This window comes from Salvelinus namaycush, chromosome 18 (genome assembly GCF_016432855.1).
Source record: "Salvelinus namaycush isolate Seneca chromosome 18, SaNama_1.0, whole genome shotgun sequence".
Lineage (NCBI taxonomy): Eukaryota > Metazoa > Chordata > Actinopteri > Salmoniformes > Salmonidae > Salvelinus > Salvelinus namaycush.
Window position 1 is genome coordinate 34,740,487 of NC_052324.1, and position 144,179 is coordinate 34,884,665.

Sequence of the window (144,179 nt, forward strand, 5' to 3'; positions counted from 1 at the left end):
ATATTTTCATGTTGCAGATCTTTCAGTTGTCCCATTTAATGATTTCAATATTTGTAAATTAATTTCTAAAATGGTGGTTTGAGGTTTTTAAGTCATTTATATTTGGAGCTATTGACATTTTTTACTATTGTCCCATGTATATTGTGTACTTTACTGATAGTCCCTAATAAGCCCAATAGGGATATTGAATGTCAAATCAAATTGATCATGGACAGTGGTGTAAAGGACTTATTAAGTAAAAATGCTTTAAAGAACTACTTAAGTCGTGTTTTTGGGTATCTTTACTATTTATATTTTACTTTCACTTCACTACATTCCTAGAGAAAATAATGTACTTTTTTCTCCATACATATATCAGCCATATCTCAGACTGGCCAATAAAAATAAAAGATTAAGATGGGCAAAAGAACACAGACACTGGACAGAGATATGGCTTTTTCTTTGCAACTCTGCCTAGAAGGCCTGCATCCCGGAGTCGCCTCTTCACTGTTGACGTTGAGACTGGTGATTTGCGGGTACTATTTAATGAAGCTGCCAGTTGAGGACTTGTGAGGTGTCTGTTTCTCAAACTAGACACTCTAATGTACTTGTCCTCTTGCTCAGTTGTGCACCGGGGCCTCCAACTCCTCTTTCTATTCTGGTTAGAGACAGTTTGCACTGTTCTGTTAAGGGAGTAGTACACAGAGTTGTACGAGATCTTCAGTTTCTTGGCAATTTCTCGCATGGAACAGCCTTCATTTCTCAGAACAAGAATAGACTGACGAGTTTCAGAAGAAAGGTCTTTGTTTCTGGCCATTTTGAGCCTGTAATTGAACCCACAGATGCTAATGCTCCAGATGTCTATTTATTTAATTTTTTTAATGTTATTTCACCTTTATTTAACCAGGTAGGCCAGTTGACAACAATTTCTCTTTCACAACTGCGACCTGGCCAAGATAAAGCAAAGCAGTGCGACAAAAACAACAGAGATACACATAAACAAACATACAGTCAATAACACAATAGAAAAATCAATGTACAGTGTGTGCAAATGTAGAAGAGTAGGGAGGTAAGGCAATAAATAGGCCATAGAGGCGAAATAATGACAATTTAGCATTAACACCGCAGTGATAGATGTGCAGATGATGATGTGCAAGTAGAGATACTGGGGTGCAAAAGAGCAAGAGGATAAATAACAATTTGGGGATGACGTAGTTGGTTGTGCTATTTACAGATTGGCTATGTACAGGTACAGTGATCAGTAAGCTGCTCTGACAGCTGATGCTTAAAGTTAGAGAGGGAGATATAAGACTCCAGCTTCAGTGATTTTTGCAATTCGTTCCAGTCATTGGCAGCAGAGAACTGGAAGGAAAGGCGGCCAAAGGAAGTTTTGGCTTTGGGAATGACCAGTGAAATATACCTGCTGGAGCGTGTGCTATGGGTGGGTGTTGCTATGGTGACCAGTGAGCTGGGATAAGGTGGGGCTTTACCTAGCAAAGACTTAAACATGACCTGGAGCCAGTGGGTTTGGCGACAAATATGTAGTGAGGGCCAGCCAACAAGAGCATACAGGTTGCAGTGGTAGGTAGGATATGGGGCTTTGGTGACAAAACGGATGGCACTGATAGACTACATCCAGTTTGCTGAGTAGAGCGTTGGAGGCTATTTTGTAAATGGCATCGCCGAAGTCAAAGATTGATAGGATAGTCAGTTTTATGAGGGTATGTTTGGCAGCATGAGTAAAGGAATCTTGGTTGTGAAATAGGAAGCCGATTCTAGATTTAATTTTGGATTGGAGATGCTTAATGTGAGTCTGGAAGGAGAGTTTACAGTCTAACCAGACACCTAGGTATTTGAGGTTGTCCACATATTCTAAGTCAGAACCGTCCAGAGTAGTGATGCTGGACAGGCGGGCAGGTGCGGGCAGCGATCAGTTGAAGAGCATGCATTTAGTTTTACTTGCATTTAAGAGCAGTTGGAGGCCACGGAAGGATAGTTGTATGGCATTGAAGCTCGTCTGGAGGTTAGTTAACACAGTGTTCAAATTAGGGCCAGAAGTATACAGAATGGTGTCGTCTGCATAGAGATGGATCAGAGAATCACCAGCAGCAAGAGCGACATCATTAATATACACAGAGAAACGAGTCGGCCTGAGAATTGAACCCTGTGGCACCCCCATAGATACTACCACAGGTCCGGACAACAGGCCCTCCGATTTGACACACTGAACTCTATCTGAGAAGTAGTTTGTGATTCAGGCGAGGCAGTCATTTGAGAAACCAAGGCTATTGAGGCTGCCGATAAGAATGTGGAGATTGACAGAGTTTGAATTCCTTGGCCATGTCGATGAAGACGGCTGCACAGTACTGTCTTTTATCGATGGCGAATATGATATCGTTTAGGACCTTGAGCGTGGCTGAGGTGCACCCATGACCAGCTCGGAAACCAGATTGCATAGTGGAGACGGTACGGTGGGATTCGAAATGGTCGGTGATCTGTTTGTTAACTTTGGGCTAGGCGTGCCTCAAGCGACCCACCTCGACAACATCCGGTGAAATTGCAGAGCGCCAAATTCAAATGACAGAAATTGTAATATTAAATATTCATGAAAATACAAGTGTCATACATCATTTAAAAGCTTACCTTCTTGTTAATCCAGCCGCTTTGTCAGATTTCAAAAAGGCTTTACGGCGAAAGCACACCATGCGATTATCTGAGGACAGCGCCCCGTATACAAAAGCATTAAAAACATTTTCCAACCAAGCAGATGCATCGCGAAAGTCAGAAATAGCGATAAAATAAATCCCTTACCTTTGAAGATCTACATCTGGTTGCAATCACAAGCGTCCCAGTTACATAACAAATGGTCCTTTTGTTCGATGAAGTCCTTTATATCCCAAAAAAGTATGTTTATTTGGCGCGCTTCATTCAACAATCCACCTTTTTTACCCTCGTTCAAAATGCATACAAAATGAATCCCAAACGTTACCAATGAACTTGGTCCAAAAATGTCAAACAACGTTTCTAATCAATCCTCAGGTAGCCTAATATGTAAATAAACTATAAAAGTTCAGACGGAAAATAGTATATTCAATACCGGAGATAAATAACCAAGTGCGCGCCCTCACCGGAGCGCGTCACAAACATTTTCCAAACAAGCAGATGCATCACGAAAGTCAGAAATAGCGATAAAATAAATCGCTTACTTTTGAAGATCTTCATTTTTTTGCAATCCCAAAGGTCACAGTTACACAATGAATGGTCGTTTTGTTCGATAAAGTCCTTTATATCCCCAAAAGGTCTGTTTATTTGGTGCGTTTGAGTCAGAAATACACATGTTCCAACTCGCCCAACATGCCTACAAAGGAATGTAAAAAGTTACTTGTAAACTTGGTCCAAACATTTCAAACAACGTTTCTAATCCAACCTCAGGTACCCTAATATGTAAATAATCTATACAATTTAAGACGGAATAAACTGTTTTCAATACCGGAGAAAAAGAACGAGGAGCACTCATTCACACGCACCAAAAGACAAGAGTCCTTTTGAGTGACACTTAATACGAATACTTCTTCATTTAAAAAACATAAACATTTAACAATTTCTAAAGACTTTTGACATCTAGTGGTAGCCATAGGAACTGAAATCTGGGTCCTAATAATTAGGCTTTCCCATAGAAAAGCATTGGAAAGTCCAATGGCCTCCAAAAAAAATCCTGTATGGATAGTCCTCAGGGTTTCGCCTGCCAAATCAGTTCTGTTATACTCGCAGACATTATTTTACCAGTTTTAGAAACTTTAGTGTTTCTATCCAATAGTACCATGCATATGCATATCCTAGCCTCTGGGCCTGAGTAACACAGTTTACTTTGGGCACCTCAGTCATCCAAACTTCTGAATACTGCCCCTTGCCTTATAAAGTTTTAACTTGGCTTTTGAAGACCTTAGAAAGGCAGGGCAGGATGGATATAGGTTTATAACAGTTTGGGTCTAGAGTGTTTCCCCCTTTGAAGAGAGGGATGACCGCGGCAGCTTTCCAATCTTTGGCCATCTCAGACGATATGAAAAAGTGGTTGAACAGGCTAGTAATAGGGGTTGCAACAATTTCAGCGGATAATTTTAGAAAGAGAGGGTCCAGATTGTCTAGCCCAGCTGATTTGTACGGATCCAGATTTTTCAGCTCTTTCAGAACATCAGCTGTCTGGATTTGGGTGAAGGAGAAACAAAGGGCAAGTTGGGCAAGTTGCTGCAGGGGGTGCTGAGCTGTTGGAAGGGGTAGGTAGGTAGAAAGCATGGCCAGCCGTAGAAAAATGCTTATTGAAATGGTCGATTATTGTAGATTTATCGGTGGTGATAGTGTTTCCTAGCCTTAGTGCAGTGGGCAGCTGGGAGGAGGTGCTCTTATTCTCCATGGACTTTACAGTGTCCCAAAATTCCCTGAACCGGTTCCATCCCCTGATCAATACACCCAGTCACTACAAAGGTATAGGCGTCCTTCCAAACTCAGTTGACGGAGAGGAAGGAAACAGCTCAGTGATTTCACTATGAGGCCAATGGGGATTTTAAACCAGTTGCAGAGTTAACTGGTTGTGATAGGAGAAAACTGAGGAGAAAACTGAGGATGGATCAACAACATTGTAGTTACTCAACAATACCAACCTAAATGACGGAATGAAAAGGTTGAACAGAAAATATTCTTAAAAATGTTTGCAATAAGGCACTAAAGTAAAACTCGCAAAAATGTGGCAACTTTTCAATAGACACTTGGAAACAAATCCGCCTTTCAGCAGGGGAATAGCCTAAAACGCAAGGCCAAATATACACTGAGTGTACAAAACTTTACCTTCCTAATCTTGAGTTGCACTCCCCCTTTTGACTTCAGAACAGCCTCAATTCGTCTGGGCATGGACTACAAGATGTCGAAAGCATTCCACAGTAATGTTGACTCCAATGCTTTGCACAGTTGTGTCAAGTTGGCTGGATGTCCTTAGGGTGGTGGACCATTCTCGATACACATGGGAAACGAGTGTGAAAAACCCCACTGCATTGCAATTCTTGACACAAACCGGTGCACCTGGCTGTCAGAAGGTCAGTGTAGCTGGTGCATGAAGTCAGGCGCAGGAGACCAGAATGAGTGAGCAACGTACTTTACTCAATAAGGCACAAGGTAACAATTACACTTGACAAAAATAAGACGGTAACGATAACACACGGGTGAACACAGCACCGTCGAAATAAACCAGCCATACACAAAACCTAACTGAACAATAAAATTATCCCGCACAAACCCATGAGGAAAACAGAGGGTTTAAATACAGGAACCAATAATGTGAAATGGAAAACAGGTGTGTGAAAACAAAGACAAAACCAAAGGAAAAAGAACAGTGGATCGGCGATGGCTAGTAGCCCGGCGACGCCGACCGCCGAGCGTCGCCCGAACAAGGAGAGGCACCGACTTCGGCGGAAGTCGTGACACTGTCACCTACTACCATTCCCCATTCAAAGGCACTTACATGTTTTGTTTTTCCCATTCACCCTTTGAATAGCACACATACACAACCCGTGTCTCAATTGTCTCAAGGCTTGAAACTTATTTAATCTGTCTCCTCCCCTTCGTCTATACTGATTGAAGTGGATTTAACAAGTTACATTGATAAGGAATCATAGCTTTCACCTGGATTCACCTGGTCAGTCTATGTCATGGAAAGAGCAGGTGTTTATAATGTTTTCTACACTCAGTGTACTCTGGAGTGACTTACCAAGACAACATGGTTTAGTTACTGTCTTGACTTAAATCAGCTTCAAAATCTATGGCAAGACTTGAAAATGTCTGTTTAGCAATGATCAACAATCAACTTGACAGAGCTTGAAGAATTTTTAAAACAATAATGGCCAAATATTGTACAATTCAGGATTGCAAAGCTCTTCGAGATTTACCCAGAAAGAGGATTCACAGCTGCACATGCTGCCAAAGGTGATTCTAACATGTATTGGCTCATGGGGTTGAATATTTATCTAATCAAAATATATTCGTGTTTTATTTTTTACTCGGGAACAGGAGAGGAGAAATACGATTTCTTTATTTCAGCATCTTGAGAGAATGCGAATGCGCAGTCCTCTGTAGAGGGGCTATCTTTATCAGCATCATAGTTGATAGTTGATAGTGTTTCAACTACAATAAATATGCATCCAAGCCGAACTGAAATCTTATCAGAAACATGTTAGGTCGTTTCACAGCTTTATATATCCTTAGAACCTGTCAAACTGATGTCATTTGGAAATCGTTCCCGTTTTTTTTTGTTAGGCTATTGCATCTTCTCTCCGGTCCCTGGACGTCTTTGCTCGGTGAAAGAAGCAGAGATTACAGAAAAAACTTCAGCGATGGCAATTAGATTCATTCTATCTATTTATGATGCTTTTCTGGTGCTCAATGGTTTATTTAGTCTTCTAGGGCAACATACTGTATAATGACAGAAGAGAAGCTGCGTGTATCTAATAATAGACAAGTTGTCTAACAAAACCACAATCAAAATGTCATAAATTATAAGCAGAAACATATCTAAATCACAACAACAAAAAACTGTCAAAAAATCATTCTGCCATTTCTGACTGCAGCCTACACCACATTTTCTATATTAGCGGGTTTGGGTGCGGGCCTCCGATTTTCACTTTGTCACGTATAGTTGCAGATGGGTTATTATCAATTGCGGACGGGTGCGGGTGAACGAACAGCTGACCTGCGCACCACTACTGTAGACCTACATATAGCCCTTGCTCATGTGTGGTTGAGTGGCGTAAAAAGTGGCGTTTCTGCCGTGCACAAGGAGGGGCGTGTCTGAGTTGTGTGTGGTTACAGCTGATAGTCGCATCCACCGCTGCCTCCATCATCATCGATACGACACCGATCGTGGCTGAAGTTGATAATATAGATAATATCGAGAGAAAAAAACATCCACTGACCACATCCTAGGGTCCTTCATAACCGACCGGAAAGAGGCCAAGGTTGTTTTCTAACGGACAAACGACTGTGGTGTTGCAAATAGTACGTATCTTGTAGACAGGACATACGGGTTTGCTGGGGGATACGGTATCCCAGGCTACATCAAAGCGGCTCGCTCTATGATAAATACATGTCCGTTTGAGAAGGATAACAATTCCAATCTAATAACCGTGAGTGTTTCGGGGAACGCAGTAGATTCAGTCTTGGTGCGATTTGAATGCTGATATAGTCGCGTTGGGATGGAGGGGAGGAGTGAGAGAGTTGGATAGAATCGTGAAGGGCGGGAGTGAGAGGAGAGATCAGATCAGTAGAGAGACAGTGTGTTAGGCTGCTACTACAACTCACCGCTGGAAGTAAATATTGTAACACATTGACACGGGAGGGGATTATGCCTGTGGCAAGAGCAACTCTCTCTCTCTCTCTCTCTCTGTCTCTATTTCTTTCTCTCTCTCTTTTTTTTCTCTCTCTCTCTGTCGCTCTCTTCCTCTCTCATATCAAGGCATTGAGGGCACCAGGGTAGTGTACTGTATGCCAACACACACACATTATGTAGTAGGAGAGAGTTAGTGAGAAGGGCTGTACTCCTGCCTCCTTTTGCAGCAATCACTCCATCTAGAATGCATAGTAGATTGAGATGTGCAATCGTAGCCAGCTGTTACCTGATGTAGCTGTCAACATCTGTAGACCTATACACAGACACATACACACATGCACACACACGTGTTGCATGCATAAGTAACTTATAAACTCAGAAACTACCGTAATAGTAAATGTAAAATTGGATGTTGCATACTACAACACTATTTGACTGGAGCTACACTGCATTTCACTGTGTATAATTGTTCAGATGATCCAACTCCATTCATTGTGTAAATATTACTGCCTCTGCCTTCTTCTTCCATCTGGATGAACATTGTGTGTGAGGGTACTTATGAACAGAACATGTTTAACTACTCCAACGTTTAGTAGTTCCAACGTTTAGGCCAACGTTTATCTAAACTGAGGAATTCCAGATTGATGAATTCTGCTGTGAGACCTTCAATTTTCCCTTCATTTGATCTGCAGTTATCCAGGACAAGTTCTCGTACCGAACGCAGTTTCCTCTGTCTCGTGTCATTCAGGCAGGCTATTGCACGAGCCTCTCTCTCTCTCTCTCTCTCTCTCTCTCTCTCTCTCTCTCTCTCTCTCTCTCTCTCTCTCTCTCTCTCTCTCTCTCTCTCTCTCTCTCTCTCTCTCTCTCTCTCTCTCTCTCTCTCTCTCTCTCTCTCTCTCTCTTTCCAGTGTGTGAGGCAGAGTGACTCTCTGTCCCCCTTAACTCCTCACCTCTGACCCCTCGCCATGGGCAGTGTGGGTAGCGGAGTGGCAGGGGAGCAGGAGTTTGCCATGAAATCAGTGGGCACTAGGACCACCCTGCCCCGCGCCCCGGCCCTGTCTCGCCATTGCCCCGCTGACCGTAGCTGCAGGACCGAACGACTCCCCCCAGAGACAGTCTCAGAGGGAACCGCGTCTAGTGACGAAAGAGGAAGTGTTAGTATTGGTACCGGGACTGGAAATGAGACTGGAACAGACCGGCCACCGGACTCTGACACAGACCATACCACTACAACGGCCTCCAACTGTGACCAGGAGGATCCATGGGTGGGATGCGGGAATGGAGCGGGAAGGAGGGAGAGGGAGTGGGAGAGAGAGAGGAAGAGTAGAAGGAGGGAAATGGAGAGCAAAGAGATGGAGAGAGAAAGAGTGTGGGAGAGAGAAAGGGAGAGGGCTGAGAGAGAGAGGGAAACTGAGAGGGCAGAGAGGGATAGAGACAGGGTAGAGAGGGAGAGAGAGCGGGAGAGGGTTGAGAGAGAAAGGGAAAGAGAGAGGGTAGAGAGGGATGGAGAGCGGGAGAGGGTTGAGGTAGAGAGGGAAAGAGACAGGGTGGAGTGCGAAAGAAAGACACAAGGAGGTTTTGTGAGTCTGGATGTATGCAGTAACGTGGTGGGACTGGGGGGGAATGACAGTGGTACTGGGATGACTCCCCACCAACACAAAGAAACTGGAGAGAACAAAACCGACAATCACAACAACCCTCTAACCCACAACCCACCCAAAATCCTGCCTGTCTCTGGCAAACTAGAGCAGGTATGTTCCTCTTCTCAAACAAGTACTGTATGTGTGTAGCTATAGGGTCCTGTGGCTTATTGGCATATTGGGTTAGCTCACAATTAGATCACAGCAACACATAAACGCTGCTGTATCATTATATCATTGCAGTTACATTATGACTTCATAATTACACAGTTACATAAAGACTTTATTTTCTTATAACAGCTGATGAAATAGAATGGTGAAAAGGTCTTACAAATAATTATTGGCATAGTATTTGATAATGATTTCTATTGTCTACTGATTTAAGACAGTAATGTAAAGGCTTTAATGTGTTGTTATGCTAACAGTTTCCTTTCCAGTTTCTTTAGAACTGTCTTTACTCATATCCCTCTATGCAAACCATTTTCTCCCCCTCTATCTCCCTTTCTCTCTTTGCCTCTTCCTGGCCTTCAACCCTCCAGAACAACTCGGGGCTGGTTCGTCCCTCTGCCTTCAAACCAGTGGTGCCCAAGAACTTTCATTCCATGCAGAATCTCCTTGGCCCAACCAGTGGGGGTGGAGGTGAGGGTAGGGGTGCGGGGGGACATAGAGAAGGAGGAGCAGGGGGAGGAGAACTAGTGGCAGTCCCAGAGGCCCTCCTCCTAGACCAGGACAGCCCAGGGAGGGGCAGATGCCTGGCAGAGGGAGCAGGAGGGGGTAAGGGTAACGGAGGGGTCCATGGAGGGATGTCAGATTCGGGGAGGAACTCCCTGACCAGCCTGCCCACGTATGCAGGCTCTGGTTTGGGCTATGGGCCTCAAGAGGGCCTGGGGTCTCTCAGTGCTTCTACCAGCAATATCAACAGACTAGGGACCACAGCTGGAGCTGCAGTGGCTTTGGAAAAGCTGGAGCAACCAGGCTACCAGGTGGGTGCATTGCTTGCTGCTCCGCAAATGGGATTTTGTAAACGTAATGAAAGCAACTGCAGTCGACTCCTGATGAGTGCTAACATCCTTTTAGTGCAGTGCAGCTCACCAGTAGCAATTCATGTACATTTGTTTTACTTTCTCTGGGTATCTGCATCTATCCAGTTTGGTACACTATCATACCAAAGCCACAACAGGAGTGGACTGTATATAAATGTATGCAACTATTCCAGAACGGGCTGAGTGCCTCATACAGTGACCGCTCCTCTTCAGTAAAGAGCTCCTCGTCCTATCAGCAGCTGAACCACCTGGGGGACACCCCAGCACCCCAACGTCCCGCTCCTTCCTCTGATGATGTCATCCAAGACCTGGAGAACCGGCTCTGGGAGAAGGAGCAAGAGGTGAGAGCTGAAAGATCATTTTGGGGTCAATGTTCATGCGTGATTTATTTTCATAGATTTCATCAATGTAGCAATTGTCATTGCTTTGGGTTAGTCCCAAAAATCCTGTCCTCCTCTTCTGTCCTCTTTTTATTCTCTCCTCCCTCTCATCCCCTTTCCCAGGTGCAGCACATGCGTCGTAACTTGGAGCAGAGCGAGGCCGCCATCGTCCAGGTGTTTGAGGAGAAGCAGCGTGTGTGGGAGAGACAGATGGATGAGCTGGGGCAGAACTACGCCTCCCGTCTGCAGCAGGTGACTACACATTCCACAGCAGCGGTAACCAATAACAGTCTACCAAATGTTGATACTCTCTTCCTCTGTGTGCAGGTGACCCGTCGCGCCCAGCGCTCCCAGAATGCCCTGCAGGCCCAGAGAGAGGATCTGGAGAGGAAGTGTCTGCACTTCAGGATGGAACAGACTGACATACTGCCACGCCTGGATGAGACCAAGTGGGAGGTGTGTGTGTGTGTGTGTGTGTGTGTGTGTGTGTGTGTGTGTGTGTGTGTGTGTGTGTGTGTGTGTGTGTGTGTGTGTGTGTGTGTGTGTGTGTGTGTGTGTGTGTGTGTGTGCGACTGTGTGTGTGTGTGTGTGTGTGTGTGCGACAGCCTCCCCATAACACTGACCTACTATGTGTGGTCCAGGTGTGTCAGAAGGCAGGGGAGATCTCCCTGCTGAAGCAGCAGCTAAGGGAGAGCCAGGCAGAGGTGACCCAGCGGGCGGGGGAGATGGTGGCCCTCAGGGGCCAGCTGAAGGAGGCCAATGCCCAGCTTAGGGACCGGGAGGAGGCCATGCTGGGCCTCAAGAACTCATATAGCTCCAAGAGCCTGGAGCTGGAGCGCTGCCAGGGAGAGCTGAGGAGGACGCTGACCGAGGTACCTACACCCTGTTAGGTTCTTATTTTTCAGTAAATAACCCACGGACACCAGAGAAGCTTTAAACAAGTTTCATTCTTCCCAAAGGTGCTGTACAGCTGTAATCAGACAGCAAAACATTTCTCTCCATCACAGTTATATACATCCTACTTAAGACACGCCCTCTTTCCAATCCTTACAGTTTATGCCCAACAGGAGAAGGTAACCAGATACTAAACCCTGATTACTCCCTTAAGGGGAACTGACCTCACCCCTCACCTCCTGACCTTAACCCCTCCTTCACCTAATCCACAGATATCCATCTGTCTTCCCTATATCAACACGTCGCTCTCCTCTCCTCCATCAAATCCATTCCAAAGCCTTCTGGCTTTCTACAGAGAACCCTTAACTTCTGACATAAAACCCATTCTCTTCCACTCTTTCTATTCAAGGCTTCTTCTCTATAATTTATTTAATATCTCAATGTTCAAAGTTTAGCTGATTCCAACAACCCATACACATAGAAACCTGTAAGTCACCTATCTGATGACACTAATGTGTACACTACAGTAGAGTTATCCTGTCCGTTCAGAGTTAGGGATGGAAGTGAAACTGAACCATGCACACACATATTGACAGACTCATACTATTCCTCATTCCCTTTGTCAGGTGTCTATCCTGAGGGAGAAGCTGGGTGTGTTTGAGGCTGAGGTGCTGGGTCTTAAACAAGCTCTGTGGGAGATGGGCGGAGGGGTTGATCCTGCCATAACCCAAACCCTAGGAGCTGTGGGGCTACTCCCACCCTGGGGGGCTCTCTACTGCCCCCGCACCCCCCCAGAGCCCTCGTCCACCCCTCTCACCCCCACCTCAGATGCCCTGCTCAGCCTCCAGAGTGACGAGGCAAAAGCCCAGAGGCAAGAGGTGCAGAGACAAGAGAGGCAGCAGCGTGAAGAGGCCCAGTGGCGTGACATGCAGCAGTGCCAGGAGGCCCACCAGCGCCTGAAAGCCCATCTATATCAGGAGGCTCATCTCCACCAGGAAGCCCAACTGCGCAAGGAACCTCAACTTCATCAGTGGGCCCACTTGTGTCAGGAGGCCCACTTCCACCAGGAGGCCCAGCTTAAGTGCCAAGAGGCCCAGGTGGAATCAGGGAACCTGCGTGAGCAGCTGGATCAGCTCCAGGGGGCCTTACGTCTAGAACGTCAACAGAGAGAGCGCCAGACCCTTAGTTTCGACCAGGAACGACATACCTGGATTGACGAGAAGGAGCGTGTGCTGAAATATCAGGCACAGCTTCAGGTCAGCTATGTGGAGACTCTACAGAAGAACCAGGCTCTGGAGCAACAGGTGGGACAGCTGGGGTCCAAACCCACCCCCACCCCCTCATCCTCCAGCTCCCCTCCCCCACCACCGACCTTGTCAACCTTCCCTCCCCTGCCCTCAGTCCCTCTCCCTGCTCCCATTGCCCTAACCCTTTCCCCACCACCTTGTGAGGACGTGAAAGGTTCCCCTTCCCTCCTCCAGCTGCCCACCCCCTGGGTCGGACCCTCACATCTAGAGAGGATAGAGTCCACTGAGATTTAGAGAGGCTCCATTTTACTTAATATCAACTTGATTACAAACTACACAATTGGATAGGCTACAAGACAGATTAAACTACAACACAGTTAGAACTGCACAATATATAGTGAAAACAACCAATGCAAACTGAACAGCAGAGAACCATACAAAAGAGTTTAGACTATGAACACAAACTATAAAGAACATAGAAGTACAAAAGAACATAAGCTGAACTGCTACACTGTAGAATGCAATATACACTATCATTGACATGGTTTAGGTTAAATATTGAAATTCTTTGCCTTTAATGTAAAGTATCCAGGCAGTCTTGGTGGGAAGCAGGGAAGCAAGGATGGCACCAAAAGTTTCAAGACAATAACATTGTAGTTTGATAACGTTATTCCTCTGGAAGGTTTAGTGCCAACCTGGAGGGTAGTTTGCCAAATTGCATATCTATGGTAATGAGACATGAGGTCGGGGGATAGCAAAATCATATTTAAGAAGATTTTAGATGATAATCAGGAGTGATGTTTTGGAGAATGTGCTTGTCTTTTGCATTTCTGGGGTGATGTTACTCTCAGAAGGTGTGTGACGGGATGGTTTGGAGACAGTGGTTAAAATTGGGGATGAAGACTCACAAGTGTTTTTTAATATGAGGAAATGAGGAAAATAGTGGTAAAGTTCATTGGTAGTTGGTTGGTTCCATTTCAGAAAATTTCCTCAAATGGCTTGAGATTAAAGGTAGTTGAATGGTTCTTAGTGTGGGGTAATTGGAGAGCCTGGCTCTAAGACACTGCAAACCATCTGCGGTGCCTAAAGATGAACACAAGGGGTCAGCATTAAGTTGTGTCAGGGCTGGAGCCCAACCGATTATATAGGTTCACTGATATTATCTGCCAATAGTGGCCTTTTAACACTATTGGTATCGTCCGATAACTCCAACGATAACCGATATTCAAGAAATAGTGTGAAAGAAAAGGGAATCTAATGCATATCTGTACACTTGCAGCCATTCTCACGATGTGTCATTATTGTCACAATGTATGAAATCAACATTTGAAGCATAGTTATTAGACCGTTTTGGATGGCTATTTATGAGAATTCAGTGTGGAAAAATGACATTTTTTCATTTCCCTGATGTAAAACAGTATATCGGCGGATATGTTGTATCGGTATGTTTTGCGGCCCCCAAAAAACATGTTGGTCGGGCTCTTGTCAGGGCTCCCCACCAGCAGAGAAAATGACTTTATTCCATGGTCTGGGAAAGAGACATGGCAGCACCCTGGCTCTACTCTGATATTGTTGTTATTTATACTTTCAGATAATGCTTTTATGACCAAAAGTGGGATGAGAAAGTGACAATAGTGAGCATAAAGAGAAAGGACAGAGGTGAAACTGCCTTCACATGTAAAGATAGACGAGTGAGAGCACTGTGTCCAGACCTTTTAAATCAGCAAGGCTGGGTCCACGTTTTCAAAGTGGGATTCAGCTCAAAGAGTTAGAGAGCCAGGTAAAGAAAGACATTGCCTTCCCTAGATATGGTTCAGATCTACTGCACTATGTCCTGCTGAGGAGGTCAGACAGATTGTGGACATGTTTATTCCAGCATACCAAGATAGTAAGACACTACGTGTGAATATTTTTTAAAAGTTAATTGTGACTATTATCATCGTTATTATTCTTGTGAATCGGCAGAGTGTTACAAGCTTTTCTTTAATGTTTTTTTGTAACGGCCGTAGAAGTCGTTCTCCTCCTCAGACGAGGAGGAGCATGGATCGGACCAACACGCAGCGAGGTATGATGACATACTGAATTTATTTAACAAGACGAAACACTATGAACACTTGAACAAACTACAAAACAATAAACGAAGTAGACAGACCTGAACTTACGAACTTACAATAATAACACGAAGAACGCACGAACAGGAACAGACTACAAACACGAACGAAAACGAAACAGTCCCGTGTGGTGCGACATACACAGACACGGAAGACAATCACCCACAAACAAACAGTGTGAACAGCCTACCTTTATATGGTTCTCAATCAGAGGAAACGTCAAACACCTGTCCCTGATTGAGAACCATATAAGGCTAATTACCAATGAACCTAAACATAGAAACACATAACATAGACTACCCACCCAGCTCACGTCCTGACCAACTAAACAAAGTAAAATAAAGGCAAATAAGGTCAGGAACGTGACAGTACCCCCCCCCCCCCCCCCCAAGATGCGGACTCCGGCCGCATAACTGAACCTCAAGGGGAGGGTCTGGGTGGGCATCTGTCCGCGGTGGCGGCTCCGGCGCAGGACACCACTCCACCATTGTCTTTGTCCCCCTCCTTAGCGTCCCTTGAGTGGCGACCCTCCTCCCCGACCATGGTCCATGAACCTTCACCAAAGCCCCTCCTAAATATAGACAACTCAGGACAGAGAGGTAGCTCAGGACAGAGAGGTAGCTCAGGACAGAGAGGTAGCTCAGGACAGAGAGGTAGCTCAGGACAGAGGGGCAACTCCGGACTAATGGCAGCTCCGGACTGAGTGGCAGCTCCGGACTGAGTGGCAGCTCCGGACTGAGTGGCAGCTCATGACTGTAGGGCAGCTCATGACTGTAGGGCAGCTCATGACTGTAGGGCAGCTCATGACTGTAGGGCAGCTCATGACTGTAGGGCAGCTCATGACTGGAAGGCAGCTCATGACTGGAAGGCAGCTCATGACTGAAGGGCAGCTCATGACTGAAGGGCAGCTCATGACTGAAGGGCAGCTCATGACTGGAGGGCAGCTCATGACTGGAGGGCAGCTCATGACTGGAGGACAGCTCATGACTGGAGGACAGCTCATGACTGGAGGGCAGCTCATGACTGAAGGGCAGCTCATGACTGGCTGGCGGGTCTGGCTGCTCATGGCTGGCTGGCGGCTCTTGCTGCTCATGGCTGGCTGGCGGCTCTGGCTGCTCATGGCTGGCTGGCGGCTCTGGCTGCTCATGGCTGGCTGGTGGCTCTGGCTGCTCATGGCTGGCTGGCGGCTCTGGCTGCTCATGGCTGGCTGGTGGCTCTTGCTGCTCATGGCTGGCTGGCGGCTCTGGCTGCTCATGGCTGGCTGGCGGCTCTGGCTGCTCATGGCTGGCTGGCGGTTCCTGCTGCTCCTGTCTGGCGGAAGGCTCTGGCTGGTCCTGTCTGGCGGAAGGCTCTGGCTGCTCCTGTCTGGCGAAAGGCTCTGGCTGCTCCTGTCTGGCGGAAGGCTCTGGCTGCTCCTGTCTGGCGGAAGGCTCTGGCTGCTCCTGTCTGGCGGAAGGCTCTGGCTGCTCCTGTCTGGCGGAAGGCTCTGGCTGCTCCTGTCCGGCGGAAGGCTCTAGCGGCTCCTGTCTGGCGGACGGCTCTAGCGGCTCCTGTCTGGTGGACGGCTCTAGCGGCTCCTGTCTGGCAGATGGCTCTGAAGGCTCATGACAGACGGGCGGCTTTGCAGGCTCAGTACAGACGGGCGGCTTTGAAGGCTCAGTACAGACAGGCAGTTCATGCGGCGCTTGGCAGACGGACAGTTCAGACGGCGTTGGGCAGACGGGCAGTTCAGGCGCCGTTGGGCAGACGGGCAGTTCAGGCGCCGTTGGGCAGACGGGTAGTTCAGACGGCGTTGGGCAGACGGGCAGTTCAGGCGCCGTTGGGCAGACGGGCAGTTCAGGCGCCGTTGGGCAGACGGGCAGTTCAGGCGCCGTTGGGCAGACGGCAGACTCTGGCCGGCTGAGGCGCACTGTAGGCCTGGTGCGTGGTGCCGGAACTGGTGGTACCGGACTGGAGACACGCACCTCAAGGCTAGTGCGGGGAGCAGGAACAGGGCACACTGGTTTCTCAAAGCGCACTATAGGCCTGGTGCGTGGTGCCGGAACTGGTGGCACCGGACTGAGGGCACGCACCTCAGGGCGAGTGCGGGGAGAAGGAACAGTGCGTACAGGGCTCTGGAGACGCACATTAGGCCTAGTGCGTGGTGCCGGAACTAGTGGTACCGGGCTGGGGACACGCATCTCAGGGCTAGTGTGGGAAACAGCAACAGGACTCTGGAGACGCACATTAGGCCTAGTGCGTGGTGCCGGAACTAGTGGTACCGGGCTGGGGACACGCATCTCAGGGCTAGTGTGGGAAACAGCAACAGGACTCTGGAGATGCACAGGAGGCTTGGTGCGTGGTGTAGGCACTGGTGGTAATGGGCAGGAGACACGCACCATAGGGCTAGTGCGTGGAGGAGGAACAGGGCTCTGGAGACGCACAGGAGGCTTGGTGCGTGGTGTAGGCACTGGTGGTAATTGGCAGGAGACACGCACCATAGGGCTAGTGCGTGGAGCAGTAACAGGACGCACAGGACTCTGGAGACGCACAGGAGGCTTGGTGCGTGCTGTAGGCACTGTCTTAACCAGACGGCTAGCACGCACCTCAGGACGAGTATGGAGAGCTGTTCCCGGTGACATCAACTCACCGACACGTTCAGTCGGACGGATGTCGTGCCTCATGCACCAAACCAGTACATCCCTCATTACTCTCTCCTCCAATTTCCCCATTAAATCCTTCACAGTCTCTGCGTCACTCACCTCCAATTCCGCCCTCACCTGCTCCTTTCGGTAAGCAGGGGGAGTTGGCTCAGGTCTGACTCCTGACTCTGCCACACTCCCCGTGTGCCCCCCCCCAAGAAATTTTTGGGGCTGCCTCTCGGGCCTCCAGCCGCTCTGCCGTGCGAGCGCCTCATAATAGCGCCTCTCCGCCTTCGCTGCCTCCAGCTCTTCTTTGGGGCGGCGATATTCCCCTGGCTCTGCCCAGGGTCCTTTGCCGTCTAGGTCGTCCTCCCATGTCCATTTCTCCAAATAGTGCAGCCTCTCCTGCTGCTGCTGCTGCTGCTGTCGCTGTTGCCCGTTACCCCGCTGCTTGATCCTTTGTTGATGGGTGATTCTGTCACGGCCGTTAAAGTCGTTCTCCTCCTCAGACGAGGAGGAGCATGGATCGGACCAACACGCAGCGAGGTATGATGACATACTGAATTTATTTAACAAGACGAAACACTATGAACACTTGAACAAACTACAAAACAATAAACGAAGTAGACAGACCTGAACTTACGAACTTACAATAATAACACGAAGAACGCACGAACAGGAACAGACTACAAACACGAACGAAAACGAAACAGTCCCGTGTGGTGCGACATACACAGACACGGAAGACAATCACCCACAAACAAACAGTGTGAACAGCCTACCTTTATATGGTTCTCAATCAGAGGAAACGTCAAACACCTGTCCCTGATTGAGAACCATATAAGGCTAATTACCAATGAACCTAAACATAGAAACACATAACATAGACTACCCACCCAGCTCACGTCCTGACCAACTAAACAAAGTAAAATAAAGGCAAATAAGGTCAGGAACGTGACATTTTTACTGTATACATTAATGCTATATGACTCTACTACATGGTACAACCACATCAACCATCTCCAAAGCCATTGTTTGTTGACTTTTAATGTTGTTGATATCAGTGTAATTAATATATTGTTTTAGAGAGCGAATTGTTATTTACATTTTTTTATATTTATGTTACTGTAACGGCTTGACAAAGTCTTTCCTGGCTAAATCAAACTGAATCAATAAAGATGCAAGTAAATCAACATTATTTAGTCTCCGGTGCTTGTCTGTAATGGATTTGTATATCAATACAAAGGAAATAAAATGCTTCTCTCTTAAATATACAGTACTTACATAAATATGGATGTGATATATCAGCCGGTATATATCAGTCAATATACACTACCGTTCAAAAGTTTGGGGTCATTTAGAAATGTCCTTGTTTTTTAAAGAAAAGCTAATTTTTTTGTCCATTAAAATAACATCAAATTGATCAGAAATACAGTGTAGACATTGTTAATGTTGTAAATGACTATTGTAGCTGGAAAAGGCTGAGTTTTAATGGAATATCTACATAGGTGGGTTCGATTACAGGCTCAAAATGGCCAGAAACGAAGACCTCTCTTCTGAAACTCGTCATGCTATTATTTTTTTGAGAAATTAAGGCTATTCCATGCGAGAAATTGCCAAGAAACTGAAGATCTCGTACAACGCTGTGTACTACTCCCTTCACAGAACAGCGCAAACTGTCTCTAACCAGAATAGAAAGAGGAGTTGGAGGCCCCGGTGCACAACTGAGCAAGAGGACAAGTACATTAGAGTGTCTAGTTTGAGAAACAGACACATCACAAGTCCTCAACTGGCAGCTTCATTAAATAGTACCCGCAAAACACCAGTCTCAACATCAACAGTGAAGAGGCGACTCCGGGATGCTGGCCTTCTAGGCAGAGTTGCAAAGAAAAAGCCATATCTTTGTCCAGTGTCTGTGTTCTTTTGCCCATCTTAATCTTTTATTTTTATTGGCCAGTCTGAGATTATTCAGAAGAAAAATAAATAAATAATTATCTCTACTATTATTCTGACATTTCACATTCTTAAAATAAAGTGGTGATCCTAACTGACCTAAGGCACAGAATTTGTACTTGGATTAAATGTCAGGAATTGTGAAAAACTGAGTTTAAATGTATTTGGCTAAGGTGTATGTAAACTTCTGACTTCAACTGTATGTATCTATAAAATATGAAACATCTTAATGGGTGTCATTTGGCTCTGTACTGGTGCCCTCTGCAATTTCTCCAGTGCACCAGGAGCTGGTCTCCTGAGCCATCGTGCTCTCGTTCCCTTTCTGGACTTCTGTCGCCTGGCTAGCCAGAGAGGCTACGTTTCTTGCCAGTGATGACGTCACAGCCTTGATGGTGCAAGCTGTGCTCTGGCTGTCAGTGATGGGAGCCTCCAGCTGTGATAGCCCCAGGGCTGAGATGTCTTTATACACAGCGATCACTATGGCACCCAGGACTTTCTCCCCTCTGAAAACTTTGCTTTCTTGATGAAAGCTGATGACTGTAAGTTCCTTGTATGTGGCCAGATGCTGCAGCAACTGATCAAAGATTGTTACCGAGACCAGAATATGGCTGGGGAACTTCGAGCTGAAAATTAGGATAAGGATCTTTCTAATGATCTTGCCTAAAGTCTCTTGATTCATGACACTGGAGCTGTCCTTCTCTAATCCGCTCTGTGTGCTGGATCCTGGGGCCTTCACCCCATACCTATCTAGGTTTAGCCTGCACTGCGATGAAGTCCTCCATGTCTGGGAATATTGGCAGGTCCACTGCTGCCTCTGCTGCACAGCTAAGGGAGCTGGAGCTGCTCTCTACAGAAAGGTCAACGCTTCCTATCTGCTCTACTGTGGTAGAGTATGACTGAGGTGTCACCTGGATAGCCAGATATGCATTGTTTCTTGCCAGTGATGATGTTATGGTTTTCATAATGCTGGTTATCTTTTTGCTGTCAGAGATGGGATCCTCCAACTGCTCCAGCCCCAGCCCAAGCAGGGCTGAGTTGTCCATATCAACAGCAGTGATAATGGTGTCAAAAACTCTGTCCCCTCCAAACACTTTGTTCTCAAATTAAGAACCTACATCTGTATATGCCTATAGGTTAAACCAGTCATTTTTCCTGACCCCACAGTCAGTAAAACTCTAGTTGGAGTCACATGTTTTTCCTGGTCAGGTCACATGGTTAGAAACAACTCATGGGCTGCGGTCCAAACACTTAAAAGACACACCATATCCCCTCAGCAGTGAAACCAAACATGATATATCCCGTGCTTGATATAGTGGACTGATATAGATGCCATTAGGCTATTCATTTTGGGTACCGTCAGGAATTATTTTTAGGTCCCAGAACCCAGCAATATTATAAAGCTAATATTTTATAAGAGGTGTTGGAACTCAAGCAGAAGAACATTTGAGGTGCCCAAGTCAAGCACTGATGATTGCCTATCTAATAAAGTTAAGGCACTGCTGCTCTTTCTGATTTAATATCCTCCGTTTGTTACAACAAAACTATTCATTATTTATCCATAGCAATGAAGCAATGTGAAGAGGGCACGACAAAACCTATTGCCCCGCAGGAGACAGAAAAGATTTGGCATGGGTCCTCAGATCCTCAAAAGGTTCTACAGCTGCACCATCAAGAGCATCCTAACTAGTTGCATCACTGCCTGGTATGGCAACTGCTCTGCCTTTGACCGCAAGACACTACAGAGGGTAGTAGGAATGGCCCAGTACATCACTGGGGCCAAGCTTCCTGCCATCCAGGGCCTCTATACCAGGCGATGTCAGAGGAAGGCCCAAAAATTTGTCAAAGACTCCAGCCACCCTAGTCATAGACTGTTCTCTTTGCTACCGCACGGCAAGCAGTACCGGAGCGCCAAGTCTAGGTCCAAGAGGCTTCTAAATAAGAGGCTTCTACCCCCAAGCCATAAGACTCCTGAACATCTAGTCAAATGGCTACCCAGACTATTTGCAGTGCCCCCCCCCCCCCCCCACACACCACTGCTACTCTCTGATGTCATCTACGCATACTCACTTTAATAACTCTACCTACATGTACATACTACCTCAAAGTGCCCACATTGACTCTGTATCGGTACCCCCCTGTATATAGTCTCCCTATAGTTATTTTACTGCTGCTCTTTAATTACTTGTTACTTTTATCTCTTATTCTTATCTATACTTGTTACTTTTATCTCTTATTCTTATCTATATATTTTTTTAACTGAATTCTTGGTTATGGGCTCGTAAGTAAGCATTTCACTGTAAGGTCTACAACTGTTGTATTCGGCACATGTAACTAATACAATTTGATTTGACATATGTTTTCGTTTAAGAACAACTAACCCCCAAGCGTTACACCAAAGAGAATTTGCTTAAATAGTGTTTACAATATATGTGTTTGTTTTCAGCTAATCACTTCTGTCAGACAGGTTGCCAACAGATACATGAAACAACTAGGAGAGAGGCGTTACACAGTTTAATTGCAATATTTTTTTTTTTAGAAAAAAAATTGGGGTGAAAAACAAAAAGCCATACATTAGATAATAGTGAATAATAATGCCAAGACAAGTGTTATGATATGGTAGCCTAACCAACCTGGTGGTGAATACCTATCTATAGCCTACCATCACACTTTAGCTCCTTTGGGCAAGTTCTGTAGTACCATGGAGAGCTCCCGTGGTGCTTAATTTATCCATGAGCTTGCATTCCAGCCAGCTTCCTGGTCATCACTTGTTACTGCAACCACAAATGCCTAAACCCCGCCTATTTCAACAATTTATTTTCTTGAAATCAGATTTTAAACCTAATCCTAACCTTAACCCTAACATTAACCACACTGCTAACCTTATTCCTAACCCTAACCTTTAATTAAGACCAAAAAAGCACATTTACATGAATTTCATGAATTTTGTTTTCATGAATTGTTGGGATTTAGACCATTTTGACTTTGTGGCTGTGGTAACAAGTGACAACTCATGTTCCTCGATCGTGTTTTATGCACAGTTCCCATTGGTTAAAGAGAGCACAGGTAACACCCCATGCCGTACCTAATTCTTAACAGAAACTGTCACTCATTGGGATTCCTATGTTGCGAGCTGGCTGGTGGGGAAGCGAAGTGGCAATAGTCATCTGTGACAACGCTACAGGGGAAAAGAGGTGTCCTCCGAAATTAATTATTTCGGCGATTTTGCCCATACGCTCGTTGAATCGCCGTCTGCATGTAGTCCAGTCAGAAAGGTAAGGGGATATGGGTGTTTCGTTGTGTCTTATGCAAGTGCATAGATGACAGGTTGTCCAACAGGCTTATGTAGCCTACGTAAATTGAATAGCAATATTCTGGGGAATGCATTCTCACGATGCTTATGTCTAGATGACACCGCTTCTGGCTGGTTGGTTGCTTATACACTACTGGGAATTTAGCAAAAGCCAGAAGTTAGGCCTATGTAATAGCATTGACTTGAGGCACACTGTGCCTTAGATAACGAAGATTAACTGAGCATTACTGATTAGACTGATGCTCTAATGTGGAGGGAGACTGTGTGTGTAAAATATGATGAAGGGAATATTTGATTCAAACCTACCTAATGTGGAATCAGGAATGAGGATGGTGTACATTTTTTGTGTGGTCTTTATACCTGATTTGTGAACAAAAATGTGCAACTGCCCTGGTAGCAAACATGGGTTGTCTGAGAAATCTAAGAATGCCTTCTTCATCCTGAGCTAAAGCTTAGTTGTTAGGTCTGGGGGTTAAAAAGATGCTTCTGATCCACCCCATTATAAATACATAACCACTGCGGTGAATAGGACTACTATAAACACTAAAACGTAGGTAGCCTATACTGTTGTGTGGCGTAGAGGGAAATGGTCCAGCAGACTGCGTGTACTGTTGTGTGTACTGTTGTGTGTCTGTTAGGCAAGCTGTCGGCTGTTTCCTTTGCCTTTGATGCTTCATCAGTCGTAGCACATTAAACATTTCTCTGACATGTCTTGGATAAAAGCTGCTTTGAAGTGTTCAGATTAGATAATAGAGGAGACACAATGCAGCGGAAATGGCTCTTGTCACTGTTCAAAGAACGTAATGGGCCAAACGTCGGCTTCGTCCTGGATTAATATTTTATCCATACGCAAAGCACTATGAAATCAAGGCACTTTATAACTTCTTAATCCTTTTTCTTTTTTTCTATTTTGTAGATCATTGCATTTATTCAATAAGATGCCCCAAAGAGATTCATGATGAGGTAGAGACCATAGAGTTGAATAGAACATGTGTATGCTAAATGTAATGTAGAATATCATCTTCTTTAATCTGTTTTCATTGCCCTGGCTGGAATTCACTACCTACCACTTATGCTTTGATGATGCATCATGGATAGGATACTGATTATTGGACTTACTTGAATTACAATGAATGTGTCACTAGTGATATCTCGTCCAAGTGATTTCATTTGGCGTGTGTGTGCTCCCCGGAGTAATTACAGCGGTGTGAAAACACCTCTCTCCATGTGTACAGCGTCATGGTAACTTATTCGGCGCCCTGGGGATATATGTGTGTGTGTGTGTGTGTGTGTGTGTGTGTGTGTGTGTGTGTGTGTGTGTGTGTGTGTGTGTGTGTGTGTGTGTGTGTGTGTGTGTGTTTGTGTGTGTGTGTGTGTGTGTGTGTGTGTGTGTGTGTGTGTGTGTGTGTGTGTGTGTGTGTGTGTGTGTGTGTGTGTGTGTACACATGTAGGCCAGAATAACAGACTTGATGTCTCAATTTTTCTGTCTCTTCCATCACGAACAGGGCACAAAACCAGTATTTCCCCTAGGAGTTTCTTTCCAGCAGTGGTAGCAGAGTTAAGCTACTAAATGTATATTTGGGAAACACTGAAAGAACATTTGTATTTGTATTTATTAAGGATTTCTTTTAGCAGCTACTCTTCCAACATTAAGGCAGTTATATACATTTTCAAATATTACATGACATTACAATTCATAAAACTTTACCCAATATATTTAGAATGTTCCTTTAGGCCACTACTCCACTATCACATATTTACAATACAACATTTATGTATATGTGTGTGAATAGTGAGTGTCTTATCATGTGTAGTGCTGCACCCCGTATTATCGGCATATTCGGCATATTCAACTACATCGTTGATTAAGGGCTTGTAAATAAGCATTTCACTGTAAGGTCTATCTATACCTGTTGTATTCGGCGCATGTGACAACTACAATTTGATTTGATTTGTTTAAGAAATATATTACCTTCAACAGTGTTATCTTGTGATCAAGCCATCAATGTTTTGTGATTATTGGTGTCGTTAAAATGTTAGCTAATGGGTTCATAATTAGCATGTTTGACATTTCAGTGGAAATACTACTACTATCATCTTTTTGATAAGTGGTTTAGCAAAAAACATAAGTCCCGTATTATCGGCATACGGTCCCCAGTTATTGGCCACCTTACTATTTTGTTCAATTACAAGATATATCCGTTTAATTATGTTAAAAAAAGAGGCACCAACCTCGTATCCGAAGTGTTTACTAGATAGTTGACTAGTTGGCTCGTCTTCTGGTAAAAAAAAAAATACTTGCCTGAAATCTTATATTTCAGAGGTAAAAAGTTGGATATTAAATGATGTGTGGTCTGTCGCACAGTCGAATATTACAATATAGAGCGTGTCCCACAAAATGTGTATATATATAACTTTTTTGAAAACTCTCAAAACCTAATTTTGCAATAAAAATTGATGGTCAGCTTGCTAGTCCATTTAAATGTTGAACTCGAGGTGATTTAATCCTCTAACCGCTAGAGAGTGTCTGAAGTTAGGGGTGTCCGATGTTGGGGGAAAATTAGCTATGTGTGTCTGTGCCTGTGTGTGTGTCTTCGCAGTCCCTGCTGTTCCAAAAATCTTCTTAGGGATAGCCCCCTTTTTTTCGATTCTTGCCTGAATGACATACCCAAATCTAACTGCCTGTAGCTCAGGCCCTGAAGCAAGGATATGCATGTTCTTGGTACCATTTGAAAGGAAACACTTTGAAGTTTGTGGAAATGTGAAATGAATGTAGGAGAATATAACACAATAGATCTGGTAGAAGAAAATACAAAGAAAAAACCAACCTGTCTTTTTCTACCACCATCTTTGAAATGCAAGAGAAAGGTCATATTTATAGCCATCACTCTGGTTGTAATTCCGATAGTGTCCACAAGATGACAGCAGTGTATGTGCAAAGTGTTAGATAGATAACATAAAAAATGACTGAACAGCAAGACGTTTAGTGTCAAGTCCCCAGGTACATTTGGGAAAATCGTGAATGAGACATTCGCATTCATATTACATTTTTCTGCAAGAATATCGTCAAATCCGTATACTTGGACTTTGAATTAGCTTTCCAAGTATTAGTAGCCATATTATAAGTTCAACATTTGCAAAAAAAACAGTTTTCATAACTTCATAACTCTGAATATTCGTATACGTTGTGTCCAAAAGGAAAAGGCATGCTGTCGCAAAAGGTTTGTGCCTACATTTTGAGACAGGGTTTCCGGATACTCCTATAAAGCCCAGCTCATTGGCTATCTAGCTAGCTTTATTTGACCCCAATTAAGGCTTATTTGACAAAGATACAGTCCTTCAAAGGATGGCTGCCCGCGTCATCGGCGTGCCATGAAGGCGTCGCTCTCTGACCAAATATGTTGTCTTATAGGATATACTACAAACCTAATGAAATAGTGAAGTCTTGTTACCTTCTAGGATCTCTGAGGAATACATACGGATGTGATTTGACTCGTTCAAATAACGTTTAGGGTGAGATTTTCACAGATTCCTTTCTTCGCAAATTGAACGTGTGGAAATACAAAATCGATCACACGTGCTATATGGACCTTTTTAGGATATGAAAAATGATTTTATCTAACAAAACGACACTTCATGTTATCTCTGGGACTCTTTGGATTATAAATCAGAGCAAGATTTCAGAATGTAAGTACACATTTCATCTTCAGAGGTGATTTTATCAAACCTATTGCGTTGAAAAATGTTTTGTTGTTAGGAGCTCTCCTCAAACAATAGCATGGCATTTTTTCGCAGTAATAGCTACTGTAAATTGGACAGTGCAGTTATATTAACAAGAATTTAAGCTTTCAGCCGATATAAGACACTTCTATGTACCGACATTTGTTGTTACTCTAAGATCTGCGATCTTGATTTAACGTGCTGCATGATTTACAACTGAACGCCGTTCCTTAAATAAGGTGTATTTGTATCCGTTTTTTAAAATCTGATTCTACTGCTTGCATCAGTTACCTGATGTGGAATATAGTTCCATGTAGCCATGGCTCTATGTAATACTGTGTGCCTCCCATAGACTGTTCTTGACTTGGGGATTGCGAAGAGACCCTGGCATGTCTTGTGGGGTATGCACAGGTGTCTGAGCTGTGTGCTAGTTGTTTAAACAGACACCTTGATGCATTCAGCATGTCAACACTTCCTACAAAACAAGTATAGATGAAGTCAATCTCTCCTCCACTTTGAGCCATGCGAGATTTATATGCATTTTATTTATGTTAGCTCTCCATGTACATTTAAGTGCCAGCCCTGCTGCCCTGTTCTGAGCCAATCGTAATTTTCTGAGGTCCCTCTTTGTGGCACCTGACCACAGGGCTGAACAGTAGTCCAAGTGTGACAAAACTAGAGCCTTTGGGACCCCTGCCTTGTTGATAGTGTTGTTTAAAAGGCAGAGGAGCACTTTAATATGGACAGACTTCTCCCCATCTTAGCTACTGTTGTATCAACATGTTTTGTCCATGACAGTTTACAATCTAGGGTTACTCCAAGCAGTTTAGTCACCTCAACTTAAATAAGTTAAATAAGTGGCCTAGACCGCTGCCCTGGGGAATTCCTGATTCTACTTGGATTATGTTGGCGAGACTTCCATTAAAGAACACCCTCTGTGTTCTGTTGGACAGGTAACACTTTAATAACAATATAGCAGGGTGTGTAAAGCCATAACACATACGTTTTTCCATCAGCAGACTATGATTGATAATGTCAAAAGCCGTACTGAAGTCTAACAAAACAGCTCCCACAATCTTCTTATCATCCATTTCTCTCAGCCAATCATCAGTAATTTGTGGAAGTGCCGTGCTTGTTGAATGCCCTTTCCTATAAGTGTGCTGAAAACAGCATTGTATCTGGTTAAACACAATTTTTTCCAAACATTTTCTAAGGGTTGGTAACAGGCTGATTGATCAGCTATTTGAGCCAGTAAAGGGGGCTTTACTATTCTTGGGTAGCGGAATTATGTTGTCCGCTATTATTTGTTTTTCACTTCTTCCACAATAACTTCACCAAAATTACAATGCTTGTCTTTCATAATTTAATAAATTATACTTGGATGTGTAGTGCCAGCGTTTGTTGCTGGCATGTCATGCCTAAGTTTACTAATCTTGCCAATGAAAAAATCATTAAAGTAGTTGGCAATATCAGTGGGTTTTGTAATGAATGATCCTTCTGATTCAATGAATGATGGAGCTGAGTTTGCCTTTTTGCCCAAAATGTAATTTAAGGTGCTCCAAAGCCTTTTATTATCATTCTTTATTTATATTTGTTTCATAGTATAGTTATTCTTCTTTTTATTCAGTTTAGTCAGATGATTTCTCAATTTGCAGTACGTTTGCCAATCGGTTGTGCAGCCAGACTTATTTGCCATTCCTTTTGCCTCATCCCTCTCAACCATAATATTTTTCAATTCCTCATCAATCTACAGGGATTTAACAGTTTTACAATAATTTTATGAATGGGTGCTTGCTTACTAGTAACTGGAATAAACAATTTCATAAATGTGTCAAGTGCAGCATCTGGTTGCGCCTCATTACACATCACAAACCAACAAATATTATTTACATCAACAACATAGGAATCATTACAAAACCTTTTGTATGACCTCTTATACACTATATTAGGCTCTGCCTTTGGAACTTTGGTTTTCCTAGATATGGCCACTATATTGTGATCACTACATCCGATGGATTTGGATACTGCTTTCAAGCAAATTTCTGAAGCGTTAGTAAAGATGTGATCAATACATGTTGATAATTTAATTCCTCTGCTGTTTGTAACTACCCTGGTAGAATGACTGATAACCTGAACCAGGTTGCAAGCACTAGTTACAGTTTAAAGCTTTTTCTTGAGTGGGCAGCTTGATGAAAGCATGTCGCTATTTAAATCACCCAGGAAATATACCTCTCTGTTGATATCACATACATTATCATCAAGCATTTCACACGTGTTATCCAGATACTGACTGTTAGCACTTGGTGGTCTATAGCAGCATCCCACCAGAAAGGGCTTAGGTGAGGCAGATGAACCTGTAGCTATATTAGTTCAACAGTATTTAACATGAGATCCTCTCTAAGCTTTACAGGAATGTGGTTCTGAATATAAACGATAACACCTCCACCTTTGGCATTTCTGACTTTTCTGTAGATGTTATAACCATGTATTGATACTACTGTATTATCAAAAGTATTATCTAAGTGAGTTTCAGAGATTTTCAGAATATTAATGTCATCTGTTACAAAAAAATAATTAATTGTATGAACCTAGTTTCTTAATCTACATATGTTAACGTGGGCTATATTTAGCACTTTTCTGGGATGCTTGATTGTATTCATTGCTTTACTGGGAAGCTTAGCAGAAGTAGACATGCTCATGTTTTTTATGTTAGTGCGGGGTGAGCTGCACACAGTGGACTTCCTACTAAGGCACACCGCCTCAGTGCTAACAGTATAACTCTGGTTCATAGGCACATGATTACTGTGTACAATAGCTGTAGGATCAGCAGAGGCATTCAGGGCAGTTAGAGGGACATCAATTAGGTTACTTATGTTGTGTCTTTTAACGCCCCTGGGATAATGTACATTTGCTGAAGCATTATAAAACTCAGCGACACAATGGTAGGGATTAACTGAGCTGGGCTTCATAATGGCTTCATAAACTCAGCCTTATAATGCTTTGAAAGGATACAGGAACCCAAATGTTTTGGGTGGATCCCATCCTCCTTATAAAACAAGCTTTGTTTCCAGAAGGTATATCAAAATTGTCAATAAATGTTACACCCACAGAGCTGCAATAGTCTTGTAGTCAGTTATGGAGGGCTAAACGTCTGATGAAACACTCAATGCCACGTTTGTTGGTGTCAAGCAGAGACCCAATCAGTTCTTTAAAATCCATCTTTAGCTGTTCTGAGCTGCCCTTCATAATGTCATTGAATTCCACATGAACGATGATAGACTCAATTTCCTTTTGCAGGTCTAAAATGTTTGGGAGCAGCTTATTGATATCCTGTACTCGTGCTCCTGGATAGCACAAAGTTTTTGCTCCAGTGACTGAGGCTTTTCTCACCATTGAACTGCCCAATACAATGGCCGGAGAACAGAATGGAGAAATCCGCCCATTTCTATCCCTGACACAATTCGTTGAACCCTTCACGGGCCAACGAGAAGAAGGACAGCATACGCCCGCTGCTCCTGACAATAGGTCTACAGCAGGCAGTGCCCATCAGATCCAGAGAGAGGGAAAGGAGCCAAACTAGACAACGAATTCGCTGCTGGAGTCAGCACAGCTGTTCCGGACACAGGCAATCCCAGCGATGAAGGAGCAGGGAGATCAGGCACCAGTGTGGCGAAGCTATTCCTTATGTTAATCTGCTTCTAACCTCTCACAGACACTCCAGTCTGCTTAGCAGCCTTCGGTTTCCACGACTTGTGACATGGGACCTGCACTGATTGGAACAATCCTCTTGCTGTTCTCCATCTACTCTACTACAAGATGGAGGAGGAGAAGCAGAAGAGATGACTTCCTTGGCAGGCAAGTCCTAGGTAGCACAGGCCATTCGGATAGGGATAGATGACAAGGCGGGGATACATCCATCAGGCCCGAGCTGCGTTCAGTCACAGGAGTTGAGAACAAAAAAGTTCCAATTTGTGTTTTCCCCATAAATTTACGCAAAATTGAAATTTACTTGCTAAGGATAGCCACCTCATAGCTAGTTAGCTGACTAGTTGGTAGCAGGTGTTGACACAAACACTCCTGTCACAAAATTAAAACAAAATAACACTTTGTAAACAACAAGCCGAAACAACCGTTTGAGGCGCAGCAGGTATCCGAGTTCATGACAGGAGTTTGTGAAACATACATTATACTAGAATGTAGATCTATTCAGATCTAGTGTCAAAGGAAGATTCTCTTTGATCTGTTTCCAGACGTACTTCCTCTTGGTCAGCAGTGGTCTCTCAAGGGGCTCACTACAGACAACCTTTACTCCACACACAAAGACGCGTACGCTCTCACTCGCCCTCCATTTGGCAAATCTGACCATAATTCTTTCCTCCTGATTCCTGCTTACAAGCAAAAACTAAAGCAGGAAGCACCAGTGACTCGGTCAATAAGAAAGAAGTGGTCAGATGCAGCAGATGCTAAGCTACAGGACTGTTTTTCTAGCACATACTGGAATATGTTCTCGGGATTCTTCTGATGGTATTGAGGAGTACACCACATCAGTCACTGGCTTCATCAATAAGTGCATCGATGATGTCGTACCCACAGTGACTGTACGTGCATAACCCAACCAGAAGCCATGGATTACAGGCAACATCCGCACTGAGCTAATGGGTAGAGCTGCCGCTGTCAAGGAGCGGGATTCTAATCCGGATGCTTATAAGAAATCCCGCTATGCCCCCCGATGAACCAGCAAACAGGCAAAGCGTCAATACAGGACTAAGATAGAATCATACTACACCGGCTCCGATGCTCGTTGGATGTGGCAGGGCTTGCAAACTTTTACAGACTACAAAGTGAAGCACAGCTGTGAGCTGCGCAGTGACAGAAGCCTACCAGACGTGCTAAATTACTTCTATGCTCGCATCGAGGCAAGTAATACTGAAGTATGCATGAGAGCATCAGCTATGATAATGCTCTCCATAGCCGATGTGAGTAAGACCTTTAAACAGGTCATTATTCACAAGGCCGCAGGGCCAAACTGATTACCAGGATGTGTAATCCGAGCATGCTCTGACCAACTGGCAAGTGTCTTCACTGACATTTTTAACCTGTCCCTGACTGAGTCTGTAATACCAACAAGCAGACCACCATAGACTCTGTGCCCAGTAACACTAGGGTAACCTGCCTAAATGACTACCAACCCATTGCACTCCCGTCTGTAGCCATGAAGTGTTTTGAAAGGCTGGTCACGGCTCACGTCAACACCATTATCCCAGAAATCCTAGACCCACTCCAATTTGCATACAGCCCCAACAGATCCACAGATGATGCAATCTCTATTGCTCTCAACACTGCCCTTTCTCACCTGGGCAGAAGGAACACCTATGTGAGAATGCTATTCATTGAATACAGCTCAGCGTTCAACACCATAGTGCCCTCAAACCTCATTACTAAGCTAAGGACCCGGGGACTAAACACCTCCCTCTGCAACTGGATCCTGGACTTCCTGACGACCTGCCCTCAGGTGGTGAGGGTAGCAACACATTTGCCACACTGATCCTCAACACTGGAGACCCTCAGGGGTGCGTGCTCAGTCCACCTCCTGTACTCCCTGTTCACTCATGACTGCATGACTCCAACACCATCATCAATTTTGCCGATGACACAACAGTGGTAGGCCTGATCACAAATAACGATGAGACAGCCTATAGGGAGGAGGTCAGAGACCTGCTCGAGTGGTGCCAGAACAACAACCTCTCCCTCAACGTGATCAAGACAAAGGAGATGATTGTGGACTACAGGAAAAGGAGGACCGAGCACACCCCCATTCTCATTGATGGGGCTACAGTGGAGCAGGTTGAGAGCTTCAAGTTCCTTGGTGTCCACATCACCAACAAACTATCGTGGTCCAAACACACTAAGACAGTTGTGAAGATGGCACGACAAAGCCTATTCAGGGGACTGAAAAGATTTGGCATGGGTCCTCAGATCCTCAAAAGGTTTTACAGCTGCACCATTGAGAGCATCCTGACTGGTTGCATCACTGCCTGCTATGGCAACTGCTCGGCCTCCGACCGCAAGGCACTACAGAGGGTAGTGCGTACGGCCCAGTACATCACTGTGGCCAAGCCTCCTGCCATCCGTGGACTTCTATACCAGGCGGTGTCAGAAGAAGGACCTAAAACTTGTTAAAGACTCCAGCCACCCTAGTCATAGACTGTTCTCTCTGCTACCGCACAGCAAGTGATACCGGAGCGTCAAGTCTAGGTCGAAAAGGCTTCTTAACAGCTTCTACCCCCAAGCCACAAGACTCCTGAACAGCTAATCAAAGGGCTACCCAGACCCCTCTTTTACGCTGCTGCTATTCTCTGTTTATTATCTATGTATAGTCACTTTATCTCTACCTACATGTACATATTACCTCAATTACCTTGACTAACAGGTGCCCCCGCACATTGACTCTGTACCGGTACCCCCCCTGTGGTCCCGTGTGGCTCAGTTGGTAGAGCATGGCGCTTGCAACGCCAGGGTTGTGGGTTCAATTCCCACGGGGGGACCAGGGTTCAATTCCCACGGGGGGACCAGGATGAGTATGTATGAACTTTCCAATTTGTAAGTCGCTCTGGATAAGAGCGTCTGCTAAATGACGTAAATGTATATAGCCTCGCTATTGATATTTTACTGCTGATGTTTAATTATTTGTAACTTTAATTTTAAAATGTTTTACTTATCTATTTTTACTTAACTTATTTTTTTCTTAAAACTTCTTAAAGCATTGTTGGTTAAGGGCTTGTAAGTAACCATTTCCCTGTAAGGTCTACACTTGTATTCAGTGCGTGACAAATAAAATGAGATTTTATTATTTTTTTTATTTAACCTTTATTTAACTAGGCAAGTCAGTTTTTGATTTGATTTGATTCAAGTTCAATTCTTATTCTGATCAGCTCTACACCCCATCCTGCGGCGACGGGGACTGGGTTTAAAAATAAAAATAATATATAAATATAGGACAAAACACACATCACGACTAGAGAGACAACACAACACTGCATAAAGAGAGACCTAAGACAACAACATAGCAAGGCAGCAACACATAACAACACAGCATGGTAGCAACACAACATGACAACAACATGGTAGCAGCACAACATGGTAGCAGCACAAAACATGGTACAGACATTATTGGGCACAGACAACAGCACAAAGGGCAAGAAGGTAGAGACAAAAATATATCACGCAAAGCAGCCACAACTGTCAGTAAGAGTGTCCATGTCTTTCTGATCCTAACTGATCAAAAATCCTAACTGATCCTAACTGATCCTAACTCCTCTAACCTCTGAAGGTGTTTCATATGATTGTTCTAATCAAGTCTGCTGGGTTGTTGTTTACATCCTCTGTTCTTTATCTGGAATGTTCACAGAGATATGGTCATTCTGATGGTGTGGAGGACCACTTGTGTCTGTCTAGTCTATATCTCTACGTTAATTTGTCAGTAATGCTTTATTTTACAGTCCTGATTCAGATGGAATTTACCTTATTATTTTTGTGGATACTTTCTGACACTTACTTCAAGCCTGGCAGTACCAGTATAATAAAAGTAATAATACTCTAGTTTCTGAATATGTATACCAGGTATATGCTATTTGTCTTTACTTGGTCACATTTACATAGCCTATGGATGGTCTGTTCTGTTGACAAACAGTAAAAACAGCACTGATAACATCCCAGGCCTCGTGTACCTCACAAGGCCTGTAGAAATGCCCATATAATGTTGCTTTGGCCGGGACTCTGTGACTCAGAGCAAAGGGGTGGGGATTAGAACATTGTATGTGTGTATAACCCCAAGAGAAGGGGTTATAGCAGTAGGGGGATTGGGGTCAGTCCTTTTTGGAAATGTGAAATGTTTGTCCAACAGATTCCAGAGAGGCCTGTCTGTCTGTTCCTAAGGCCCACAGCCCCTGTTGTCCCTGTCCTTTCACCGCTCAGCTCTTTATTCTCCACTACTTTGCGTCTCAATTAACACACAGGGGAGCTTCGTGTGGCCAGAGTGCTGTGTGTGTGCGTGTGTGTCTGTTAGTGTGTGTTTGTTTGTGTGTGCGTGCGTGCGTGCGTGCGTGCGTGCGTGCGTGCGTGCGTGCGTGCGTGCGTGCGTGCGTGCGTGCGTGCGTGCGTGCGTGCGTGCGTGTGTGTGTGTGTGTGTGTGAAAGAGATAAATTGACAGTGAAAATTACAGACATACACAGGCAGACCAAGAGAGAGAATGCAGAGAGAGGGAGAGATAAAAAGAAAGAGAAAGTGAGGGAGAAGAGAGTTTTACCCAGAGGAAGAGGAGGATCCCTTTCATAAAGAGCATTTCCCCATAGCTACCTGGCGTTGTGAGCTGCAGTACCAGTGTCCCTCTCAAGTAAAGGACATCCTCTCATACAACTGGTAGCCTACATGTAGGTAGAGTGCAGTGCACTTCAGATCTGTGTTACGTGCTCTGTATCGATTCTTATGTTATGGTTATCATCATTGTTATTGCAGAATAAAGGAAGAGGATGTGATGCTAGGAGCCTGATCAGCAGAGGTTGGACCAGCTCTCCACCACTAACCACCTTAAAGGATCCTTAGCCACTGTCTGCTGCTATTAGACTGGTGAGTTGACATGTAGCCTCCTCTCCACATGGCTTGTGAATAACTATTGCCGTGTTGATTTCATCCGATGTAGTTAGTACCATAAAAAAGGTAGCATCATTTAGCTAGACAGTGCTCTGCTCTGCTCTGCTCTCTCTCTCTCTCTCTCTCTCTCTCTCTCTCTCTCTCTCTCTCTCTCTCTCTCTCTCTCTCTCTCTCTCTCTCTCTCTCTCTCTCTCTCTCTCTTTCTCTTTCTCTCTCTTTCTCTCTCTCTCTACATAACAGTAGATGGTTAATTATCATGGTCAAGTCAACAAAGTTGTTGTGAAGATGGGGAGGGGTAGCCTATGTCTGTTATAAAAAGATGTCTGTTATAAAAAGATCTCGATTACTGTCTGGTAATATGGTCAAGTGCAGCAAATAAAGACCTAGCAAAGCTGCACCTGGCTCAACACAGAGCAACACGCCTTGACCTTAACTGCACATACAGAACTAACATCAACAACATGCAGGCCAGTATTTCCTGGTTGAGGGTTGACAAGAGATGAACTGCTTCTCTTCTATTTTTTATGAGAGTGTCTGCATAATCAAACAACTTACAGCTCAGACACCCATACATACCCCACCAGACATGCCACCAGGGGTCTCTTCAAAGTCCAAATTCACGGCAACGAACAATATTATACAGATCCATGATCACATTGAACTCCCTTCCATCTTGAATACCCAGGCAAACCTCAAAATTACTTTTCATTTTCAATTTAAAGTTTGATTTAGTTTTCTTGTTTTTCAATCAACAAACAAAACACATTCCACATTCCCAGAGGTGGCAGACATAAATAATAAAATAAAATAAAAAACAAACAAACAAACAAACTTGCAGCACTATCTGTGATCATGTTAGCTATGTCCAGCTTTAGCTGAGACAACGAGCAAATAATTAGTTTTACAGCGCCATACACAACATGTATATACACACATATTTCCTTAGTCACCCCATTCACTCTGTCCAATTTGAAATATAGTTGAGTAGTGGAGACCAGAGTCTATCAAACCTGGGATGTCTGTTGTGGAGGTCATAAATTAGCTTTTCAGATGGAATAAAGTCAACAATCTGTTCAATCCACATTTTAAATGTAGGAGAGGAATTAGAAGTATGTGATAGTCATAAACAAATGTTCTCTGTCAGGATCAAGAACAAAGTCCTGCTGGGCATTATGAAGATAGATACACAGGGTCATATCAAACTGTACATCTAGTATTTTCTGTGCAGCAGTATGTATAGATTGCCAAAATCTGGTAATCGCTCTACAACTCCAAAATACATGCATATAGGTTCCACTTTCAGAGGTACATCTTTTACAAGCAGGATAAATGTCTGTATTCATTCTATGGAATCTCACTGGGGTATGATAAAATTTGTACAAAAATGTGTAATTATAATTTTTCATTTTTATATTAGTAGAGGAGCAGTATACCCTGTCGCAAACATCCGCCCATAGCTCATCACTGACAAAGGTCCTTTTCCCAGATTACTTTCAAAGGAGTAAAGGAGTAGCCCACATTCTCAGAAAGGAGTCTGTAGATATATGAGAATTTGCCTTTGATGGATTGTGCTGTAGCAAGAAGGGTCTCAACTTCATTCAGCTGAGCTCTAAACCTCCCCTTGGAAGTGAATGAGGAAATGACGTGTGTAATTTGAAGATATATATAAAAAAATGTATCTTGGCACATTGAATTCACTGCAGAGCTCTTGAGAGTATTTCAGTGTAGTTGTGTTCTGATGTAACAGGTCTGAAAAGGTCCTGATCCCTAGAGGATGCCAAAGATGAAAGTTGGCATCACTCAGGGCTTTTGGCAAGTCTGGGTTGCATACTATAGGCGAGTGAGAGCATATCTGGGAGGAAATGCCAAGGTATTTCCTACAGTCCTTCCATGCTACTAGGGTTTTGTAAATCACAAAGGTTTTGGGTATGTTTCCCACTTCAGTTATTAATGAATATAATTGAGCATAGGGGCAATAAATCACAGGATTGGGTTCTGAATCTACTTTGAATCTTGCAGCCGAAACGCGTCAGAGTTTTGAACATTGTTTCCATTGAACATGCCATACAAATAAAGGCATGTTCATTAAATATATGAAGAGTGCTTTGGTCCTCCTTTCTTTTTGATGACCACATTGAATCTTGTCTGTTTGTGATCCATGTTGCGGATTTGGGCAGACCTGTAGTACAATTGAAAGCAGGGAATGGCAAGACCACCCTTAGATTCAGGTTTCGATAGAGTGGAGAACTTGATCCTAGGTTTTTTATTGCCCCATATAAATTTGGTGATGCTTTGGTTGTTTGTTTTGAAAAAGGAAACTGGGAGATAGCATGGGAGCATCTGAAATAAATAGTTAAATCTTGGGAGGATGTTCATATGATAACATTGATTCTTTCCGACTAAGCTAATTGGGAGGGAGATCCAGGTTCGGAGATCATTCTTGATTTGATCCAGGAGTGAGAGATAATTTTTCTTGAAAAGCCAATTCAGATCTGGTGTTACAAAAATTCCAAGGTATTGAAACCCCTGTGTCTTCCATTGGAACAGACAGAGTGTCTTCATAGAGCTGGTGAGTGGAAGATTGATAGGGCAAACAATGGACTTGTTAAAATATATCTGAGCAATTGTGTCTGAAATGGGAGGAAGGGATTTCTCAGGGTTGGATATGTAGAGCAAGACATCATCCGCGTTGAGTGACATCTTGTGCTGAAGGCCGCCTGCAGAAACCTCTCAACTCTGCTTAAGGCTCTGCCCCCAACAAGTAGAGCAGGGGGGACAGCGAGCATACTTGTCTTGTGCACGTCCCAAAGGGAATCTGTCAGAGTTCAGACCGTTAGTAGACACCATTGCATTTGGATGAGAATATAGGTACTTAAACCATTTAATAAAGTTTGTGCCCATATTGAACTTCTCTAAGACTGAGGACAGAAAGCTTAGCGCCATCCTGTCGAACGCTTTCCCAGCATCCAGTGAAGACAGCAGGACAGGGGTCTTCCGTGCGTTTACTTGAGGGTAGAGGGTCCTTGTCTTTTTTGAGCAACACTGTAATGTGGGCTGTGTACATAGAGTCTGGGAGAACTCAGTTTTAGCAAAAATCATCCAGCATTGGCATGACAATAGGGCTAAACTGGGGCCAAAAAGCTTTGAAGAACTCTCTGGGGAATCCATCTGGGCCTGGGGACTTGTTAGGTGGCATGGAGGTAATTGCCTCCAGGACCTCCTCGGTGTGGAGGGGGAGTTGAGATTTTCTTGGTCGGTCTCTGATAGTTTTGGTAGCGAGATTCCCTCTATGAAGGAATGGAGTTCTGCATCTGTATGTTTTCTCTCAGAAGTATAGAATTTGCAGTAAAAATCATGAAAAGTTAAATGTATCTTATTTGGATCATATGTGACCTCGTCATCTGCTGTTTGGATTACCCATGATTGTACGCTCTGACTGCTCTTTTTTGAAACGGTATGCAAGCAATCTGCTAGGCCTACTGCTATACTTATGGTATTTCTGTTTCGTAAAGAAAACGTTTTATTTTATGTCTCGAGTATAGTCCAAGTTTAGTTTGGCTGGCTGCTTTAAGTTGACTCCAGGAGGCGCTGTCTGGGGATTGTTTATTTACTTTTTGCATCGTTCCAGCTCCCTCTCAAGATCTAACAGATGCTTCCATTGCTTTTTCTTAGAGGAAGCATATTGTGGCCAAAGAAAAAGGAGAGTCTTTGTTGTCTTGTGTGTAGTTGTCTATCCATGTAGTGACCAATGTATGGAATGCTTCGTTTGATAAGATGAAGGTGTTGAATTTCCAGCTCTTTGACCTTGGTTGTTTTTACAGTGGACAAAGGCATGTTCTGAAAGTGCTATGGGTCCAATTGTACAAGTGGCAGAATTTATTAAAATGTTTGGGATGAAAGTGTAATCTATACGAGAGTAGGTGTTATGGATATTTGAGTGGTGTGTATAGTCCATAGATAAGCCATTAGTCTCTCTCCAGATATCTATCAGTCCCATCTCTTTAGTAAGAGAGTTCAACATCTTTGCTGATCTAGGGTTTGTGGTGGTGAATTGAGATAATTTGTCCAGAGTTGAGTTGAAGGTACAATTAAAATCTTCAGCCAGCACTCCAAAGGAAACACACAGGGTTATCTTTTTCGACATGAAAGCAGGAGTATCTGTGTTAGGGGCGTATATATTTAAGATAGTAATTTATTATTTGAGTAAATCTCCCCCTCTGGATCAGATTTGTTTTTGTGAATTTTGAATGGAACATGCTTATGGTTAAGTGTAGCTGTGCCTCTACTGTCAGATTTGAAAGATTAGAAATACACCTGTCCCACCCAAGCTCTGCGGAGTCTAGCATGTTTGGCATCACAGATGTGTGTCTCTTGAAATAGCGCAATGTCGGATTTTTCCTTTTTGAGAGCATATTTTATATTTTTCCATTTAATTTCATGACCGAGCCCGTGGAAGTTCCATGTCAGTAGATTTAAGGTACTAGTCAACGTCATCGTACAGTATTCAAACTCTAGTGCAAGTCAGCTCTGCGTATAGGTGGATAATAGTTACAGCTGCAATCATATAAAATAAAAATAAATGGTGTACATAAAATAGCAATCTCTGAACACCCCAGCCGAATTCCAAACAACTCAGTCACAATTCGGTGTTCCAAAAAACGGGAACAGTTCGCAACGCACAACGTCTTCCGAGAGAGAGAGAAAAAAAGTCTCATCCTCTCCATTAAATGAGTGACAATGTAGCCCCCGTCCAGACCACACGAAAAAAGAGAGCGAGGAATAAAGTAAATAAAATCAATAGCCCAGCCTACAAATACATCCCCCAAAGGATATAGGCCTAATCATTTGGACTTAATAACACAGAAATTTGGGAGCAATGGTTTAATAGAACACAGTTATTCCTTCGCTCCTATCTTCAAGGTCCTCTGTTTTCTCATCCAGATGCTCTATTTGCTATTGTTTCCATGGCGTCTGCCTGTGAGCCTCATCCAGGTACCCCGCGTTTATGGTTATCTTGTTGTTGATGTCAGGCAAGGCATTTTCCAGGGTTGTCACCTTGTCCCCAATCACACTGAGCTGAGAGTTAATGCCATCTAGTTTGATGTTGAGTTCTGTACGTTTGGATCTCTGCTCAGAAAGGATGTCTTCAACAGAGGAATGTTTTTCAAAGGCACACGTAGCCTACATCTCAAGACATACACACAAACTATCTAGGTCAAATAGGGGAGAGGTGTTGTGTCGAGAGGTGTTGCTTTATCTGTTTTTTGAAACCAGGTTTGCTGTTTATTTGAGCGATATGATATGGAACGGAGTTCCATGCAATAATGACTTTATATAATAACTTCATCCAGAATAGAGACAAACATGCTCACTGTCCATCGCCAGGCAACCAAGTGGAGTTGTCAACCATACCCTAAACACAAACATTTCCAATTGATTTACTGAGTTTACTTTTTATATAATCTGTACTATCCGATGTATTAGCTGCTAAATAAAATGCATAAACAACTCATTTTCAGTGTGTGTGTGTGGGTGTGTGTGTGTGTTTGCGTGTCTGCCTATGTTTTTCACCACATGTGCCGTGTCTTCACGCTCACATAAAAGACTAATTTGCAGAGCAGTGTTCGCTTTGTGCTGTAAAAGCGGAGGCCTCTTCTCTCTTGGCGAGTCCTTTTAGCCTCCCTCAGATCAATGGCTAGATATTCATACCAGAGAGACACAGGAAGGCACGGAGGTGTTTGAAGGTTGGGCAGACGGGAGAGCTCACAAAGGGAATCACTTTGATTTGCTATGCTCCACCTCCACTGCTCCCCTTCAGTAGAAACAAGTGATATCCTGTATTGCGATATCACTCATCATAATGAGTTGTTTATATAAGATCATTATTATTTAGATTTAGATTGGTTATGGCTGCGGAATTGTACGACAGTTGTATATCCTCGAAATTCAAACTAAGACAGTGAATGCCGAGGATTGGACTGAAAACCTTCATATACAGGCATCCCTCATCTATTGACTTAGTGATTCCGCTTTGTTTGTTTGTCTGTGAAGGTGTATGGCTGGTCATGTCTGAGATACATCCGTGTTGTATTAGAGACGACCAGTCTGGTTGTGTGGTGCTTAGGCTGATGCTAGAGGAACTAACCCCCTCCTATGGCGGAGAGAATCAGGCTGCATTACTTCAGGATGCATTAGTTCTGCTCATTTAGAGGCTATAGGGGTTATAGTTAGTGATGGGGGAAAAATTGATTCCATTACATATCACAATATTATTATGGACAATATTATATTGATATTGTGACTCCATGTATCAAAAAAATGTTTTTCAAAGCTTTGTTAGCTAGTGCTAATCAGATGTACCTGAATTAAATTTTAATGAATGACATTTTTGAATTAATGACATTTTATTTTCGTGTCAAATCTCCAATTGGCAACCCATCCCTTATGGGATTAATTTACACATAAACAAACATTAGAATAATTCACTGTGATAATCTTCTTCTGGTGTTCTCTGCATTGCGCATCGCATAAAGAGTAAAACATTTAAAAATTAAATAAAGAAAAAGTAAGGTAAAAATCAATACATAATAGTATATTACATCCCTAGAGCAGTGAAATAATATACTGTACATACATATATACATGCACACTGTATATATACACATACAATGGGGCAAAAAAGTATTTAGTCAGCCACCAATTGTGCAAGTTCTCCCACTTAAAAAGATGAGAGAGGCCTGTAATTTTCATCATAGGTACACTTCAACTATGACAGACAAAATGAGAAAAAGAAAATCCAGAAAATCACATTGTAGGATTTTTAATGAATTTATTTGCAAATTATGGTGGAAAATAAGTATTTGGTCACCTACAAACAAGCAAGATTTCTGGCTCTCACAGACCTGTAACTTCTTCTTTAAGAGGCTCCTCTGTCCTCCACTCGTTACCTGTATTAATGGCACCTGTTTGAACTTGTTATCAGTATAAAAGACACCTGTCCACAACCTCAAACAGTCACACTCCAAACTCCACTATGGCCAAGACCAAAGAGCTGTCAAAGGACACCAGAAACAAAATTGTAGACCTGCACCAGGCTGGGAAGACTGAATCTGCAATAGGTAAGCAGCTTGGTTTGAAGAAATCAACTGTGGGAGCAATTATTAGGAAATGGAAGACATACAAGACCACTGATAATCTCCCTCGATCTGGGGCTCCACGCAAGATCTCACCCCGTGGGGTCAAAATGATCACAAGAACGGTGAGCAAAAATCCCAGAACCACACGGGGGGACCTAGTGAATGACCTGCAGAGAGCTGGGACCAAAGTAACAAAGCCTACCATCAGTAACACACTACGCCGCCAGGGACTCAAATCCTGCAGTGCCAGACGTGTCCCCCTGCTTAAGCCAGTACATGTCCAGGCCCGTCTGAAGTTTGCTAGAGAGCATTTGGATGATCCAGAAGAAGATTGGGAGAATGTCATATGGTCAGATGAAACCAAAATAGAACTTTTTGGTAAAAACTCAACTTGTCGTGTTTGGAGGACAAAGAATGCTGAGTTGCATCCAAAGAACACCATACCTACTGTGAAGCATGGGGGTGGAAACATCATGCTTTGGGGCTGTTTTTCTGCAAAGGGACCAGGACGACTGATCCGTGTAAAGGAAAGAATGAATGGGGCCATGTATTGTGAGATTTTGAGTGAAAACCTCCTTCCATCAGCAAGGGCATTGAAGATGAAACGTGGCTGGGTCTTCCAGCATGACAATGACCCGAAACACACAGCCAGGGCAACTAAGGAGTGGCTCCGTAAGAAGCATCTCAAGGTCCTGGAGTTGCCTAGCCAGTCTCCAGACCTGAACTCAATAGAAAATCTTTGGAGGGAGCTGAAAGTCCGTATTGCCCAGCGACAGCCCCGAAACCTGAAGGATCTGGAGAAGGTCTGTATGGAGGAGTGGGCCAAAATCTCTGCTGCAGTGTGTGCAAACCTGGTCAAGAACTACAGGAAACGTAAGATCTCTGTAATTGCAAACAAAGGTTTCTGTACCAAATATTAAGTTCTGCTTTTCTGATGTATCAAATACTTATGTCATGCAATAAAATTCTAATTAATTACTTAAAAATCATACAATGTGATTTTCTGGATTTTTGTTTTAGATTCTGTCTCTCACAGTTGAAGTGTACCTATGATAAAAATTACAGACCTCTACATGCTTTGTAAGTAGGAAAACCTGCAAAATCGGCAGTGTATCAAATACTTCTTCTCCCCACTGTATGTATGTGTTGGAGTGTCAGTGTAGTTTGTGTGGGTAGAGTCTGGTGAGTGTGCATAGAGCCAGTGCAAGAGAGTCAGTGCAGAAAAAGGGGATCAATGCAAATAGTCTGTGTAGCCATTTGACTAACTGTTCAGCAGTCCCAGAATTGGCACTCTGGTACCGCTTGCCATGTTTCCAGACAAGAACTGAAAACAATAGAAAAAACTAGGAACCAGGCCTGATATTCATAGCTGACTTGGAAAAGGCCTTTGATAAAGAATGACTGGAATTTATATATAAATGCCTGGACTATTTTAATTTTGGAGAATCTCTTATTCAATGGGTTAAAAACTTATTCGGGATCGGTGTCCCATCCACGGGACGGTTGAGCTAACGTAGGCTGATGCAATTAGCATGAGGTTGTAAGTAACAAGAACATTTCCCAGGACATAGACATGCCTGATATTGGCAGAAAGCTTACATTATTGTTAATCCAACTGCACTGTCCAATTTACATTAGCTATTACAGTGAAAGATCTAGTGGCAAAAATCTAAATTGCACCTGGGCTGGAATAATACATTATGGCATTTCTTTTGCAATTCAAAGATGGTACAAAATAAATAAGAAAGACTGGTTGTTTTTTTCTCTGTATTATCTTTTATCAGATCTATTGTGTTATATTCTCCTACATTCCTTTCACATTTCCACAAACTTCAAAAAGAGTTCCCTTTCAAATGGTACCAAGAATATGCATATCCTTGCTTCAGGACCTGAGCTACAAGCAGTTAGATTTGGGTTTATCATTTTTTGCGAAAATTTTGAAAAAAAGGGGCGGCTCCTTAAAGTTATATATAGTAACCCTAAGTGTAAAATAGTATATAATGTCTACTTCTCAGAAAAGTATTAAACTGTCAAGAGGAGTAAAACAAGTTTGTCCACTGTCAGCATATCTATTTATTATTGCCATTGTTGGGTTCGACATTTTGTCACGTTCGTTATAATAAGTGGACCAAAGCGCAGCGTGATCTGTGTTCCACATATTTTTATTACTAAGTGAAACTCACAGCAAAACAATACATCTCAAACGAAACGTGAAGCTAACAATAGTGCTAACAGGCAACTATCCAAAGTAAAGATCCCACAAAGCACAATGGGGAAATGGCTGCCTAAATATGATCCCCAATCAGACAACGATAAACAGCTGCCTCTGATTGGGAACCATACCAGGCCAACATAGATCATTATTCAACATAGATATTCATTCCATGTGTTATTTCATAGTTTTGATGTCTTCACTATTACAGAAAATAGTAAAAATAAAGAAAAACCCTTGAATGAGTAGGTGAGTCCAAACTTTTGACTAGTACTCTATGTACACCTAAACAAACAAAAATTATGCACATGCAGTCATACTGTTTTGTTTGCTCAAACACCCCACCCCTGCTCACACACATGATTAATAAAGCCGGGATTTAAAGATGTAGTAACTGTCTTCATTAATCCCTACAGTAAGCGTGTCAGAGAGAAGAGAGGAGAGAGTGGGAGAAAAGTTAATTATTCAACATTGTTCAAGAGAGGAACAACCTCGTGGGGCGTTTAAGGCAGTACCCCATGACAGTACCTTAACGTCAGTCATATCCCCTTACTCCCCCCCCCCTCCTTCCCCTGCCCCCCCTACTCCTCCAAAAGTGGGCTATATGTAGAATAAAAGAGCCAATTAAAACACAGCAGCACTGATGTGAGGGCCAGCAGACTGAGATAAACTGTTGCTCGCTCTCGAACAACTAACAGTCTTTATTAAGCCATCCTCTGTTTCAAGGAACTGTCAGGGGTTCACCTTGGGGTCATTATAGGGGTTGTACCAAATGTTTGATGTATTATAATAATTGATTATGCTTATGTTGTATTAATAGAAGGGAAGGGGTTATAAGACCCCTCCCTCCTTACATTTATAGGGTCCTAGACTACAGATTAACAATATATATATTCATTATAAAGGTTTAATGTTGTTCCACAGTCTTTTCTAATCTCTGCCTCTTATAAAGAAACTGTCTGAGAAATGTGTGACTGTGAAACAGAACTCTGCAGGGGAGTGTAGGAGATAAGAGACTAGTCAGACATTCCACTATAAATCAACTTGGACATTTACTGCTGAGCTTTTAGATAACACTCAAACTCTCGTTTATATAGCTGTGTAGGCATGATTTTGGTCTCATGAGTAGAAGGTAATGACGTAGGCAGTGACATCACTAAGATATATGACTGTAGGAATAATAAAATAACTCGGACCCTTTTCTATTTTGCAGAACTTACTCGGAAACATGTGTGCTATGTTCCTGTTGTCAACTTCTGTCTGCAATTGCATTAATAAAGGTTTTTGAATGATTTAATTAAAGATATTTTCTGAATGCTAATTTCACCAATGAGCCAATGATTGACAAGGAACAAGGAACGAACCCCAACAGAATGATATTGAGGAACAAGCTGTGCTTACAAACGGTCTGGAGATACCTTCCTTGAACATACTTGAGCTACGGATCAAAAACCGACATCAACTGCCTTGGTTAAGGCAATATTTTCAAACTGCAGTCCATCGAAGGTCTGGAGAAATAGACTAGTAGCCTCTGTTTTGGGTTGGACCCTGGCTGTGATTCCATTCTCCCTAAGGGTTTCTTCGGGAGAGTTGGGATATGCAAGAAAAACATTTCCAATTCACACATGCATGAAATAGGACAAATATAAGCACGCGCCAAATTATTATAAATTATTTCTTATCTGTCGGGACACTCGGTGAAGCAGCAAAGCTCTCTACATGGACCCTATGTATAAAGGTGAGATTCCCACATTTAACATGTTTTTGGTGCGATCGTGAATACAATACGAGAAATTTGCATTTTGCAGCGTAGATAATTGGTTTGACAGGATGAATTGAGCAGGGCTCTCGGTTTTTCCCTCAACAACACAACAAGTTATTCTCTGTGTTTTCATCCATAGGTGGTGCCTTGCACCAGAACCCCTTCCAGCCATGAGCTAAGCCCCCCCTATCCTAAGCATCCTGGGTAGGATGACGGCTGTGTGCCCTGCTGGGGTGGGACCTGCTGGGGCTACAGTGGGGTGCTCCAGGGGGTCTGGGGCTGGGGTTTTGACTGGGAGTACAGGGGGTCAGGATAAGAGATACGCACGCTGGAGCCGCTTGGAGAGCTCGGACATCACTGCAGATGACGAGGGGGTCCCTGGCCACCGCGTCACCCCCCTGGAGAGGCTAAACCTGGACATGTGCCAGGACGACAGGTAGGGCCAGGATGACAGGTACGGCCAGGACGACCTGTAGGAGCAGGACGACCGGTAGGAGCAAGATGACAGGTAGGAGAAGGATGATAGGTAGGAAAAGGATGACAGGTAGGAGAAGGATGACAGGTAGGAGAAGGATGACAGGTAGGAGAAGAATGACAGGTAGAGGAAGGATGACGGGTAGAAGCAGGATGACAGGTAGGAGAAGGATGATAGGTAGGAGAAGGATGACAGGTAGGAGAAGAATGACAGGTAGGTGAAGAATGACAGGTAGGTGAAGAATGACAGGTAGGAGAAGGATGACAGGTAGGAAGGAGCAAGACAATGCTCTCTAACAAAAAAACATGAAAGAAGATGAATTATCACATGTATTATTATTCTGGATAATTTGTAAGTGCTGTTTATTTTATTAACAGGGTGGTCCGTGAGCTCACCTTGGGCCGGCGTATCGGCTTCTACAAGGTCCGTGGGGAGATCGGCTGTGGAAACTTTTCCCACGTCAAACTGGGGATCCACGCCCTCACAAAAGGTAAGGAAGACACCTGCCAGGCAGGAAACACATTACCTGATATTTAACATAACACACACAGCCCTGCTTTACTGCAGATGCTCACCAAACCTTTGCATCTTTGAATTATGCATTCATGGACAATAAAAAAGTGAAAAGATACAGAATGTAGGCCGCCTGGCCAATCTTCACTAAATATGCTGGCTTGAGTTAAATATTTATTGGAAAACCCAGCTCCTCTGCTCCAGCAAAATCTCAAAGCGCAGTGATGTTTTCAAGCTGTTCTCATCAATGAGCTAATAATACATTTCCTTAGATAGCTGTTTGCTATTGAGCCAGTGGTTTGCCACTGGGCACAGATGTCATTTCAACATCTAGTTTTGATTTAGTTTTGGTTGAGTTGTCTACTAACGTGTATTCAGTGTGAAATCAACAACAAAAAAATACTAAATTCCCTTACGTTGATGACTTTTTGGAAACACAATCAGTTTTCCACATTGATTCCATGTCATAACATAGATTTTTTTTTATGATGTGGAAACACTTGATTCAACCAGTTTTTGACCCAGTGGGTTAAGCCTGTAGTCTGAATCTTCCACAGAAAGACAGCCTTTCTGACTGCTGCCCTGGAAAATATGGATTCATTAGAGATCTTGTGTTTGCCTAGGGATGGGTGGAATTCCTGCATGCTTCATCAAAGACTGAAGTGTGTATGTGTGTTTGTGTGTGTGGTATCACTTGCTTAGTACTACAAAGCAAAATGAGCCCCAGGGCATTAAAGGCTGTCACTGAAAGCTGCGGCAGAAAGAGAAGACTAATACTAGTCTTAATTAATAATGCATGTCAAAATAAAGTTAGATATCTCAGCACCATCTCACCACTTAATAGACTTTTCCATACTCTGTTACAGGGTCTTTGTTTATTCGTTCTATTGATATGAGGTATATGGGTGTAATGGGAGAGGTTTCCCTTAAGCACAGATCTAGGCTCAGTTTACCGTTCCCAAAGCCAAACCATAACCAACTTCACCCATCTCCTAAATGGGTTGAATTGGATGTGTTCATGTTATATTTCTTCGTTGAAGATCTATCTACAGTATTGTGTAGGTTGGTTATGTCTGGTCATAATTTCCGGTTGGTTATTTCAGCTTTCTCCTGTCATTTCATTGTCATGACGTTGGCCTGGGGGTAGGTTTATGACAGTCATAAATACCTATCCTCCCCTTTTTCCTCTCTCTACCCTACTGATGTGACATTTGAAAATCCCTTGGTTAACATAGAGATTCTGGGAACATCAGAAGGTGGGGGGAAATTAACCATATTTTGGTAATCCAACCAGTTGAACATATGCGTTGGTACTTAATGAATATGATGTCAGTTCGGTTGTCATCTGAGACATTCTCATCAATGATAGGATGACATAAACTCTACAGTGGAAAGTCTACACATTAGAGTTATCAGATTCACATGGAATTGTTGGGCAATTTAAATGTTTGAATACAATAAATTAGACAAGGTACGATCATGAATATGCTACCAACGGGACATCAACAACTGTGATATCTTATGTTTCACCGAATCATGGCTGAATGACGACATGGAAAACATTCAGCTAGCGGGATATGCGCTGCACCGGCTAGACAAAACAGCACACTCTGGTAAGACGAGGGTGGGCGGTCTGTGCATATTTGTAAACAACAGCTGGTGAACGAAATCTAAGGAAGTCTCTAGATTTTGCTCGCCTGAAGTAGAGTATGTCATGATAAGCTGTAGACCACGCTATTTGCCAAGAGTTTTCATACATTTTTTTTGTCACTGTTTTTTTACTACCACAGATGGACGCTGGCACTAAGACCGCACTGAGTCAGCTGTATAAGGAAATAAGCAAACAGGAAACTGCTCACCCAGAGGCGACGCTCCTTTTGGCCGGGGACTTTAATGCAGGGAAACTTAAATCAGTTTTGCCTAATTTCTATCAGTATGTTAAATGCGCAACCAGAGGGAAAGAAATTCTAGATCACCTTTACTCCACACACAAAGACGCGTAAAAAGCTCTCCCTCGCCCCCCATTTGGCAAATCTGACCATAATTCTATCCTCCTGATTCCTGCAAAAAAATTAAAGCAGGAAGCACTAGTGACTCGGTCTATTAAAAAGTGATCAGATGAAGCAGATGCTAAACTACAGGACTGTTTTGCTAGCACAGACTGGAATATGTTACAGGATTTGTCCGATTGCATGGAGGAGTACACCACTCAGTCACTGGCTTTGTCAATAAGTCCATCGAGGACGTTGTCCCCACAGTGACTGTACATACATACCCCAACCAGAAGCCATGGATTACAGGGTAGAGGGTAGAGGGTATAGCTGCCACTTTCAAGGTGCGTCACTCTAACCTGGAAGCTTATTAGAAATCCTGCTATACCCTCCGACGAACCATCAAACAGGCAAAGCGCCCATACAGGACTAAGATGGAATCGTACTACACCGGCCCCGACGCTCGTTGGATGTGGCAGGGCCTGCAAACTATTTCAGACTACAAAGGGAAGCACAGCTGCGAGCTGCCCTGTGACACGAGTCTAACAGATGAGCTAAATCACTTCTATGCTCGCTTCGAGGCAAGCAACACTGAGGCATGCATGAGAGCATCAGCTGTTCCGGACGACTGTGCGATCACGCTCTCCGTAACCGACGTGAGTAAAACCTTTAAACAAGTCAACATTCACAAGGCCGCTGGGCCAGACGTTTAACCAGGACGTGTGCTCCGGGCATGTGCTGACCAACTGGCAAGTGTCTTCACTGACATTTTCAACATGTCCCTGATTGAATCTGTAATACAAACTTCAGGCAGACCACCATAGTCCCTATGCCCAAGAGCACTAAGGTAACCTGCATGAAGGACTACAGATCCGTAGCACTCACGTCCATAGCCATGAAGTGCTTTGAAAGGCAGGTAATTGCCCACATTAACACCATTATCCCAGAAACCCTAGACCCACTCCAATTTGCATACCGTTCAAACAGATCCACAGATGATGCAATCTCTATTGCACTCCACACTGCCCTTTCCCACCTGGACAAAAGGAACACCTATGTGAGAATGCTATTCATTGACTATAGCTCAGCGTTCAACACTATAGTGCCCTCAAAGCTCATCACTAAGCTAAGGATCCTGGGATTAAACACCTCCCTCTGCAACTGGATCCTGGACTTCCTGACGAGCCACTTTCAGGTGATGAGGGTAGGTAGCAACACATCTGCCACGCTGATCCTCAACACTGGAGCCCCTCAGGGGTGCGTGCTCAGTCCCCTCTTGTACTCTCTGTTCACCCATGACTGCATGGCCATGCACGACTCCAACACCATCATTAAGTTTGCAGATGACACAACAGTGGTAGGCCTGATCACCGACAATGACGAGACAGCCTATAGGGAGGAGGTCGTAGACCTGGCCTGGTGGTGCCAGAATAACAACCTTTCCCTCAACGTAATCAAGACAAATGATATGATTGTGGACTACAGGAAAAGGAGGACTGAGCACGCCCCCATTCTTATCGACGGGGCTGTAGTGGAGCAGGTTGAGAGCTTCAAGTTCCTCGGTGTCCACATTACCAACCAACTAGAATGGTCCAAACACACCAAGACAGTCGTGAAGAGGGCACAACAAAATATATTCCCCCTCAGGAGACTGAAAAGATTTGGCATGGGTGCCCCTGCACATTGACTCTGTACCAGTACCACCTGTATATCGCCTCGCTATTGTTTTCACTGTCATTTAAACTTTTTTGTTGTTGTTTTCTTTACTTCTCTATTGCTTACGTAATACCTATTTTTTACTTAAAAATTGCACTGTTGGTTAGGGCTTGTAAGTAAGCATTTCACTACACCTGTTGTATTCTGCGCACTTGACAAATAAACTTTGATTTGATTTGATCTGAATCAGGGTTTGGCAGCTGGGGTGAAAAAGGTGCGATTGCGATAGAGGAAACCAAGTCTAGATGTAACTTTAGCCTGCAGCTTTGATATGTGCTGAGAGAAGGACGCTGTACCGTCTAGCCATACTCCCAAGTACTTGTATGAGGTGACTACCTCAAGCTCTAAACCCTCAGAGGTAGTAGTCACACCTGTGGGGAGAGGGGCATTCTTCTTACGAAACCACATGACCTTTGTTTTGGAGGTGTTCAGAACAAGGTTAAGGGTAGAGAAAGCTTGTTGGACACTTTGTTGTAGAGCATTTAACACAATATCCGGGGAGGGGCCAGCTGAGTATAAGACTGTATCATCTGCATATATATGGATGAGAGCTTCTTACTGCCTGAGCTATGTTGTTGATGTAAATTGAGAAGAGCGTGGGGCCTAGGTTTGAGCCTTAGGTTACTCCCTTGGTGACAGACAGTAGCTGAGACAGCAGATTTTCTGACTTTATACACTGCACTCTTTGAGAGACATAGTTAGCAAAGACCCCTCAGAGACACCAATACTCCTTAGCCAGCCCACAAGAATGGAATGGTCTACCATATCAAAAGTTTTGGCCAAGTCAATAAAAATAGCAGCACAACATTGTTTAGAATCAAGGGCAATGGTGACATCATTGAGGACCTTTAAGGTTGCAGTGACACATCCATAACCTGAACAGAAACCAGATTGCATTACAGAGAGAATACTATAGACATCAAGAAAGCCAGTCAGTTGATTATTGACAAGTTTTTCCAACACTTGATAAACAGGGCAAAATAGAAATAGGCCTATAACAGTTAGGATCAGCTTGATCTCCCCCTTTAAATTAAAGATGAACCGTGGCTGCCTTCCAAGCAATGGGAGCCTCCCCAGAAAGGAGAGACAGGTTAAACAGGTCAGAGATAGGCTCGGAGATGATAGGGGCAGCAACCTTAAAGAAGAAAGGGTCTAAACCATGTGACCCAGATGTATTTTAGGGTCAAGATTCAGGAGCTCCTTTAGCACCTTGGAGTCAGTGACTGCCTGCAGGGAGAAACTTTGTAGCGAGGCAGGGGAAAAAGAGGGAGAAGCATCGGTTGATAGTCGCAGTAGAAGGGGTGGGAGATGAGGAAATGTTGGATGGGCAAGGAGGCATGGCTGAGTCAAATAGGAATCCTGACTTAATGAAGTGGTGATTAAAGAGCTCAGCCATGTGCTTCTTGTCAGTAACAACCACATCATCAACATTAAGGGACATGGGCAGCTGTGAGGAGGAGGGTTTATTCTCCAGATCTTTAACCGTTTTCCTGAACTTCTTGGGGTTAGACCCACAGAGAGGGAACTGCTCCTTAAAGTAACTAACTTTGGCCTTCCGGATAGCCTGAGTGCACTTATTTCTCATTTGCCTGAACGAGAGCCTGTCAGCCAGAGTATGCGTGTGCCGAGCCAAGCGTCTTCGACAGAGGGGATCAAGCTGATTCTATACCATTTTACAGAAGCCAGTTCATGAAGGAAGGCTTGCTCATTCAAGTTTTTTAGCAAGCGTCTATAACAAATCAGGACAGGTCGTTTCACTGAACAGCCATTATGAACACAAGCTAAAACAGTGAGCACTATGGTCATTACAGAAAACACCAGACTGATACATATCAGGATTATTTGTGAGGATAACATCACAGGCTCCCGAGTGGTGCAGTGGTCAGAGGCACTGCATCTCAGTACATAGAGGTGTCACTACAGTACCTGGTTTGAACCAAGACTGTATCACATCTGGCTGTGATTGGGAGTCCCATAGGGCAGTGCACACTTGGCCTGGGTTTGGCTGGGGTAGGCTGTCATTGTAAATAAGAATTAGTTCTTAACTGACTTGCCTGGTTAAATAAAAAAAAAGGAGATTATCCCTTTCTGGGTGTTTGGAGTTATATTTTGTGGGATTGGTAATAATCTGAGAAAGATTTAGGGAGTCCCATTGCTCTAGGACTTGGTCAGGTGGTTTAAGCATGTCCCAGTTTAGGTCACCTAGCAGGACAAATTCAGACTTAGTGTAAGGGGCCAGGAGAGAGCTTAAGGCAGGTAGGGTACAGGCCGGAGCTGATGGAGGACGATAGCACCCAGCAACAGTCAACAAAGAGCTATTTGAAAGTTTAATGCTTAAAAACAGCAAATCAAATTGTTTGAGGACAGACTTGGTGGAGACAATCGAGCACTGAAGCTGATCCTTGGTAAAGATTGCCACCTTTGGAAGATCTGTCTTATCGAAAAAGTTTATAACCAGAAAGGTTAACATCAGTATTCAAAACACTCCACCACGTCTCAGTAATGACCAACACATCTGGATTGGAGCTGTGAACCCACACTTTCAATTGATGCATTTTAGGTAATAAGCTTCTAGATAACATGCAGAAAACCCAGGTTTTTACGAGAGCAGAAATCAGTGAAGCAGATATCAGAGCACAAGTCATAATTGGGGTTAGCAACAGTAGATGGGCCAGGGTGTACATGCACATTTCCAGATATCATCAACAGTAATATTATGACATCATAATTGAGCAAGCCACCTAGTGTTGTGTTTATTTATGTTTGGCTTGGAATGTTATAGAATGCACATGTTTTATCAGCCACATAGCTTGCTAATGCATAGAGATATATAAATATGAAGTGTGTGTTAACATCCACAAAATATTGCACCGTTTTATCTATAGAGAATAAAACACCAAAAGCTAAAACAGGAATATCTCTTTATTTTTGCCTAACTCTTCTCTCAATGTCTGCTTTTTATTTCTACATTCTATGTTGGCCTCAGGTATATAACAAAGGCTTAAAGCTGACCCCAGGGAGAGTAGCTGCTGCATCAGGAACAGCTAATGGGAATCCTAATAAATAAATGAACATGTCCCTTTGTTCTCCTTCAGACAAGGTGGCCATTAAAATCCTGGATAAGACCAAGCTGGACCAAAAGACCCAGAGGTTACTATCTAGAGAGATATCCAGCATGGAGAGACTGCAACACCCCAACATCATACGCCTTTACGAGGTGGGTCACACGCACGCACGCACACACACACACACACACACACACACACACACACACACACACACACACACACACACACACACACACACACACACGGCCTCCCAGGCCTTGTTAAACATCTATTACTGATAAGTAATGAGTTACACAAAGCATGGTCAGAAACTAATGTCATCAGTGCAGTGCACTTTTAAACAGAGTAGTGTCATTAAACAGAGTAGTGTAATTAAACAGAGTAGTGTAATTATCAGTAGATGACTTGACCATCCTCTCTGTTTCTTCCTGGTGGGTGGCAGGTGGTGGAGACATTGTCACGGTTACATCTGGTGATGGAGTATGCAGGCGGAGGAGAGCTCTACACCAAGATCAGCACAGAGGGGAAACTGTCCGACATCGACAGCAAGATCGTCTTCTCTCAGATCCTCTCAGCTGTCAAACACATGGTATTTTCCTGGCCCAGGGCTACAGTCCTGCTCACATACACTTTAATATAGCTTATTATGTGTCCATACTGTATGTGTTTGAGTCAGTAATATCACAAGGCTTCCTGACCTCATTTGCTTTCTTTGAAACTTGTGTCATTGTTTCCCAAATAAATATTATGCTGGGGTCATAAGAACAATTCAGACTCCACATCCGTAGATGCAAAGTGCTTAAAAACATTGTCTATTTTCTGTGCTGCAACATTGAATGCAGTGGAGGCTGCCGAGGGGAGATCGGCTCATGATAATGGCTGGAACGGCGCAAATGGAACGGCATCAAACACCTGGAAACCATGTGTTTGATACCATCCCACTGATTCCGCTCCAGTCATTACCACGAACCTGTTCTCCCAAATTAAGGTGCCACCAACATCCTGTGATTGAATGTAATTTAAAGAGTCTGAGATGTATTTACAGTATATACCGGTGTATTAACCAGATAATCTTTGACCTGCCCCACAGCATGACAACAGCATCATCCACCGTGACTTGAAGGCAGAGAACGTCTTCTACACCTGCAGCACCTGCGTCAAGGTGGGAGACTTCGGATTCAGCACGCTGAGCCGCCGCGACGAGACTCTAAACACCTTCTGCGGCTCCCCGCCCTACGCCGCGCCAGAGCTCTTCCGGGATGAAAATTATCTGGGCGTCTTCGTAGACATCTGGGCTCTGGGCGTCATGCTGTTCTTCATGGTGACAGGAAGCATGCCCTTTAGGGCGGACACGGTTGCCAAGTTGAAGCGCTGTATCCTGGAGGGGGCCTATGTGCTGCCCTCCTGGATACTGGAGCCCTGCCAGAGGCTGATCAGAGGCATCCTCCAGCCCCAGCCCTCAGATCGCTGCAGTGTAGAGCAGATGATGGGCTGTGAGTGGCTGCTGAGTGTAGACTTCCCCCGGGCCATGGAGCCCTTTAAACTGGACCCGTCCTATCTGGCCGAGAGCACACCTTCAGAGTTGGAGGAGGACGAGGCGGAGGTGAGGGGGGCACTGGAGACACTAGGGATCACCACGGAGCATGTCTTGAATAATCAGGGGAAGGACTGTAGGAGTTCTATAACAGGTGTTTATAGGATTCTGTTGCACCGTGCTCACAATAGGCGGGCAGTGGATAGCATGCCTGCGGTTACGCATGTGGTCGGGGCCAGAGTGAGTAAAAAGGACCGGCTAAAGGCGTACCGCAGCTTACGGCACACCTCCAAGCTCTGTGTGATTCTGTGATGAAAAGCCTTTACTCCTATAGTTGAACTTTATTGTATTTTTTTTTTCAAACGATTAGAATGTATGTTACTGTGAATGAGGAATGAGATGGTGAATTTTAAATCAGTTTGATTTCTGTCTTCAAATCAAATGTATTTATATAGCCCTTCGTACATCAGCTGATATCTCAAAGTGCTGTACAGAAACCCAGCCTAAAACCCTTAACAGCAAGCAATGCAGGTGTAGAAGCACGGTGGCTAGGAAAAACTCCCTAGAAAGGCCAAAACCTAGGAAGAAACCTAGAGAGGAACCAGGCTATGAGGGGTGGCCAGTCCTCTTCTGGCTGTGCCGGGTGGAGATTATAACAGAACATGGCCAAGATGTTCAAATGTTCATAAATGACCAGCATGGCCAAATAATAATAATCACAGTAGTTGTCGAGGGTGCAGCAAGCCAGCACCTCAGGAGTAAATGTCAGTTGGCTTTTCATAGCTGATCATTAAGAGTATCTCTACCGCTCCTGCGGTCTCTAGAGAGTTGAAAACAGCAGGTCTGGGACAGGTAGCACGTCCGGTGAACAGGTCAGGGTTCCATAGCCGCAGGCAGAACAGTTGAAACTGGAGCAGCAACACGGCCAGGTGGACTGGGGACAGCAAGTAGTCATCATGCCAGGTCGTCCTGAGGCATAGTCCTAGGGCTCAGGTGCTCCGAGAGAGAGAAAGAAAGAGAGAAAGAGAGAATTAGAGAGAGCATACTTAAATTCACACAGGACACCGGATAAGACAGGAGAAGTACTCCAGATATAACAAACTGACCCTAGCCCCCCGACACATAAACTACTGCAGCATAAATACTGGAGGCTGAGACAGGAGGGGTCAGGAGACACTGTGGCCCCATCCGATGATACCCCCGGACAGGGCCAAACAGGAAGGATATAACCCCACCCACTTTGCCAAAGCACAGCCCCCACACCACTAGAGGGATATCTTCAACCACCAACTTACCATTCTGAGACAAGGCAGAGTATAGCCCACAAAGATTTCCGCCACGGCACAACCCAAGGGGGTCTTGAATGTTGATCGGCAAAACATTCATCGCAGATGCTCTAAGAAAGACTAAAAAAGTCTTCAAGTTGGGATTCAGGTGAGAATTTGTCTTTGTGAGAATATACTTTAGCCTGGGTGCCAGTCTTTCCCTATTTTATCTCACCAGAAAAGGCAAACATGTAACATATGGTTATCCAGCAGACATTTCAAAGGAACCTGGGCGATTCCAGCATTATGCTCATAATATTTGCTCACAAAATCACAACTTAAATGTCTCACAGAATGGACAAACAAAATATAAATACAATTTTGATGTGTGTGTCTATAGTACCCACCATGTAATCCCCCAAAAATGGACTTCTAAATATTAGCATGTTGGAGAAATAAAGCAAATAAGAAGTGTTCTGGATGCTACATGAAATGCACAACCCACTGGGTACAGACATCAAATCAACGTTTATTGTGCCATAATTCCATGTTGGTTCAAAACTATTTCTTTGAAATGATGTGGAAACAACATTGATTCAACCAGTGTGTGCCCAGTGGTAAGCTTCTTGGAAAGATTAAACACATTAGCAAAATTCTGTGAGTTTGTAAGTCTTAGGTCAAAACATGGATAGCCATTTCGAAGGAAAGGCTTGGCTGAACATAAAAACGCTAGTTTTGAAAAGATTGCAAATTCCATGATTACTTTAGGGTGGAAAACTTATCGTTATGGATGTTACAGAGTCTGAAGTAGACATTCAAATCTTAAAGATTTCTTGATCAAAATCTATCCTAACACATTTGTTGTCATTTGGAATGTTTTTAAAATGTCAGCAGAAGGCATAGTACCTTGGGATTGCGTAATTACAGGTAGCTTGAATAGTATAGGCAGCACCACACCCTAAAGGTAATTATTTTAAGATAGATTAAAATAATTACCTTTGACTCATGTCGTAACTAAAAACATTTTAACAAATCAAAATGTATTTTATATTTCAGATTCTTCAAAGTAGCTGCCCTTTGCCTTGATGACAGCTTTGCACACTCTTGGCATTCTCTCAACTAGCTTCATGAGGTAGTCACTTGGAATGCATTTCAATTAACAGCTGTGCCTTGTTTGAAGTTAATTTGTGGAATATCTTTCCTTCTTAATGTGTTTGAGCCAATCAGTTGTGTTGTGAGAAGGTAGAGGTGGTATACAGAAGATAGCCCTATTTGGTAAAATACCAAGTCCATTATGGCAAGAACAGCTCAAATAAGCAAAGAGAAACAGCAGTCCATCATTACTTTAAGACATGAAGGTCAGTCAATCTGGGAAATGTCAAAAACGTTGAAAGGTTTTCAAGTGCAGTCTCAAAAACCATCAAGCGCTATGATGAAACTGGCTCTCATGATGACCACCCCAGAAAAGGAAGACCCAGAGTTACCTCTGCTGCAGAGGATAAGTTCATTAGAGTTACCAGCCTCAGAAATTGCAGCCCAAATAAATGCTTCACGGAGTTCAAGTAACAGACACATCTCAACATCAACTGTTCAGAGGATACTGCGTGAATCAGGCCTTCATGCTTGAATTGATGCAAAGAAACCACTACTAAAGGACACCAATAAGAAGAAGAGACTTGCTTGGGCCAAGAAACATGAGCAATGGACATTAGACCGGTGGAAATATGTCCTTTCGTCTGATGAGTCCAAATTTGAGAGTTTTGGTTCCAACCGCCGTGTCTTTCGGAGTAGGTGAACGGATGATCTCTGCATGTGTGGTTCCCACCGTAAAGCATGGAGGAGGAGGTGTTATGATGTGGGGGTGCTTTGCTGTTGACACTGTCTGTGATTTATTTAGAATTCAAGGCACACTTAACCAACATGGCTACCACAGCATTCTGTAACGATACACCATATCTGGTTTGCGCGTAGTGGGACTACCATTTGTTTTTCAACAGGACAATGACCCAACACACCTCCAGGCTGAGTAAGGGCTATTTGACCAAGAAGGAGAGTGATGGAGTGCTGCATCAGATGACCTGGCCTCCACAATCACCTGACCTCAACCCAATTGAGATGGTTTAGGATGAGTTGGACCACAGAGTGAAGGAAAAACAACCAATAAGTGCTCAGCATATGTGGGAACTCCTTCAAGACTTTTGAAAAAGCATTCCAGGTGAAGCTGGTTGAGAGAATGCCAAGAGTGTGCAAAGCTGTCAACAAGGCAAAGGGTGGCTACATTGAAGAATTTCAAATAGAAAATATATTTTGATTTGTTTAACACTTTGTTGGTTACTACGTGAGTCCAAACTTTTGACTGGTACGATATATATATTTATATACACACACTACTGATCAAAAGTTTTAGAACACCTACTTTAGGTTACTACATAATTCCATATGTGTTATTTCATAGTTTTGATGTCTTCACTATTATTCAACAATGTAGAAAATAGTAAAAATAAAGAAAATCCCTTGATTGAGTAGGTGTTTTTGACCGGTAGTGCATATCAAAAGTAACCTTTACCAGTTGAATGTAGAATATTTTCTGAAATATTGCAATACAATATGCAAATTTAACAATATACATGTGCCAATCCACTTTTCTGAACACTTGATGAAGTCAGTATTTTTGGGTGGCTTTCATTTGAAAAAGACACTTCAAGACTATTCATAGATTTTTGCTAAATACTTCTCATCTTTCTATCTATAAAACAGTACTGAAATGTATGAGAAATGCACTTCAGAATATATTTTCTGAGAGAATCTTAGCTAGAACAAATCATTTTGAAGATAATTTTCGACAACAATTGCTTCAGTAAAAATCTGAAGAATACATCTTAGAACAAGCACACAAAATGTGGGATATGCACAAGCTTCTGAAGCTAAGACAATGTACATCAATATTCATCACATCCACAACTGTTGTGGATGTTACGTATATCATATAATGCTAAAAAAGGATACTGACAATGATGCAGCAATCAACCCCATAAATCTGATGCTGCAATTTCATAAATATATATTTTTTACTTACCTAGGCAAGTCAGTTAAGAACCAACTCTTATTTACAATGATGGCCTATCCAAGCCAAACCCAGACAGATGGCATACAGCCTGGATTTGAACTAGGGACTGTAGTGACACCTCTTGTGCTGAGATGCAGTGCCTAAGACCACTGTGCCAATCGGGAGCCCAATCACTACATGAAGTGACTGAGCCTTGGTAACCCAGATGTAGCATTGTTGAATGCAGAAAGAGTCTCAGCTAATGAGAATGAAGAATGGGATGATTTCTGTCTTGAATGTTCTATTGCACTTTTCCATGCCTTCGCTTTTCTTTCCAGTTACATTAGGCCAACACCACGACTCAATAGAAAATGTGATCTTCTATTTCATAAATGCATGTCAATGTAATGCTTTGCACTCATTTTCCAGGAATCATGATATAGCCTGAGTGCCGGTCTGTTTGCGCTAAAATGCTTTGGTTTGACGATGAACAATGGAGTTGCCAAGAGCACAAACAGATCTGGGACCAGGCTAGACAACTCCAGGTCAATGGTTGAAATTAACACATTGGCCTATTGGCCTGGTTGGGTTGAAAGTTACTTTGTACACCATACCTCTCAACTCCAAGGATTCGATTTTTTGATTGTTATGATGCCATATTATTGCTCTATATGTCTTGTTAAAATATTAAATACAATTATGAAATGCTACGTTTGTTCTCTTGTAATGTTTTGATAAACTTGACTTGTGTTTTTTACTAAACTTTTTGTAAAGTTCCTCTGTGGTTAATGAGTTTATATTATGGAAAATAAAGATGCTGAATGTACTGTGATAAGAAACGACCCTTGTCTTACTTTCACTTTAACTGAGGAGGACATGAAGCGTAAGCCTAATTTGTATGCTCTCTTCACACATCTCAATATTTTTTTGAAGAAACTAAAATATCAAACATGAGAAATGGCATTGTGTCATATCAACATCCACTTCATTAGCAGCACACCTCGTCCCAGCAGCACACACCATACTACATTTCCCATAAGGACAAGGGCGAAATCTTACACTTGTCTTTACTGATGACGCAATATCTGTCTTGTTGGAAGGTGATTTAATCTGTGTACCAGACAGAAACTTCGAAGAGACAACAAGAAAAATAATTGCACTGACTCACACGAATGCTATCCTACCTTATCAGGCTGTATACTGAGAAAGGTAAGAACATTTGAGGCATGAGAAATGGATGCTTTTTATTTGATTCGAAAACATACAACGACCACGCCCTCTCAGCAACATTTGCTCATAGGAATCTATCGTGTTTGCTTTTTTTTCAAACAAACCAGCTCATTGTTCTATCTGTGGCCGAGGTGTGCAGTTAATTATGACCATCGATTCTTCATATTTAATGGAGATGTAATTTATCAAATTGGTTGGCCATGGAGCATTGGCTGGTCAGCTATGCAGAAAATCATATTTTTTCAAACAAACTCTTGATTAGCTATCTTGCTAGCTAATCTGATTGCCCAGTGCCTACCTACTAGCTAACTACTCATCCTTGTGCCTGTCACTGTCAGTACATCGTGTCTATGCAAACAATGCTCTTGTAGCTAGCTAGGTAACGTTAGCAAGATAAACTACCAGGACAATGACAATGTAACGTAAACTGGCTACCCTGCTAGCTAACTTGTTAACCTCCAGCCTACTGAGCACAGAAACTGGTGTTAAAATAGTTTACTAGCTCGATTGACAGCATTATGGTATGTAGCTAATTAACTTGAAATGTAACTACTTTATCCATATTTGAAGTGCAATGTTTGTGTCTTCTATACTAACATTTGTGGGCTCACTCCGGCTTGTTTTGTTGATTCTCGTGTGACAAAAGGGGAAAGTGGGCGGGGCGAAGTATAGGAATGCGCTCGTTCATGGAGTGATGTCTAGAAGGGATACAGCTTTTGTCAAAATTTACTTTTCGTAGCAGGTTTAGGAGAATTTACGCAGCAGGTTAGGAAAGGGTAAGGAGTTAGCTAAAATATATAAAAACAACTTTTGACATAAAATTTGACAAAAGCTGCATCTCATCTAGACATGACCCATTCATGCATCTGCTGTGTACTTTGTGGTAGCTGCCAAACACTAGGACGTGGCAACTCTCAATGCAGTCTCTCTTAATAAAACATGTCATTTCTGGACAGGAGGTTAACGATAGTTATAATTCAGTTATATATTGTAGGATTTACCTATTACTTTAACAAATCAATTAGTTCTGTCTCACATTGTTTTTCCAGAATGTATTTATTTATTGCTGATTGTGTTTGCCAGATGTCAGTCACTGAGGATGTTCCTGATATGGATGGGGCGGATCTTCTGGGGATCCTGTTCCAGGAAGGAGATACGGGAGTTAACGACCCCTTCTTCCCATATGGAAGTGGGCTAGAAAACTGGCTCTCTGAGCAAGATGTATGTCTCCCACTCAGGAATAACACTGTTTTATGTTTACTAACCGATAATAGTTTGATTGACAGGAAACAAACCTTTAATTTAATGGCATGTCGTACTAGTAAAGCAGAAGTAGTTTGTTATTGAATTACATCAAAATGTGACATACTTCCTTATTTTAAAGCAGAGGAACTCTATTTCACAATAATTGTTCTTTGTGAGATAAACGAGTCATGTTGAATAGAATGGACACTAACTTTCTGCTGTATTGTAGATGCTGACAGGCATGGACACTGAGGACTTCCTGTCCAGCTTGCTTGAGGGAGAAAACAACATGGCCACCTGTCTCTCCCACTCTCCACTGGGCAGCGATAGCGGCATCTCTGAAGACAGCAGCACTGGCGGCATAGTCGGCCAGAATTTCCTGGCCTTCACCAGTTCCCAGGGGAGTGACGGTGACCCTGCGCCCAGCCCAGGGTACTCCCAGTCCAGCCCAGAATACTCCAACAATCGCCTGATTGCCCTGGAGCTCCAGGCTGAGAACCCTCAAGCCCTGACCGTGCAGACAGACCACAGCTACTATCTGCTCCAGGAAGAGGACATGGATGCTCTACAGAGCGTGAGGGCAGAGAAGCTGGATATGGATGTCTTTATTGATCTGGGTAAGTGTTGATCTAGACCTTTATACTTGGCTAACAGGTTCATAGCTTTGGGTGGTATGAAGGAGTAGTTGCATGACAACAATGGCCGTTGACAGTTCAATTAATTGAATAGTTTGTTGGTAGTTTGAGCATCTGCAGACTAACTCTAGGGGGCTACACATGAAGGGGTTCCCAGGTGTGTAACCATACACTGCCCCCAGCCCAGCTGGTCATGAATCCTGAAGAATGTAGTACGCCAGGCAATCAGATGATCAGTTAGGTGGAATTAGGTGGTGCCGGTCTTTCTTTTTCCCATGCTTTTGAGATTAATTTCAGCCGATTTGAGTTCAGAGTCACTTGACTCATCCTAGGATTAGAACATTTCACAGAAATATCCTTGTAAGGTTCCATAACTTTACTGTTCATGTGAGACAATAAAGATCTGGTGTTCTCTCGTGTTCATCAGACGACCTGGACAGTGAGGGGATGGAAATGGAACAGGATTATTCCAGTGAAGAACTACCCTGCACTTTTTCCATAGAGGACTCTACACAGGACAACCAAGCGGATCTGGTGAGCTTCACTTAGTTTCACATCATCAAATGGGTATTATAGACGAGAAAAGCAGAAGCACTATTGTCAAACCCAAAGATCAAACAAGTATTTAATATGCTTGTCAAACTTATTCTCATTGTTTTAATAAGAATGGCATTAACTGTACTTGAGTTCATGAAAAATGTAAATTTCACAAGACATAATCTTACAGTTTTGTCGCCACCCCGTGGCAAGGTTATGTAACTGCTGAAGATCTGTTGAAGGCCTCGTCTCTTAAAAATGGCTGTTTTCTTCCCTTCAGTTCCAGTTCAAGGAGATCGTCCTGACCGATGAGGAAAAGAGACTTCTTGTTAAAGAAGGAGCAGCCATACCGTCTTGCATGCCTCTTACTAAGGTCATTTCCTCCTGTTATTACAAGTGTTTGTTGACACTGTGGAGACCACCGAAACCATTGTGAACTTTGGTCCAAATGCCATACACTCCTTAAGAATGACAAAACCAGATTATGGTGTTATCCAAGGACAGGGCAGACAATGGCTAATGAGGTTCACAAGGGAGATGTGACACTAGGTACTTTGTAGCTGCCTTAGTATTGAGGCTGCTAATATCAAGGGATAGCCAATGACTAGTGAACAGAAGATGTCTATTAAATTACTCCTGTCTCCTGCAGAAACAATTCCAATCACACTAAATGAGAACTTCCCAGACAGCTTGTTTGTCTCTAGCAGTGAGACCACAGACTGCTCCTCAGCACTGTGTACATTACCATGTCAAGTGAGTAGTCTGTCTTTCACTGTCTCAGACTGAGGAGAGGACACTGAAGAGGGTGAGGAGAAAGATCCGCAACAAGCAGTCGGCCCAGGAGAGTAGGAAGAAGAAGAAGGTGTATGTGGATGGCCTGGAGAACAGGTGAGAGAGGGAATGGATGGAGAGATTTCTGAAAATGAAATCAAAGGCACACACAGTGCATTAGTCATTATATGATTTAGACTATTTCACTTCACCAATGTTTAGCCTGCTGTGTCTTCATTGGGTCAAAAGGTGTTTGTTTTAAATAAAGTTAGGTTGGTTGACTGAGTGTATTGCTGATTGGTCCCTAGGGTTTCCATCTGCACTGCTCACAACCAGGATCTGCAGAAGAAGGTCCAACTGCTGCAGAAGCAAAACATGTAAGACGCCACTATTGCCATTACCATGATTATGGAACAACTGTTCTTATGTATGATACGCATCTGAGAATGAATGAATGACGTTTGTAGACTAGTATTGTTCATTGAGAAAAATGTTTCTGATGGTTATTATTATTCCCCCCCCGTCTAGGTCTCTAATAGAGCAGCTGAGGAAGCTGCAGGGCATGATGAAGATGTCTACCATGAAGACAACCACCACCAGCACATGTGTCATGGTAAGAGGACTAACACACAGAGTAGAGCTTAACCCTCACACCACTTCATGGCCTCTGTTTGGCATGCTGGGAATTAGAGCTTGTAGTAATTTACTGGTACTGAAAGAATCTCACACAAGTTTATGTCTGCAGATGTATTTGGTTGACAGTTTGGTTGTCAATCTTTTCCAAATTGAAGTTAAACTTTGTTAACACGGTGTGTGCTGAGGTGACTTGCTACATCCTGTTCTTTCAGGGTGCCAGCTCAGCCTGTATGTTGACATTATTATAAATGATTGGGACATTATAGTAATATCAACCCAGATTGAGGCTTGATTATGTTTTTCATATGGTGCTCCAGATTTAGCTCATTGGTTTTAAGTGTCTCCCACTTAAGGACCAGGAGTGGATGTACTGTACTAGTGTACTATTGAGGCTAAAGCCATTATATTGTCCCACTGCCAAATAATGGTATGTTGGAACAATAAACCAACAAGTACTTACGCTTTAGTTAATAAAGACTGGAGCCTTGCTTGGGTCTATAATGAGAAGAATGATATTCTTATACAAGACTATTTTTATTTTAGCATAGAAAAACTAATGGAAGATATATATTTTTAAATTACGCAAATACTTCTTGCATAATTCTTTGTAGACGGATGTACCTCATGTATTGGGTTTGTAAGCCTAGGTTGCACACATTTGTCAGATTTCTTACAGTTTTCTCTTCTCTCTGCTCAGGTGTTCCTGCTGTCTTTCTGCCTCATCGTCTTCCCCTCTGTCAACCCGTTTGGCCGCAGCCCTGGACAGAAGGAGATATACACCCCCTCCTCCGGTAAGTTAAAAAAACGAGGATGGTCTGAAATGCTAAAGCTATGTTTAAAAAATAATATGAAAAATGTTTTTCTGTTCAAAATAGCTCTTCTTTATTCTTTAACTTCTCTAGGATAGGGGGCAGCATTTGGAATTTTGGATGAAAAGCATGCCCAAATTAAACTGCCTGCTACTCAGGCCCAGAAGCTAAGATATGCATATTATTAGTAGATTTGGATAGAAAACACTCTGAAGTTTCTAAAACTGTTTGAATCATGTCTGAGTATATCAGAACTTATTTGGCAGGCGAAACCCCGAGGACAAATCATTCAGATTTTATTTTTGAGGTCACTCTCTTTTCAATGAGTTTTCTTTGGGAATTCAGATTTCTAATCGACTTTCTTGCAGTTCCTATCGCTTCCACTGGATGTCAGCAGTCTTTAGAAATTGGTTGAGGTTTTTCCTTTGAGAAATGAAGAAGTAGCACTGTTCAGAACAAGGCTAGAGGGAAGTGTAATCTTTGTTAGAGGTGCGTTACACATTGTTTTCCTCCGGTATTGAACACAGTATATCCAGTCTTAAATTTTGTTGTATTAGGAAGTAGTTTGAAATGTTTGGACAAAGCTTACAGGTAACTTTTGTAGTCATGTTGCGCAAATATCTTTAATTCTGCGTTTTGTGTCGCGCCTGGAGGGTTGATATATTATGGTCTGTGTTTGTTTGCTGGGGTGCTGTCCTCAGATAATAGCATCGTTGCTTTCGCCGTAAAGCCTTTTTGAAATCTGACACGTTGGCTGCATTCACAACAAGTGTAGCTTTAATTTGGTGTATTGCATGTGTGATTTTATGACAGTTACATTTTTATAGTAATTTATTTGAATTTGGCGCTCTGCATTTTCACTGGATGTTGGCCAGTTGGGACACTAGCGTCCCACATATCCCAGAGAGGTTAAAGTAATGTTATGTATACAACAATAAATAACATCTAAAATTCTTAACAAATATTTCCTGTCTCTTCCCGTTATTAACTTCATATGGCTGCAATCCCGCTAACGGGATCGGTATGACAACAGCCAGTCGAAGTGCAGGGCGCCAAATTCAAAAAGCAGAAATCTCATAATTAAAATTCCTCAAACATACATGTATCTTATATCATTTTAAAGGTAATCTTGTTGTTAATCCCACCAAAGTGTCCGATTTCAAATATGCTTTTCAGCAAAAGCACTACAAACGATTATGTTAGGTCACCACCAAACCACAATAAGCACAGCCAGTTTGCCAGCGATAGATAGCTTTCACAAAAAGCAGAAATAGAGAGAAAATTAATCACTAACCTTTGATGATCTTCATCAGATGACACTTATAGGACTTCATGTTACACAATACATGTATGTTTTGTTTGATAAAGTTCATATTTATATAAAAAAAATCTGAGTTTACATTGGCGCGTTACATTCACTAGTTCCAAAAACATCAAGTGATTTTGCATAGCCACATAGTTTCAACAGAAATACTGATCATAAATGTAGATGATAATACAAGTTATACACATGGAATTATAGATCTACCTCACCTTAATGCAACCGCTGTGTCAGATTTCAAAAAAACTTTATGGAAAAAGTAAACCATGCAATAATCTGAGACGGCGCTCAGAACAATAGCCAAATTAGCCGCCATGTTGGAGTCAACAGAAACCAGAAAATACATGATAAATGTTTCCTTACCTTTGATGATATTCATCAGAATGCATTCCCAGGAATCCCAGGTCCACAATAAATGCTTGATTTTGTTCGATAATGTCCGTTATTTATGTCCAATTAGTTACTTTGGTTAGCGCGTTTGGTTAACAATTCCAAAGTCACAAAGCGCGTCCACTATAACGTGACGAAATGTCCAAAAGTTCCATAACAGTCAGTAGAAACATGTCAAACGATGTACTGAATCAATCTTTAGAATGTTGTTAACATCTTGAATAACGTTCCAACCGGAGAATTACATTGACTTCTGTTGAGCGATGGAACAGATGCCTATCACGTGAACGCGCATGCTCAAAGCATGGTCAGCTCGTGGTAGTGGTTACTAATTCCTGTCTCCTTAGGCCCCCCTTCACATTAGAGTCATCAGACAAAGTTCTATTGACTGTTGACATCTAGTGGAAGCCGTAGGAAGTGAAACCTCATCCATATCTCGCTGTAATTTCAATGAGAGCTTGGTTGAAAATCTGCCACCCCCAGAAAAAATCCAAACAGGAAGTGGAACTTCTCAGGTTTTTGCCTGCCATATGAGTTCTGTTATACTCACAGACATAATTCAAACAGTTTTAGAAACTTCAGAGTGTTTTCTATCATATACTAATAATAATATGCAAATATTAGCAACTATGACTGAGGAGCAGGCCGTTTACTCTGGGCACCTCTGTGCACCTTTCATCCAAGCTACTCAATACTGACCCTGCAGCCATAAGAAGACGAGTGCTGTATTTAAGATTCAAGCAGATGTTAAACCTTTCCCCTCTCTTGTAGTTGTCTCCAGGACCCTGCGCTCTGTTGCTGTTGATGACACCCCAGACCCTCTGCCCCTGGCTTACTCTGAGCCTGGGGAGGAAGTAGATGATGCTGAGCCTCCCCCTCTCAGTCTCCTCCTAGTGGCCAAGGTGGAGAACACCAAGGCCATGTTCACTGGTGGGCAGAACCACACACCAGACTACCAGAAAGTGGAGCAGTCTGAATCTGAGAGTGGGTTCAACAGCAACTCGTCTGCAGACTTCCCCAGTCCTGGTCAGGCCGAGCTGAAGCCGGGGGCCGGACCCGGGGCTGGGGGCCTGCAGGAGGGATCCAGGGATCCAGTGGGAACGGCTGTGGCTTATGAGGTTCCAGGGACCAAGGAGAACTGGACTGACAGGAAGCCTACATCCATCATTATACAGCAACACCGCTCGGACGAGATGTAAACAGAAGAGCTGTTGGTGAATGAACTAAAGAAGGGAATGGTGGGAGAGGGTTAATTAAAGGTTTCAGTCGTTATTGATCATGTTAATTGAAACTTGGTGGATGAAGAGAAAAGGGTATTGGGACGTTTTGTTATTACAGTATCCTCTGTCTTTACCTGATTATCCTCCTTTTCCTGGTAATACTACTGTTCTTCTTGGAGCACTTTGTTCTAATGCCTTGTTCAAGTGCTAGAATGGACTGCTGAGATTTCCATTGTTATGCATAGTCATCATCCTCATCGAGGGGAAAAAGCGCACTATGAAAATGAGTAGTAATGTGTTGACATCCCATGATTGCTGAAGACTTTCTAAAACCTGAATTCTCTATTGAAAAACAAAACAAACTGACAACAGTTAATTCTGTCCACCTGTGTGGTGCATCTCCAGCATGTGTTGATATGTACCTTGCTAGCGATTTACCAGTTCCTTTCATAGTGTATAGTTAAGTTCTCTGTTAGTTTGAACAGTCAACATCCATAGTATAAATGCATTCTCATGATTCTAGATCAAAACTGTTGATCTGTATACACCATTGCAGGACATTTGGCCATTTTAGATTTTGTGTAAAATATATATATATATATATGTATTTCCCTTGTAACAAGGGTATTCGTGCTTTCTTTGATTTGTTTTGCTTTTGGTACAAATTTAAATATGACAAATAGTGCTCTGTAATTAATCCCCATTTTCAGGAGCCAGTGGCTGAACCATTTTCACAAGTTTAGACCGTTTTAGTTAAGAGCTGTTTCAGTCCTTTATCCAGTGGTTCACAGTCTGGACCTGTTTTTACCCCTGTACACCTCTGGATACCTTTCAAGTCTGTGTCATATGGAGAGATGAACATTTAACATATGTTAATTCAGTGTTGCAGTTTAACTATTCTCAAATGTAATGACCTGTCCGTCCATTCAGTGAGGCATTTTTGTTAGTGTTAGAGTACATTGTGTATTTTCTGGGTTATCAGTGATTTATGAAGTCTAAATGGTATTGGAACATTTGGTTATTTTTGTACCTATCAAAGAGATTTCATTTGGCTTAATCAGGTTAAGAAATCACTAATCCCGGTTTGAAATGTAAATCGGATGGAATGATTGTAATGTGCGTTTTCAACTCTTAGTGTTTGACACTGATCGTCATTAAAAGTCCCTTTTTTTAAAATTCAAATGATCTCCAGTTTCATGCTGAGTTGGGTGTGTTGCGCGGAAGGTCGCTGTTCAGTGGCAGTGGTGCTGAAGCTGCCGATCAGGTTTGCCTACTGTCTGTGGTGCTGCAACGTTGTTTAGCCTGTGTGTGCCGTTTTGTAGGGGAGAAATGGGTTACCACAGGTTAGAGAGAGATTTTGTCTTAATTTACTTGGGGCTTCCCCCAATGCCTAGTTGATTCTGTTGGATCTCTTCCTCAGGAGCTATGGTTTCTGCACAGGAGGACACGAACCAGAGTCCCCCCCCCCCCCCCCCCCCCCCAAGAAGAGCTTTGTTAAAATGTGGCTACAATAATTGCGTTATGTACATGTTACGATGTTACACCCACCGAAAGCTTTAAAAGGTGAGCGCACCAATCATTTGGTATAGTCTATGAAAATGCCCAAACGGAGATGCTCCTCAGCCTGTGCCGTCCACAGAAGGCGCAGGTCTGCATGGAAGGCGCCAGGACCCGGCTCTTGCCTTTTGGATGCCACCCAGCCCACCTCCCAGTAAAAAAATGTAGTGGCCCCCTTAACGGTGGAAAGAATTTTAAAGTTAATTTCCTGCAATTCTACACATAGGGTTTAGAGAAAGCTTTGTGGTTTTAAAGCCAGATTCCTGCAATTCTACACATTTTGTAATGACTCATGCCAATATATATGTGAGAATGTTTTAAAAAATCAATGAGGGCCCTCTGCGGCCATAATTACTACAAGTTTACATAGCTGGCTAGACTAACTACCAATCCAAAAAAAATGGTTAGCTGATATGGCTAATTGACTATCAGTTACTGACATAAGATAACTGCTGATGCAATACCACATTTTGAAATTGCACCTGGTGTATACTCTTCTTACTCTCAATAGTAAGTTGAGACCCAGACTGAACTCCATAAGTGACCGCTTATGCCTGGAACTGGCCCTGGAAGGTGTGGAGGCAGGAGGAGACGTTATGTTTAACCTTTAGGCTACCTATCACCACCACCTGGCTTCTATTTGCTTTTCGGGCTGCTAATCTCAAATATGAGGGCTTTGAATTGACATTGACAAATTGTTATTATTTGATGGTTCCATTTTTGTTTTAGTCAATTGGGAAATAAGAGTAATTGGGCCAACTATGTTTTTAAGTTAGACATTCAATTCCATTTTTTAAACACAGTATACATGTAGAAATTGTTAGAACAAATAGACTGATATTGAGGCTATCATGTCAACTGCCATTCATCATGCCAAACATTTTCAAGGTTGGTTTGACCATGTCAGCAAGGGATTGCAAGAGCACAAACAGATTTGGGACCACTAAAGCTGGCCCAATTTTCGACATTTGTAGGCTACTTCACTTGAAAGATGATGGAGTGATGAAAGGATGTATGATGGTGGATGGAGGGATGGAGGGAATTAAGGATAGTGTGTGATAGCATCATTGATTCAACACTCATACCAGAAGAGAGAATAACAGCACATGATTATCACTTTCTGTAAGGAATATGACTCACAATGGAGTGTCATCATCTTTGTTATTCAGCAAACTTTTGACTGGTTTTATAGGGGAATGGTCATTCTCATGTACTACCACCAAGGGGCGACTTCTGCACAGTTTTACCATTACGCATCCTTTGACTAATGCCCAACACCGTGTAAAGGGTGGCCTGCCCATGTTAGCTTATATTGTATATCAGATCTAATAATAGTCACTGTATTATAATAACACTTTAATCCTATGTATTATCTAACTTTCTATTGGTGTGCGTTTGAGAAACCTAATCAGACTAAATGTGCGTAGGCCTGTAGCCTGTAGTAGACTAAGCGTTTGGAGGCAATCGCAGACAGAGACAACTGACGATGCACTCTATGAATAGGTTAGGCTAAATTAATATTTATAAAGAAAACATAAAAATAGTCCTAGTGGAGTCCCTATAGGATTAGCCGTAAATTGCATTCCAATTGCAGTGTGCGGTAGGCCAGAGCTAATAGTTAGGGATCGATTCAATCCATAATGCTGAATATCAGCTTTGTAGCGCGATTGACATTTACAGGAAATGTTCCCGCATTAGCGGAGACTGCATTCACGGTAAATGCTGCATATGTCGGAAATTACCTTTAAATTTCAAGCATGCTATTAGTGCTGAACTTTGGCGAGCCAATGAGATTGGCCTATCGAGTCTTTTTTCATGCTCTGACAGGTTACTGAAAAGAGTGGATAGGTAAAACGTATCAATCAAACAATCAATCAGAATGAGCGCATGCATCTGTCCGCATCGGTTTCAGTTGACTCCCACCACACACACACACACACACACTGCCTCCACCGAGCCCCCGTCCTCATCTTGAAAGAACAGGAGGCAGGTGGGGCACGCGCCTATTATTCTGACAGAGCCGCTTTTGTATTGGCGATAAAACGCCACGCGCCAAGAAGGGCAATTATATGCTTGCTCCCTCAGACGCGAAACAAAACACAGGCGTGTGCCGGGTGCAAGCTGTTATCCTCCGCTTGTCATTGTCCCGTGAAAAAAAACGTTTATTTTTCAGTAAGCGACACTGCTAAAATTAGTATTGGAGCCAATAACAACTTTGTGGAACTAGATATGGCATAACTTTTATATTTGACATTGCTGTAAGTAGCCTATATCAACATCTTTACGTTTGGTTTTAGTGCAATCGTAAAAAAAATCGTCCATGACAATTTGCAAAAGTAAAAGCATTGCACATATAAAACAAGGTGGAGGCTAAGAGGCACTAAAATGCACACATGTTCAGGGAGTGCATGACAATTATACAACTCAACAAAATATAACAGGTTAGAAGCTTGATTCAGTTACAGCTCATCAAGGCTCGTTGCTCTTTGCGGTGATATGTTTTCAAATCGACAGAAAGGGGGACTTTTAGTTTTTCACAGTACTGATGTTGACAACAAGCCAAGAGTGAGGTGGGGGAGATTTCTTGTAACATTGTAATCCTACCCCCACTTGGGGTCGTCAAGAAACGCTACTGTAACACGTTGGAGTCGTCACATACCCAAAGCACATCACCACAGTCAGGAGGGGAAAACCACGCCTCTTGCCGAGAAACTCCGCTGCCCTGATATATAAGCACTGAAGGACTGCCATACCTCAGAATAACGCAAGAACTACTGGTGAACACCGAATCTGTATCTGTCTGTATCTATCTGTCTATTCTTTAACAATCCCGATACACACTTGGATTACAATCATGACACTGGAACTGGAAGAGATCTTTGGACAGGAGAGCGCACTCGACACCACTGATAGGTAAATACACATTTTAACATTCTTAATACGAATGCAAACCTAGGCTACAGTAGTCGGAAATGTTTGATAATGTGTTACTTACTATGTAATGACTTTATAATAATAACGGTGTCTTTTTTTCGTCTTCAGAGTGCAAAGTGCAGGCACAGCCCTGGAGGAGTTGTTGGTGTCTGCAAAGAAGCAGGACTACCTTACGGTTGGAGTCTACGAGTCTGCCAAAATTATGAATGTGTAAGTTCACTCCTATTGTTTTATATGTCATGCAGAATAATTATTCATGCACAGATATGCTACATAGCCAAGTCTACAATTGCATAGGACCGGCTTCTAAACAGCTACTATTGTTCATGCCAACAGTGATCCAGACAATGTGGCATTCTGCGTTCTGGCGACAGACGAGGAGTACGAATGCGACATCGCTCTCCAGATCCACTTCACACTCATCCAGGCTTTCTGCTTCGATAACGACATAAACGTGGTACGCGTTAACGATATCGAGCGCCTGGCTGACCTCGTGGGCACAGAAGAGGCCGGCGAACCCAAGGACGCACATTGCATTCTTGTCACGGTACGTCCTGATCTACCGGTTTGATCACGAGTCATCCAGTCAGCATATTTTCCCCGTGCGCATAGTTATTGCGTATAACAGTCGCCCTGTGCGCTGTCAAAGCAATCTGTCAATGCAATCAGAATGTCAATCATTCAATCTAATTCGATATTATATAGTTTAGCTGTCTATCTGATGTCATTGTCATGATTCTAATCATCTCTCCCTCTCTTTCTCACAGAGCCCTGGTGCTGAGTCATGGAAAGACCCTGCTCTGGACAAACTGCATCTGTTTTGTGAGGAGAGCCGCAGTGTATATGACTGGGTTCCCACCATCACTCTCCCTGAACGCTGAACAACCAACCCTCTGCATGCTTCATTTGTTGATGATGAAGATGATGAAGAGAGCATAAAATTACCGGAACCTCAGGGTTTGAAGTCTGCCTATTGGAATACACGGCTGTGGCTGTAACCCAGGACTCAATGTGCAGTCTGGGATGGCAGTGCAGGTTCTGGATTACCCTGTGGAGGGGTCAGGGCTCACATGTGGACTGGCTCAGGTGTATGTGGACTGGGCCCATGTCATGTCATTAAAGCCCGGACCAGGGTGAGGAGTTGAACTGGACTGGACTCTGCAGTACATAGATCATGATCCTATAGCTGCCCTGACAAGGGCCAATGGTAAGGGGTGAACTGAGGAGATCGTCAGAGAAAGAAGGAGAAGGGAGAAGAAACGGATGAGTGAAAATGTGTAACATGGCTGGATGTAAGGTGGTGGCAGAAAGACACGTGAAAGAAGGTGAATAACACAAGAGAAAGGAAAATATTGGACTTTTCTAAAGCCAATGGGCAATGCCCGGATTGAAACTCAAACATTCACTTTCTTAACATTATTATTTTCTTTATTATGTTTGCTGTCAAATGATGCTAAAACACATGCAACGTTGTTCTGTTTGTTATGAAACTGTAAAAGCATTTTACACAATTTCTTAATAAATGCTTTAAACTTTACTCAAGTTCTGTGCAAAAGTTATTGTCCTGTGCAGTCATCACCAGGGATGAGCAGTTTGCACTCATTGGACCCAGTCTCTGATAGAGTGGAATCTGATAGGATGAACCTGCTGCAGAGTGGCTTCTGATTGAACAGAGATAGCTGAGGCAGGAAGTGTGGCACAAAGAACCCCAGGCTGCAGCAAAGAAAGCAAGATAGAGAGAGAGGGGAAGGGGGTGGGGTGACAGAGAGAGCGAGTAACAGAAGGGGAGGGTAAGAATGGTAGAGGGAGGGAGTAAGTTGCAACACAATAGCAGTTCAGATACATGCTTTTTCAGACAGACAGTGACCTTTCCCATCCCATATACCAGCTGCTTACTGCGACAGCTTGCACGACCGCCGGAGCCAGGAACCAGGGCTGTGGGCCAGCGGGCTGGGGGGTGAGAGGGCTGGGGGAAAGGGGCTTGGGCCCGGGCCTCTCTTTTGTCTCCAGAGCATGGCTTCTGCACTGTCAACGAGGTGCTGGTGTGTGTGTGGCTGGGGAGGATTGTGTGTCCAGAAAAGTGTGCAAACTGGATTTTGTGAGGAAATCATGAAGTTAACTTGCAAACACTATCTATAACTGATAGGGATTGAATGCTTTTAGGAAATAGCAACGCACACTTGTACATCCTGAGTGACAGATTTCACAGACGCTGTAGCTATTGTAAAACAAAACTGAAATCAAGGAAAGATTCAAACTTTTTCAAGAGGGAAAGTGAGTGTAGCTCTGAGTAATCAGCACGTTGTTCCAGTAAAACACACACCTTGACATAACAGGAAATGGTTTTTAGAGTCACGATTGGGGCATGTTACTTGGAAAGCGGGCCAGGCGTTCACAGGAAAGGAGGTTGAGGTGTGGGCTTGAGCTGACACTAAACAATGTTCCACATCAAAGAGTCTGGCTATTTCGCATTATATTCTAGGTAAACAGAATGGCCTTGGCTAGTAGCATTTCATTGATAATTGTTGGAAAGCTCCCTGACCCAGTTTAGATGGGGCCGTATACGATTGCCTTTAATGAAATGTTAGATCCTAGGAGAATAAGCTACCTTCCTTGGAAATTAGATAGTATCTTAACAAAACCTATCAAGGTGAAATGAAAACAAAGGATCACTGCTACTGTTGTTGGCTGAGTGGAGAAACGGCTCCTTTGTGCCAAGAAAAAAAATGTGTCTGTTCAGCTCCTCTCTTTACAGGTGCATCATGTGGCCAGTGTGGGGAAGAAGTGTCTGTTGGCTGGAATATAGAGCTCCAGCTGGAGAACAGATAGACAGGCTGTTTTTGTGGTTTACTAAAAGGTTCCCTCCTCGTGCTGCTTTCCGTTTTGTTCCACTAAACCCCCTGCAGCAACAGGCATCCTTTAAGATAGACACATACTGACTGTCTATGCTGAGATCTGTGCTAGATGGAGAGGGAGAGAAAGTAAAACAGAGATGGAGAGTTATCAGCCAGTTGGTTAGTCCAGACACTGTTCTCCCTCCCTGTGTGAAAGCTTAAAGGTCTCTAAACAATAACTATCTAAAGATGTACTATCTATCTATCTATCTATCTATCTTCATTCTGCATGCTCTGGATATACAACATGCTCCAGTTTAGAATTCAGAAAACCCCCAAACCATTGTACATATCAGGGGTCAATTGTAATACTGGTATGTATTCTTGGCTAGGTAGAGCACCCTGGTTCTTCTCATATGTGCTTTAGCCAACTTCACTGACTATTGTTGTCATGCCATTCTTGTGAGATCGGTTAGGCTAAAGTACATAGACATCTGGGAGCAGGTAGGCAGACAGGTTAGAGGAATAGAGTGGCTTCCCACTCCCTGCTCCTCCTTCCCGACATTAAACACCAAGCCAGTGGCATTCCAGCTGTCCCCTGGTTTAATGCCATGAGGCTGAGCTCATGTGCTGCTAATCTAAGCAGGTGTCACATACTGTAAAGAAGGGGCTGTACTCTGGAGCTCTGCTTACTGACATACAGGCCCTGGTTCACTACCCTGCTCCTTGTTTTGGATAGGGAATAATGATTTCACTGTTAACATGGTGGGGACTGGGGATTCTACTTACTTTTCACTGTCTGGTTCTAAGTAGATATTTTCTTATTTAATCCTTCTTTTACCAGTTAATGTCACGACTTCTGCCGAAGTCGTTGCCTCTCCTTGTTCGGGCGGTGTTCGGCGGTCGACGTCACCGGTCTTCTAGCCATCATCGATCCATTTTTCATTTTCCATTGGTTTTGTCTTGTCTTCCCACACACCTGTTTTCAATCCCATCCATTACCTCTTGTGTATTTAACCCTCTGTTTCCCCTCATGTCTTTGTCAGGGATTGTTTCATGTCAACTGTTGTTTATTTGGTGTATAGGTGCGCGACGGGTCCTCGTACCCATGTTTATTTTATGTATGTACATTTTCGTGTTTGGAGCATGTTAAGTGGACATTTATTAAAAGTCTCCATTTACACTCCGTTTAACTCTCCTGCGCCTGACTTCCCTGCCACCTATACACACGACTCTGACAGTTAAATTTACTGAGAACACATTCTCATTTACAGCAACAACCTGGGGAATAGCCAATTTGGAAGCTGTGGATGATGCCCAGATTGGGATTTTAGCCAGGATTTCAGGGTTAGCACTCCTACAATAAGTGTCATTGGCTCTTCAGTGACCACAGAGTGTCAGAACACCCATTTTAACAGACAGCTCTTTACACAAGGCAATGTCCCCATTCACTGCCCTCCAACACCAGAAGAAAGAGTGCCTCATACTGGCCTCCAGCACCACTTCTAGCAGCATCTGGTCTCCCATCCAGGAGCAACCCTGCTTAGCTGTAGAGGCAAACCATGAGTGGTATGCAGGGTGGTATGCTGCTGGTCAGATTTAGAGGTATAGGTAGAGGTAGAGTTAAATGTATAGTGGTAGAGGTTTAGATAGAGATAGAGGTAGGGGTATAGGTATAGATAGAGGTATAGATAGAGGTAGGGGTATAGTTAGAGGTGTATATATAGTATAGGGGGGGAGTGGGGTAGGGGGGGGGGGGCTATAGGAGAATGGACTCATTGTATTGGCTGAAATGGAATTAATGAAACGTAGGCAAACGTGGTTTCTATCTGTTTGATGTGTTTGGTTCCGTTCCATTGATGCCATTCCAGCCATTACAAGGAGCCCATCCTCCTATAGCTCATCTCACCAGCCTCCTCTGGATGACACATACTGAAAGTCTTGTATTAGATCATGGTCTTTGGTCTAGTCTTCATTAGTGGTCACCAACTGCGGACAAGCAAACAGCAAAATGCATGAAGAATGCACACATGATAACACAACCTCAAACAATCTCACTAGCAACTAAACAGTACACGTTCACATTTGAAGTTTGTTTTTATTCGTAGTGCATTTTATACATGGTCCCAACCCATTTAACAATTGTACAAATCTAAAACATTTAAAACAACTAAAACATAATGGTATGAAACACAATAAAATGTGAAGCATTGAGATAGACATGTCTTACTGTGAACCCAACCCAGTGTAGGCCAGGTCCTAGTACCTTGAGGTGCTGTCAGGCAAAACACATTCCCCTCCTGTTGATCGCATTAGTCTGGGGGTCCAGGCCTGTCCCCTTACGTATGCTGACATGAGATAAGTATAAATGAGAGAGCGCTCCTTAAATATCCTAGGGAGGCCACACTGCCAAGCCACAGCCTGGTTTAGCCTGCCTCTCCTGGTATGGGCACACAGCTTGGCAGCGGAAGCATGGAGAGATTCGGGAAAATGGAGACATAACTGAGATATACAGTATAGTTTTGCAAACTGAGTTTTATAATGTTCATGGGTGCTAATGGAGTTGGGTGGTGCAAACACGTAGTTGGGGGCAAGCAGTTATTTTCGTGAAGGAGAAAGTGCCAGCCACAATGCAGAAAACAGCAGCCCTTTCCTTACCCCCACCCTACACCTCTCCCCACATGCAACCCATATTTGCCAGTTTATCGTGGATGCCAGTCATGCCTTGACAGGGATATGCTAAGCATTCGCCCAGATATGGGATGCAGAGCAACACTTAGCATGAATCCTCACACATTACTGACATAGTTGACCCTAGCCCATCAGGAACACATGTCTCTAGGACATGCCAGGAATCCCCAGTCCCCAGCCAGTCATGGCCATAGGTGTAGGTCCTGGGGTGTAATGCCATAGACTGCTGTTGTAACGGTTGACCATGAAATTGGCTCATCCACATACTGTAGAAGACAGCTGCCCTGCAGATGCAGTCTGTTGCTTCATTTGCATATTCATTTGATGACAGGTTCTGGTGTCTGGGTATTCAGACTTACAGGCAGGCAGATTGGCTAGTATAAAAACTGGTGGGATGGATGGAAGGATAGATAGATACATTGCATTTGGAAACTATTCAAATCTGTTGACTTTTTCCACATTTTGTTACGTTGTTACGTCTTATCAATCTACCCCATAATGACAAAGCAAAAACAGTTTTTTTAGACAATTTTGCTAATTTATTTAAATTTAAAACTGAAATATTACATTTACATAAGTATTCAGACCCTTTACTCAGTACTTTGTTGACGCATATTTGGCAGCAATTATAGCCTTGAGTATGACGCTACAAGCTTGGCACACCTGTATTTCAGGAGTTTCTTCCATTCTCCTCTGCAGATCCTTTCAAGCTCTGTCAGGTTGGATAGGGAGCATCCCATGAACAGCTATTTTTAGGTCTCTCCAGAAATGTTCATCAGGTTCAAGTCTGGACTCTGGCTGGGCATCTCAGGGAAATTCAGAAACCTGTCCCGAAGCCACTCCTGCGTTGTCTTGGTTGTGTGCTTAGGGTTGTTGTCCTGTTGGAAGGTGAACCTTCACCCCCGATCTGAGGTCCTCAGCGCTCTGGAGTAGGTTTTCATCAAGGATCTCTCTGTACTTTGCTCCGTTAATTTTTCCTTCGATCCCGACTATTCTCCCAGTCCCTGCTGCTGAAAAACATACCAATAGCCTGAGGCTGCCACCACTGTAGGGATGGTACCAGGTTACCTCCAAATGTGACGCTTGGCCAAAGAGTTCTACCTTGGTTTCACCAGACCAGAGACTATTGTTTCTCATGGTCTGAGTCTTTAGGTGCCTTTTGGCAAACTCCAAGCGGCCTGTCATGTGCCTTTTACTGAGGCGGGGCTTCTGTCTGGCCGCTCTACCATGGTTGTCCTTCTGAAAGGTTCTCCCATCTCCATAGAGAACTCTGGAGCTCTGTCAGAGTGACCATCGGGTTCTTGGTCACGTCCCTAGGACCAAGGCCCTTCTCCACCAATTGCTCAGTTTGGACTGCTGGCCATCTCTAGGAAGAGTCTTGCTGGTTTCAAACCTCTTCCATTTAAGTATGATGGAGGCCACTGTGTTCTTGGGGACCTTCAATGCTGCAGAAAGGTTTTGGTACCCTTCCCCAGTCTCTGAGCTCTACGGACAATTCCTTCGACCTCATGGCTTGATTTTTGCACTGACATACACTGTCAACTGTGGGACTGTAACAGCTTTCTTCTGTGGACGAAGGATCGGACCAAAGCGCAGCGTGGTTAGTGTTCATCATGTTTAATTAAAGACGATAAACGTGAACACTACAAAATCCAAAACAACAAAATGTGAAAAACCGAAACAGTCCTATCTGGTGCATAGACACAAAGACAGAAGACAACCACCCACAAAACCCAACACAAAACAGGCTACCTAAATATGGTTCCCAATCAGAGACAATGACAAACACCTGCCTCTGATTGAGAACCATATCAGGCCAAACAACAAACCCAACATAGAAACACAACACATAGATAACCCACCCAATCACGCCCTGACCACACTAAAACACAGAAAATACAAAAGAACGTTCTGTACAAAACAAAAGAACGTTCACGTTCTGACGTCCCTGTCAGAACGTGACAGGGACCTTATATACAGTGGGGCAAAAAAGTACTTAGTCAGCCACCAATTGTGCAAGTTCTCCCACTTAAAAAGATGAGAGAGGCCTGTAATTTTCATCATAGGTACACTTCAACTTTGACAGACATCATTTGCAAATAAATTAATTAAAAATCCTACAATGTGATTTTCTGGATTTTTTTTCTCATTTTGTCTGTCATAGTTGAAGTGTACCTATGATGAAAATTACAGGCCTCTCTCATCTTTTTAAGTGGGAGAACTTGCACAATTGGTGGCTGACTAAATACTTTTTTGCCCCACTGTACATGTAGACAGGTCTGTGCCTTTCCAAATCATGTCCAATAAATTGAATTTATCACAGGTGGACTCCAATCAAGTTGTAGAAACATCTCAAGGATGATCAATGGAAATACGATGCTCCTGACCTCAATGTTGAGTCTCATAGCAAAGGGTCTGAATAAGGCATTTCTGGTTTTTATTTTTAAGAAATTTGCACAAATTGCTAAATACCTGTTAGCGCTTTGTCATCATGGGGTATTGTGTGTAGATTGATGCTACGTTTTATTTTATTTAATCCAATTCATAATAAGGCTGTAACTTAACAAAATGTGGAAAAAGTCAAAGGGTCAATACTTTCCGAATGCACTGTAAATGGCACCCAATCAAATATAAAATGCTCTGACATGTTAACAAACAACAGATCCTAAAAAAAGTACAGGTCAAAGTAAAATGGACAATATGGAATGGACAATCATGCTACTCACAACTGCTGTCCAGGAGTTTCATGATCAGTAGTTTTAAGTGTGTATCGGTAAATTTAATAGTGAAAGCGAAAATACTTCTGCATTTCCCTCTGTTCAAACACATTGCAAATAGGCTCAGGATAACTCCTCCTGATAAAGTTGGGTAGCTTATATTCAGAGCTTAAAACCTGTTAGGCGGGCTGTCCCGACATCGGTACACTTATGACAACATCCAGCTCAAGTGCAGGGCGCGAAATTCAAAATCTATTTTTTTTTAAATATTTAACTTTCACACATTAACAAGTCCAATACAGCATTTGAAAGATAAACATCTTGTCAATCCAGCCAACATGTCCGATTTTTTAAATGTTTTACAGAGAAAACACCACATATATTTATGTTAGCTCACCACCAAATAAAAAAGAGGACAGACATTTTTCACAGCACAAGTAGGATGCAAGTAGCAATCACAAGCCAACCTAACTAACCTAGAACCAACCTAAATAACCTAGAAAAAACTACCTCAGATGACAGTCCTATAACATGTTACACAATAAATCTATGTTTTGTTCAAAAAATGTGCATATTTTAGCTATAAATCAGTTTTACATTACTGCTACCATCATAGCTACAGTCAGAAATCGCACGGGAGTAGCCAGAGAAAATACAGACACCAACGTCAACTACTAATTACACATCATAAAACATTTCAGAAAAATATATGGTGGATAGCTAATGAAAGACAAAGATCTTGTGAATAAAGCCAATATTTCCGATTTTTGAAGTGTTTTACAGCGAAAACACAATATATCGTTATATTAGCTTACTACATTAGCTAGCACACAGCAGCATTGATTCTAGTCAAACGGTAGCATAGCACAGTTCGAACAGATATATGAAAAAGCATCCCAAATTGGGTCCTTATCTTTGTTGATCTTCCATCAGAATGTTCTCCAAGGGGTCCTTTGTTCAGAAACGTCTTTATTTCGATCCAGAACGAACGATTTCCCTCTTGAATTAGCAAGCACACTGGCAGTGCGACGCTAACCTCTCCATCTTGACAAAATTCTTGCGTCGCATCACGTCTAAAGTCCAGAATAAATTTCAATAATATAATTAAACTATATTGAAAAAACATACTTTAGGATGATATTGTGACATGTATCAAGTAAAATCGAAGCCGGAGAATATATTCACCTATAACGACAGTTTTCCAGGAGGCAATACAAGGTCCAACTTCGCGCCTTGGAGAAAAAAAATTATGGCGGTCCTCTCACTCCAAGAGGCTGTATTCAATCCCTGAACGAGATATTCAAGTCCTTTCTGCTCTCACTTCCGCATGACACCCAGGGGAAGGCGTATGACGTGTTTCTATGGTCCCAAGTGACATGCCCTTTTATAGACAAGCTCTTGAAAAGAGACCTCGTATTTGGAAATCTCACTTCCGGATAGGAAATGGGCTGCAGAAAAAGTTCTGGTTCACTTAGAGAAATAATTCAAACGGTTTAAGAAACTAGAGAGTGTTTTCTATCCAATAGAAATGATAATATGCATATTGTACGAGCAAGAATTGAGTAGGAGGCCGTTTGAAATGGCCACCTATTTTCAGGTTACTCAGTGCTGCCCCTTGCAGCCATAAGAAGTTATTAAATAGCGAAATTGATTAGTCACAGGAATCAGGACTAATTAAGCCAACGCAACGGCCTGTTTTACAAGCAGTAAAACACCACATGGACAAGCATTCATAAAATTCCATTGCGGGTCAACATGGTAGGCTACACCCCAGTAAGGACGTATCAACACAGATGTCTTTTGGACGTCTTTTTTTGGTCCTGTCCGGACTGGCCATCTTTAGTTTTTTGTGTTTTACTAACGGTAGGCCTACCATATAGATGGGCATTCCTAAAATGTAATTTCAGGTGACATTGTAAGCCAGGGATGGGCAATTCCAGTCCTCTAGGGCCTGGTTGGTGTCATACTTTTGCCCCAGCCCCAGCTAACACATCTGACACCAACAATCAACTAATCACGATATTCAGGTTAGAATGCAGTTAGTTTCATCAGCTGTATTAACTAGGGATGGGAAGAAAGTGTGACACCACTCCGCCCCCGAGGACTGGAGTTGCCCATCCCTGCTATAGGCAACTAGGGGAGCGATGATGCACTGGCTCCTCACACAAACAGCTTATTTTTCATCAAGAGTGTGACAAGAGTGGACTGTGAAAGCATGCAAAATAGATTGATGTAACACTGGGCCATCACATGTTGTATAATAAAGTGTGGAAGGGTGTATGATCTTTAGAAGATAACTAAAGAGGTGAAAACATTCCCTCCTGAACCATGATTACATGATCACATTAATGATGCTATGCCCCACTGACCACGTGAACAACATCATCTCTACAGGTCTATCAACTTTCAGAACAGTCCGTGGACTTACACATAGTACTGTGAGATGACAAGCAAACAGCAGCTGTGTTCATACTCACACACTCCTTCCCTCGGGAGAACAGTGGACTACAGTTATCACCACGAGCATGTGCACAGTGACATTTAACAATAACAGTAAACTAGTATTAGCGACAAAGACAATATCAAGAGACACAGAATAAGTGTTTTTATTTGATAATTTTCTCCCATGCATGACTTAATAACAAAGTGTTTAAGAGTCTGCATGAAGACGTGTGAAACATTTAGAATTCCATTATCCCCCAAAGGATAAACTGAGGATAACATTTGTGTTTTGCTTATAGGGTAAAGTATGGGAGAAATGTTTTTCAGGTTTTTGGAGGAAATTATGCAATAGCCCCTCTTGGTTACACATGTGCTTTTTCCATAGCAACACATCACATTTGCCCTAGTAACACACCAAGGTGTCCCTAGCAACAGTGCTTCATCTCTCTCTCTCTCTCTCTCTCTCTCTCTCTCTCTCTCTCTCTCTCTCTCTCTCTCTCTCTCTCTCTCTCTCTCTCTCTCTCTCTCTCTCTCTCTCTCTCTCTCTCTCTCTCTCTCTCTCTCTCTCTCTCTCTCTCTCTCTCTCTCTCTCTCTCTCTCTCTCTCCTCCCCCCATGCCTTCAGATAGCACAGCTAGTTCAAGCAAAACAAGCCCGGTGTTTATGGTTTCTCTGCTGCTAATGAAAAACAAAATAAGCTCTTTTTGTTTTGGTGGTGTTACTTAATCTGTAGGGAAGGATAGAGAGGGGGAGGTGCTGAAGAGGTAGCAGCCAATCAGATCACATAATCAGGCTCTGACAAACTCAAACACTGGTTGTTTGCTGTTGGTAACAGAGATGTGATTGGCTCAAAATGGTCTTGCACAATTGGATAGGTGTCCCAAAGTGTGTGGGTATTTTGAGCACTGTTATGATTGTGTTTATCTAATGCACTGGTGTTTAATAACCTTGTTATTATTATTCTCTCTCGCTCTCTGTTTTTTTTCTCTCACAGAGGAGGATCTGATGATAAAGTTTAGTTAAGTTCATACCTAAGCCTCTGATCTGTAGTTACCCTGCAGCTCTTAGTTACCTCTGTGTACTTACTGTTCTGGGCTTGTGATTGTAGCCTGGAGAGAGAGAGAGAGAGAGAGAGTACAACACAACAATGACTTGCATGGCCTATGGAACCAGAATGTCCTGTCAATGGCAAAAGCATTGGGCAGTCTGGAGAAGATGTGACGTTAGTGGTCGTGTGGGAGAGAGTGTGTGTGTGTGTGTGTGTGTGCACGCGTACGTGTGTGTGTGCATCTACTGCATACCTCAACTGACGCATGACCACTATTGACTTTTCATCTCTCTGCAGCACAAGGTCATGTGGCATGGGGCCTCCCTCTAAACGTGATCACTCGTGTTCGTGTTCCAGTTCCCGTCAATATCCAACAACTTCGCACAGCCATTGAACAGGACTGGAACAACATTCCACAGGCCACAATCAACAGCCTGATCAACTCTATGCGAAGGAGATGTGTCAAATGGTGGACACACCAGACACTGACTGGTTTTCTGATCTACGCCACTACGTTTTTAAGGTATCTGTAAGCAACAGATGCATATTTCTTATTCCCAGTCATGAGAAATATATATAGGGCTTAATTTATTTATTTTAATTGACTGATTTCCTGATATACAGTAGGAACTGTAACTCAGTTAAATCTTTGGAATTGTTGCATGTTGCATTTAGATTTTTTCTCAGTGTATGTATGTGACTCGTTTCAGGAAACTAGGCATATGTTGCACATCACTACAGGAGAGGTATTTGAGCGTAAATGTCTTCTGGAACATTTTAACTTTCATTTTCCTTAATAACAGGCTTGTATGCCATCTGTAAATACAAATACAAATTACGAGTTGGTTTAGCCACGGAGAAAGCCAGGAACCTTCACACTAGCCATGATTGGCTGAGATCATGGGTGGGCTGGAGATGCTGAGAGATGAGTTTGGATTGGTCTGCTATGTAGGACGCTTCTGTCTATAACATAAGCTGCTCAGTATGTGTAGGTAATGCGGCTTTCTAACGCGGTTTCTTTGAAAGATATTATGAAGAACTGCAAAAAACACCTGTCTCCGGATTACATCTTCAAACTAAGAGCAACGGTGGCATCCATGACAGAGAGGGAAAAGCATGTATACGGGTATGATAATATAGCTAGCTACATTTTCAGTTATTGTACATTTCTATTTTTGTCAGAAAGTAATTTACATTGCAAGTTAAAGCGTACTGTTAGCTAGCTAGCTAACATTAGCTGGCTGGCTGGCTTGCTAGCTAACATTATGTGTATGATCTTGTGTAGTAATATTATTTGTATCTCAGAGCCATTAAGCCCATAATTTGGGCTTAATAAAAAAAACTATTATGCATTCCTACGTCTGGCTCCCTATCCTTCATGCCAACGTGACAGTGTCCAAGTTCTAAAATTCTCCAGTAGAATGCCCTGCTTTTATTTCATCACACTCACAAACGTAAGGTATTTTCTGTAATTAGCTCGCCTTTAACTTGTAAATAATGATATTGTTGTGAGTTTCTTTTCCTGTAATAATTAATACAAATTAGCTAAAGTTAAGATGCTGTCAGCTATATGAAATGGTCATTATTTGAACTGGCTAGTCAGCTAACTTAAAGTTAGCTAGCTAACTAGCAAGCTAGAAACAAATGCAAAACTTTGTTTAGAAAGTTTTGTGTCCATGCTTTTTGTGTTTATACAAGATTGATGACAATAGAATGTTCATGACGTCACTGGGACAACTGTATACAGACATCTTGATAGACGTAGTATAAACCAGCCTTTAATCTTGATATCTCTGGTTGTTTAGTACACTACAGTACTCACTCTGTTTAGCACATGGCCTCACATGTGAATCCTTAAAGAGATGGGTGGGGCTAAGGCTTAAAAGGGTGTGAATGATGCTGAATGGGTGTAGACAAAGAAGAGCTCTCTAGTAGGTTTACCAAAACATTAATCTGCATTTTCTCAAAAGCAGCATTACAGAACTGTAGTGTATGAAAAACCATTTTCTATCTCCGAGTATCTACTTTTATCCAATGTACAAAACACAATTTCAAATGTTGCTACATAAGACTGAATTGAGCCAGTCAGTCACATATTTAATACTGTCCATGGAAGTTTTTGTAGGTCAACTTTCTTCTTTTTTTATTCCGTTTTGATTTGTTTAAAAATAAGGTATTGTTTTATAGTCATATTACATCTTGTCTTCCAAATCTTATGGTTCCCAATGCATATTATTGTTCACCATAGATCTTTAGTATTGTCATCCATGTGAGTATCAAAAACATGTGAGTATCAAAAACACAGTGAAAGACTGTCTTGGGATTTATACATACATCAAAATCAATACTTCTCATCAGATCCCATATTTCTTTAGTTCTGTAGCAGTTCAATAAAACGTGTTCTAAATTCTCTTCATGACTACAATTTGGCATAGGACAAAATTGACTTTTAACAAAACAGCTCCAGCTTCACTACAGAACGCTCTGGTAAACGTCATACAGAATGATATTTTCTGGCATTTTCTGACAATTGTGTACTTTTTTTATACATTCTTTAGTTTCTGCTGGGGTCAGGTGCACACATGCACTGTGTACGACTTCGCCACCGTACATTTCATCAGATATCAATTTATAAATAGTTTTGTTCTAATCACCATTCCAGTTAATATTTAAATGTTGAAAGTCGTCAGTAAAGTTGCCATAGCACAACTTGTGATGAGGTACATTTTTTCTTGATTTTCTACATATTTTTTTCCGCCAAAAGGCATCGCTGACACACACTGTAATTGACACATGCACTGTTTGTTTACATATTTACACAACGTTCCTTGCGTAGCCTAACTCTGCATTCTGATGTTGCTTTGGAGACAGGGCTCTGACAGCGGCCAATGAGCAGAGAGGATTATAATGAGTGTGTGTGAATGGGTGGAGAGAGTGTGTGTGAAACAAACAGCTCTATCAAACAGCATGTTGACAGAAGCTGATTTTTTAATCTGCTCACTCAAAGAAGAAATCACAGAATAAGAACCAGGATAAAACAAACGCTGCTAAACCAATTAAATACCATAGTCATAATCTGGACATCGGGGGCTAGCTAGTGAGAGAGTGTCTGTGTGTTTACTTATTAATACAGTTGTTATTGTTATGACAGTAAGACATTACTGAATGTGGCAACTCAGCTGTCCCTGGTTCTGATTTAACCTGTACATCAGGGGTCAGCCAGAGGTGTGTGTGCGCGTGTGGTTCTCTGTGTGTGTTTGTGTGTGTATGTGTGTGTGTGTCTCACAAAAATGTGTCACTTTCTCATTAAAATGTTGTAGCTTTTTTCTAAATGAATCAATATTGTTGTTAGTACCGCTGTCCCCAATAACCGTCCCCGCAAACTGTCTGTATATTAAACTGTCTGTATATTAAACTGTCTGTATATTAAACTGTCTGTATATTAAACCGTCTGTATATTAAACTGTCTGTATATTAAACCGTCTGTATATTAAACTGTCTGTATATTAAACTGTCTGTATATTAAACTGTCTGTATATTAAACCGTCTGTATATTAAACTGTCTGTATATTAAACTGTCTGTATATTGCCTATTTATCTCATGAACACACACAGTGAAGCCTTCATATTTACTCTGCAATAAGATAAGAGGATATTACATACAACCCGTTATTCGAACAAGCAGAAAAACTTCCTTATGGGCAGAGTGGATTATTCATCTGACACATGGTAATCAAACAGAATGTTATCTGCTCAGTTGTGATTACACTATTAAGATTAAAAGACTTGGGATCACCCAGACAAAGAGTGATCTGCAACTGAGGTTTGTCATGTCTGGGGATTTGCTTTGACATCTTCTGAGCTAATTAATTATCACCTGTCAATCAAATGAAGTTCTAGAACTTTGATGTCTTTGTGTCTGTTGGTGTGTCTGCTCTGTGTTTACTTTTTGAGAAGACTTTATGGCAGTTGTCTTGGTTGTGTTTTTCAGCTTTCTTAACAAGTGTAAACATGCAGTGTGTGAATATATCTGTATGTGTGTGTATATGTGTGTGTATATGTGTGTGTATATGTGTGTGTTTGTGTGTGTGTGACAGGAAAGCCCTGTGGTTTCAGCCACACAGGATGCAGCTGCAGATAGTTTGAGTGTATGTGCAACTACAGCATGTACAGTATGTCCGTCTGTGTGTGTGTGTGTGTGTGTGTGTGTGTGTGTGTGTGTGTGTGTGTGTGTGTGTGTGTGTGTGTGTGTGTGTGTGTGTGTGTGTGTGTGTGTGTGTCTGTGTGTGTGTCTGTGTGTGTGTCTGTGTGTTTGTCAGCACGTCTTTGTGGATTTTGCCTTTCTCCAAATGTTGCTGTCAACATCAATGCCAATTGTTTTGTCTTGTCTCTCCTTGCCCCATGCACTCTCTCTCTCTTCTCTCAATTGAATTCAATTCAAGGATTTTATTGGCATGAAACATATGTTAACAATGCCAAAGCAAGTGAAGTAGAATTAACAAAAATGAAATAAACAATAAAAATTTTGTATAAATATTACACTCACAGAAGTTCCAAAAGAATTAAGACATTTCAAATGTCATATTATGTCTATATACAGTGTTGTAATGATCTGCAAATAGTAAAAGTACAAAAGGGAAAATAAATAAACATAAATATGGGTTGTTTTTACAATGGTGTTTGTTCTTCACTGGTTGCCATTTTCTTCTGGCAACAGGTCACACATATTGTTGCTGTGATGGCACACTGTGGTATTTCACCCAGTAGATATGGGAGTTTATCAAAATTGGGTTTGTTTTCAAATTCTTTGTGGATCTGTGTAATCTGAGGGAAATATGAGTCTCTAATATGGTCATGCATTTGGCAGGAGATTAGGAAGCGCAGCTCGGTTTCCTCCTCATTTTGTGGGCAGTGTGCACATAGCCTGTCTTCTCTTGAGAGCTAGGTCTGCCTACGGCGACCTTTCTCAATAGCAAAGCTATGCTCACTGAATCTATACATAGTCAAAGCTATTCTTTAGTTTGGGTCAGTCACAGTGGTCAGGTATTCTGCCACTGTGTACTCTCTGTCTAGGGCCAAATAGCATTCTAGTTTGCTCAGTTAATTTGTCAATTCTTTCCAATGTGTCAAGTAATTATCTTTTTGTTTTCTGATGATTTGGTTGGGTCTAATTGTGTTGCAGTCCTGGGGCTCTGTGGTGTCTGTTTGTGTTTGTGAACAGAGCCCCAAGACCAGCTAGGGGACTCTTCACCAGGTTCATCTCTCTGTAGGTGATGGCTTTGTTATGGAAGGTTTGGGAATCGCTTCCTTTTATGTGGTTGTAGAATATTACAGTTATTTTCTGGATTTTGATAATTAGCGGGTATCGGCCTAATTCTGCTCTGCATGCATTATTTGGTGTTTTACATTGTACACGGAGGATATTTTTGCAGAATTCTGCATGCACTCTCAATTTGGTGTTTGTCCCCTTTAGTGAATTAATGGTTGGTGATCGGACCCCAGACCTCACAACCATAAAGGGCAATGGGTTCTATAACTTATTCAAGTATTTTTTGCAAATATTATGTTCCTTTTGATGGCATAGAAGGCCCTTCTTTCCTTGTCTCTAAGCTCGTTCACATCTCTCTCTCTCTCTCTCTCTCTCTCTCTCTCTCTCTCTCTCTCTCTCTCTCTCTCTCTATCTCTATCTCTCTCTCTCTCTCTCTCGTAATTCGGCCCTAACTTACTTCGAGGTGTGCCTGACAGAGAGAGAGAGAGAGAGAAACAGCAGAAGGAGCGTAAAAAAAAAGAGGGCAGTAGTAATCTAATAAGTAAGTTTGCAGCTTGGTTTGGCTCTCTGTCCTCTGACAGTCCTCTGAAACAAAAAAGTAACCACTGGCTGAGTGACTCCTGGACTACTTAGTCTACCCATCAACCACACTCTACTCCTCTCCATCTGCTGAACCACATAAAGGAACAGAGAAAACAACTGTGTGTGAGTCTGGGCATGTGTGTGTGTGTAGATGGGCAGTGTGATGCTTATTTATGATGATCAGTATGTGTATTTGGTTTATATGTGTAGTTTGTGTATGTATGTGTGTGTGCCCATGTGGCTGAGCTGAATGGATAGGTCTAACAGGACAAAGACTCCTAAGTGAAATGGTCAGGGCAAATTTGCTTCTGACCTTCTGACCTGCCCCTGACCTATCTCCCTCTCCCTCTCTTTCTTGCTTTCATACCTTATGTCTCTATCTCTTTACCCTTCTCTAAATCTCCCCATACATCCATGCACCATTCAGCCAGGGAGGCTGCCCAAGCCCTCACCAACCTCCTGACAAACCCACCAACGCCTTGACACCCTCACCAACCTCCTAACACCCCCACCAAACCCCAGACAGCCAACCAACCTCCTGAAAACCCCACCAACCTTCTGACACCCCCACCAACCCCCTGACACTCCCACCAACCTCCTGACACCCCCACTAACTCTCTGACAACCCCACCAACCTCCTGACACCCACACCAACCTCCTGAGACCCCCACCAAACCCCAGACACCCCCACCAACGTCCTGACACCCCCACCAACCCCCAGACACCCTCGCCAACCTCCTGACACCCCCACCAACCTCCTGACACCCCCACTAACTCCCAGATATCCTCACCAACCCCCTGACACCCCCCACCAACCTCCTGACACCCATACCAACCCCCTGACACCATCGTCAACCGCCTGACACCCTCACCAAACTTCTGACACCCCCACCAACCTCCTGAAACCCCCACCAAACCCCAGACACCCCCACCAACCTCCGGATACACACACCAACCTCCTGATACCCTCACCAACCCTCAGACACCCCCACCAACTCCCAGACACACCCACCAACCTCCTGACACCCCCACCAACCCACATACACCCCGCCAACACCCAGACACCCCTGCCAACCCCCAGACACCCCCACCAACCCCCAGACACCCCCATAAACCTCCCGACACCCCCACCAACCTCCTGACACCCCCTCTAATTCCCTGACAACCCCACCAACCTCCTGACACTCTCACCAACCTCCTCACTCCCCCACCAAACCCCAGACACCCCCACCAACCTCTTGACACCCCCACCAAACGCCAGAGACCCCCACCAACCTCCTGATATCCCCACCAACCTCCTGATACCCTCAACAACCCCCAGAGACCCCCACCAACTCCCAGACACCCCCACCAACCCTCTGACACCCCCACCAACCCCAAAGACCCCCATCAACCTCCTGACACCCTCGCAACCTCCTGACTCCCCCACCAACCTCCAGATACCCTCAACATCCACCTGACACCCCCACCAACCTCCTGACACCTTCATCAACCCCCTGACACCATTGTCAACCACCTGACACCCTCACCAACATACTGACACCCTCACCAACCTCTTGACACCCTCACCAACCTCCTGACACCCTCACCAACCCCTAGAGACCCCTATCAACTCCCAGACACCCCAAACCAACTCCCAGACACCCCCACCAACCCCCTGACACCCCCACCAACCCTCAAAGACCCCCATCAACCTCCTGACACCCTCGCAACCTCCTGACTCCCCCACCAACCTCCACATACCCTCAACATCCCCTTGACACCCTCACCAACCTCCTGACACCCTCACCAACCCTCACCAACCCCCAGAGACCCCTACCAACTCCCAGACACCCCATACCAACTCCCAGACACCCCCACCAACCCCCCGACACCCCCACCAACCCCCAAAGACCCCCATCAACCTCCGGACACCCTCACAACCTCCTGACTCCCTCACCAACTTCCAGATACCCTCACCAACCCCCCGACACACTCATTACATATTCACTCTTCATCTCACTCACCCCAACCCAATGAAATCGCTCCCCCTCCATCGTTTGTACAACATCTCCTGAACACCCCCATCCCGCCCAGTCACAATCCATGACTGACTGTCTATGTAAGTATTCCAGATGGATTTGGGCTTCTGTCTCCAACTGGAGTGTGTCTGTCAGTCTGTCTGGAGCCTGTGGCAGCCACATCCGATGTCTCCATGCTTAACATGCTCCTGCTCTTAAAGAGACCTCAACCAGACATGTGCCCCCTACAAAGAGACATACACACACACGTGCATGCACGCACACACACACACACACAAATTAACGCACACACACACAGGCTGAGTTTAAACAGGCAGCCCAATTCCACCAATTGGCCTTTTGACAAATCAGATCAGATCTGAAAAAGATCTGATGTGAAAAGACCTGATGTGATGGGTCGAAAGACCAACGCAGCCAAGGAGACACAACTGGCTGGGATACAGGGGCATTGAGAGACTCAAAGGTTGCGTTTACACAGGCAGCCCAATTCTGATATTTTTCCCAATTACACACAACCAAACACTCACACAACCAGACAGTCAGCCATTAGCCCACAGCACACAACCAAACACTCACACAACCACACAGTCAGCCATTAGCCCACAGCCCACAGCACACAACCAAACACTCACACAACCACACAGTCAGCCATTAGCCCACAGCACACAACCACACGCTCACACTTTCATCAGCCACTCTTCCAGTCTCCATAGCTGCTGTTGTGTGCAGTACTTAGTATTCAGCTCCTCTACTATTCAGAATATACACACTCTACCATAGACAAAACTAAAGAACCAATCACAGACACAGCCTATTGGAAGTTAAGCCAATAAAAGAGCAGTAGAGCTAACCAATGACGGAGCCAGCAACAGACCTAGGCAGCTAGAGATTGAGGCACAGCACGCTTTGAGCCAATCTGAGATAGCGAACAACGGAAAGAGCTAGCCAATCAGAGAGGATTTCTTTGCTGTTGCAGCATGAGTATCTGACCAGACAGAGAGAGAGAGAGCAAGAGAAAGAGAGGAGTGAGTGTTATTGTGTACCTGATAGTCGATAGTTAGAATGGTGAGTGTACTTTACCACTTCCAAAATGTGTATCTTTCTACAAAACACCCAAATACTGCTTTCAAAATGTGTGTAAATGTGATTGATAATGTCTATGTGTGTGTGCGTGTGTGTGTATGTGTATGTGTATATGCATGTGTATGTGATGGTGTGTTTGTTACGTGGTGTCCATGCCGCCGGTGACCTCAAACCTTGTCTGGTGAACAATAACAGAGGGAAGCGTATCATTGAGACACGTGCTGCCAACTGTTGCTGAAACTCAGTTAACATAAAACCACTTTACTGACTGTGAAATTACCCCCCCACCACCCCCGGCACACTCCAACAGCACCCCCTCTCTCGACCCCTGTCCTGCCTCCATTGTCCCTCATGAATAGGATGAGGTGGCGGAGGGGTCTGTGTATGTTGTGTTGTGTTGTGTGTTGTGTTGTGAGTGTGTGTGTAAGGACAGCTGGGTGTCTGGCAGTGTCAGTAGCAGCTGCCCCAGGCCTGAACAGTGCAGATTAGAGGGCTGAGAGCACGTGCTGCCTGCTTTGGAGACCAACAATGGATGAATGGAAGGGGAGTCCTTATCCCCCCCTCCGCCTCTCTCTCTCTCTCTGTCTCTCTGTCTCTCTGTCTCCCTGTCTTTCTGTTGCTCTGCCCCTCTCCCTCTGTCTCTCTCTGCCCCTCTCCTTCTGTCTCTCTCTGCCCCTCTCTCTCTCTCTCTCTCTCTCTCTCTCTCTCTCTCTCTCTCTCTCTCTCTCTCTCTCTCTCTCTCTCTCTCTCTCTCTCTCTCTCTCTCTCTCTCTCTGCAGAAGAGAAGAGTTAGGAATAGAAATAAGATAGCCATTGATAGATAGACAGAAGAATAGACAGAGACAGAAAGGGCGATATACAGAAGAATAGACAGAGACAGAAAGGGAGATAGACAGCAGAATAGACAGAGACAGAAAGGGAGATACACAGAAGAGACAGAGAGAAAAGGAGATAGACAGAATAATAGACAGAGACAGAAAGGGGGATAGACAGAAGACACAGAGGGTTTGGAGGATAGAGGGATGTAGACAGAGAGGAGAGTTGGGCCCCTATAAGGTGCTGAGAGGGCCATGGTGGCTTAGTGACGGCTGTTACTCCTGCAGAGAGATATTTGAGTAGGTTCCTTTCACAAATAAAGAATCTGAAAAATAAAGAGGGGCGAGGCGTGCATGTGTGTAATGGGTCTAAGGGTTTTGGGTGGGTCTGCACAGACATGAAGAGCGGCACACTTCAACCAAAACGTCTCTTTTGCTAATGAAAAGAGTGTTCTGGATGAGGGAGGGATTTAGGGTTGGAGAAAGGGAAGGGGGAGGAAGACTTTCACCACCTAGAGAACAGATCACGTGGCTGTTTTGTCCATGCCAATCTATTACAACACAACGGAGTGCTGAGTCATAAAGGAGTCATCGTGTTCATAAAAACAGACTGATATTTACCCTGCAATACAGGTCATTAGGCTGTATGCTCATCTGGCTGGCTCATCCTGAAAAGTCACAATACAAAGCTATTCTGACCATCTGGCACAATCAAACACAATCAGTTTGATTTTCCTACACATATCTCATAAAGGATACAGGGCACTGTTTCATGCTAGAAAACCCCAGTGGTCTATGATGCCAATGGAGCATGGAAAATGCAAAGAGAAATTGTAAACGCATTGGAGCCGTGAAAGTGTTTGCAATTTGAGTCATACTAAAGGTTATATGCAATCTATGATACAGTAATTCGAAATGGAACTTCCTGGAAAATGTCACTCACTTAAATGTTGACTGATGCGAAACATTTGTGCTTCTCAGGTTAGACACATAGTCACTCATGCAGGGTCATCCAGGGTCACTGAAGGATTTGGCCTTCAGTGTTGGAGTGTGGTGTATGTGGCTGGACGCATGCAAACAAACATTCTGCTCTCCACCTCCTACTTCTCCTTCTCCTCTTCCCACTTCATCTCATCCCCTCTTCCTCATCCTATTCCACAGCCTTCTTCCCTCTCCTCTTCCATCTCAACGTTCCTCCAAAATCCCGCTCTCTAGGCCTCGCCTTGTTGTCAGATGCACAGTGACAGACCCATTGAGGTTGACATTGTCTCCCGTGACAACTAACGAGCAAATGTCTAATTAGTGCAAATTATGCTCCAATGACTCAAATGACAGTTGATTCTGTCTCTCTCTTTTAATCAGTGGATTTGTGCTGCAGTATGTAAACTGGTATTTCTTAATGATCGTTTGATACACCTTTATGATGCTAATTCTGTGACTGACTGTTCTGTTTTGCACAGTCACAGAGGGACACATATACAATGCATCAGTTGGGGTCTTGATAGTATTTGACCCTACAATAATAGCAGTATAAACTTGAATTTAACCAACTGGAAAGGGCCAAGGATGGTCAGATAACCCCCCCCCCTTTCAAGCCATGGGTAAATTAGGAGCATGGAAACTTACATCGGTTTGATGGAGTGGTTGTGGTCCTAGAAACCCCCAGGGGATTCTGCAAGGCTGTCCGGTAAGGCTGTTTCTTCCTCACTGTCCAGTAATGAGGCCTATGTCAGGCTGTCCAGTAAGGATGTTTTTTCCTGGCTGTCCAGTAAGGATGTTTCAGCCTGGCTGTCCAGTAAGGATGTTTCTGCCTGGCTGTCCAGTAAGGATGTTTCTGCCTGGCTGTCCAGTAAGGATGTTTCTGCCTGGCTGTCCAGTAAGGATGTTTCTGCCTGGCTGTCCAGTAAGGATGTTTCTGCCTGGCTGTCCAGTAAGGATGTTTCTGCCTGGCTGTCCAGTAAGGATGTTTCTGCCTGGCTGTCCAGTAAGGATGTTTATGCCGGCTGTCCAGTCAGGATGTTTCTAACTGCCTGTCCAGTAAGGGTGTTTCTGTCCGGCTGTCCAGTAAGGATGTTTCTGCCTGACTGTCCAGTAAGGATGTTTCTGCCTGGCTGTCCAGTAAGGATGTTTATGCCTGCCTGTCCAGTCAGGATGTTTCTAACTGCCTCTCCAGTAAGGGTGTTTCTGCCTGACTGTCCAGTAAGGATGTTTTTTTCCTGGCTGTCCAGTAAGGATGTTTCTGTCCGGCTGTCCAGTAAGGATGTTTCTGCCTGGCTGTCCAGTAAGGATGTTTATGCCTGACTGTCCAGTAAGGATGTTTCTCTCCGGCTGTCCAGTAAGGATGTTTCTGCCTGGCTGTCCAGTAAGGATGTTTCTGCCTGGCTGTCCAGTAAGGATGTTTCTGTTCTGCTGTCCAGTAAGGATGTTTCTAACTGCCTGTCCAGTAAGGGCGTTTCTGCCTGCCTGTCAGGTAGGGATGTTTCTTCCTCACTGTCCAGTAATGATGTTTATGTCAGGCTGTCCAGTAAGGATGTTTCTAACTGCCTGTCCAGTCAGGCTGTTTCTGCCTGGCTGTCCAGTAAGGATGTTTCTGCTTGGCTGTCCAGTAAGGATGTTTCTGCCTGGCTGTCCAGTAAGGATGTTTCTGCCTGGCTGTCCAGTAAGTTTGTTTCTGCCTGGCTGTCCAGTAAGTTTGTTTCTGCCTGGCTGTCCAGTAAGTTTGTTTCTGCCTGGCTGTCCAGTAAGTTTGTTTCTGCTGGCTGTCCAGTAAGTTTGTTTCTGCTTGGCTGTCCAGTAAGTTTGTTTCAGCCTGGCTGTCCAGTCAGGATGTTTCAGCCTGGCTGTCCAGTAAGGATGTTTCTGCCTGGCTGTCCAGTAAGGATGTTTCAGCCTGGCTGTCCAGTAAGGATGTTTCTGCCTGGCTGTCCAGTCAGGATGTTTCTGCCTGGCTGTCCAGTAAGTTTGTTTCTGCCTGGCTGTCCAGTAAGGATGTTTCAGCCTGGCTGTCCAGTAAGGATGTTTCTGCCTGACTGTCCAGTAAGGATGTTTCTGCCTGCCTGTCCAGTAAGGATGTTTCAGCCTGGCTGTCCAGTCAGGATGTTTCTAACTGCCTGTCCAGTAAGTGTGTGGTTTGCTGCACCTGATCAGAATGTGAGATGCCAAACTTCATTGCACCTGTAATAATTCTGTATACCTGTTTGAATGTTTCTTAACAGTAAAAACATGAGATATGGTATTTTTCACTCTGTTTGCTCTTTCAAAAAAAGTGTACTTAACACTCCTTGCTTGGCTGAAAATGATCAAAGTGGCTTTGATTTTGTCATTAATTTTAACAAGCTACATTTCTAGCGCCTTTGCACTGTTTTAAGTCTTGGTAACTTACCTAATCCACTACCAATGAGATATACACTATACAGTGGGGCAAAAAAGTATTTAGTCAGCCACCAATTGTGCAAGTTCTCCCACTTAAAAAGATGAGAGAGGCCTGTAATTTTCATCATAGGTACACTTCAACTATCACAGACAAAATGATAATTTTTTTTTTTTTAAATCACATTGTAGGATTTTTTATGAATTTATTTGCAAATTATGGTGGAAAATAAGTATTTGGTCAATAACAAAAGTTTATCTCAATACTTTGTTATATACCCTTTGTTGGCTATGACAGAGGTCAAACATTTTCTGTAAGTCTTCACAAGGTTTTCACACACTGTTGCTGGTATTTTGGCCCATTCCTCCATGCAGATCTCCTCTAGAGCAGTGATGTTTTGGGGCTGTTGCTGGGCAACACGGACTTTCAACACCCTCCAAAGATTTTCTATGGGGTTCTATGGGATCTGGAGACTGGCTAGGCCACTCCAGGACCTTGAAATGCTTCTTACGAAGCCACTCCTTCGTTGCCCGGGCGGTGTGTTTGGGATCATTGTCATGCTGAAAGACCCAGCTACGTTTCATCTTCAATGCCCTTGCTGATGGAAGGAGGTTTTCACTCAAAATCTCACGATACATGGCCCCATTCATTCTGTCCTTTACACGGATCAGTCGTCCTGGTCCCTTTGCAGAAAAACAGCCCCAAAGCATGATGTTTCCACCCCCATGCTTCACAGTAGGTATGGTGTTCTTTGGATGCAACTCAGCATTCTTTGTCCTCCAAACACGACGAGTTGAGTTTTTACCAAAAAGTTCTATTTTGGTTTCATCTGACCATATGACATTCTCCCAATCTTCTTCTGGATCATCCAAATGCTCTCTAGCAAACTTCAGACGGGCCTGGACATGTACTGGCTTAAGCAGGGGGACACGTCTGGCACTACAGGATTTGAGTCCCTGGCGGCGTAGTGTGTTACTGATGGTAGGCTTTGTTACTTTGGTCCCAGCTCTCTGCAGGTCATTCACTAGGTCCCCCCGTGTGGTTCTGGGATTTTTGCTCACCGTTCTTGTGATCATTTTGACCCCACGGGGTGAGATCTTGCGTGGAGCCCCAGATCGAGGGAGATTATCAGTGGTCTTGTATGTCTTCCATTTCCTAATAATTGCTCCCACAGTTGATTTCTTCAAACCAAGCTGCTTACCTATTGCAGATTCAGTCTTCCCAGCCTGGTGCAGGTCTACAATTTTGTTTCTGGTGTCCTTTGCTTTGACAGCTCTTTGGTCTTGGCCATAGTGGAGTTTGGAGTGTGACTGTTTGAGGTTGTGGACAGGTGTCTTTTATACTGATAACAAGTTCAAACAGGTGCCATTAATACAGGTAACGAGTGGAGGACAGAGGAGCCTCTTAAAGAAGAAGTTACAAGTCTGTGAAAGCCAGAAATCTTGCTTGTTTGTAGGTGACCAAATACTTATTTTCCACCATAATTTGCAAATAAATTCATAAAAAATCCTACAATGTGATTTTCTGGATTTTTTTTCTCATTTTGTCTGTCATAGTTGAAGTGAAAAAAATTACAGGCCTCTCTCATCTTTTTAGGTGGGAGAACTTGCACAATTGGTGGCTGACTAAATACTTTTTTGCCCCACTGTATTATACACAAGTATGTGGACACCCCTTCAAATTAGTGGATTTGGCTATTTCAGCCACATCATGGAGTGATGAATTACATTTCACCATCTGGCAGTCCGACTGACGAATCTGGGTTTGGTGGATGACAGGGAATGCTACCTGTCCCAATGCATAGTGCAAACTGTAAACTTTGGTGGAGGAGGAATATTGTTCTGATGCTGTTTTTCATGGTTCGGGCTAGGCACCTTAGTTCCAGAAAAGGGAAATCTTAACACTACAGCATATAATGACATTCTAGACGATTCTTTCCCCAAACTGGCAACCGTTTGGAAAGTCCATTTCCTGTTTCAGCATGACAATGCCCTCGTGCACAAAGCAAGGTCCATACAGAAACGGTTTATCGAGATCGGTGTGGAAGAACTTGACTGGCCTGCACAGAAACCTGACCACTACCGAACCCCTTTGGGATGAATTGGAACGCGGACTGCGAGCCAGGCCTAATCGCCCAACATCAGTTCCCAACCTCACTAATGCTCAGAAGGGAAGCATGTTCCCGCAGAAATGTTCCAACATCTAGTGGAAAGCCTTCCCAAAAGAGTGGAGGCTGTTATAGCTGCAAGGTGGGGACCCAACTCCATATTAATGCCCATGATTTTGGAATGATATGTTCAATAAGCAGGTGTCCACATATATTTGGTAATGTTGTATAGATGTGCCAATCATGGAGGAGGAATCCCATCATGCCTTACACCTGACACACGTCACACTGGATGACAGTTATGGAAGAAAACACTTTGCATCAGATGACACAGACAGACAGACAGACAGACAGACAGACAGACAGAGAGACAGACACACACACACACACACACACACACACACACACACACACACACACACACACACACACACACACACACACACACACACACACACACACACACACACACACACACACACACACACACACACACACACACACACACCTGTGTCTGCTACAGTGGTTTACAATAGAAGGGTTTACGGGCTGCTTAGTTTGCTGCCTGAAGTCATTGTAAAGACACCAGACTGTCAACTTTGTTAGAATGCATGTGTGTGTGTTCATAAGGTTTTTACAGTATATGCAGCTGTCTGTGACTCCTTTCATGTTCTCCATAAACTTTTCCTTTGAGCAGCTGGACAGAGAAGGGCACTGTATGTTTCAAAGTTGTGTGTATTCTGTTGCTCTCCAGGACTGTTGTTTCATTTGGAAACACTGTCAGTATCAAAGATTGTATATAGCCGCTCCTGATGAGAATCTTATATACTGTACATGTCACTGGATAAACAGTAAGGCAGTCACGTAGTCAGTGCTGTCATCTAGTGACCAGCCTGGACAGGCAGGCAGATACGGAAACACCGTCAGGTGGGCGAGCAGACAGACTCTGCAGCCAGTCAGATGGTTATCAGGCTCTCTTTGAGCATTGTGTGTTATGAATGCAAACAGAAGAGACAGGAGAACAGACTGTAAACAGACACACTTTTGAAATAGAGATTGTGTGTTGAGTGTGTGTGTGTGTTCATACAGTGCAAAAAATACCATATGGGCAGGCCTTGTAGCTAAACATTTCCCTTATCATATTGTGTGTGTGTGTGTGTGTGTTCAAACACAAAGAACATTATGCCGGCAAATGAATGAATAATTGGGAGTTGTAAGGGAGAAACATACGTATATGTGTCGTATACCTCCACATCTGACCGGTGTGTTTATAAAGTGAGGTATAGTGTCTTATACCTCCTCATCTGACCGGTGAGTTTATAGTGAGGTAGAGTGTCTTATACCTCCACATCTGACTGGTACATTTTTATAGAGTGAGGTAGAGTGTCTTATACCTCCTCATCTGACCGGTGAGTTTATAGTGAGGTAGAGTGTCTTATACCGCCACATCTGACTGGTACATTTTTATAGAGTGAGGTAGAGTGTCTTATACCTCCTCATCTGACCGGTGAGTTTATAGTGAGGTAGAGTGTCTTATACCTCCACATCTGACCGGTGTGTTTATAAAGTGAGGTATAGTGTCTTATACCTCCTCATCTGACCGGTGAGTTTATAGTGAGGTAGAGTGTCTTATACCTCCACATCTGACTGGTACATTTTTATAGAGTGAGGTAGAGTGTCTTATACCTCCTCATCTGACCGGTGAGTTTATAGTGAGGTAGAGTGTCTTATACCGCCACATCTGACTGGTACATTTTTATAGAGTGAGGTAGAGTGTCTTATACCTCCACATCTGACCGATGAGTTTATAGTGAGGTAGAGTGTCTTATACCGCCACATCTGACTGGTACATTTTTATAGAGTGAGGTAGAGTGTCTTATACCTCCTCATCTGACCGGTGAGTTTATAGTGAGGTAGAGTGTCTTATACCGCCACATCTGACTGGTACATTTTTATAGAGTGAGGTAGAGTGTCTTATACCTCCACATCTGACCGGTGAGTTTATAGTGAGGTAGAGTGTCTTATACCGCCACATCTGACTGGTACATTTTTATAGAGTGAGGTAGGGTGTCTTATACCTCCTCATCTGACCGGTGAGTTTATAGTGAGGTAGAGTGTCTTATACCGCCACATCTGACTGGTACATTTTTATAGAGTGAGGTAGAGTGTCTTATACCTCCACATCTGACCGGTGAGTTTATAGTGAGGTAGAGTGTCTTATACCACCACATCTGACTGGTACATTTTTATAGAGTGAGGTAGAGTGTCTTATACCTCCTCATCTGACCGGTGAGTTTATAGTGAGGTAGAGTGTCTTATACCGCCACATCTGACCGGTGTGTTTATAAAGTGAGGTATAGTGTCTTATACCTCCTCATCTGACCGGTGAGTTTATAGTGAGGTAGAGTGTCTTATACCTCCACATCTGACTGGTACATTTTTATAGAGTGAGGTAGAGTGTCTTATACCTCCTCATCTGACCGGTGAGTTTATAGTGAGGTAGAGTGTCTTATACCGCCACATCTGACTGGTACATTTTTATAGAGTGAGGTAGAGTGTCTTATACCTCCACATCTGACCGGTGAGTTTATAGTGAGGTAGAGTGTCTTATACCGCCACATCTGACTGGTACATTTTTATAGAGTGAGGTAGAGTGTCTTATACCTCCACATCTGACCGGTGAGTTTATAGTGAGGTAGAGTGTCTTATACCTCCACATCTGACCGGTGAGTTTATAGTGAGGTAGAGTGTCTTATACCTCCACATCTGACCGGTGAGTTTATAGTGAGGTAGAGTGTCTTATACCTACATCTGAGCGGTGAGTATATAGAGTTAGGTAGTGTCTTATATCTCCACATCTTACTGTTGAGTTTATAGAGTGAGGTAGAGTGTCTTTTTACTCCACATCTGAACGGTGAGTTTGTAGAGTGAGGTAGAGTGTCTTATACCTCCACATCTGAACAGTGGGTTTATAGAGTGAGGTTGTCACCCCCTGACCATAGATTGCTTTGTATGTTTCTATGTTTTGTTTGGTATGGGTGTGATGTGGGTGGGCATTCTATGTTGTATGTCTAGGTTGTCTGTTTCTATGTGTTTGGCCTAGTATGGTTCTCAATCAGAGGCAGGTGTCAGTTGTTGTCTCTGATTTGGAGCCATATTAAGGTAGCCTGTTTTTCATTGTGTTTTGTGGGTGATTATTTTCTGTTCAGGTTTTTTTTGTATTCACCGTTCAGGACTGTTTCGTTTCGTTCTCGTTATTTTGTTTTGTGTTCATGATAATAAATTATCAATATGGACACTTACCACGCTGCGCATTGGTCCTCGTCTTCTCATTGCAATGACGAGCGTTACAGAATCACCCACCACAACCGGACCAAGCAGCGTGGTACCCAGGAGCAGCGGGTTCAAGACTCCTGGACTTGGGAGGAGATCTTGGATGGCAAGGGACCCTGGGTACAGCCGGGAGAATATCGCCGCCCCAAGGCAGAGCTGGAGGCAGCGAAAGCCGAGATGCGGCGTTATGAGGAGGCTGCAAGGCAGCGCGGCTGGAAGCCCGAGAGGCAGCCCCAAAAATGTATTGGGGGGAGGCACACGGGGAGTGTGGCCAAATCAGGTAGGAGACCTGAGCCAACTTCCCGTGCTTACCGTGGAGAGAAGTGGACCGGGCAGGCACCGTGTTATGCCGTGAGGCGCACGGTGTCCCCGGTGCGCAGGTATAGCCCGGTGCGTTATATAGCAGTGCCTCGTATCGGCCGGGCTAGAGTGGGCATCGAGCCAGGTGCTATGAAGCCGGCTCAGCGCATCTGGTCTCCAGTGCGTCTCCCCGGCCCGGGGTATAGGGCACCAGCCCTATGCACGGTGTCCCCGGGTCGCCAGCACAGCCCAGTGCGGTCTGTTCCACCTCGCCGCACTGGCCGGGCTACGGGGAGTATCCAGCCAGGGAAGGTTCTGCAGGCTCGGTGCTCGAGACCTTCAGTGCGCCTCCACGGTCCGGTCTATCCGGTGCCTCCTCCACATACCAGGCCTCCGGTGGCAGCCCCACGCACCAGGCTGTCTCTCCGTCTCCTTCCACCAGGTGCTCCCGTCTGTCCAGCGCCGCCTGAGCCGCCCTCCTGTCCAGCGCCGCCTGAGCCGCCCTCCTGTCCAGCGCCGCCTGAGCCGCCCTCCTGTCCAGCGCCGCCTGAGCCGCCCTCCTGTCCAGCGCCGCCTGAGCCGCCCTCCTGTCCAGCGCTGCCTGAGCCGCCCTCCTGTCCAGTGCCTCCTGAGCCGCCCTCCTGTCCAGAGCCGCCTGAGCCGCTCGTCTGTCCTGAGCCGCATGAGCCGCCCGTCTGTCCTGAGCCGCCTGAGCCACCCGTCAGTCAGGAGCCGCCTGAGCCGCCCGTCAGTCAGGAGCCGCCTGAGCCGCCCGTCAGTCAGGAGCCGCCTGAGCCGCCCGTCAGTCAGGAGCCGCCTGAGCCGCCTGTCAGTCAGGAGCCGCCTGAGCCGCCCGTCATTCAGGAGCTGCCAGAGTCTCCCTCCAGTCCGGAGCTGCCCCTCAGTCCGGAGCTGCCCCTCAGTCCAGAGGCGCCCCTCAGTCCAGTGGTGCCCTTTAATAGGGTCCCCAGTCCAAGGTCGGCGGCTAGGGTCGCCGCTCCAAAGACGCCACTTAAGCGGGCTAAGACTATGGTGGAGTGGTGTCCACGTCCCGCGCCAGAGCCGCCACCGCGGACAGATGCCCACCCAGACCCTCCCCTATAGGTTCAGGTTTTGCGGCCGGAGTCCGCACCTTTGGGGGGGGGGGGGGTACTGTCACGCCCTGACCATAGATTGCTTTGTATGTTTCTATGTTTTGTTTGGTCAGGGTGTGATGTGGGTGGGCATTCTATGTTGTATGTCTAAGTTGTCTGTTTCTATGTGTTTGGCCTAGTATGGTTCTCAATCAGAGGCAGGTGTCAGTCGTTGTCTCTGATTGGGAGCCATATTAAGGTACCCTGTTTTTCATTGTGTTTTGTGGGTGATTATTTTCTGTTCAGTGTTTTTTTTGTATTCACCGTTCAGGACTGTTTCGTTTCATTCTCGTTATTTTGTTTTGTGTTCATGATAATAAATTATCAATATGGACACTTACCACGCTGCGCATTGGTCCTCGTCTTCTCATTCCAACGACGAGCGTTACAGAGGTAGAGTGTCTTATACCTCAACATCTGACCGGTGAGTTTATTGAGTGATGTAGAGTGTCTTATACCTCCACATCTATCCAGGCAGTTTATGGAGTAAATTAGATTGTCTTCTACCTCCACATCTGACCAGTGAGTTTATTGAGTGAGTTAGAGTGTTTAGAGTGCATGGATGGAGATAGGGATTTGGACTTGTGGTTTTACTTAATTCACCCTGCTGGCCAATGATTATGTCGGTGATTCTGATCCACCGTTGACTACCGCTGAGTTTATAGAGTGAGGTAGAGTGTCTTACACCTCCACATCCGACCGGTGAGTTTATAGAGTGAGGTAGAGTGTCTTTTATCTCTACATCTGAATGGTGGGTGTATAGAGTAAGTTAGTGTCTTATTCCTTCACGTCTGAATGGTGGGTATATAGAGTAAGATAGTGTCTTATTCCTCCACATCTGAACAGTGAGTTTATAGAGTGAGGTAGAATGTTTTTTACCTCCTCATCCGACCGGTGGGTTTATTTTTGTATTTTTTTATTTCCCCTTTTTTTTACTATGTAGGCTAGTTGAGAACAAATTCTCATTTACAATTGCGACCTGGCCAAGATAAAGCAAAGCAGTGCGACACAAACAGCAACACAGAGTTACACATGGAATAAACAAACATGCATTTAATAATACAATAGAAAAAGTATATATACAGTGTGTACAAATTAGGTAGGATAAGGGAGGTAAGGCAATACATAGGCCATAGTGGCAAAATAATTACAATATAGCAATTAAACACTGTAGTGATAGATGTGCAGAAGATGGTGTGCAAGTAGAGATACTGGGGTGCAAAGGAGCAAAATCAGTAAAATGAATAACAGTATGGGGATGAGGTAGTTGGATGGGCTATTTACAGATGGGCTATGTACAGGTGCAGTAATATGTGAGCTGCTCTGACAGCTGGTGCTTAAAGTTTGTGAAGGAGATATGAGTCTCCAGCTTCAGTGATTTTTGCAGTTCGTTCCAATCATTGGCAGCAGAGAACTGGAAGGAAAGGCGGCCAAAGTAGGAATTGGCTTTGGGGGTGACCAGTGAGATATACCTGCTGGAGGTCGTGCTATGGGTGGGTGCTGCTATGGTGACCAGTGAGCTGAGATAAGGTGGGGCTTTACCTTGCAAAGACTTATAGATGACTGCCAGTGGGTTTGGAGCCAGTGGGTTTGGCGATGAATATGTAACGAGGGCCAGCCAACGAGAGCATACAGGTCGCAGTGGTGGGTAGTATATGGGGCTTTGGTGACAAAACGGATGGCACTGTGATAGACGGCATCCAATTTGCTGAGTAGAGTGTTGGAGGCTATTTTGTAAATGACATTGCCGAAGTCAAGGATCAGCAGGATAGTCAGTTTTACAAGGGTATGTTTGGCAGCATGAGTGAAGGATGCTTTGTTGCAAAATTGTAAGCCAATTCTATAATTATTTTTGGATTGGAGATGCTTAATGTGAGTCTGGAAGGAGAGTTTACAGTCTAACCAGACACCTAGGTATTTGAGGTTGTCCACATATTCTAAGTCAGAACCGTCCAGAGTAGTGATGCTGGACAGGCGGGCATGTGCGGGCAGCGATCAGTTGAAGAGCATGCATTTAGTTTTACTTGCATTTAAGCAGTTGGAGGCCAAGGAAGGATAGTTGTATGGCATTGAAGCCCGTCTGGAGGTTAGTTAACACAGTGTTCAAAGAAGGGCCAGAAGTATACAGAATGGTGTTGTCTGTGTAGAGGTGGATCCGAGAATCACCAGCAGCAAGAGCGACATCATTGATGTACACAGAGAAAAGAGTCGCCCCGAGAATTGAACCCTGTGGCACCCCCATAGAGACTGCCAGAGGTCCGGACAACAGGCCCTCAGATTTGACACACTGAACTGTCTGAGAAGTAGTTGGTGAACCAGGCGAGGCTGTCATTTGAGAAACCAAGACTGTTGAATCTGCTGATAAGAATGTGGTGATTGACAGAGTCGAAAGCCTTGGCCAGGTCGATGAATACGGCTGCACAGTACTGTCTCTTATTGATGGCGGTTATGATATCGTTTAGGACCTTGAGCGTGGCTGAGGTGCACCCATGACCAGCTCTGAAACCAGATTGCATAGCGGAGAAGGTACGGTGGTAATAGGGGTTGCAACAATTTCGGCTGATCATTTTAGAAATGAGAGGGTCCAGATTGTCTAGCCCAGCTGATTTGTAGGGGTCCAGATTTTGCAGCTCATTCAGAACATCAGCTATCTGGATTTGGGTGAAGGAGAAATCGGGGAGGCTTGGGCAAGTTGCTGTGGGGCTGCAGGGTTGTTGACCAGGGTAGGGGTGGCCAGGTGGAAAACATGGCCAGCCGTAGAAAAATGCTTATTGAAATTCTCAATTATTGTGGATTTATCCATGATGACAGTGTTTCCTAGCCTCAGTGCAGTGGGCAGCTGGGAGGAGGTGCTCTTATTCTCCATAGACTTTACAGTGTCCCAGAACTTTTGGGAGTTTGTGCTGCAGGATGCAAATTTCTGTTTGAGAAATCTAGCCTTTGCTTTCCTAACTGCCTATGTATATTGGTTCCTAACTTCCCTGAAAAGTTGCACATCGCGGGGGCTATTTGATGCTAATGCCGTACGCCACAGGATGTTTTTGTGCTGGTTAAGGGCAGTCAAATCTGGAGTGAACCACGGGCTATATCTGTTCCTGGTTCTACATTTTTTTAATGGGGCATGCTTATTTAAGATTGTGAGGAAAGCACTTTTAAAGGATAACCAGGTATCTTCTACTGACAGAATGAGGTAAATATCCTTCCAGGATACCCGGGCCAGGTTGATTAGGAAGGCCTCCTCGCTGAAGTGTTTAAGGGAGCGTTTGACAGTGATGAGGGGTGGTCATTTGACCGTAGACCCATTACGGACGCAAGCAATGAGGCAGTGATCGCTGAGATCCTGGTTGAAGACAGCAGAGGTGTATTTGGAGGGCAGGTTGGTTAGGATGATATCTATGAGGGTGCCTGTTTTTACGGATTTGGGGTTGTACCTGGTAGGTTCATTGATAATTTGTGTGAGATTGAGGGCATCAAGCTTAGATTGTAGGATGGCCGGGGTGTTAAGCATGTCCCAGTTTAGGTCACCTAACAGCACGACAGCTCTGTAGCATAGGTAACTCTGGGTCTTCCTTTCCTGTGGCGGTCCTCATGAGAGACAGGTTCACTTGATGTTTTTTGCGACTGCTAAAATATTCCGTATTGATTGATCTTCATGTCTTAAAGTAATGATGGACTCTCGTTTCTCTTTGCTTATTTGAGCAGTTCTTGTCATAATATGAACTTGGTCTTTTACCAAATTGGGCTATCATCTGTATATCACACCTACCTTGTCACAACACAACTGATTTTGTTATGCTGGTGAATGAGGACCCAAAAGCGACTTAATAGAAACAGAGTCTTTATTCCAGTCTTAACAAAACACGATACTCCTGGATATTATCTTAGGTAAATCCAAAACAGGAAAACTGAAATCCTCTCGTCAGTAGAGAGGAACGACTGGAGACGCGACCACAGACTGCAGGTCGCTTCGGGAAGGCACAGGCCGTAGCTGACATAGACACCTGCTCACACGCAGCATCTGAAGAAGGCAAAAACACGACAGGGCGGAACAAGGACACAGAACAGCAAACATCAAACAAGGATCCGACAAGGACAGAAGCGGAAAACAGAGGGAGAAATAGGGACTCTAATCAGAGGGCAAAATAGGGGACAGGTGTGAAAGAGTAAATGAGGTAGTTAGGAGAATGAGGAACAGCTGGGAGCAGGAACGGAACGATAGAGAGAGAGAGCGAGAGAGGGAGAGAGGGAGGGGGAGAGAGAGGGATAGAAAGAGGAAAAGAACCTAATAAGACCAGCAGAGGGAAACGAATAGAAGGGAAGCACAGGGACAAGACATGATAATCAATGACAAAACATGACAGATTTGCTCAAACACAGTAAGAAGGAAAGAAATTCCACAAATGAACTTTTAACAATGCACACCTGTTAATTGAAATGCATTCCAGGTGACTACCACATGAAGCTCATTGAGAGAATGCCAAGAGCTGTCATCAAGGCAAAGGGTGGCTACTTTGAAGAATCTCAAGTATAAAATATATTTTGATTTGTTTAACATTTTTTTGGTTACTACATGATTCCTGTCCCGCCCTGACCATAGTTTGCTTTGTATGTTTTATGTTTTGGTTGGTCAGGGTGTGATCTGTGTGGGCATTCTATGTTGTATGTCTGGTTTGTCTATTTCTGTGTTTGGCCTGATATGGTTCTCAATCAGAGACAGGTGTTTTGCGTTGTCTCTGATTGGGAACCATATTTAGGTATCCTGTTTTGTATTGTAGGTTGTGGGTTATTGTCTATGTCTATGTAACGGATGTGAAATGGCTAGCTAGTAAGCGGTGGTGCGAGCTAGCAGCCTTTCAGTCGGTTACGTCACTTGCTCTGAAACCTAGAAGTAGTGGTTCCCCCTTGATCTGCAAGGGCCGCGGCCTTTGTGGAGCAATGGGTAACGATGCTTCGTGGGCGACCGTTGTTGATGTGTGCAGAGGGTCCCTGATTCGCGCCCGGGTCGGGGCTGTTACATCTATACGTTGGTTGCCTGTGTCTGCACTTTCGTTATATAGCGTCACGTTTGTTTTGTAAGTTTGTTTAGTGTTTTGTTTTCGTTTAATAAATCAAGTACGTATTCATCAAACCACGCTGCGCTTTGGTCTGATCCTTATCTCCTCCTCAGACGAGGAGGATTACGACGTTCGTGACAATTCCATATGTGTTATTTCATAGTTTTGATGTCTTCACTATTATTCTATTATTCTAATAGTTTTGATGTCTTCACTATTATAACAATACAAATAAAGAAAAACCCTTGAATGAGTAGGTGTGTCCAAACTTTTGACTGGTACTGTATAAGTACCCATTGATTCTAAATGTATCATGAGCTTAGTACCAGGGTGAGTCCTTGCATCTATAGATCTGTCTATGAACTTGAGAGTGGTTACATTTCTCCAGGCCCATCCTTTAGCTTTTTACAGAAGGGGCACTCTCCCACACCCACCTTCAGTAGTATCTGAAGTGTGTGTGTACGTCTCTCTCGCTCTCTCTCTCTCTCTCTCTCTCTGTCGTGTCTGTCTGTCGTGTCTGTCGTGTCTGTCGTGTCTGTCGTGTCTGTCGTGTCTGTCGTGTCTGTCTGTCTGTCTGTCTGTCTGTCTGTCTGTCTGTCTGTCTGTCTGTCTGTGTGTGTGTGTGTATGTGTGTGTGCAGCAGATACCAGGAAAAGTGTCTTGTTTGAAGGTGAGTTCCAGAGAGAACAGAGAAGAGTCTGATAAGTCCAGGCTGACTCACCATCCTGTCATACTCACACTCTGGGACAACTGCAGAGTAAGGCATGAAAAGACCAGATACTGAGAGAGAGAGAGAAAGAGAGAGAGAGAGAGAGAGAGAGAGAGAGAGAGAGAGAGAGAGAGAGAGAGAGAGAGAGAGAGAGAGAGATTATTAGTCATGTTCATTCCAGCTTTCCTGCTTTCTCTTCTCTGTTTTAGAGAGAGATAGATATATATCATTAGTTATGTTCATTCCAGCTTTCCTGCTTTCTCTTCTCTGTTTTAAACATAACTGTCTGATGTGTTTTAAGAGTCTTTGAAGAATGAGAAAGAAAAAACCCTCTTAACCCCCTTTGATCTTTGTTTCAGGGAGTTTTTCTCTTTGTGAGATGGAGAGATGAGTGTAATTTAAGTCTGCTCTTAGATTTCCAAAAGGACTTCACAGATAACATTATGGCTGATAGGAATGCTTTTCTTATCTAAGTTCAAAAAACAAAAGATAGATACATCTTTGATCAAAAACATGAAGTTGCCAGGATCCAGGATCAGCTCATTCCTCCAAAATCCTAACGTTAACCATTGGGGTGGGGTGGGGTGGGGGTGCAAAACTGGCCTTAGATAAGTGTCTAGGGGCATTTGGCTCTTAAAAACCTCTTATGGCTGCAAGCCCGAGGTCGGTACACCTATGACAACATCCCCCACCCCCCCCACACTGATTAGCATCGCTAGCATAGCGTCACAATTAAATAGTAGCATCTAAATATCATTAAATCACAAGTCCAAGACACCAAATGAAAGATACAGATCTTGTGAATAAAGCCACCATTTCAGATTTTTAAAATGTTTTACAGGGAAGACAAAATATGTAAATCTATTAGCTAACCACGTTAGCAAAAGACACCATTTTTCTTTGTCCACCATTTTTTCTCTCCACCAGTAGCTATCACCAATTCGGCCAAATAAAGATATTGATAGCCACTAACCAAGAAAAAACCTCATCAGATGACAGTCTGATAACATATTTATTGTATAGGATAGGTTTTGTTAGAAAAATGTGCATATTTCAGGTATAAATCATAGTTTACAATTGCACCCACCATCACAACTCGACTAGAATAAATACACAGAGCAACGTGTATTACCTAATTACTAATCATAAAACATTTCTTAAAAATACACAGCTCACAGCAATGGAAATACACAGATCTTGTGAATTCAGATAATATTTCAGATGTTCTAAGTGTTTTACAGCGAAAACACAATAAATCGTTATATTAGCATACCACATGTGCAAACGTTACCAGAGCATTGATTCTAGCCAAAGAGAGCGATAACGTAATCATCGCCAAAATATATTAATTTTTTCACTAACCTTCTCAGAATTCTTCCGATGACACTCCTGTAACATCATATTACAACATACATATAGAGTTTGTTCGAAAATGTGCATATTTAGCCACAAAAAACCGTGGTTATACAATGACAAAACTAGCAAAACTAGCCTGAAAATGTCGGGCGCCATATTTGACAGTGATCTTGTCTCATGATTAACTATTCATAAACTTGACTAAAAAAATATAAGTTGGACAGCTATCGAAAGACAAATTAGTTCTTAATGCAATCGCTGAATTACATTTCTAAAATTATCCTTACTGTGCAATACAGGGTTCGCCAAGCGAAGCTATACCAAAGAAAATGGCGGAATATGCGTTTAAAATTTTTCGACAGAACAACGATTTATCATCTTAAATATTTCTTACTATGAGGTGATCTTCCATCAGAATCTTGGGCAATGTATCCTTTCTTGGGTCTAATCTTCTTTTGGTCGAAAGATGTCCTATTGTCCGTCGAAATGCCCACTAACGTTCGACCGGTACTGGAAACGTGCCCGGCGCTTCAAAGTGCATCACCAAGAATTGCCTCAAAATCGCACTAAACGGATATAAATTGCTATAAAACGGTTTAAATGAACTACCTTATGATGTCTTTAACACCTATAACGAGTAAAAACATGACCGGCGAAATATTACTGGCTAAACCCAAGCTTGGAAAGAGAGCAGGTCCAACGTACATCGTGCGTCAGGCGCAGCAGGAAAAGAACGGTACATCCGGTCTTTGGCGTTTTATACAGGCACTGATTGCGCAATCGACTCCATTCAAATTGTCACCTCTTACTGACATCTAGAGGAAGGCGTAGGCAGTGTTTGTAGCATCATAGCCTTCACAGGGACTTATGAACTGACCTGGGAGCAGGGGCCAAGATTTCTGAAATCTCACACCATATCAGGAAAAGTGCTGTAGAATGAGTTCTGTTCCACTCAGAGACATAATTCAAACGGCTATAGAAACTAGAGAGTGTTTTCTATCCAATAATAACAATAATATGCATATTGTACGAGCAAGAATTGAGTACGAGGCCGTTTGAAATGGGCACCTTAAACAGAGCTACTCAATACTGCCCCTGCAGCCATAAAAAGTTAAGTGGCCCACCCATAGGCAACTATGCACAGCTGAGGAAATTACACATGGGTCTTACTTAATTTTCAGATCCTCACCATTTCTGTCTACTGTGTTACTGAATGGACAGCTTTTAAAACACATAAAAAAGACAGGGTTTCATTGAAATGGGACCACTTTTCACCACTTCAACCCTTGAACTGTGTGTGTGGTTAACCCAGAACCTCTTGATGTAAAGCCTGCATCAGCAGAGAAGGGGTGGGTCAGTTCCTGTTATATTCAGCTTGCCAACTCTGTCAAGCGAGAGCGTATACATCCGTCTGTATGGGTCAGAGTGAGAGAAGGCCTGGGAATCTGCTGCTGTTGCTCACATGGATGAACTGGGGTCAACTGGGTCCACTACCGTCTGTATACTGAGCTGAGTAACCACATCAAACACAACAGGTGTCTCTCTCCCTCTCTTTCTCTATCTTTTTCCCTCAATTTTTCTCTCACTCTCTCACTCTCTTCTGGGCTGTGAGAAGAATGGATGGTCGAGGTCTGTCCTTTGAGCTGGATGCCAGACCAGAGCAGGCAAAGGATAAAGAGGGGAGAGGAGGTATGGGTGAGAGCAGAGTGCATGTCTCACCCCATAGCACATATTGTACCAGCTGTAAAGTACTGCAGGCCAAGGAAGGCTGAACTGAAGTCACAGAGGCCAAACACAGTTACAAATACATTCTCTCCCTTTCACAGTCAAGCATGCACCTGCTTCACCACACGCACCTCACACACAAAGACACAAGCATACAATTACACTTCTTCTCTCACAAACATAAACACATAGTTGACATGGGTGTTACAATCAATTTACCAGACTTCTGAGGTGATTCCTTTAAACAAGGACATGTAGTTCCCAATATCAGTGTGTCATAAAGGACACATAACAGTTACTGTCATGTCCTTAATGTCATCCTCAGGATACTTCCTTCTCCTAGGCCAGACAACCAGTAGAGGCACTTACCCACTAACCCACACTAACCCTATGCTGATCACACAGACAACACAAACTAACAGGGACCGGTTCAGAAACATTATCACAACCAGGAAATAGTTAAAAAATTGACTCTACTACCCCCCCCCCCCCCGCCCTTCCCCCTGGCCTCTGTACTTTGTTTTCTGTCCCCAGAGCCCTTGGGGGTGCAGCGAGTCATTATGTTTCATAAACACAGACTCACTGAAGGTGACAGCTTTCCCTAACTCCCCTGGCTTTGACATGGCTACACACATGGTGCTAACCGCCACCAATGGATGGTTGGATGGATGGTTAGTTGGTTAGTTGGATAGTATGGGTCTCACAGGGGCAGTTTTACAGTCTTCCCCTCTCTCTCTCCCTCCATCCATCTCTCACTCTTTTATCCTTTTCTGTCTTAAGGTTCGTGGCAGCTGCCCCATGCGCGTGAAATCCTCCAATCCCTGCTGGACAGGTAGCGCCACATGTGAGGCGTTAAAGGACTCTCAGAGCTCTGCATCTCCGGTTACCAGCAGCACGCGACAGCTGCCCAGGAAAATATCTGGTTTCATGTGGTTTTTATACTGTTGATTTTGGATGCGTAGTAAAAAAATATATATTTATAATTCCCCCACCCGACTTATGAGACAAGGACAGTTTGACTGTCATGGACAGAAGGACAGTTCACTTATGTAACCGACACCAAGCTATGCACACTGACTCATCCAGTACAGCATGTTAAAGGAAAGCCTCTGACTAAAACAGCTCTTACACTCCTCTTCTGGAGGGAAAATCCCCTGGGTATAATCTTTTGAAAAGACAAGACCGTAGTCATATAAATGGCCTACGACATCGAAATAAAGACAACTTAGTGTGTCTTGCTTTTTCCAAAAGAGGTCCTCCAGTGATGTACTGTACATTAACATGATTCAATGCAGTTAACACATCATCTACCATCTGTAAACATCTCTGTGTCTTTAACTGGGATAGAGTGAGATAACCAGGAAAGAATGAGTGATAGTCAGATAAAGAGAGACATCAGACAGGATGCCCTTGTTACCCTGTGTAGTGGGACAGTGGTGCCAACACAATAACCAGCACAGTAGCCCTACACGGAACCTCTGTCAAATAATACCAAAGCAACGGAAAGTAATCCGATTACGTTACTAAATTTGGGTAATCCAAAAGTTACGTTATTGATTACAATTTTGGACAGGTACAGTAACTAGTAACGGTAACAGATTACGTTTAGAAAGTAACATGACCAACCGTGTGTGTGTATGTGTGTGTGTGTGTGTGTAATGCCGTCCTCTTAACCTCCTAATTGCCTTGCTTCTGCAGCCTCCTGCAGTGTCTATGTATTTTGTATTTGTATTTATTATGGATCCCCATTAGTTCTTGCCAAAGCAGCTACTCCTCCTGTGGTCCTGAAAAATTAAGGCAGTTATACCATTTAAAAAACATTACAATACAGTCATTACAGAATTCACACCACACTAAGTGTGGGCCCTCAGGCCCATACTCCACTACCACATATCTACAACACAATGTCTCTGGCCCTACCTGACAAGGACACTTTAAGATGCATGGAGAATAGGACTGCTGCTAAGGAGATAAGGACAAAGATGAGAACTCTGGTGATGACACAGACCTATAAATAACAGTTGCTCACTTTATCTCCTGTCTGGGTTTATCTCAAAGATTACAAACAGGAAAAATTCTTGAGCCAAACATGTTGTTGTCGTATTTTACATTTGATTTATGTTTTACCTCCTAAATTGGAAATTGTATGATTGACTGGCCATTAAATTTTACTAATCTTCATGACTCCATATTCCTTTAACACAAAGCTAGGCATAAGCAAGTCTTCAGATCTAAGGCAAGTGTAACGGAACTAATTCTTCCTCCTCCTCGGACGAGGAGAGGAGAGAGGGATCGGAAGACCAATGTGCAGCGAGGTATGATGACATAATGATTTATTAACTGAAGTCAAAGACGAACACGAAAAACACTTGGAAAATTACAAAACAACAAACGAACGTAGACTGACCTAAAACATGTGAACTTACATATAACGAAGAACGCACGAACAGGTACACGACTACAAACAAACGATACAGTCCCGTGTGGTAACATATACGGACACAGGAGACAACCACCCACCACAAACAATGTGAAACAACCTCCCTATGTATGTCTCTCAATCAGAGGAAAACGAAAACACCTGCCTCTGATTGAGAGCCATACAAGGTCAATTAACCCTGACACTTAACAAGGAACAAACACAGAGAATGCCCACCCAGCTCACGTCCTGACCAACAAAACAAAGCTATACAAAAGGAAAACAAGGTCAGGAACGTGACATTACCCCCCCCCCCAAGATGCGGACTCCGGCCGCAAAACTCAACCTCAAGGGGAGGGTTTGGGTGGGCATCTGTCCACGGTGGCGGCTCCGGCTCTGGACGCTGTCCCCACACCACCATAGTCACTCCCCGCTTCCGTATCCCCCTCCCAATGACCACCCTCCAACTAAACCCAACTAAATGAAGGGGCAGCATCGGGATAAGGGGCAGCACCGGGATAAGGGGCAGCACCGGGCTGAGGGACTCTGGCAGGTCCTGGCTGAGGGACTCTGGCAGGTCCTGGCTGAGGGACTCTGGCAGGTCCTGGCTGAGGGACTCTGGCAGGTCCTGGCTGAGGGACTCTGGCAGGTCCTGGCTGAGGGACTCTGGCAGGTCCTGGCTGGACGGCTCTGGCAGGTCCTGGCTGGACGGCTCTGGCAGGTCCTGGCTGGACGGCTCTGGCAGGTCCTGGCTGGACGGCTCTGGCAGGTCCTGGCTGGACGGCTCTGGCTGGTCCTGGCTGGACGGCTCTGGCTGGTCCTGGCTGGACGGCTCTGGCTGATCCTGTCTGGACGGCTCTGGCTGATCCTGTCTGGCGGAAGGCTCTGGCTGATCCTGTCTGGCGGAAGGCTCTGGCTGATCCTGTCTGGCGGACGGCTCTAGCGGCTCCTGTCTGGCGGACGGCTCTGAAGGCTCATGGCAGACGGGCGGCTTTGCAGGCTCAGTCCAGACGGGCAGTTCATGCGGCGTTGGGCAGACGGGCAGTTCAGGCGCCGCTGGGCAGACGGCCAGCTCTGACAGCTCGGGACAGACGGGCAGTTCTGTAGGGAGGAGACGGAGAGACAGCCTGGTGCGTGGTATAGGCACTGGCTGCGCTGGAGAGGAGGAAAGCTCTGACAGCGCTGGACAGGTGGGAGCAGCTGGAGAGAGAACCCGGAGAGACAGCCTGGTGCGGGGGGCTGCCACCGGTGGACTGGTACTTGGAGGTGGCACCGGGTATACCGGACCGTGAAGGAGGACACGTGCTCTTGAGCACCGAGCCTGCCCAACCCTACCAGGTTGAATGGTGCCCGTAGCCCTGCCAGTGCGGCGAGGTGGAATAGCCCGCACTGGGCTATGCTGGCGAACCGGGGACACCATCTGTAAGGCTGGTGCCATGTATGCCGGCCCGAGGAGACGCACTGGTGGCCAGATGCGTTGGGCCGGCTTCATGACATCCGGCTCGATGCCCAACTTAGCCCTACCAGTGCGGCGAGGTGGAATAGCCCGCACTGGGCTAAGCACGCGTACTGGGGACACCGTGCGCTTTACCGCATAACACGGTGTCTGACCAGTACGACGCCCTCTCACTCCACGGTAAGCACGGGGAGTTGGCTCAGGTATCCTACCCGGCTTTGCCACACTCCTCGTGTGCCACCCCCCAAGAAATTTTTGGGTCTGACTCTCGGGCTCCCAACCGCGTCGCCGCGCTGCCTCCTCATACCAGCGCCTCTCTGCCTTCGCTGCCTCCAGCTCCGCCTTGGGACGGCGATATTCCCCTGGCTGAGCCCAGGGTCCTTTGCCGTCCAGGATCTCCTCCCATGTCCATGAATCCTGGGATCTCTGCGGTTGCTGTCGCTGCCCTTTTCCCCGCTGCTTGATCCTGGTAATTTGGTGGGTGGTTCTGTAACGGAACTCTAATTCTTCCTCCTCCTCGGACGAGGAGAGGAGAGAGGGATCGGAAGACCAATGTGCAGCGAGGTATGATGACATAATGATTTATTAACTGAAGTCAAAGACGAACACGAAAAACACTTGGAAAATTACAAAACAACAAACGAACGTAGACTGACCTAAAACATGTGAACTTACATATAACGAAGAACGCACGAACAGGTACACGACTACAAACAAACGATACAGTCCCGTGTGGTAACATATACGGACACAGGAGACAACCACCCACCACAAACAATGTGAAACAACCTCCCTATGTATGTCTCTCAATCAGAGGAAAACGAAAACACCTGCCTCTGATTGAGAGCCATACAAGGTCAATTAACCCTGACACTTAACAAGGAACAAACACAGAGAATGCCCACCCAGCTCACGTCCTGACCAACAAAACAAAGCTATACAAAAGGAAAACAAGGTCAGGAACGTGACAGCAAGGTTAGTCATGTCGCTTATCAAACCACCTCTGCTCCATTCATCATATCAGTGAAATATTGCCAATCATTTCAGACACGTACTGCAGTAGCTGGGAGTGTCATCTACAGATCCACCACAGACATCACATCACTGGAGGGAAACATTCCCCACTCAAGCCCAGGTGAGATCACCTGTAAAACAGACAGACATCTTAGTTACACACCCAGTCTACAGGAATGTGGCATCCAGAGATGTATTATCTGGATTCTTCATCAGATGATTGAAAGTTGAAATGTAAGGTGGGACACTGAACAAAAATGTAAACGCAACACGTTCAACAATTTCAAAGATTTAACTGAGTTACAGTTTATATATGGAAATCAGTCAACTGAAATAAATTCATTAGGCCCTAATCTATGGATTTCACATGACTTGGAATACAGATATGCATCTGTTGGTCACAGATATCTTTTAAAAAAAAGGTAGGGGTGTGGATCAGAAACCAGTCAGTATCTGGTGTGACCACCATTTGCCCAATGCAGCACGACACAGCTCCTTCGCATAGAGTTATTCAAGCTATTGATTGTGGCCTGTGGATTGTTGTCTCACTCCTCTTTAATGGCTATGCGAAGTTGATGGATATTGGCGGGAACTGGAACACGCTGTCGTACGCGTCAATCCAGAGCATCCCGAACATGCTCAATGGGTGACATGGGGCCGTGCATTATCATGCAAAACATGAAGTGATGGCGGCGGATGAATGGCACGACAATGGGCCTCAGGATCTCATCACGGTATCTCTGTGCATTCAAAATGTCATCAATAAAACGCAATTGCGTTTTTTGTCCGTAGCTTAAGCCTGTCCATACCATAACCCCACTGCCACCATGGGGCAATCTGTTCACAACGTTGACATCAGCAAACCGCTCGCCCACAGAACGCCACACAAGCTGCCTGCCATCTGCCCGGTACAGTTGGGATTCATCCATAAAGAGCACACTTGCCCACTAAAGTTGGTTACAATGTCGAACTGCAGTCAGGTCAAGACCCTGGTGAGAATGACGAGCACTGCCTTCCTGCAGTCAACATGCAAAGTGCATGCTCCCTCAAAACTTGAGACATCTGTAGCATTGTGTTACATGACAAAAATGCACATTTTAGAGTGGTCTTTTGTTGTCCCCAGCACAAGCTGCACCTGTGTAATGATCATGCTGTTTAATCAGCTTCTTGATATGGATTATCTTGGCAAAAGATAAATGCTCACTGACAGAGATGTAAACAGATTTGTGCACAGCATTTTAGAGAAATAAGCTTTTAGTGAGTATGGAAAATGTCTGTGATCTTTAATTTTAGCTCATGAAACATGGGACCCAGACTTTAAATGTTGTGTTTATATTTTTGATTAGTGTATGTTTGCTGGTGGTGGTTCACAGTGTGAAAGCAGACCTCCTGTGAGTTTAGCTCTTATTAGCCCCTCATTCAGGACATTCATGAACACCCAGTGGTCTCAGCTACCTGGTGTGTTGATTTTATCTTTACTTAACAAATCAGTTAAGAACAAATTCTTATTTACAATGACGGCCAAACCCAGGTGACGCTGGGCCAATTGTGCACCGCCGTATGGGACTCCCAATCACAGCTGGTTGTGATCCAGCCTAGATTCGAACCAGTTGTGTCTGCAGTGATGCCTCAAGCACTGAGATGCAGCGCATTAGACCGCTGTGCCACTCGGGAGCGTGTGTGCCACTCGGGAGCGTGTGTGCCACTCGGGAGCGTGTGTGCCACTCGGGAGCGTGTGTGCGTGTGAGAGAGTTTCTGTGTGTGTGTCTGGTGTACACATTGGTTACGCTAGAGCGGGCACAGACTTGAGCTTGTGTGTGTCTGGACATGTTCTCTTCCACAACTGTAGGCTGGAAACATGACCTCTCACATTTCACTGCCACTGGAGCAGACTGGTAACTGCACTTTGTGTGTGTGTGTGTGTGTGTGTGTGTGTGTGTGTGTGTGTGTGTGTGTGTGTGTGTGTGTGTGTGTGTGTGTGTGTGTGTGTGTGTGTGTGTGGATGGGTGGATGGGTGGATGGGTGAGTGTGATGGACATATTGGCTGGACAGTGTCAGAACCTTATTTTCAGGGGTGTTGTCAGAGGGGTGGCAGGGTGGGCACCGCCCCCTCCTGAAATATGATTGTGCCCCCCCACACAAATTCTCATTGGGTCAGAGCGTTGTCAATCTGGAGAGAAAAACCCCCAAATGTCCGCTACTGGCGGGTAGGACAAACAGAGCTGTTTCTATCGTTCTCCTACTAATTTAGCTCTAACTTTTTAATGGTTGCAGCCCCCATTAAAATATTCCTAGAAACGCCCCTGCTTATTTTGAGACAGTGTTAGGTATCACATGATCTAGCTGGGTGGACGTCCTCAGACTTAGCAGAATTAAGAGAGATGTGTCACATAATATCCCATGTTTAACACTTCACCCCTTCAGGTCCACTTCCTCGTCTCCGCAAACAGTCCATTGAAGGAAACGGGATGAAAAACAAAAGTTAGCATGGAAAAACCCTGCTGCCGACTCCCAGCCTGCCAGCCTGCCTGCTGACTCCCTGCCTTTCTGCCTGCCAGCTGAAAACTTCCTGATGATGTGTGTGTGTATATCAGCTGTTGTTGTGAGGGACTTATTTTGTTTTCTCAGGCCTGATCTGGACATAGTAATGTGTGTGTGTGTGTGTGTGTGTGTGTGTGTGTGTGTGTGTGTGTGTGTGTGTGTGTGTGTGTGTGTGTGTGTGTGTGTGTGTGTGTGTGTGTGTTCTGTTTCCCTGAATTGGCAGGGTTTTCATCTTTAGTGTTTCTGACACATGGGGAATTCTAGTTGTTAATCAAAATAAGGCATTACAATAAGTACCCACAAACAGTCTGCTTGATCAATGTCTTAAGAAACTACTCAGTATTAAGCAGTTCGTGGTTTTAAACCAATACTTTCCTTTCATTGATTTGGGCAGCACTGTACATAACATTGCAATAAATGTGTATTTTCTAGAAAGGTTTTTCTTGTTCTTTGACACATGTTCTGCACTGGGGGTTGAAAACATCCCTTCCAGACACAAGCTTTCTGTCCTCAGACAACATCAAGCTGAACAGCATCCAACCTGGTAAACATTGAATACAATACTGCTGGTTAACATTATCACCAATACATCTTCTTGAAAACATATTTTTAGCCACACAAACTCATCATCTTTTAAACAAGTACATCAAAGCTCCAGCAGCTAGCCGACTTGTCAGGGGGAGTCCTCTAACTCTACTGGATATCAGGGGGAGTCTTCTAACTCTACTGGATATCAGGGGGAGTCCTCTAACTACTGGATATCAGGGGGAGTATTCTAACTCTACTGGATATCAGGGGGAGTCCTCTAACTACTGGATATCAGGGGGAGTCCTCTAACTACTGGATATCAGGGGGAGTCCTCTAACTCTACTGGATATCAGGGGGAGTCTTCTAACTCTACTGGATATCAGGGGGAGTCCTCTAACTACTGGATATCAGGGGGAGTCCTCTAACTACTGGATATCAGGGGGAGTCCTCTAACTACTGGATATCAGGGGGAGTCCTCTAACTACTGGATATCAGGGGGAGTCTTCTAACTCTACTGGATATCAGGGGGAGTCTTCTAACTACTGGATATTAGGGGGAGTCCTCTAACTACTGGATATCAGGGGGAGTCTTCTAACTCTACTGGATATCAGGGGGAGTCCTCTAACTACTGGATATCAGGGGGAGTATTCTAACTCTACTGGATATCAGGGGGAGTCCTCTAACTACTGGATATCAGGGGGAGTCTTCTAACTCTACTGGATATCAGGGGGAGTCCTCTAACTACTGGATATCAGGGGGAGTATTCTAACTCTACTGGATATCAGGGGGAGTCTTCTAACTCTACTGGATATCAGGGGGAGTCTTCTAACTCTACTGGATATCAGGGGGAGTCCTCTAACTACTGGATATCAGGGGGAGTCTTCTAACTCTACTGGATATCAGGGGGAGTCCTCTAACTACTGGATATCAGGGGGAGTCCTCGAACTCTATTGGATATCAGGGGGAGTCCTCTAACTACTGGATATCAGGGGGAGTCCTCGAACTCTACTGGATATCAGGGGGAGTCCTCTAACTACTAGATATCAGGGGGAGTCTTCTAACTCTACTGGATATCAGGGGGAGTCCTCTAACTACTGGATATCAGGGGGAGTCCTCTAACTACTGGATATCAGGGGGAGTCTTCTAACTCTACTGGATATCAGGGGGAGTCCTCTAACTACTGGATATCAGGGGGAGTCCTCGAACTCTACTGGATATCAGGGGGAGTCCTCTAACTACTGGATATCAGGGGGAGTCTTCTAACTCTACTGGATATCAGGGGGAGTCCTCTAACTACTGGATATCAGGGGGAGTCTTCTAACTCTACTGGATATCAGGGGGAGTCCTCTAACTACTGGATATCAGGGGGAGTCCTCAAACTACTGGATATCAGGGGGAGTCCTCTAACTACTGGATATCAGGGGGAGTCCTCGAACTCTACTGGATATCAGGGGGAGTCCTCTAACTACTGGATATCAGGGGGAGTCTTCTAACTCTACTGGATATCAGGGGGAGTCCTCTAACTACTGGATATCAGGGGGAGTCTTCTAACTCTACTGGATATCAGGGGGAGTCCTCTAACTACTGGATATCAGGGGGAGTCCTCAAACTACTGGATATCAGGGGGAGTCCTCAAACTCTACTGGATATCAGGGGGAGTCCTCAAACTCTACTGGATATCAGGGGGAGGCCTCTAACTACTGGATATCAGGGGGATTATTCTAACTCTACTGGATATCAGGGGGAGTCCTCTAACTCTACTGGATATCAAGGGGAGTCCTCGAACTCTACTGGATATTAGGGGGAGTCCTCTAACTACTGGATATCAGGGGGAGTCTTCTAATTCTACTGGATATCAGGGGGAGTCTTCTAACTCTACTGGATATCAGGGGGAGTCTTCTAACTTTACTGGATATCAGGGGGAGTCCTCAAACTCTATTGGATATGAGGGGGAGTCCTCTAACCCTACTGGATATCAGGGGGGAGTCATCTAACTTTACTGGATATCACGGGGGAGTCCTCTAACTCTACTGGACATCAGGGGGGGTCCTCTAACTCTACTCTATATCATGGGGGAGTCATCTAACTTTACTGGATATCACGGGAGAGTCCTCTAACTCTACTGGATATCAGGGGGGTCCTCTAACTCTTCCAGACATTACATAAATGCACGCTGAGCTTTAGCCTTTGAAGAATAAAGGTAAAAAGAGAATCTAACCAATTTGAATTTATCTCTTTCCCTACATGTCTTTCTCCTGGGTATTTGTACTACTATAAGTGGAGTGGACTGACGCCTATTGTGTTTGAAGCCCAGACTTGTGCTCTGCACTGATGCATTAAATGTAGACTCAGCGATATGACTTAGACGCAGAAAGTAAACAGCATAGTGGGTCTATTTCCCCAACAACTAAGAGCGTTGAAGCACAAGGCTCAACTTCTCTGCTGTTTCAGTGCCCTGGTTACCCTTGCACATGCGCAAAATACTGTTTTCTGACTGTGTCAGTGCGAGTTCTTGAATGTCACTCCTATCTGGGATGCTGCTCATGGCACCGTCATTTTGTTGAGTCATCTTGGGAGTATTTGCTTTTGAGGCTATCGTACTGCTGCACTCTGCACTGGGCTGGACAACATGCTCTTGTGAAGACTTGTAAAACACTGCAAGTCTATAAGGAACATTTGTTGTTCTCTGCTCCACAGTTAACATTGACCTCCATGTACTGCAAAGCTGCCTTTGGTACGATTGTCCTCCTAACACATTTAAGAGATAGACATTAGGGAGATCTGTGAGCCAAGCCAACTGGACACGCTATGTCAAACAGCCAAGGCGTAGCCCTCACAGGAAAAGAGACATGACCATATTCCACACATAAAAACAGAATGACCATGACTCATCATCAATGATCTATTCATATCTCTTATCTGAGATTACCTGTTATGTCTAAAAATAGCAGCTTTACATCAGGTCTGGAATTGGCTGTCAGAATAAACTGTGATAAAAAGCTGTGAGAATAGGCTGGTGGTTAGAGTTTGGGGACATTAACTGAAAGGTTGCTAGATCGAATCCCCGAGCTGACAAGGTAAAAATATAAAATCAAATTTATTTATATAGCCCTTCGTACATCAGCTGATATCTCAAAGTGCTGTACAGAAACCCAGCCTAAAACCCCAAACAGCAAGCAATGCAAGTGTAGAAGCACGGTGGCTAGGAAAAACTCCCTAGAAAGGCCAAAACCTAGGAAGAAACCTAGAGAGGAACCAGGCTATGAGGGGTGGCCACTCCTCTTCTGGCTGTGCCGGGTGGAGATTATAACAGAACATGGCCAAGATGTTCAAAAATGTTCATAAGTGACAAGCATGGTCAAATAATAATCAGGAATAAATGTCAGTTGGCTTTTCATAGCCGATCATTAAGAGTTGAAAACAGCAGGTCTGGGACAGGTAGGGGTTCCATAACCGCAGGCAGAACAGTTGAAACTGGAATAGCAGCAAGGCCAGGTGGACTGGGGACAGCAAGGAGTCATCATGCCCGGTAGTCCTGACGTATGGTCCTAGAGCTCAGGTTCTCCGAGAGAGAGAAAGAAAGAGAGGAGAGAATTAGAGAGAGCATACTTAAATTCACATAGGACACTGGATAAGACAGGAGAAGTACTCCAGATATTACCAACTGACCCTAGCCCCCCGACACATAAACTACTGCAGCATAAATACTGGAGGCTGAGACAGGAGGGGTCAGGAGACACTGTGGCCCCATCCGATGATACCCCCGGACAGGGCCAAACAGGAAAGATATAACCCCACCCACTTTGCCAAAGCACAGCCCCCGCACCACTAGAGGGATATCTTCAACCACCAACTTACAATCCTGAGACAAGGCCGAGTATAGCCCACAAAGATCTCCACCACAGCACAAACCAAGGGGGGGCGCCAACCCAGACAGGAAGATCACGTCAGTAACTCAACCCACTCAAGTGACGCACCCCTCCTAGGGACGGCATGAAAGAGCACCAGTAAGCCAGTGACTCAGCCCCTGTAATAGGGTTAGAGGCAGAGAATCCCAGTGGAGAGAGGGGAACCGGCCAGGCAGAGACAGCAAGGGCGGTTCGTTGCTCCAGAGCCTTTCCGTTCACCTTCACACTCCTGGGCCAGACTACACTCAATCATATGACCTACTGAAGAGATAAGTCTTCAGTAGAGACTTAAAGGTTGAGACCGAGTCTGCGTCTCTCACATGGGTAGGCAGACCGTTCCATAAAAATGGAGATCTATAGGAGAAAGCCCTGCCTCCAGCTGTTTGCTTAGAAATTCTAGGGACAATTAGGAGGCCTGCGTCTTGTGACCGTAGCGTACGTGTAGGTATGTACGGCAGGACCAACTCGGAAAGATAGGTAGGAGCAAGCCCATGTAACGCTTTATAGGTTAACAGTGAAACCTTGAAATCAGCCCTTGCCTTAACAGGAAGCCAGTGTAGGGAAGCTAGCACTGGAGTAATATGATCAAATTTCTTGGTTCTAGTCAGGATTCTAGCAGCCGTATTTAGCACTAACTGAAGTTTATTTAGTGCTTTATCTGGGTAGCCAGAAAGTAGAACATTGCAGTAGTCTAACCTAGAAGTAACAAATGCATGGATTAATTTTTCTGCATCATTTTTGGACAGAAAATGTCTGATTTTTTCAATGTTACGTAGATGGAAAAAAGCTGTCCTTGAAACAGTCTTGATATGTTCGTCAAAAGAGAGATCAGGGTCAAGAGTAACGCCGAGGTCCTTCACAGTTTTATTTGAGACGACTTTACAACCATCAAGATTAATTGTCAGATTTAACAGAAGATCTCTTTGTTTCTTGGGACCTAGAACAAGCATCTCTGTTTTGTCCGAGTTTAAAAGTAGAACGTTTTCAGCCATCCACTTCCTTATGTCTGAAACACAGGCTTCTAGCGAGGGCAATTTTGGGGCTTCACCATGTTTCATTGAAATGTACAGCTGTGTGTCATCCGCATAGCAGTGAAAGTTAACATTATGTTTTCGAATAACATCCCCAAGAGGTAAAATATATAGTGAAAACAATAGTGGTCCTAAAACGGAACCTTGAGGAACACCGAAATGTACAGTTGATTTGTCAGAGGACAAACCATTCACAGAGACAAACTGATATCTTTCCGACAGATAAGATCTAAACCAGGCCAGAACTTGTCCGTGTAGACCAATTTGGGTTTCCAGTCTCTCCAAAAGAATGTGGTGATCGATGGTGTCAAAGGCAGCACTAAGGTCTAGTAGCACGAGGACAGATGCAGAGCCTCGGTCTGACGCCATTAAAATGTCATTTACCACCTTCACAAGTGCAGTCTCAGTGCTATGATGGGGTCTAAAACCAGACTGAAGCATTTCGTATACATTGTTTGTCTTCAGGAAGGCAGTGAGTTGCTGCGCAACAGCTTTTTCAATTTTTTTTGAGAGGAATGGAAGATTCGATATAGGCCGATAGTTTTTTATATTTTCCGGGTCAAGGTTTGGCTTTTTCAAGAGAGACTTTATTACTGCCACTTTTAGTGAGTTCGGTACACATCCGGTGGATAGAGAGCCGTTTATTATGTTCAACATAGGAGGGCCAAGCACATGAAGCAGCTCTTTCAGTAGTTTAGTTGGAATAGGATCCAGTATGCAGCTTGAAGGTTTAGAGGCCATGATTATTTTCATCATTGTGTCAAGAGATATAGTACTAAAACACTTAAGTGTCTCTCCCGATCCCAGGCCCTGGCAGAGCTGTGCAGATCCAGGACAGCTAAGCCCTGGAGGAATACGCAGATTTAAAGAGGAGTCCGTAATTTGCTTTCTAATGATCATGATCTTTTCCTCAAAGAAGTTCATGAATTTATTACTGCTGAAGTGAAAGCCATCCTCTCTTGGGGAATGCTGCTTTTTAGTTAGCTTTGCAACAGTATCAAAAAGAAATTTTGGATTGTTCTTATTTTCCTCAATTAAGTTGGAAAAGTAGGATGATCGAGCAGCAGTGAGGGCTCTTCGATACTGCACGGTACTGTCTTTCCAAGCTAGTCGGAAGACTTCCAGTTTGGTATGGCGCCATTTCCGTTCCAATTTTCTGGAAGCTTGCTTCAGAGCTCGGGTATTTTCTGTATACCAGGGAGCTAGTTTCTTATGACAAATGTTTTTCGTTTTTAGGGGTGCAACTGCATCTAGGGTATTGCGCAAGGTTAAATTGAGTTCCTCAGTTAGGTGGTTAACTGATTTTTGTCCTCTGACGTCCTTGGGTAGGCAGAAGGAGTCTGGAAGGGCATCAAGGAATTTTTGTGTTGTCTGAGAATTTATAGCACGACTTTTGATGCTCCTTGGTTGGGGTCTGAGCAGATTATTTGTTGCGATTGCAAACGTAATAAAATGGTGGTCCGATAGTCCAGGATTATGAGGAAAAACATTAAGATCTACAACATTTATTCCATGGGACAAAACTAGGTCCAGAGTATGACTGTGGCAGTGAGTAGGTCCAGAGACATGTTGGACAAAACCCACTGAGTCGATGATGGCTCCGAAAGCCTTTTGGAGTGGGTCTGTGGACTTCTCCATATGAATATTAAAATCACCAAAAATTAGAATATGATCTGCTATGACTACAAGGTCCGATAGGAATTCAGGGAACTCAGAGAGGAACGCTGTATATGGCCCAGGAGGCCTGTAAACAGTAGCTATAAAAAGTGATTGAGTAGGCTGCATAGATTTCATGACTAGAAGCTCAAAAGACGAAAACGTCATTATTTTTTTTGTAAATTGAAATTTGCTATCGTAAATGTTAGCAACACCTCCGCCTTTGCGGGATGCACGGGGGATATGGTCACTAGTGTAATCAGGAGGTGAGGCCTCATTTAACACAGTAAATTCATCAGGCTTAAGCCATGTTTCAGTCAGGCCAATCACATCAAGATTATGATCAGTGATTAGTTCATTGACTATAACTGCCTTTGAAGTGAGGGATCTAACATTAAGTAACCCTATTTTGAGATGTGAGGTATCACGATATCTTTCAATAATGGCAGGAATGGAGGAGGTCTTTATCCTGATGAGATTGCTAAGGCGAACACCGCCATGTTTAGTTTTGCCCAACCTAGGTCGAGGCACAGACACAGTCTCAATGGGGATGGCTGAGCTGACTACACTGACTATGCTAGTGGCAGACTCCACTAAGCTGGCAGGTTGGCTAACAGCCTGCTGCCTGGCCTGCACCCTATTTCATTGTGGAGCTAGAGGAGTTAGAGCCCTGTCTATGTTGGTAGATAAGATGAGAGCACCCCTCCAGCTAGGATGGAGTCCGTCACTCCTCAGGCTTGGTCCTGTTTGTGGGTGAGTCCCAGAAAGAGGGCCAATTATCTACAAATTCTATCTTTTGGGAGGGGCAGAAAACAGTTTTCAACCAGCGATTGAGTTGTGAGACTCTGCTGTAGAGCTCGTCACTCCCCCTACCTGGGAGGGGGCCAGAGACAATTACTCGATGCCGACACATCTTTCTAGCTGATTTACACGCTGAAGCTATGTTGCGCTTGGTGACCTCTGACTGTTTCATCCTAACATCGTTGGTGCCGACGTGGATAACAATATCTCTATACTCTCTACACTCGCCAGTTTTAGCTTTAGCCAGCACCATCTTCAGATTAGCCTTAACGTCGGTAGCCCTGCCCCCTGGTAAACAGTGTATGATCGCTGGGTGATTCGTTTTAAGTCTAATACTGCGGGTAATGGAGTCGCCAATGACTAGGGTTTTCAATTTGTCAGAGCTAATGGTGGGAGCCTTCGGCGTCTCAGACCCCGTAACGGGAGGAGTAGAGACAAGAGAAGACTCGGCCTCAGACTCCGACTCGCTACTTAATGGAGAAAACCGGTTGAAAGTTTCTGTCGGCTGAATGAGCGACACCAGTTGAGCATTCCTACAGCATTTCCCTCCAGAAGCCATGAGAAAGTTGTCCGGCTGCGGGGACTGTGCGGGGGGATTTATACTAACGTTACTATCTGTACTTACTGGTGGCACAGACGCTGTTTCCTCCTTTCCTACACTGAAATTACCCTTGCCTAACGATTGCGTCTGAAGCTGCGCTTGCAGCACAGCTATCCTCGCCATAAGGCGATCGTTCTCCTGTATATTATGAGTACAGCGACTGCAATTAGAAGACATCATGTTAATGTTACTACTTAGCTTCGGCTGTTGAAAGTGCTGACAAACCATGTCCAGATAAAGCGTCCGGAGTGAAAAAGTTGAATGAGGGAAAAAAGTTGTGATGGAAAAACTAAAAATATAAACGGTAATTAAAAAGAAAACTAAAAAAAAAAAAAAAAAACGTAAAGTTGTCAGCTAGCAAAGTAAGGTTGGCAACAAACGCACAGCAACAAAACGCACAGCAACAAAACGCACAGCAACACGTCTGCAAATTCAAGAGGAAGTGACGACAGATACTAGGAGGGGGAGGTATACTAATTACACTTTAGATGGTGTATCAATACACGCAGTCACTACAAAGATACAGGCATCCCTCCTTTGCCAGAGAGGAAGGAAACTGCTCAGGGATATAACAAACTGACCCTAGCCCCCCGACACATAAACTACTGCAGCATAAATACTGGAGGCTGAGACAGGAGGGGTCAGGAGACACTGTGGCCCCATCCGATGATACCCCCGGACAGGGCCAAACAGGAAGGAAAAAAATATGTTGTTCTGCCCCTGAACAAGGCAGTTAACCCACTGTTCCCCGCTGTTGAAGATGTGGATGTTGATTATGGCAGCACCCTGCACCTCTCTGATTCAGAGGGGTTGGGTTAAATGCGGAAGACATATTTCAGTTGAATGCATTCATTTGTATAATTGACTAGGTATCCTCTTTTCCCCTATTTGGGGAGTTTCTCCCATTCTTCTCTGCAGATCCTCTCAAGCTGTCAGGTTGAATGTGGAGCGTCCCTGCACTGCTATTTTCAGGTCTCACCAGAGATGTTTGACCGGGTTCAAGTCTCTGGCTGGGCCACTCAAGGACATTCAGAGACTTGTCCTGAAGCCACTCCTGCGTTGTCTTGGCGGTGTGCTTAGGGTTGTTGTCCTGTTGGAAGGTGAACCTTCGCACCAGTCTGAAGTCCTTAGTGCTCTGGAGCAGGTTTTCATCAAGGCTCTCTCTGTACTTTGCTCCCTTCATGTTTTCCTTGATCCTGACTAGTCTCCCAGTCCCTGCCGCTGTTAATCATCCCCACAGCATGATGCTGCCACCACCATGCTTTATCGTAGGGATGGTGTCAGGTTTCCTCTAGACGTGACGCTTGGCATTCAGGACAAAGAGTTCAATCTTGGTTTCATCACACCAGAGAATCTTGTTTCTCATGGTCTGAGAGTCCTTTAGGTGCCTTTTGGCAAATTCCAAGCGGGCTGTAATGTGCCTTTTACTGAGGAGTGTCTTCAGTCTGGCCACTCTACCATAAAGGCCTGATTGGTGGAGTGCTGCAGAGATGGTTGTCCTTCTGGAAGGTTCTCCCATCTCCACAGAGGAACCCTGGAGCTCTGTCAGAGTGACCATTGGGTTTTTTGTCACCTCCCTGACAAAGGCCATTCTCCCCTGATCACTTAGTTTGGTCGGGCGGCCAGCTCTAGGTAGAGTCTTGGTGGTTCCAAACTTCTTCCATTTAAGAGTGATGAAGGCCACTGTGTTCTTGGGGACCTTCAATGCTGCAGACATGTTTTGGTACTGATCTGCATGCACTGTCAACTGTGGAACCTTATATAGACAGTTGTTCCTTTTCCAAATCATGTCCAATCAATTGAATTAACCACAGGTGGACTCCAATCAAGGTGTAGAAACATCTAAAGGATGATCAATGTAAACAGGATGCACCGGTTTTCAATATCGAGTCTCATAGAAAATGGTCTTAATACTTATCCAAATAAGGTATTTCTGTTTTTATTTTTTAATAAATATGCAAACATTTCTCAAAACCTGTTTTCGCTTTGTCATTATGGATATTTTGTGTAGATTGATGAGGATTTTTTTTATTTAAACCATTTTAGAATTAGGCTGGAATGTAAAAGAATGTGGGAAATAGGGAATGGGTTTGAATACTTTCCGAATGCACTGTATACAGTCTTAACTGGCACAACAAACTATGACTGTTCTTGTTTACTTGCTGTATCACAGAAGCTGATTTTTCCATGTAGGTCAAGCTTTCTGGTGATACGTTTCATGGGATATTTAGTTTCTCAAACTAAACACTCTAATGCACTTGTCCTATTGCTCAGTTGTGCACCCACTCCTCTTTCTGTTCTGCTTGAGCCAGTTTGTGCTGTACTGTGGAGGGAGTAGTATACAGCGTTGTACAAGATCTTCAGTTTCTTGGCAATTTCTCTCATGGAATAGCCTTCCTTTCTCAGAACAAGAATAGACTGACGAGTTTCAGAGGAAAGGTCTTTGTTTCTGGCCATTTTGAGCCCATAATCAAACCCACAAATGCTGATGCTCCGGATACTCAGCTAATCTAAAGAAGGACAGTTTTATTGCTTCTTTAATCACATAACAGTTTTCAGCTGTGCTAACATAATTGCAAAAGGGTTTTCTAATGATCAATTAGCTTTTTTAAATATAATAAACTTGGATTAGCAAACACAACGTGACATTGGAACACAGGAGTGTTCTGTACTACATAGGCCTCTGTACGCCTATGTAGATATTCCATAAAAAAAATCTGCCGTTTCCAGCTACAATAGTCTTTCTCAATATATTCCTGATCAATATGATGTTATTTTAATGTACAACAAAATGTGCTTTTCTTTTAAAAACAATGACATTTCTAAGTGACCCCAAACCTTTGAATGGTAGTGTATATAATTGAGTTAATAAAGCCGCGTACAAACATGCTCTCTTTTTTGCTTTCTCGTTTAACTTCTAGTTCCTCCCAAACGCGGATCCGGGAGCACCCCCATCAGTAAAAAAGCTGACTAGCATAGCCTAGCATAGCGTCACAAGTAAATACTAGCATCTAAATATCATTAAATCACAAGTCCAAGACACCAGATGAAAGATACACATCTTGTGAATCCAGCCATCATTTCTGATTTTTAAAATGTTTTACAGGGAAGACACAATATGTAAATCTATTAGCTAACCACGTTAGCAAAAGACACCACTTTTTTTACTCCACCAGTTTTTTACTCCATCAGTAGCTATCACAAATTCGACCAAATAAAGATATAAATAGCCACTAACCAAGAAACAACTTCATCAGATGACAGTCTGATAACATATTTATTGTATAACATATGTTTTGTTAGAAAAATGTGCATATTTCAGGTATAAATCATAGTTTACCATTGCAGCCACCATCACAACTCTCACCAAAGCGACTAGAATAACTACAGAGAGCAACGTGTATTACCTAATTACTCATCATAAAACATTTCTTAAAAATACACAGCGTACAGCAATTGAAAGACACAGATCTTGTGAATCCAGACAATATTTCAGATTTTCTAAGTGTTTTACAGCGAAAACACAATATAGCGTTATATTAGCATACCACAATAGCAAACATCACAACAGCATTGATTCAAGCCAAACATAGTGATTACGTATAAACCACCAAAAGATATTAATTTTTTCACTAACCTTCTCAGAATTCTTCAGATGACAGTCCTATAACATCATATTACACATGCATATAGAGTTTGTTCGAAAATGTGCATATTTAGCGGCACAAATCGTGGTTATACAATGAGAAAAGTAGCCAAGCTGCAAAGAAAATGTCAGGAGAAATCTTGGGAAAGGCACCTATTCTAATCAAAAACGATTCATAAACTTGACAAAAAAATACAAGTTGGACAGCAAATGAAAGATAAATTAGTTCTTAATGCAATCGCTGGGTTAGATTTTAAAAATTAACGTTACTGCGCAATACAGCGTGCGCTAAAGCGAGACCGCCCCATAATTCATGGCGGAATTATTATTTAACATTTGTCAACATAAGTACGAATTAACAGCATAAAGACTGCTTACTATTAGCTGAGCTTCCATCAGAATCTTGGGCAAGGTGTCCTTTCTCCAGAACAATCGTCTTTGGGTTGAAAGATGTCCTCTTGTCCGGTCGAAATAGCCGCTAATGTTAGCCACCAACTGGAGAGGTGTCCAACTCGTGAAAGCGCATGACAAAGAAATCCCAGAAAATCACAATAAACTGCTATAAACTGCTATAAGTCGGTTTAAATTAACTACCTTATGATGTCTTTAACACCTATAACGAATAAAAACATGACCGGAGATATAGAACTACTAAAACGAAAGCGTTTGCAGGACGCCATTGTGATGTCTTCTTGCGCCAGGCGCACCGTTGAAAAGGACGGTACTTCCGTTCCACGGTCTTATATAAGGTCCCAGATTGCGCAATCCACTCCATTCAAATTCTCCCCGCTTACTGACATCTAGAGGAAGACGTATGCAGTGCATGTAGCCCGATGGCTTACATGGGGACTTATAAACTGACCTCAGAACAGGGACCTCGATTTCTGAAATCTCACTCCCTGACAGGAAATGTGCTACAGAATGAGTTCTGTTTCACTCAGAGAAATAATTCAAACGGTTTTAGAAACTAGAGAGTGTTTTCTATCCAATAGTAATAATAATATGCATATTGTACGAGCAAGAATTGAGTACGAGGCAGTTTAATTTGAGAACGATATTTTACAAAGTTGAAACAGCACCCCCTATATTGACAAGAGGTTTAAGGCAGCTCCAAAATGCAGGTGTTTCAGTCTTGCTCAGTGCTTTCTGTGGTGGTGGGGCAGCCAGCGGAATATACAGAGGGTAGTGGTTGGTAATGTTCTCTAGTTACGCCGCGATTACCTCAGTGTTCTGTCACTCATGGGGACACTACGTAACAGCAAAATCTACAGGGAGAGCTAGAAAGTTGAAGCCCCTTGGAAGCTGCCATAGATTTACATTAGAAGTGCTCATCCAACAAGGCTCAAGGTCATTGGACACAGACAAAATTAGGTCAAATCACGTTATATCTGCTCTAGCTTTGATTGGACAGATTATGTCTATATAATACTTTCAAAATCTTAGGTAGCAAGCTAGACAAGCAGTCATCATCGTGAATCAAGTCGACAATCCTTTTCAAAACTTGTCATATGAAGAGAAATTATGGATAAAATGTATCGGTGCTCATTTGCCATTGGACATAAACATTACACAACAAGTTGGAAATCGCAAATTCAACAATGAGTTGTTTGGAAGGAATCAGTGGCTAACTGCAAGCATTGCAAAGCAATCACTAGCCTGCTATTCCATGGAGAGGGTGTGTGGTCCAAGTCTGGGTTTAAGGGTCTCTTTTCCAAGCTGAAAAGGATAAACATTCACATGCAACACCATCGGCCAGAAAAGGTTGAATACATTGGCAATGCTGTCAATCCAGCATGACTTCTGCCACGTTCAAAACAACTGGAAAACTCTGAATTGGAAAATCTCAGACTTCAGTGAGTTCAAGACAACTGGGAACTCTGATCTGGAAAATCTCAGACTTCAGTGAGACAACTGAGAACTCCGAAACAAATTAGCTCTGACTCCTTCTAGAGCTCCGACCTGAAGAAAACGGATGTCATTCCTTGTTTTTTTTTCGAGTTCCCAGTTGTCTTGAAAGCACCATAAATCCAGAGAATGACAGATTTTGATGACAAAGTTTGATGACAAAATATGCCCACAATAATGACCGCTGCATCACCTTCCTGTTCAAGTGAGCACAGCACAACAAGGTGAGTCCCAATATGTATTGTGTGCTGCTGCATAATTATGTAATATGCCAGGGAGATATGTATACTGTAGCTAAGAAAGTAATACTAAGTGTATGTTGTGTAGTAAGTTGATAGTAGCCCATGTGCCTCACCCTAATAATTTGGTCCCTTTTCCCCTGATAACTTAGCCTACTGTTCTGACTTTGTGGTGCACATATAGCCTATAGCCTGTTTTAGAGAAATGTCATAATTGAATATTGTAAGAGATTTCTTTGTCTGCTTATATGCCCCCTTTATTTATCCTACTGTTCTGACTTGGTGTACAGGGAGAATACTGTAAGAATGGCCCATGTTCTGAATTCTGTCGCTGTACATTTCAAAAGCAATGACTTTGAGCATTTGAAGAAAATCAAACACAGACAGTAGACCTCACGTCTCATTCCCAGTCTCTGAACCTCCCCCTCCCTGCCTACACAGCCCTGGAGGCAGAGTAGTTCTTACTGCCTGGACCCTGAGCCTCCATTGACGTAAGAGAGGTCAGCTCTCCCCAGCTGCAGTGGGCATAGTTGATGCTTTTCCTCTCCTCATCAAGGTCTTTAACATCTGATCATTCTGAGGACAGAGCAAGGCTCCGTGACACTGACAGAGACTGTTGCCAGAGCCGAGTGGGGAAGTACGTAATGAAAAACAAAAGCAAAGCCAGTCACTGAACCCCCCCCCCACCCGCACGCGCACACACACACACACACACACACACACACACACACACACACACACACACACACACACACACACACACACACACACACACACACACACACACACACACACACACAAACAGGGGTTCAGCAGCATCCTCTGGGGGTGTTCTACAGATGTGTGCTTGTACACATCCGCTGTGTGTGTTTGATGTTCTCTGTTGCCTTGTGTTGCATCAGTACAAGGCTCTCTTTATGTGAGTAGGCTGACTACGCTGTGCTGTACTGTCTGGCTGCACAGGTGTCTGACTGGGGATGTATAATACATGCTAGGATCATCTGCTTAATCTGGAGATTAGGTGAAGTCAGTACACACACATACACATCTATGCATACCTCCACCTGGGTCAATCAGTTCACCTGGCCTGTTAGACAGGTGGTATGTACTAACCCTGGATACCATGTAATCCTAAAGTCAACCATCAGTGGCAGTAAATCAGGAAAGCCCCATTAGTATAGGCCAGTGGTTACGTCTATTTCGGGGAGGTAAAATATCATATCATCAGTTATCAAATCACCCCCTATCTGAGATATCTACTGCAGCCCTCATCCTCCACATACAACTCCTGTTCTGCCAGTCACATTCCGTTAAAGGTCCCCAAAGCAAACACATCCCTGGGTCGCTCGTCTTTTCAGTTTGCTGCAGCGAGCGACAGTACTGGACAGTATATATAATGCATTTAATGGCCTCCCGAATGGTGGAGTGTTCTAATGCACTGCAAATAAATCTGTAAATAACCCACCCAAATACCTCATCCCCATATTGATATTTTTTTATGCTCCTTTGCACCCCAGTATCTCTATTTGCACATTCATCTTCTGCACATCTATCACTCCAGTGTTTAATTGATAAATTGTAATTATTTCGCCACTGTGGCCTATTTATTGAATTACCTCCATAATCTTACTTCATTTTCACACACTGTATATAGACTTTTCCTATTGTGTTATTGACTGCACGTTTGGTTATTCCATGTGTAACTCTCTGTTGTTTGTGTCGCACTGCTATGCTTTATCTTGGCCAGGTCGCAGTTGTAAATGAGAACTTGCTCTCAACTGGCCTACCTGGTTAAATAAAGGTGAAATAAAACAAACACACAAACAGAATGTTTACAAAAGTCCTATAAGAACAATGCATGTGCCACTGCCTTGAAACAGTCATTAACAACAACCGAGCAATGTCTCCTATACACATGTATACATATTGACACTCAGAGGGGATAAGTGATGCTGTGATAATTCCATCGCTGTAACGGCTGTTGGAAGGAGAGGACCAAGGTGTAGCGTGGTACATGTCCATATTTATTTAATGAACACTGAAATAACAAAAATAACAAAGAGAACGACCGAAACAGTTCTGGCTGGTGCAGACACACAACAGAAAACAACTACCCACAAAACACAGGTGGGATGAGGCTACCTAAGTATGGTTCTCAATCAGAGACAACGATAGACTCTGATTGAGAACCACAGTCGGCCAAACACATAGAAATATAAAACATAGAACAAAAACATAGAATTCCCACCCCAACTTGCGCCCTGACCAAACCAAAATAGAGACATAACAAAGGAACTAAGGTCAAGGCGTGACAATCGCTAGGTTTCCCCAGTGACAGCCTTTGTCTCCTAAACCCTGCTATGGAAAGCTTTCTTAAATTAAACAACTATGCAGGGACCTCCCGTTCTCCACCGAATCCATTCCCCTCTCTTTTCTCCCTCACTCCTTCCCTTCCACCAGTCTCTCTCTCTCTGATATCCCCCTTCCGCATTCCCTATTTCCCCTCTGTCCTCCTCCACTGTCCTCCTCTTCTGTCCCTCTCAATTCTTTCGGTATATATCTCTCTCAACTCCTCCTGCTCCATTCTCTTCTCTCTCAACTCCTCCTGCTCTATTCTCTCCTCTCTTACCCTCTACCCCTTTTAAGTTCTCCTTCCTACCTCCCACCCTCCTCCTTCCCACCTCCCACCCTCCTCCCTCACCCTCCTCCCTCCTGTTTCCCTTTCTCAGCTCAGGTAGATTTCCCTCTCTCAGCTCAGGTAGATTTCCCTCTCTCAGCTCAGGTAGATTTCCCTCTCTTCAGCTAAGGTAGATTTCCCTCTCTCAGCTCAGATAGATTTCCCTCTCTCAGCTCAGCAGAGAGGATAAACACATAAAACACAAGCTCATAATCTGACAGAGTGGGATTAGAAGACACACGCCCCTTCCTCAACCCTCCATAACACACATAACGTTACACAAATCTCCCTTCTTAACCACAGTGCAGAGCGTGGTCACTAAATATACGGCAATAACAACTAATACGCCAGTAAACATGCTGTGGTGCGACGATATGACTGCTCCTTGTCTCTGGGTATCTAATAAGTGTTTTTCTGTCTCCTACTAGCTGGGATACCCTAACATCTGGGAGATTGAACTAAATCAACTAAATCATGAATCCTATTGTTTATAACTAGAGAGGACCTTTGTACTGTATGTATTTCTGTTATGTTGTGTTAGACTACCTCTGGTAGTCTCTATGGGGGTGCCACAGGGTTCAATTCTCGGGCCGACTATTTTCTCTGTATGCATCAACGATGTCGCTCTTGCTGCTGGTGATTCTCCAATCCACCTCTACGCAGACAACACCATTCTGTATACTTCTGGCCCTTCTTTGGACACTGTGTTAACAAACCTCCAGACGAGCTTAAATTCCATACAACTCTCCTTCCGTGGCCTTCAACTGCTCTTAACTGCAAGTAAATCTAAATGCATGCTCTTCAACTGATCGCTGCCCGCACCTGCCCACCCATCCAGCATCACTACTCTGGACGGTTCTGACTTAGAATATGTGGACAACTACAAATACCTAGGTGTCTGGTTAGACTGTAAACTCTCCTTCCAGACTCAGATTAAGCATCTCCAATCCAAAATTAAATCTAGAATTGGCTTTCTATTTTGCAACAAAGCAATCTTCACTCATGCTGCCAAACATACCCTCGTAAAACTGACTATCCTGCCGATCCTTGACTTCGGTGATGTAATTTACAAAATAGCCTCCAACACTCTACTCAGCAAATTGGATGCGTCTATCACAGTGCCATCCGTTTTGTCACCAAAGCCCCATATACTACCCACCACTGCGACCTGTATGCTCTCGTTGGCTGGCCCTCGTTACATATTTGTCGCCAAGCCCACTGGCTCTAGGTCAGCTATAAGTCTTTGCTTGGTAAAGCCCCGCCTTATCTCAGCTCACTGGTCACCATAGCAACACCCACCCGTAGCACGCGCTCCAGCAGGTATATTTCACTGGTCACCCCCAAAGCCAACTCCTCCGTTGGCCGCCTTCCCTTCCAGTTCTCTGCTGCCAATGACTGGAACGAATTGCAAAAATCACTGAAGCTGGAGACTCATATCTCCCTCATTAACATAATGTTTTTTAACGTTATGTATTTTAATGTGGCATGAACACAACCAGTCATGATGTTTTCATCTGATTGTCAAACAAATCACTTCTAAAAGAAGGCTACCTGTGCATGTTTGTCCACTCCAAATTCATTCCAGCATCCAAACAGTGCTCTGTGCACCCGCCATTTGAAATGAATGGAAAGAGACATCGGTTACAAAACACCAAAATGTGTAATTACATTTGGCAACTGTCATTCGGCCTACCCTCTTGTAGCCTGAATGAAGTTATGCTTGATGTTGACAAATGGACCTTTTTGTAAAAGGAAAAGTCAGGACAACTGAAAAGGGGCTGTAATACAGTAAGCAAACCCTGCTGTGTCTGTCCTGAGTTCAACGGATCAGGAAACTGTGAAGACCCAGTTGATACAATGTTACAAGTTCACTACCTGGCTGGACCCATTTAATACAATGTTACAAGTTCAGTAGCTGGCTGGACCCATTTAATACAATGCTGCAAGTTCACTAGCTGGCTGGACCCAATTAATATAATGTTGCAAGTTCAGTAGCTGGCTGGACCCAGTTAATACAATGTTGGAAGTTCACTAGCTGGCTGGACCCAGTTAATACAATGTTGGAAGTTCACTTCCTGGCTGGACCCAGTTAATACAATGTTGCCAGTTCACTAGCTGGCTGGACCCAGTTAATACAATGTTGGAAGTTCACTTCCTGGCTGGACCCAATTAATACAATGTTGCAAGTTCACTAGCTGGCTGGACCCAGTTAATACAATGTTGGAAGTTCACTAGTGGGCTGGACCCAGTCGATACAATGTTGCAAGTTCACTAGCTGGCTGGACCCAGTTAGTACAATGTTGGAAGTTCACTAGTGGGCTGGACCCAGTCGATACAATGTTGCAAGTTCACCAGCTGGCTGGACCCAGTCGATACAGGACAGACAGAGAGCAAAAGAGACAGGTGGTGTAGAGAGATGAATGCGTTTGAAAGAACCTGAGCCAACTGTCACTGGTTTAAACCATGACATGGAGGTGGGGGTGTTCGTTTCATATGAAATAAGCTTTTATTTTCATATTTACCTCTTTAGCAGTACAACATAGGATGTTAAACAAATAGGAGAATGGTTAAATTAAAGACCCAAGTTTTTTGCAAAGTAATTCACACTTTTCCCAAGAACTCCTACCAGGTTTTGTCCCCCATCACTTCTAAAACCAAAGTTGCACCCCTGGTCATTACCACTCTCACCATGTCAAAATACAGAGTATACCAAACATTAGGAACACCTTCCTAATACTGAGTTGTGTGTGTGTCCTTGTGATTTAGTGTGTGTGTGTGTGTGTGTGTGTGTGTGTGTGTGTGTGTGTGTGTGTGTGTGTGTGTGTGTGTGTGTGTGTGTGTGTGTGTGTGTGTGTGTGTGTGTGTGTGTGTGTGTGTGTGTGTGTGTGTGTGTGTGTGTGTGTGTGTGTGTTAAAGTGAATGGCATCTCTGGAATGTCTCCTCATCCCTAGGGCTGACGTCTGATCTGAGGCGATAGATACAAATGCCTTCAGAGTCTCCTCCATAATCAGAGAGGGCTAAGAGAGGGTTAGGCTTAGAGAGTGGGAGAGGAACAGTAATATTTACTGTAAAGGACTTTCACTATTTCAACTATCTGCAAATTAATAAAGCTGCTTGAAAAATATTATTTTCATAATGTCCATGTAATCAGATTGAGATGTAGATTCCAAATGTTAATATTGTAAGAGAAGCTCATTTTCACAGCTCACAGTATAATAATGGTGTATGTACCATACCATATGGAACTTAAAAACTGTTAACATAGACAGAGACATAGACAGGGACAGAGAGAGGGACAGGGATACAGACACAGAGAGAGAGAGAGAGAGAGAGAGAGAGAGAGAGAGAGAGAGAGAGAGAGAGAGAGAGAGAGAGAGACAGTGGCAGGGACAGAGAGAGAGAGAGATCGAGAGAGAGAGAGGGGAATAGAGACAGAGAGAGTGAGACAGGGACTTGGATAAAGACAGATAGAGACAGAGAGACAGAGACAGGGACAGACATAGAGAGAGACAGAGATAGAGACAGACAGCGACAGAGAGAGACCGAGACATACAGAGAGAGACAGGGACAGAGAGAGACAGCGACATACAGAGAGAAACAGAGACAGAGACATACAGACAGAGACATACAGAGAGAGACAGGGACAGAGACAGAGACAGAGACAGAGACAGAGACAGAGACAGAGACAGAGACAGAGACAGAGACAGACAGACAGACAGACAGACAGACAGACAGACAGACAGACAGACAGACAGACAGACAGACAGACAGACAGACAGACAGACAGACAGACAGACAGACAGACAGAAAGGGACAGAAAGGGACAGAAAGGGACAGAAAGAGACACAGACAGACAGAGAGAGACAGAAAGAGACACAGACAGACAGAGAGAGACAGAGACATACAGACAGGGACAGACAGAGACAGCAGGCTGGTGACAGTCGCTGTGGGCACCATCAGAGCAGCATACCTGGAGAAAGTGAAATGGTGTGAAATAACTCAGCGTCCTGCATGTGTATATGTGTGTGTGTATGTGTGTGTATATGTGTGTGTGTGTATGTGTGTGTGTCCAGTTATTATTAATGCAGCGGGGGAGGCTCAGGATGCTATAGCAGGAAATCCCCACTCTAACACACTACACTGTGGGAGTTTACTATACGTCTCATCTGTCTCTTGGTCTCTTTATTGGTCACAGAAGAGAAAGCCCATTGACTGTAAACCTCAACGGGGACTTTTGAGATTTACTCACAATAATAATAATAATTGCATTTTGACAATTATTCTCTCTCGGTCATTTATTCCAGTACTGAAAATGGACCAAATGGATGGCAGTAACCAGGTTTCCATCCAACCTTTTTATGAGAGTACACGTGGGATAGAAAATGTCACAACAGGCCTGATGGAAACAGCACATTTGTCAGTAAACTTTCCAAATGTCGACAAAACAAAATACGCTAGGTGAGATTTTTTGGTGTCAATAAAATTAATTATGCGGGAAATGGTGGTGGAAACACTTCTATGCGCAAATATTTATACCTATAACCATTACATTGAAGTCAATTGGGAGTCACGCAATCATATGTTGTGTGGTACTCCCACTAAGACTCAGGAAAGTATGCAGTTTATTAGGCTACAGATGAAATAAATGATGATGAACTTCACAAGGTGGTGAAAGTGCACGGCGATGAGCGTGATGCTCCTTTCCAAAAAATATTCAGGGTTTTATTCTGGTGACATGATGATGATCGATGCTTGGCTGCTGTTTGACAACTTAAAATAATCTTGCTCTTTTGGCCATAACAATTTCCTCATGTAGGCTATACCCGCACTGTATCTGTGAGCTGTTGGCTAGAGCACACGTACCAAGAACAGAGTGGGTACATTCACTATATACTGTCAGGCAATTGCTTTTGTGACAAAACCATCAGTAAGGATCTACGGGATCGGTGTCCCTATCCCGGGACAGTTGTTGCTAACGTGCACTAATGTGAATAGAATGAGGTTGTAAGTAACAGCAAACTTTCCAGGACATAGACATATCTTATATGGGCAGCAAGCTTAACTTCTTGCTAATCTAACTGCACTTTCCAATTTATAGTTACTATTACAGATAGTAGATGATGATTTCTTTTTTTTGAAAACACATGTTTTTTGCACATATTTTATTTATGCAGATTTTAGAATATTCACAAGAAAATCTGTCACCAATTGGATGGAAACCTAGGTATTGTCTGGTTTTGAAGACAATTTAACACAGTTTTTAACTGGTCATGAGGGCTGATGGTGACCCATCAACCACAAAGAAGGAGAAACTGGGATGATTTGGCATTGCTTATCTACAGGCACATCAGGGTTGGCCTTGGTGTGTTTGTCTGTGTTTGTGTGTGTGTGTTTTTGAGGGGACAGCTGTGTTTTGTGCTCCATCCTTCCCCCCACTCAACTTCCCTAACTACCTCCGCTCCCCACCTCTCCCTTCTTCTGCCCTCCCCTCCCCAGCCTACCCTTCCCCTCCTCTCCTCCCTTCTTCTGCCCTCCCCTCCTCTGCCCATCCCACCCCACCCGTACCATCATCCTCTCCTCTCCTCTCCCCTACGACAGATGTATACTTTGTGTGCAGCTGTGCTCTCACCTGTTGAGTGAGAGGTAATGAGACGCAAAGTCTCAGGCTACACACACACACACACACACACACACACACACACACACACACACACACACACACACACACACACACACACACACACACACACACACACACACACACACACACACACACCTGATTCCAGCCAACATCTCTCCAGGAAAACACATTCACCATGATGCTGTCTGCCAGTGGCTCATTCTGTAGGTTACTGTGTATGATTGAGCATCTTTTTCTGTTCATTCTGAGTAACTACATCAAGAGGTGCATGTGGAATTCTTCTCAGCTCTCACACGGCAGCATAAAAAAAGGACAACATTCAGACACAATGTGTTAGAATATATATTTCTCTGTCTGCATGTATGAATAACATTATAGGCAATGCATTCCAATTACTGAAGAAGAGGAGTGAATATTCCACACACTGCAGAATACTGACTTGCCTAGTTAAATAAAAATGGTCTGACTCACCTGTCACTGTTCAGTGGTGCAGCTGCTACCTTTGTCTGCGTGCTACTTTGTTCTTTGAATCAACCCTTACTGCATTTACCTCTCTCTTTCTTTATTTTATTTTCTTCTCTGTTCTCTATTTGCTGTGTAAGCACC

At 43.9% G+C, this 144,179-nt stretch overlaps 3 protein-coding genes across 3 annotated transcripts; all 3 read left to right on the plus strand.

Annotated features, from left to right (window-relative positions):
* Positions 1-46,238: 46,238 nt before the first annotated feature.
* LOC120062930 (serine/threonine-protein kinase NIM1-like) lies at positions 46,239-55,638 on the plus strand. Its single transcript, XM_039012986.1, has 5 exons — positions 46,239-46,465; positions 46,882-46,994; positions 53,820-53,941; positions 54,235-54,381; positions 54,883-55,638. The coding sequence occupies exons 1-5, from the start codon at positions 46,239-46,241 to the stop codon at positions 55,636-55,638; spliced, it is 1,365 nt and encodes a 454-aa protein (XP_038868914.1).
* Positions 55,639-60,721: 5,083 nt separating this feature from the next.
* On the plus strand, positions 60,722-69,613 carry LOC120063395 (cyclic AMP-responsive element-binding protein 3-like). Its single transcript, XM_039013755.1, has 10 exons — positions 60,722-60,846; positions 61,951-62,088; positions 62,342-62,729; positions 63,175-63,281; positions 63,565-63,657; positions 64,066-64,172; positions 64,364-64,432; positions 64,584-64,668; positions 65,389-65,482; positions 67,983-69,613. Exons 2-10 carry the CDS (start codon positions 61,951-61,953, stop codon positions 68,408-68,410), a joined length of 1,509 nt encoding a protein of 502 aa, XP_038869683.1. The 5' UTR covers positions 60,722-60,846; the 3' UTR covers positions 68,411-69,613.
* A 3,121-nt stretch (positions 69,614-72,734) lies between these two features.
* LOC120062802 (growth arrest and DNA damage-inducible protein GADD45 gamma-like) lies at positions 72,735-74,459 on the plus strand. Its single transcript, XM_039012874.1, has 4 exons — positions 72,735-72,901; positions 73,031-73,132; positions 73,259-73,469; positions 73,690-74,459. The coding sequence occupies exons 1-4, from the start codon at positions 72,843-72,845 to the stop codon at positions 73,801-73,803; spliced, it is 486 nt and encodes a 161-aa protein (XP_038868802.1). The 5' UTR covers positions 72,735-72,842; the 3' UTR covers positions 73,804-74,459.
* Positions 74,460-144,179: the final 69,720 nt, after the last annotated feature.

Bases quoted from the DNA above. Each gene is read 5' to 3' on its own strand.
- LOC120062802 (XM_039012874.1), top strand. From the start codon at position 72,843: ATGACACTGGAACTGGAAGAGATCTTTGGACAGGAGAGCGCACTCGAC. The intron at 72,902-73,030 runs GTAAATACACAT...TTTCGTCTTCAG, and splicing joins GCACTCGACACCACTGATAG to AGTGCAAAGTGCAGGCACAG. The intron at 73,133-73,258 runs GTAAGTTCACTC...TCATGCCAACAG, and splicing joins TCTGCCAAAATTATGAATGT to TGATCCAGACAATGTGGCAT.
- LOC120063395 (XM_039013755.1), top strand. From the start codon at position 61,951: ATGTCAGTCACTGAGGATGTTCCTGATATGGATGGGGCGGATCTTCTG. The intron at 62,730-63,174 runs GTAAGTGTTGAT...CGTGTTCATCAG, and splicing joins GGATGTCTTTATTGATCTGG to ACGACCTGGACAGTGAGGGG. The intron at 65,483-67,982 runs GTAAGTTAAAAA...CCTCTCTTGTAG, and splicing joins GATATACACCCCCTCCTCCG to TTGTCTCCAGGACCCTGCGC.
- LOC120062930 (XM_039012986.1), top strand. From the start codon at position 46,239: ATGACGGCTGTGTGCCCTGCTGGGGTGGGACCTGCTGGGGCTACAGTG. The intron at 46,995-53,819 runs GTAAGGAAGACA...GTTCTCCTTCAG, and splicing joins GATCCACGCCCTCACAAAAG to ACAAGGTGGCCATTAAAATC. The intron at 53,942-54,234 runs GTGGGTCACACG...GGTGGGTGGCAG, and splicing joins ACATCATACGCCTTTACGAG to GTGGTGGAGACATTGTCACG.